This window comes from Tachypleus tridentatus, chromosome 6, assembly GCF_004210375.1.
Source record: "Tachypleus tridentatus isolate NWPU-2018 chromosome 6, ASM421037v1, whole genome shotgun sequence".
NCBI lineage: Eukaryota > Metazoa > Arthropoda > Merostomata > Xiphosura > Limulidae > Tachypleus > Tachypleus tridentatus.
In genome coordinates this window covers 55,477,467-55,621,645 of record NC_134830.1, presented here as the reverse complement: position 1 = coordinate 55,621,645, position 144,179 = coordinate 55,477,467, and the positions used below count along the sequence as shown (strand labels likewise).

At 33.8% G+C, this 144,179-nt stretch overlaps 1 protein-coding gene across 1 annotated transcript; it reads left to right on the top strand.

The window, feature by feature from the left end:
- Positions 1-44,954: 44,954 nt before the first annotated feature.
- LOC143252561 (corticotropin-releasing factor receptor 2-like) lies at positions 44,955-140,302 on the top strand. The gene is made up of 11 exons (XM_076504896.1): positions 44,955-45,176; positions 82,951-83,085; positions 85,021-85,112; positions 106,413-106,519; positions 117,270-117,399; positions 118,486-118,642; positions 125,244-125,374; positions 130,437-130,513; positions 131,195-131,330; positions 132,451-132,492; positions 138,159-140,302. The coding sequence occupies exons 1-11, from the start codon at positions 45,056-45,058 to the stop codon at positions 138,387-138,389; spliced, it is 1,359 nt and encodes a 452-aa protein (XP_076361011.1). The 5' UTR covers positions 44,955-45,055; the 3' UTR covers positions 138,390-140,302.
- Positions 140,303-144,179: the final 3,877 nt, after the last annotated feature.

The window sequence follows — 144,179 nt, the reverse complement described above, 5'->3', positions numbered from 1 at the left end:
AGTAATAACCATCGCCAGCATGAAGTCGCGGAGGAAGGAATGTATCAGAACTACATTTCCATTTAAAATAATATATATTTAGAATGAAGCCACTTGAAACTGATTGCTTTTAGAAAGTTTATGTTTTGAATTTTGCGCAAAGCTACATGCAGGCTACCTGCGCCAGCCGTCCCTAATTTATCAGTTTAAGATTAGAGAAAAGGCAGCTAGTCATCACCACTCACTGCCAACTCCTGGGCTACTATTTTACCAATGAATAGTAAATTGACCGTAAGTTTATAACGCCTCCACGGCTGAAAGGGCAAACATACTTAATTTGACGGGGATTCGAACTTGCGACCTTCATGTTGCTAGTCGAATGCCTCAACCACCTGTCCTTTCTGGGCCTGCTTTTAGACAGAGTACACAACAGCTCTTTTTGAAGCAATGTATTCACACACTTAGACCGTGGGCACGGCATGGCCAAGCGTGTTAAGGCGTTGGACTGGTAATCCAAGGGTCGCGGGTTCGAATCCCGGTCACTTCAAACATGCTTGCGTTTTAAACCGTGGGGCTGTTATTATGTGACGGTCAATCCCATTATTCGTTGTAAAAGAGTAGCCCAAGAATTGGCGGTGGGTGGTGATGACTAGCTGTCTTCCCTCTAGTCTTACACTGCTAAATTAGGGACGGCTAGCGAAGATAGCCCTCAAGTAGCTTTGCGTGAAATTCAAAACAAACAAACAAACTTAATTCCAGACAAACAAGCAGTTCTAATTTAATAGTTCTTAATTCATAACCTTTGGATACTATTTTACCAGCGAATAGTGGGATGACCGTACTTTTCAACTCCCCCACGGATGATCATGTTCAGTGAGATGGGTTTGAACCCTAACCACGGAGATTGCGAGTCAAGCACCTTAACCACCAGATTACGCCAGCCCGAATATTTCAAGAGGATTGTTAGGAAATACCTGTTATTGGATATCGACATTTCTCCCAATCTTTCATTAGTCTTTCCAGACATTGTTAGTATAATTTGTCATTTTGAATTTTTATGTACACTTGGTTGTCAACGAAACTTTAGAAAAACATAAAGACGTCTACTAAATTGTGAAGCAGTTGATAGCAATGTTTTGACGTTGTTAATTTTGGATTTGTTGAAATAGCTGAGAGTTATATTAGAATAACTGTGAGATCAAATTACATGTTTTTCTCTTGTTAATAAAAGTTTAAACCTATATTGAAATGTCTTTGTTTTCTTCCTTAATTAAAAAGTGTGTTCTTCATTTAGGCATTTATTTCGTCATTTATTCACAAACCAAATGTTTTTGGTGCTATTCAACTGTATTTTTTTTTCTCTCGAGCTTAACTAGAAAATGGTGTCTGCACATCTCCACATGTCACATTTCGCAACTTTTACTGAAGTTCGTATCAAATCAGCGTAGTTAATTAACTTCTATATTTTATCTTCTCACGATATGATATACTTTAGTGGATTAAAAAACGAAACTCGTGATGACCAGAAACCTAATTGAAGTAAATATGTCTTCTAAAGACGGTCAGTATGAGCATTAGCAATTTAATTAAAATAAAGTGCAGAACAACGTTTTGACCTTCTCAGGTCATCTTCAGGTTAAAAAACAGAGTTTGCAACTGTTCTCGAAGCGTTGTTCTGTACTTTATTCTAATTAAGGTTTTAATACTCGTACCAGAAATTTTTAGAATACGTAAAGAACAAAACCTCCAAAACTCCAATTTGTGTTTGCATTTGAATACGAGACACCATGTTTTCCCCATGAATGAGATATTAACAAAACCACATAAAGCTACTGTTATTACTAGCACACACACGCACGCATATGCATTTGTTACGTGAATTTTTTTCCTATGCTTTGATGAGCTTTCATCATTCGTTCACTCCTTTGTTACCGTTTACTTAATTGGTGAATTTAATCATTTCAATCACGAAAGAGAACGTCAATCAGATACTGTATTGACACTTGACACGGTATATATAAAAAATTGTGTATAAACAACGCACAAGAGTTTGGAAGGTTTGTCTCATATCTTTCTTAAGGTGTGTGCGTCGTCCTTTGATCGGGCACATTCAAGAAAAAATATAGTACTTTAAGGAATTATGGAACATCGCAGTATATATAGATGTCTGTCTATTTGTTGGAAGGATCAATAACATAGAAAACGTAATCCTTATATCCATTTACTCACAGAGGAAAATATGATATAGAAATAAGCAAACAGAGGATAGGTAAAAGAACACGAATTTCGAAATAAAAGTCTTGTCGTGCAGAGAAGAGTTTGTTTTACCACACAAGACTGGAAGAAATTAGAATGTGTTTTTCTTCACTGAGCAGTCTGTGTGCTTTACATCTTATCATTGAAGATGACATATCTGTACCTTTGAAATACTAGAAAAAATCGTTTATATATCAATGACCATGTTTCTATCTGGTAAAAGTTATCATACAACGACACCATTACAATACTATTTGATTGACAAGGATATTTCTAATCGTTCTACAGCTAAAGCGACTAAAAAAAACCTGTTTTCTGAACAATAAAGCTAAAGTGAATAAACAGCTTGCTCAACTTGAGAGATGGTGATAAGTAAAATAAAATACGCTGTTTAGTTAACTAATGAATAAACATTTGCTGTAAATTTTTATCAGTGTTATAAGTGTAGCAATTAGTTTGACTGCAAATTTTTATTTCATTCCTTTAATTTACACACTCAATCCTTTCTTTGGTCGCACATGTTTTCACACTTAAGGTGTTTTTGATTAGATATCATGACTTTTTGTCAATTCACACCAACTAACAACAGCGAGTAAAATGTAACATTCAAAAGTAACCAACATTAGCTTTAGGATAGCAACCCTATTATTCGGAATAGACCTATACTTTATAGAACCAACCATATCCTTTTAAGTATATGGTAGTAACTTTTCTTCTTTAAAACAGTCTTAACAAATTTTTTTATAATAACACAATGGAATTTAGATTAACAGTTTATTGTCATCACCCCATGCACTCGACACAGCTGTATTAAACATCATTATTTAAACTATTTGCTTAAATTAATATCACGTGACGCTAATCTCTCTTTGATTGGGAGAGTTTAATAAAATTTAGCAGATTTGTGCTTGAAAGATGGCAATGAATAATCAGTAATAACCATCCTCTCGTATGTCTCTTTTGAAAATTAGCTAGAAGCTGCTAATCAAGTTTGCTCGGCCTAATCTATACTTATGTATCTGCTTGGGGTGTCACCAAGTATTCGTTAATGATGGAATCCACATATTAGATCAAACTATTTTAACCCTAAGCAGTTTGAAACTGGATTATTTTATGCTCTGAACTGAAAACATAACGTTAAATTCTGTTAACTATATGATCTTTTTATTTTATTATTATTTTATTATTATATTATTATTATTTATTATTATTAATTAAACAACAAAATGAAAATTTTATGAAATTCCAGTGTTTGGTTTATTTTTCGTTTGATAAAGTCTGTTTTTGAATTACACATATGCAACTGTATTTCAGTCGTTAAATCCAACAGAGAGAATTAACAGAAAAAAATAACAATAAACCTACTGTTACCAGCCTTTTCTTGCATGTAACTTAAAGATTACTTCTGTACTTACTACGTAATGTTTCGCTAGTAATACAATTTACTTTTATAAATATTTACAACCATATCTGTTTTTATGATATTTGGTTATAAATAATTATTGACCAACAAGTTAAAAAATATTGATATTCATAAACAGGTAAATTACAGGTGTTAATCAATTTATAATTTTCAAAATAATTACTATGATAACTGTTAATCTACCGGCAAATCAAAACACTAGAATCATGAGAAAAGCGAGATGAAATTTATTATTTTCAAGTGTTAACACCTTTAGGAGTTATTTACTTTCCCAATGATTTAATGTAATCTAATAAAAAGTGTTAGGGTTAGCATTACATCCGTATTCCTTATTTAATTAAAATGGAAGTTATCACTTTTTTTTTTTGCTTTTTGACCTATAAATCAGAGACAGGAAAAAAACATTTAAAAAATAAGCTTCGCATTTTCATCTACAGTTCAAAGTAAGACTGGATAACGTTATTAGTCTGCTAAAATGAAATATTTTACAGTTTTCATATTAAAGACTGAAAACTGAAGAAATGCAGGGAAATAGAACATGTGACTATAATTAAATTACCTTAGTAGCAGGCCATATATCACCCAGATGTAGTTTTTCTTATATTAAAATATTAAAAGTAGCCTTGGATGAAACAACAGTATTTTTTTTTAAATATATTAATTTATTAATCTTAAGCAAATTCTTTTCTCGCAAGTCTACAAACAAACAAATATAAATCACAGTGCCATTTATACGAGGAAAATAATACAGTTACTAATAAATATAAAAACATTGCAAATAATAAAATGTTTCTTGATGCGTATTTTAAACCGTTGAAAATAACTAAAATCGTTTTGTTTTCTACATTCTTCATACCTATAATTACTAAGTGCGCGAGCATTTCTAAAAGTGTTGGTACGTTTCTCGCAGAAAACGTAGCATGATATAAAACGTTATACAAATAATGCACACTTACCGTAAAGATAGTGTTGTAGAATACAAAGTGGTATCACATCTATTAAAAGCAGTGTTCATCCTAGAGGTTAGTGTAGTATTACTTCTTTACAAACAGTGTACAACTATCCTAGAGGTTGATGTGGTATCATATCTGTTATATGCAGCGCGTACCTGTCCTAAAAATAATATGGTATCATATATATTATAAATAGTGTACACCTATCCTAGAAGATAGCGTGGAATCACATATAGTACAAACGCTGAACATCTATTCTAGAAGATGGGGTAGTATTACATCGATTACAAACATTGTACACCTATTTTAGAAGATAGTTTGGTGTCATATCTATTACAAACAGTGTACACCTATCCTAGAAGATAGCTTAATATCACATCTACTACAAATAGTGTACTCCTAGAAGATAGCATAATATCACATCTACTACAAATAGTGTACACCTAATACTTGAGAATAGCATGGTATCATACTTATTACAAACAGTGTACATCTCTTCTAGAAGATAGTGTTGTATAACATTTATTACAAGCAGTGTACACCTGTCCTAGATGATAGTGTTGTATAACATATATTACAAACAGTGTACACCTGTCCTAAAGGATGCATGGTATCACACCTATTATAAACATTGTGTGTTTACTCCTATTGTAGAAGATAGTGTAGTATCATATCTATTACAAATAGTGTATATCTATTTTAGAGAATAGTGTTGTATAATATTTATTACAAACAGTGATTACCTCCCTTATGGGATAGTGTTGTATAACATCTATTACATAGAGTGTACACCTATCCTATCATATCTGGTTTGCCTATAGAGCATTTATATTTCTCAGATAATCTTAACTTGATACAATAGATATCTGAACATTGATTGCTGAGATATATTTTCCAATATGAGTTTTCTAAGTTATTTTATATTATTTTAGGCTTAGAAGCTGCAAACGTTGATGGTAAAGGGCAATGGCCATTTTAATCTTGCAGGTCACAAGTTTATGGTGAATTAAAGTACATTAGAATCATTTTAACGTAACTATAGAAAACTAATAACAAATGTCCTGAACAACAGATAATTATTTCATTATATAATAATTTTACCTCAGAATGTTTAAAGACATAAGGTGCTCTGATATATTTTGTTACTTATAGGTCACTTTTTAAACATAAGTACATAAATACTTACAAACACAAATATATATATATATATGTGTGTGTGTGTGCGTACGTAGATTATTAAATGTACGATTTCTTTGGCATCTTGTGGTCTAACTATATAACAGTGAAGCTCAAAATGTATTATGATATTATTTTTTTGTGTTTTTTATCAAACAACTTACACAAAAGGAAAAACTTGATATTGGTTGTTAGTATGGCTTATTTCTTTTGTTGGTTTCTTGATTTCAAATGTTGCTTTGTATTACTATGTATAGAAACTTTGAAACGTTATTGAAATTGTCTTAAATATTTCTATGACAGTTTTTTAATTATTAGTAAAGCTTATTGTCTCCTATAACAACATTATAAGTAATAAAAGTCGCCAAGTTTAGAGTAAAGTATTAGTTAAAGATCCTACATATCACCAGGTAATTTATTTTTGTTAATTTCTAATTTTTCGTATTATATAATAATATTTTTGAGGGCTTGACTTAAATAATACATATTTTAAAGCATGTTTAATATATACCTATATATATAGGACTAATGGTAGTATTATTTAATGACGTCCCGAAATAAAGGACTAATGGTAGTGTTATTTAATGAAGTTCCTATATATATGGGACTAATGGTAATGTTATTTAATGAAGTTCCGATATATATAGGACTAATAGTAGTATTATTTAATGACGTCCCGAAATAAAGGACTAATGGTAATATTATTTAACGATGTCCTAATGGAACTAATGATAGCTTTATTCAATTATGTTTCAAAAGAAGTTATGGTATGGTATTTAATGATATCCTGATAGGATTAATGGTAGTGTTATTTAAAGATGTCCCCAATAAAGATAGAAATAGTGTTTGTTAATGTTATACTAGGTAGAAAAAGTTATAGTGGCTTTTAAAAATATCCTCAATACAACTAACAGTAGTGTTAATTAACTATGTCTTCGATAGAACTAGTGACAGGTTTCTTTAATTATATCTTTAATACGACTAGTGACAGTATTGTTTAATGAAATCCTTGTATATATCTAATGATGTTAACGATAGAACTCGTGATATCTTGTATAATACAGCGGCACTTTAGACTTTACCATGTTTTTGTTATCCATAATACGGCCCCCCAAGTGGCTCAGCGGTATGTCTGCGGACTTACAACGCTAAAGACCGCATTTCGATACACCGTGGTGGGCAAAGCACAGATAACCCATTGTATAGCTTTGTACTTAATTCAAAACAACAACAACCATTATATTTTTATTTATGTCTTTAATTCTCAAAAGGCTACATTTTAATATCTATGTAAACTTAAGCACTTAATTTTCATATTACGAAGACTGACAACACTAATCGTATTATCTTAGAGTAGACAGCCCTGTTCAGATTCGTAATAATAACACAGAAATAAAACTAACAAATATAGGCTTTAGCACAACGTGACGTTCAATCAACGTTTCTTAGGTACGTGACATCTACAAATGTGTACTTACTGAAACACTGCCACCAGGACACCCGACGAGCTGTATCACGCACTTGATAAAATAACAGGGCTAGCGGCAGATAAGTTTTGTTACCGTTTGACGTATTCGGCGTGTTTGATTTCAGTATGATGGAAGTTATTTGACATTCCTCGACAAAAACCGGACTGCTATTGAAGTTAGATGGCTTATGCTTTGTCGAGATGGACGGTGAGAAGACTTACAAAAGAAAATTCTGGCTTGTAAGAACCAGTTGCAGCTGAAATCCGACCAAGATAGAATATTCCTTTCGAGATTTAATTACAGTGATACCGAGTTTGTCTGCCTCAAACAAAGAATTTTTGTTAGCTGTTACAACACGAGATGATCTCAGAAAAATTCAAAGAGAATTGAAGCAATAAATAGTGAGTCGTGTTGTCTTTATGTTAGGAGTTATTCTGACAGCTTGACCTACTAACACATGTCTGCGATGTGTTATTGTCTTGAAATGTTTACATGTTCAACAGTAATTCCTGTAAGCTGAATCCGAAAATGGTATCCATTTTTCTCCATCACTTACATATTTTACACAAAACGTCATTTTTACAACGTAAAACATTATTTTCATTGAAATTGGATCACATATTGTTATACTTAAAATGTTGACCACCACTGACTATAGATTTTTCTAGACCAATCGTGACATCAAAGTCTTATAGGTCGTTCTAGAGCCAAAACATCATAATACAAAATGTTCATTGTGGTAAACGAAATAATAATTTGATATAAGAGTTTTTTTTCCCGTTTGTAAAAAAAGTATTTAGATGATAGAGAAAAAAGGAATACTATTTTCGAAAATCAAAACAACTTGATGACCGGAAACCCACTTGAAGTAAAAATGTTGTATTCTCAAGATGACTGGTATGGGTATTGAAACTGTAATTAAAATAAAGTACAGAACAACGTTTCAACCTTTTTAGGTCATCTTCAGGTATTTTTGATTTTGTGAACCTGACGATGACCTGACGATGACCTAAAAAGGTCGAAACGTTGTCTGTACTTTATTTTAATTAAACTTTTAATACCCATACCAACCATCTTGAGAATACATTTTCATGAAGTTTAAATTCACAAACTAGTGTTGTCTTCAACCTATCACTTTGAGGTCTGACGTGACTTCGTGGTTGGGGCACTCAAATGGATATCTGAGGATTGTTGGATCAAATCCCATCTTTTGAAAATACTCACTGTTTCAGCCGAGAGAGTGTAATAATGTTACAGTCAGTCCCGCTACTCGTCGGTAAAGAGAAGTCCAAGAGATGATGGTGGATGACGTTGACTAGCTATCTTCCCTCTAGTCTGCTGCTCCTAAACTGACAACGATTCGCACGGATAGTTCTAGCATAGATTTTTACGAAAACCAAAGAACAAATAAAAGCAAAGAAGCCTATAGTTTTACGTTTTTACGATATTGATATAATAATATGTGTACTTATTCTGTCAAATCTCTTGTATAATAATAAAAGGAAATTATTTGATTTTTTTTTATTATTTAGTGAAAAGCTACACAAAATGTTATCTGTGTTCTGTCTACCACGATTATTGTATCCCAAGTTTCTACTTCTACAAGTCCGTAGACATACTGCATTGCCACTAGAGGAGATGGGGCCTATTATAATGTGATAAGTCGTCACATAAACAATGGTGAAGCCACTAATATAAGGGCTTAAATTACTATTCTGTTTCAACTAAAGAAAATCATAAGAACAATTCAGAAAAAAAAACTAGTTTTATGTTATTTTATTCTGGTGAATTAATAACTCTCTACTGTTCTAACAGTATACCTAGTAGTTACTATGTTAGATTACGGAAGTTCCAAGAATTACTTCTGAACAAGGAAGACAAACAAAGGTAGTAGATGTGATAGGTAGTAGATGTATGGCTTACGATAAACATGTATGGTAAATATTTATACAACAATGAAGTAGTTTATCACTTTCGCCTGTTTTTGTTGTATTTTCTAAAGTCAAGCATCTGGAGAGGTAATGTACAAATGGTATTTACGACCATCGATTAGTTCGAGTCACCAATAATTATTCCATTTAAAAGGTGTCACAAACAAAGATGATAATGCAAGCTTTTATAGACGTTTACAAGTACGTGTGAAGTTAAGTCAGAATAAAAGCGCATTTTAAAATCACTAATGGGCACGTGCAGCCACGTGGTAGATTTATCAAACTCATAATTTAAAGAGTTTAACGTGTCACGTGAAAGAAAATTGTGTATAAATCCTGTTGTATCAGATAAAGTGTGTTGTGTGTTTTCTTACAGCAAAGCTACATCGGGCTGTTTACTGCGTCCACCGAGGAGAATCTAACTCCTAATTTTAGCGTTACAAATCCGTAAATTCGCCGCTATACCAGCGAGGGAGTATATTAAATATAAACCGTATGACTTATGCTTGGTCAGTTACACTAAGAATATACTCAAAAATTGTATTTTAAAGACCGCTGGTATGGGTAATAAAACTTCAATTAAAATAAAGTACAGAACAATCAAATATTTGTACAGACAGAACAACCTTCTGAGGTCATCTTCAGGTTAACCAAGAGACTTTGCAACTGACCTTTGCCGAACACGTGTCTTAGTGACGCGAAGCGTAAATGGTTACGAAATTGTAGGGGGCATTTCAGTTAGATGTTATTTTATTAATTAATATAGGTATAAAGGTGTTCCTTTATATCGGTTTGAGTTCCTGTATACGTAGGACTTTGATTTTGGTTTTGTTTGTATTTGTTTCCCAACTTAGTATATTGGTGTTTTCTATAGTTGTGTTGCGTTTATTTGATTTGCAGTGCTCAAAAAACGTGTGAAGGTGTTGTTTTTGTGTTCTTTGAATCTAGTTTCCATCTAGTTTCAAAGAACACAAGTGAATGATTATTATTAAATGCGAATTAATGATACAAGTGTATCCAGCAGTTGCGCCACCAATTTCGAGTTAATTTATTTAACTCATACACTGAAACCTATTTTTTTTAATCGCATCTTTTTTCTTCACACTTGGGAAGGTTTTTATTAGACTCATGTTTACCAACTCTTTCATGACCAGTGGAATCATATTAGGAATGTTATTTCCCCAAGCTACTCTTAAGTGTTTTCCTATGTTCTTTACTCCCAAACAACAAACACTATTCGAAGCTAGTAGAAACCATAAATATTTCCTCGCAGTTTAAACAAAAATTTCAGTTTTTTTCATTTATTTATTTACTTCAGTTTCAAAGTGTTGATACTTTTATTTTATCCCATTTTGAATCGTTTCTTTACATCTAGTATTACTTCACTTTATAACTCTACGATTTCTTCTAAGGTTCAGTATATTATGTTGAAAAATATGGCCCCAATTATTTTAAAGAATCGCAAATTAAGAAATTAATATCTAAATTTATTTTCTGGACAGTAATAAAGTGCTACTTTCTCTATCGTGTTTTTTTTCATCATAAAACTAAGTAGATTTCCAATTTTGAATCGAACTATTAATATGCGATCCACCGAAGCCTAAAATTAACAATGAGCTAACAGCACTTACTTATACCACGCCTTCACAATTCTTATGTCTTTTAAGACTAATCTCTTTTTTTAATTCAGTTTAGTGTAATTTTTTAAACTTAGTGATAAAAATTCGATGTAAATTTAATTTCTAAAAGTTCCATATCCCTTCTTTTTTTTTCCTTTGGGCTGTACGAAAGTTTATTATTCATATAATTTTCCTTTAAGTATAAACCTGTCAGGATCATTATTCAAATAACACTTAATCGTAAAGGAAAATTTGAAACAACAACTAATAGAAATAATAAGCTTTAAACTTGGCGTATTTAGCTTCAGAACACAATACTGAGGTACTGCTTTAGATTTAACAGCGAAGCGAGATCCTGAGCTTGTTTACTTAGGTGCTACAATTCAACATAAAGATGAAATCACAGTATTATTAGTACATCTCACTATAGTGTAAAACAAAGTTACACGTAATCATGTGATAAGCTGCACGTACACGGAATTAATTGCAATACTTATAACCCGGACTTCAAATGTGATTACAATCTTTCTCGTGATTAGGAGTTTGTTTCGGACATCAGCGAAACTCTTCAGAAAAGTTGTTTGCACTAACCATCTCTATATTTTAACTAACAGAATAGGGAGAAGACATTTAGTCCATAGCACCGTTCTTGGGCTGCTGTTAGTCAAACAACTATATTTGAAAACCAACGTTTAACACACTTACAATCCAAAATACTGGAAGTTATGTTTTGGGAGGTTATGGGACGCGAATCATTCCATATCACTAAATATTAACCCAAGCGTGTTCTTTATAAAACTTATATTAATTAACAAGCTTCGCAGCTGCAGTGTATTGTTCCTAATATAATATTTTTTCAAAAGTCTGATAATGTTTATACTTTTAACTCATACACGTAAACACGTATTATAATAGTCTTAATAGTGTAGTACAACAAATTGCAGATAATTGCATATTTATGGGAGAGATTTACAAAGAATTATTGTGAAATAGAGTGCAAGTATGTTTCATCCGCAGGGTCTCTCAAAAGTGTTCTATCTCGAGAAAAATAAAATAAAAGTTAAGAATAACAAATGTTTTAATTTTTTTATAGCGTACACAGTCTATAATTCTTCTTCTGATTCATGGCATGCGCACGTTTTATTTGCGTCACGACAGATTCCCTTATGTGACGTCATTTTACTGTCCACTAACTGATTGACAGACAACACATTACTACACATTAGTGCAGATGTTCAAAACAGGTGACCCCCTTCAGGTAGTCTTCGGCTTAATTTTGAATAAACAACTCTAGTGGAAGACTTATGAATTACTTTATGTATTTTATTTTGGTATTAATAAAGTGCATCGTGCTTTAGCTCTTCACCATCACGGTTTTAAGATAAATTTGCTTGTGAAACAAAACATTGTTTCAGTTCTGAAACGACTAAACAAAAACACGTTCAGAACTTTATAACGATAATCGGACGACAAAGCGTGGTATCAGTTTACATAATCGACTAGAAAGCTACGAAATGATTCTACTAAATCAAGAGCTCGGCTAATCTTTGAGAAACATGAATAACTTAGAACATGTGAAGCTATTACTTGGTCAGTAAACGTTTTTACGTGTTGAATAATTCATCAAATATTCTAGTCCTCCTGGTATTGATGTCTTTGGTGATTGCTTTGTTGATTTACATACATATTTTTATAAAACTAGAAATATAAGTAAATCACCAATATAAGCTATTGACTCCAAATACAATAGAATCTACAAATAAGTATAACATTAGAGTAGCTAAACGACATTAGAAATAACTAGAATATCAGTACTTTCATGCTTAAGAAACAGTTCATTGCCCTATGCATTAAATATTAGAAAGAACTTTTAAAACTTCAAGAAAGGGTTTGTTGATTATATAGAATAAAACTTTATTTTCTTCACAATGCTTCACCAAGTTTACCTTTCATCATTCAGTGAGTTAACGACTTTTGTTACAAGGTACTAAACAGATAAACATTCATTGTTACAATGTGGTATATAGATAACGATTCTTTGTTGGAATGTGGTATATAGAATAAACGATTATTTGCTAAATATATGGTATACTGAAAACGATTTTTGTTACACTGTGGTATACACATAACGATTATTTGTTCCTTTATATTGTTTGTGGTATATAGAATAAACAATTCTTTGGCAATATGTGGATAGCAAACGATTTTTTACAATATGTTATATAGACAAACATTCATTGCTAAAATGTGGCATACAGAAAACGATTTTATTTTATGAGATGTATAGATAAACATTCATTGCTAAAATGTGGTATATAGATAACGATTCTTTGTTACAATGTGGTATATAGAATAAGCGATTCTTTGCTAATATGTGACATGCAGAAAACGATTTTTTGTTACACTGTGGTATACAGCTAGCAATTCTTTGTTAGAATGTAGTATACAATATAAAAGATTCTTCGCTAATATGTGGTATATAGAATAAACGATTCTTTGCTCATATGTGGTACATAGAAAACAATTTTTTACAAGATCTTATATAGATAAACATTCATTGTTACAATATGTTATACAGATAAAGATTCGTTGCTAAAATGTGGTATATAAATAATTATTTTTTGTATCTAACCTGATAATTCCTAGTATCCCCAAAGTTTTGTAAACAAAATAAACAAAATATTTGCTCTAAAACAACAAAATCCTGCCTGAAAAGCTTATTCAAGGAGGATTTTGTTTTTGTGGCTAAACAAAAAAACTACACAATGTAACTCGGTCTTTAGCTTTCTAAGTCCGTAGACATACCGATGTGCCACTGGAGGCAATTTAAGGATATACCAGTGTTAAGTAAGACTAAGTTAGGTTTGTATTGTTAGCATGAGCTTCGTGTCTTAAACTCTAAAAGGTCTCCTCTATTGACTTAATGCTTAATATATAACAGAAATAACATCATAAGTGATTTGGTATGTATCAAAAAATTAAATTGATATTAACTTCCAATTTGAATAACAACCCCCTTAGATACAAACAAAGAAGCCAACGTTATCGCTAATTAAATATACTATTCTTACGTTCCCAGTTATAACAATTATAAAGTAAAACTTCATCTGTTAGATATTCTCGCTGCTAACGACATTTTCGGTTGTAAATCCAATAATATCTCACAAGTATATCTCAGATCAGCTAGTATAGCCATTAACACTTTTACTAATAGAACAGAGAAGAACGTTTCAACTTTCTTAGGTCATCTTCAGGTTAACAAAGAGAGTTTTCCAACTAATCGTTGCCCGGCACATATTTTAGGAACGAGAGTATAAAAGGGTATGAAACTGTAAGGGGCGTTGCAGTTAGATGTTTGTTTGTTTGTTTTGAATTTCGCACAAAGCTACTCAAGGGCTATCTGTGCTAGCCGTCCCTAATTTAGCAGTGTAAGACTAGAGGGAAGGCAGCTAGTTATCACCACCCACCGCCAACTCTTGGGCTACTCTTTTACCAACGAATAGTGGGATTGACCGTCACATTATAACGTCCCACGGCTGAAAGGGCGAGCATGTTTGGCGCGACGGGGATGCGAACCCTTAGATTACGAGTCACACGCCTTAACACGCTTGGCCATGCCGGGCCTACAGTTAGATGTTAGGTTATTAATTATTATAGGTATAAATACGTTCTTTTATATTGGTTTTAGTTGTTGGGTATGTAGGGCTTCTTTAATTTTACATTTGTTTCTTTATTTAGTATTTGGGTGTTTTCTATGGTTATATTGTGTTTATTTGATTTCAGTGTTCAAAAACTTGTGAAGGTTGTTTTTTGTGTCCTTTGAATCTAGTTTCCATTTTTCTGCTTGTTTCTCCAATATAGAATCCGTGACAGTTGTTGCAATTTACTTTATAAATAAAGTTTGTGTTGTGTATATCCGTATAGTTTTTAAATTAGTTTTGTGTTTGAATTTTGAATAAATTTGTTGTTTATTGGATTGTTGTGTTTGTTATAAGTTTTTTTTTCCAAATGTTGGTTATTTTTTCGCTGATGTCGGAATATATGGTATGTCGCAGTATAAAATTTTGTAGTTTGTTGTATTAGGTTGTTCAAAAATAAATGTCGTTTTTGAACTTCGAAGTTTGGAAAAGTATGAACCAGTGTTGTAAAACATGCTTTAATCAAAGGCAGCAAGCACCATTTGCTTCAACATACTTTTGCCAACGTGTCTATAGTCAGTGAACTCCCTGAAAGCTTCTTCTGTAGCTGCCTGGTTTTGAAAGCGTTTATTATTCAAAATGTTGTCAAAGTGCTTGAAAAAAATTAAAATCTGTAGAGAAAAGGTCCGGATAATAAGGTGGATGAGGCAGAACATTCAATTTTTGGAGCGTCATCCTTGACAGGTCTAATAACGCCAATTTTGTTGATCTTCAGTCAGCTCATGCAGAACTCACTTATCCAACTTTTTCGTCTTAACAATCGCACTCAGGTGGTTGGCAATGCTGTGACTAGGTTTTCTACAAGCTCACGTACTGATGTGTGAGGGTCTGTCTCAACTGATTCTCTAAATGTGTTTTCATCTAAGGATGGCTTCCTTCCACGACCTTCATGGTCTTCAAGACATTCGTCTTCATGTCGAAACCTTTGGAACCAACACTGAACTGTATGTTCAGTAAGAGATCCGTGGCCGAATGTCTAGTTGATGTTCTGTGTAGTTTTGGTAGCTTTTCGTTCAAACTTGAAGTCGTAGAGGAAAATTAGACGAAAGCCCTTCTTGTCCATGCTGTCTTCTGAGTTGCCAAACCTATTCTTAGTAGAGTTGAAATAGCAGACAATTAAGACTCTTTGTAAGCCACAAAGGTTGATTAAGCCGACCAATCAACGATAAGTTATTCAATATTCAGCTTCTAAATGTCATTCTGAGAATTTCGACATTTATTTCTTTATAGCCTTATATCTTGGGATTTATTATCGTTTGTTAACTGTTTATCTAGCTGTGTGAGTATAATTTTTACACTGGTTTTTGAGGAAAGTTGTTAATGTTGATGAAGTGTTGTTTTATTTTGTTGACTTCTTCGTTAATTTTATCGGGTGAACATAGTTTTGTTTCTGTGTTTATTTGGTTTCTTAATATGTTGAGTTATTGTTTTGTTTCATGTGCTGAGTCCCATGGAATGTATACTCCAGTATTGGTGATTCTTCTGTAAATTCCTGTTTTGAATTGTGTATCGGTTGTTGTGATCTTGAGGTTGAGAAATGCTGTTTGGTTCGTTTTCTTAATGCTGGTTGAAAAATGGGTTTCTCATCATCACAAACATCTCACAAGGTTTGGTCAGTTTAAAAGATTTGGGTTAGTCTTAAATTTATAAAGAATGCAAAATAATATTTATGGTACGAATATCATAAGTACCTTAACATAATAAAAATAAATATATTAAACATTTTAATCAATAATGTTAATTTGAGTAATAACATAAAGAAAGAATAAAATATAACTTATTTACTAAACACGTAGGCACTAGGTGTTTGTGATTTATATACTGTCGTATGTTTAACGATTGTCAAGCCTTTTACACTGATATAAAGTTACATAAAAAGCTAGAAATATTTGCATTTACTAAACTTTAAAACGCTAGATATGCCCTTACAGAGCTTCTTTGATAGAGTGTGTTGTTAGAGAAAGAGTTATTGCTGGCTTAGTGATAAGAGACGAAGAAACCTAAACTGACAACGTCGATGAATTAAACTTTACTTGAAGCGAGGAAGCAAAGGCAGCACACAACCAGTGGCAAGCACGAGACATTACACATTTTGTATATCTGAGACGCTGGATAATGTCCTGCCGATATACTGGACTAGCCGTACGAAACTGTTACCCAGACCTAACCACACTGTATTTCTGGCTTTAGTGACCACAAGATGTCTGCGAAACGTATCTCAAGACGACGGTTAACAAATGTTGTCATTACGAATGTCTTCGAAACACTCTTTATATATTATCACGTCTGCCTGTCTTAAGAGGCAAAAATCTGTTGCAGTTCCAAAATACTTACATTTTAATGTTTAATGGAGTACATATGGAGGTGTTTTTAAACTTCCAACATACTAACTTATGTTTAAATATTGTGATGCTTTAAAATATGGGGAGAAGACATTTTTAATCACTCTGATTTTATAAGTATTGAGGCATCTATAAGAAGTGGTTAGGGGGCTAAGCTCATAACCTGAAGGGCGTGGGTTCGAATCCCCGTCGCATCAAACATACTCGCCTTTCTAGTCGTTGAAGTGTTATAATCTGATAGTCAATTCCATTATTTGTTGGTAAAAGAGTAGCTCAAGAGTTGGCGGTGGGTGGTGATGACTAGCTGCTTTACCTCTAGTCTTACACTGCTACTTTAGGGACAGCTAGCGTAAATAACCCTCGTGTGGCTTTGCGCAAAATTCACAAAAAAAAAACATACAAATCTACAAGAAGCATTCTAAGTGATCACGTATCAGAAGTGGTAAATACAATTTGTATTTTAAATCCGGATTTATTTGACATTCATTTATATAACGAATGTACATTAATCTAACGTTTTATTTTCCGTTTCACTGGAACCTACAACCTAAAAGAACTCGTGCAGTTACGGGCTTATTAAATACACAGCCAACCTTATTAACTTCTGCTAATTCATAGAATCCTCCAATCTTCTGTTTTCATTATTCTTTGGATAGCATCAAGTGTCTTTTGAGAGATCACAGAAATTTTCTGGTATTGTGCTCACAGAATGCATGTCTGTCCTGGTAAAATAAATTCCGTGAGAGAAATTCCCCTAGCTTGTAGATTTATTTGATTGGAGAAGCTGTTTTTGTCATAAAGATGATGAGGTTCCGTTTATTTTCTTTGATGTCATGCAAACGAATGGTACGGTTATGCTAATTTTCTGAATTACATCAACCGACATCACAAACTGTTAATTATTCCCAGTTCTGAAAAAAAAAAATCCCATTCTTCTACACATTTTTTTCTGATTTACGAAGCTTTGCTTCATTTCAAAGTAAGCGAATAATTTGTTTATTGGTTTTAGAGCAAAGTTATATTCCGGCTGCCTGCTGGGCTCACCGTGGGGTATCGAGCTTTGGATTTTAGCGTTGTAAATCTGTAGTCTTGTCGTTGTTCGACCAGAATATGTGTGATTGAATGAAGGTAACTCGTCTTTAATGACTGCTAGTGTTTTGAACTAATTGTTTTACAGAATGAACAAGTTACTGACTCAATTTATTAAACACGGCAGACCTGGTAAACAATTGCAATGCGGAAGTCTGGTTATCCCATTAGTTTCTGATAGGGGTATATGAAAGAGATCACCTGTAAAAAGAAGGTATCGGATTCGGAATTTTTGTGTACCTGAATAACTAACCCTATTACCCCGAACTTGGTGGCACCTACGTAAGCGAATATTGGTTATCTGCTGGACATCGAGTCACAAACGATAATGGACAAACCTGGCATGTCAGTCTCCACTAACATCACAGTTGTGTTATACTATGAGCTTTCATTTGATTGAGTAGAAGAAATAGTTCAGTACTTTATTGACACCTTGTATAACTTGTATACATGTTCTAATGTTCGTAGGTATGACTAATTAAAAAAACCACAAAGTTTAGTTATAAACAAGGAAGAAACATTGAAACTAGTTCATTCTCTCCCATCAAGTCATTTCAGGATATCCAAGACTTTTTGGGCTGGAATTCATGCTCTAGTGAGATAGTGATTCTAAGCATTTAGCAAATATTGTGGAACAATACCCCAAAGTTATTAATGGAACAATGTAGAAACTGTTATGGTTTAATAGCAACAAAACAATGAAGGTGAATCGTGAGAATTAATACATAAAATTTGGAACAATATTTACAATCATGCATTGTTAAGTTTATAATACCATTAATACAATATTGATTGCTGTGTTTAAGGCAAAAATTAGTGCAAAATGCATATTAATCTCTTTGGTTTAGTACTTTGTAAAATGATATATTTCACGAATGATGAGTTGATAATTTAATTGCAATAACAAACGCCCCCTAGTGGCACAGCGGCATGTCCGCGAACTCACACCGTTAAAAACCAGGTTTTAATACCCGTGGTGAACAGAACACAGATAGTTTACTGTGTAGCTTTGTGCTTAATTTAAAACGAACGAACAATAACAAATTACTATCTTGCGAATCATGTATGTGTGTCGTCTGTGTGTTTTCATAATTTAAATCACTTTAAATTGGTTTCAAAGAAGTAAAATAAGCTTATTGTGAATCAAAAATCTTCCACGTGGTATAAAATTAAAATTTATTTTAATTATTTTTGCACTAAAAGATATTCAATTCGATGTTTCTTAAAGTAAAATGTTCCTAAGACTTAATCCACGAAACTAGTTCAGTTAAAGAGAGTAGATTAAGTCCTGGCAGTAATTACAATGTTGAAGTCAGTTGTGGTAATAAACTCTTTAGATATAATGATGTTATCCGTATAGAAAACAAACAACAACATCAAAATACGAAAATTCTGTGTCAGTAGTTTAGTTTTGAAGGAAAGTAAACTTTCCCAACTTGGATATTCAAGGATATTAATATCCCTCCGCTTGCGGTAGAATTTTTATTGCTATTTGCGTGAATTGGATTTTATTTTAGATCGAGATTGCCTTTTTTTTTGCTCAGTTGATATTTGAGATTGTAACTGTTTCAGAAAAGTGCGGATAGAGGAGTCCAGTCGGATGAAGGTAGCCGAGAGAAGGCACTCAGGGTCTGTGGTATAACAATGTCCGTGTAGGTCGGTGACATGACTTGACGAAAGAACGAAAGGAAGCAAGACAACGAACGTCCATCAATCGTCCCGTGATCAGGGTGTCACGGAGTGGCTGGGATCAGTAAATCCAGTGCCACGGCTGGGATCAATAAATCCGAGTGTCTAAGAAATTTCTGTGGGGGAAACGGGAGTACCCCGAGAAAACCCATTTTCACAAGACAGGCGCCGAATGTTTTACCTGTCCTGTGGCCAAAGCTGAAATGATCCGTACGAAAGCATCAAATACATAAGATTTACTTTGACTCATACGAAACGTTGTTGTGCTAGATTAAGTCGTATCGATTTCCTGTTAAATGTGAACTACTATATTTCGTACCCATTAGTCTTACATGCAACAGTAATTTTGTGAATTACTTATGTTATATAATGTCCGAAGTCTCGTGGAAAAGTAATTTGTACTTTTACTTTTCGAGTGATTTAGTTTTAATCTATTAGTAAATGTATACCAGTCAGCAGTGGATTGTGATGGTCGTCTGTACATCCATGCGAAAATATGATATTAATAATGTTGAAGACAGGAAGGCTTAACGTCTGTAATCCGATTTTCAAAGATTTCCTTACAACTCCAGACCGAGACTTATTAAATCTCTGTCTAAAGAAAGGTAAGTTATAGGAAATAAAAAACAAACAGCCAAATATAAAATCAACATAGTTTTCCCTTCTATTTTTTACGTCAGATCAAATTAATTAAGTGCATTAATAAATTACTACTTGAGATATCAATTCTACTATTTTTAAATGTTTGGACCAACTATATCGGCTTCAGAATGTCAGACATTAATCGATTAAACAAGAAATCTGATAAACCAGCTGTTTTCAATGGACCTTTCCCCATCGGGTGTCTCAGTAGCGAGGCTGAAGGCTGATAATGTGAAAAATCGAGTTTCGATACTTTTCTTCTACAGATGTGGATTGTTTTGTGGTCTACTTGTTCATTCGTATTAACTATCTTCTAAGTATAGACAATAGTTTATTGCATTATTCAACGATTTTAGGGAATTTTTTTAATGTTCAAGTATTTTAAGCCTTGTTTCGTGTAATTTATACCATGCTAGCGCGGCTTGTGACTTCAATAATTTCGATAAAAAATGTCAGAACAGTGGATTTTAATAAAGTTTAAATATATCTATTTTAGGCCATTGGTGCGCCACACAAACCTTCAATCTGTAAAAAACCTATGTTCCTGTACGTCTTAAAGTTTAAATATATCTATTCGAGGCCATTGTTGCGCCACACAAACCTTCAGTCTGTGAAATCTAAGTTCTTATTCTTTTTATTTTTGTTGTGCCGATTAAATAAAACTGATGTTTGAAAGGTTGAAAATGCATCAAAATAAATCAAATTACTGACTTCCTCACTTTCTCTATGATTTTAATGTGTCACACTAGAAGTTAATTACGTAATAAAGCACTGTAGTTTTTTGCAAAATTATAAAACTGTAATCGGAATACCAAGTGATGCAACACTTTCAGTTGCTAACAGTTATTTCCACTTATTATAAAACGCACACCTAGTTTGTTTTCAGTATCAATTTGTTGCATGGATTCATAGATACTTTGATATTTAATCTACAAGACTAGTTAATTTAGCTCTATTCATTCTATGTTTGTTAAAAAATGAGCCAATTAGCTCTTTGGATAATTAGTTGGGCACAATGGTCCATTTACACTCAGCCCTCGCTGGCACAGCAGTATAAATGAAGACTTACAACGTAGGCAGAACACGGATAGCCTGATGTGCAGCTTTATGTTGATTCCAAAAACGAACCGTATACACTGGAGGCCCTTTATATATTTCAATTAGAATAGAATACTAGCAATTGTCTTCAGAGAAAATTTTCAAGAAATTAGACTTTCTTGGAGAAGAACCTTTTCATTGCTTTTTTCTCCTTCTGTCATCATTTGCAGCTTTCTATAAACCAACTAATGGCTCACGTTTACGACTTCTAAATCTAACTTTAAGTAGACCGAAAGTGTTGTGTACCTGCTGTCGTTTCTTGTATCTTCTCATTTTAGTTAGTCTACAATATGACCTAACAGTTTCTCTGTAATAATCAAAAGTAAAAATGAAACTCAAAATAACATAAACCAGATTCTCAAGTTGATATTTAGTCTGCATTCTCTTGGATTCCAATAGTACTTCACATCAACAACGAGGCATGCTTTCAAAGAGTTTGTACAGATATTCCTGAGCGACCGACTGCCATCCTTATTTGAGTACTTCAAAAAAATTCATCTTCCGCGTTTGGCTTGTGATCTTCTGTTAATCGGTGCAACTCAGCCCATAAATTTTCAATCTGATTAATATCAGGTGATTGACTTGGCCATTCCATAATATCAAATATCTTATTTCTAAATATCTTTTAATGGCTCCATAACTGCAGATAAACTTGTTTGATCATTTTGTAGGCTAATTGGAATAAGACCTAAGAAATTACAGTATGTGAGAAAATGTAACTAAAATCATGAAAATTTCATATATTTACGAAAGCCAGCGTTAAAATTAGGATTTGATCTCGTTGAGTTCGTTCTAAAAGTATAATATACAGTTTTGCATATTTTTCTGTTACTGAATAAAACACATCACAAATTAACAGTATTTTCAGGTGGAGACACTTTTTCATCACTCCCTTATGTAAATAAGAAGCTATTCGCAAGACGTAAAGGGAACAAACAATAAAAGCTAAGTGGATTCAAGACTAAATACAATGACGTTCAACAAGGGCCTGGCATGGCCGGGTGGTTGGGGCGCCTGATTCGCAATCTGAAGGTCACGGGCTCAAATACCATCACACCAAACATGTTCGTCCTTTCAGCCATGGGTCGTTATATCTGACGATCAGTCCTGCTTTTCGATGCCAAAATAGTATCCCGAGAGTTGGCAGTAAGTGGTGATGACTAGCTGCCTTCCCTTTAGTCTTACACTGCAAATTAGGAACGGCTAGCACAGATGACCATCGCGTAGCATTGCGCAAAACTTAAAACAAATAAACAGACATTCGACAAAACACAAATCTTCTAGATCAAACGTCTTTTCTACCCTCCAAACGGTCAGGTCAGAAGCCTCTAATATTCAGAATTTGCTATTTCTAATTTAGGACTAAAGACCAGAGGGAGGGTAACTAATCACGCGCTACCTACACAACTACTTTTAACTAAACAGCAGAGATGACACACACGCACACAGTTGGAAATGTGGAAGAGGTTTAGCATGTATCAAAGCTTAAACATTAGTCTTTCTGATCTACAGCCCAGCACGCAGACTACTAAAGTAAGAAATTCAGATTATTAAAAATCGTTCAATTTGTTGTACTCGCCCTGACAAAATAATAAAGTTGAACCGTTATTAAACTGTATTATCTTCAAATGCGTAGATATTTGTCATTTAATAACTCCAAGTTGTCGTATATATTTATTGAATTGCTTGTTTGATTGTTTTAATCTCGCGCAAAGCTACACAACGGCTATCTGCGCTAGCCGTCCCTAATTTAGCAGTGTAAGAGTTAGAGGGAAGTCAGCTAGTCGTCACCACCCACTGTCTCGTAATCCGAGTATAGTGGGTTCGAATCCCAGTTGCACCAAACGTGCTCGCCCTTTCAGCCGTGGAGGCGTTACAATGTGACGGTCATTCCCACTATTCGTTGATAAAAGAGTAGCTCAAGAGTTGGCTGTGGGTGGTGATGACTACTTGCCTTTCCTCTAGTCTTACACTACTAAATTAAGGACGGCTGACGCAGATAACCCTTGAATAGTTTTACGCGAAATTTGAAACAAATCAATCAAATTTACTTTTCATAGTAAATAAGGTGATATAATGAATGTCATATAAATTTAGTCAAGGTCTAATTTCATATTTTTCTTTTATAATATGTTTAGTTGCTTAAACTTCAGAGTTCTATTTTATTTCATACTGAAAAGTGAAAGTTAGGTCTATGTTTGGAATTCATTGTCCAACGTTAACCGTTTTTATTCATGATAAGAAAAACTTGACATTAAAATTTTATTCTAACAAGATTTCCCAGGCGTTTTAACGTTTAAATTTGAAGTTCAATCCCTTTGATAGGCACACCACATATAGTCCTTTGCCCTACTTTATTCGTATTAAATAAAAATATAAGTAGAATACTAATTTATTTCCTTTTATAATTCTTGAATTAGACTCTCCATGAAAGAAAATACAATTTTCGGGTTTTACGAAAAAGTCGTCTGCAGGGCTTTTTACACAGCAATTTTAGCAGATTTGAATTAACTCTAGTACAGTTCAAATAAATAACAGAACAGTGAGTATATTATTCAAATCTGTATAAAGATAGAATTACGCTTTCAGAAAAGGTAGCCTTTTTTTTTACAATGTTATAGAATTGTATTAACACTAGCCTTTAAAAACACTGGTAGTTGTTTTACACTAGCTCGTGGTGTTAAAAACACTGGTAGTTGTTTTCCTTTAATACCTACTCAAATGTTAAACTTTAACAGTTTAGCGCATTGCACATCTTAACTCTATTGAAATTATATAAATACAGCTCTTAAGAGTGTTGTCTCAAATTGTAAATACCAACACTAACCATGTACACATTTCTTTTAAAGCAAACCACTTACTTGGGTGTGCATCTAGTAAACTTCAGAAAAAATATCAGCCTGTTAAAATAATTAACATGCATTAACCATTTATGTTTTAATTCATTTTACATTTCTTTCAGTAGAAAATATAAAAAACAACCTTTCTTGAATTTTGGTCATTAACGTAACCTTGTGAGGTGACCAAAATTTAATCAGCAGTGCATGCCATAGAAATGCGTAAGCCTAAATAATTATTAAAATAGATTAGTCAAGCCATACAAATTTTTTTAGTTTTACGTTTTGGATTTTTTCTATATTTATGTTTGACTTTGTCACCATCAGGTTCAAACTGACCTATGTAATTAGCTCTCTGGAAAATAAAATATAAAGTATTGGTGAAAACCTCGTCAAATTGAAACAGCTTTATTAATATTTGTGTTTGTTTTGGAATTTCGCACAAAGCTACTCGAGGGCTATCTGTACTAGCCGTCCCTAATTTAGCAGTGTAAGACTAAAGTGAAGGCAGCTAGTCATCACCACCCACCGCCAACTCTTGGGCTACTCTTTTACCAACGAATAGTGGGATTGACCGCAATTATAACGCCCCCACGGCTGGGAGGGCGAGCATGTTTAGCGCGACGCGGGCGCGAACCTGCGACCCTCGGATTACGAGTCGCACGCCTTACGCGCTAGGTCATGCCGGGCCAGCTTTATTAATAAAACAACACTTTAACAACCCTAATATACCGTGTATGCTATAAAAAGTGCAACGTGTTATATGCTAGTCAAACGTGTCGCCACTTTGGGGATTGTTTACGTGAATACCTCTCTTATATAAGAAACGTTGTTTGTTTGTTTGTTTTTGAATTTCGCGCAAAGGTACACGAGAGCTATGTAACGCCATAAGAATTAATGACACTACGAAATCCAAAGGTAGACACTTTAATAACCCTTCGCATTGCAAGTAAGATTTTTTCCAACTTAGACTCGCATTAGCTCCATCCACTGTAACGCAAAAGAATGCCTGGAAAAACGTTTGATTTTTATATCAGGAACCGTTAACCCCTTCGGAATGAATGGATACTTCTCTTTCCTTTAACTCTATCACTTCCATTTCCCCTTCCTACACATTCTATATACTTTCTCACACTGATATTTAGTGTTTACAACTTTGTAGTTCGAGGCTCACACTGCTTCTCATATCTAGCATGTTCACTTTAGTTACATTTTCTTACCTCTGTATTCCTTTCTTTTCACCATCCTTCTTCACTCCTGTTAAGTTCATAGACCTTTTATTGTTGTATCCCTTTGAACAATATTAAAGCTCCACGTGCTCATTCATTTTCTTACATTATTGCCTGTTTTTTGTCCTTCGTTTCGTACTTAGTTTATTCGCTAAGACTAACTCTATTTATACAATGTTTATTGTTGTTATCTTTTCTATGTCGCTTTCCTTAGCTCATTTGTGGCTTCAGGAATATGTTTCTGAGCCTTTAGCCAGATGTTATTTGCTCTTTCAGCCTTACCGTTCTATTAACATTTTCATTTCCACTGGTAACCTGATGAAAAACTGTTGCCCGACACGTGGTTTTCTTGTGTTATCAATAAAGCTATTTTAACTTGGCGAGTTCTTCAATACCATTTTATATCCTATTTTGCATTTTGATATTTCCTCACCTACACAATTATTTTACCACTTGAACTAATATCACTGCCTGGAACACATGTTTGCTTGTTGTTAAGCACAAAGCTACACGAAGAACTAAGTAGAAACTCGGTTACTGATATCTGGACGGAAAGGATGAAAAGATAAAAATAAATAAATAAATATTTTAAATGTTGAATGAAGAAAAATTACAAGTATGAATGTAGTTTAAAGACAGGTTATTTTTATTCAAGTTAGGACAGAGAGGTAGGGCGTGCCAATAGTTTCAAGACAGGTTATTTTTATTCAAGTTATGACAAAGAGGTAGAGCGTGCCAACAGTTTTAAGACAGGTTATTTTTATTCAAGTTAGGACAGAGAGGTAGGGCGTGCCAATAGTTTTAAGACAGGTTATTTTTATTCAAATTAGGACAGATAGGTGGGGCGTGACAACAGTTTTAAAACAGGTTATTTTCATTCAAGACTGGACAGGGAGAGAGGGCGTGCCAATAGTTTTAAGACAGGTTTTTTTACATTCAAAACAGGACAGGGAGAGAGGTTGTTGTAACAGTTTTAAGACAGGTTTTTTTACATTCAAAACAGGACAGGGAGAGAGGTTGTTGTAACAGTTTTAAGAGCTAAAGGATGAAAATTTCAAACCAACACTCGTTATATTAACTTTTTACAGCAACTCTAAAACTGGTTTAACTCTTACAGTGAGTATTACATTAACACATTCTAGTGTTTAAACAATATTTTTGTACGCACTAGCACTCTAACGTTCGTGATTTTCCTGTGTTCGTTTGAAATATTAATGATTACTTTTAAAGAATGTCTTTGATATCTAGAATTTTTTTATTATTTACAAATGAAGGCTTAACCGAAATTAAAATGAATTGCTACATTTAGCTCTTTGATAGGGCCCGGAATGACTTAGTGGTTAAGGCACTCGACTCGTAATCCGAGGGTCGCGGGTTCGAATTCCCATCACACCAAATACGCTCGCCCTTTCAGCCAGTAAATCCCACCATCCGTTGGTAAAATAGTAGCCCAAGAGTTGGCGGTGGGTGTTGATGACTAGCTGCCTTCCCTCTAGTCTTACACTGTTGAATTAGGGACGGCTAGCGCAGACAGTTCTCGAGTATATTTGCTCGAAATTCCAAACAAACGAAGTTATTTGATTATCAGTTATTTGTGATATGTTTTTAAAATCACTATCATAAGTTAGTTTCTGTTTTGCCTCATACTAACATGACTTTAATGGGGGAAATGTTGCAAAGAGAACTTCCTGTTAAAAATGTTAAACTACTAATTTTCCATGTACAAATATGAAGAGTATGTTATATGTGTTTCGTAATGTATGGGCTACTTTCTAACCTATTAGGTATCTTTTGCTGTTTGTTGAAGTTTACTGAACATCGCTAGAGGTCAGTAAAACAAATCTAAAATAAAGCTCGTCATTAAATAAAAATTTAAAAAATCCATTAATGTTTCTTAGTTGTTGTTGTTTTTAACAATATTTCGTTTAGTGAGAGATAAATATGTATAGTTTCGACATTTAAAAATATGTCACTGTTTTTATTTATAAATTTAAGCAACTCCTATCGGGTATCTTTAATTTTTTTTACGGGAAATCCGCAAGTCTTCGTTTCTATTGTGGTAAGTGCAAAACTATAGAGCGAGCTATCTCTGCTGTGTCCACCGTGAATATCGAAACCTGGCTTTTAGTGATTTGAGCATTCAGACTTTCCGCTGAGCCACTGGGTCATGTAGACTGAGTCTCACTTCCAGTAGTTAACTGTGTGTGTTTTTCTTATAGCAAAGCCACATAGGCTATCTGCTGAGCCTACCGAAGCAAATCAAACCCCTGATTTTAGCGTTGTAAATCCGTAAACATACCGCTGTATTATCGGGGTCTCTGTAGTTAACTGTCTCATGGAATACATTCTGTCGCATGAAGAATACAAAATGAGATCGCCGGCCCATACTGAAGGAGATACAATGATTTTGATTTTTTTGGTAAATGTAGAAAATTTATTTCGTTAAATTTTGTTTCAAGTTATTGTGCTTGTGCAGCAAAATATCCAGAGATATTCTCGCGAAGCAAGCGATCATTGGGACTGTAAGGAAACCAGTAGATGTTTCTCTCAAGATAGTATCGCTCGGAGGAGAGATATCAGAAGCATCCAATTAAAGATCACATGCTAACAATTCAACAGATACGGATGCGAAAAGGACTAGATGCCAGTTCCAGAGAAAAGTATGAAATGTAGAAAGATAAAGATGATAAGCGAGATGCGAAGGCACATAAGATACTTATAATGATGGTAGCAAATAATAGGCTGCAGAACGTAGAGGAAGATAAAGTTATGGACTCTCATTTGGAGTGTAATGCGATGAAGCTGGTGAGCACGATGACAAAATTTAGAATGTTGATGAAGAGGAAACGAGCTTTACTGTGTAGAACAATAAAATTGGTGATATGGAGAAGAATAGGAGAATATGTAAACCAGAATGGTTTTACCTTGAACCCTTTGTGATCCAAACGGTTTAAGTCGAGTGGTTATAGAGACGATCGTAACTGGCCAGACAGCCACGATTAGAACAGTGAACTATAATATCACCATGATTAATATAACCGTAGAAACAACCATTGAGAAATAATCTTCAGATCCAATGTTGCGACTCCTTGTATTCCATTTCAACTTTTCCGAATTTGGGACTTTGTGTGGACAAGACTATGTCATCGAATATTAATTATGCTGTTGGTCTCGTTGCCTCAAGGATTCATTGTTGCATATACTTTGGACACGTAGGACATAAGTTTAAAGCAGTCGCTGTCGGTTATGTGGTAATAGTTTTAAAACACATACAAGAATAGAAATATACCTGTAAATATTCGTAGTTCTATTGGGTTGAGGAATAATTCGTGAGCGTTTTTTCAAGTTAAACAAATATATTAATAAATGAAACGCTTTCGCAAAATATTTCATGTCATTTGGTAAATAATTTTTTTCTCTAATAGATGGTGTGTTTGATTTTCATATGTCTTTAATTTTTGCTTTCATTTTCAGCTCATTAAATGGACTGTCAAGTGGACAAAATCGAGCATTTTCGACACCATCTGCTTTTCGCATTTAATTTCTTGCAATTTCGTTTAAAACAATGCATACTATATACCTAGGTATTACATGAAATAAAGTATCATAATAAATGTTTTGGGTGTAATGTGTTCATGCATTGAAGTATTGTATAGTCTTGCATGTAATGCTTGAATGAAATTATTTAAAAACGCTCACGAATTATTCCTCAACCTAATACTTCATATTTATTGTTACAGTCCTTTCATATCTTTATATTTATTGTTACAGTCCTTTCACATCTTTATTGTTACAGTCCTTTCATATCTTTATATTTATTGTTAAAATCCTTTCATATCTTTATATATATTGTTACAGTGCTTTCATATCTTTATATTTATTATTATAGTTCTTTTATATCTTTATATTTATTGAGACAGTCCTTTCACAAGTTTATTGTTACAGTCCTTTCACATCTCTATACTTATTGTTACGGTCCTTTCATATCTTTTTTTATGGTTCTGTGTAGTGGAATATTACTCATTCTATTAGGTGTAGGTAGTGAATAGTGCTTCAGATAAAATATATAACAATGTTCAAGCCCATAAAATATTGCTGAACTGTAGATATAGTTTACAATTGATACAAAGTTTTCAGGTTGTTTATACAATTTCATAAAAATTCGGCAGATTTACTTCATAGCTTTAGAAAAATTTGACAGGCTGGCTTTACAAGTTTATAAAAGTTTGATAGGTTAACTCTATAATTTATACACTATTGACATCTTGTTGCCACAGTTTGATAAAAGGTTTTATACTGACTTTACAAGAGGACAGGTAAACTCTGAAAGTTTGCTACATGTTTAACTGACCGAAACTATAAAATATTAACAAGAGAGGAAATATAGTTTATTTTTCAAGGTGTTGATTTTCAATAATGTGTGTATTTATGTGCACAATTTTCCTACTTGTAGCGTATCAATCATGTATTAATGAACTAGTTTGATATAAACAGTTTTCCTACTTGTAACACACTAACCTTGTAGTATAGAACTACTTTGGAGTGAATTATTTTCCTACTTGTAATTTTGTTATTTTTACGTATATGAATGTAAAATATGGATCATCATATTGACTGCTTGATCTACGTATGTTTAGATGTTATTCAATAGAGAATTTCAGGTCTACAATACTAAACATAGGCTTTCCTCAACTGATTACAGATTAACACATTGAAATGTGTTTAATGTTCTTAAGAATACGCATTTATTCTAAAGTTCACACTTCAAATTTACTCAAAGAAATAGTCCTCCAGGTCTAGTGGCAAAATAACCGGTAAGAAGAGCTCACTGACATTATGACAGGTTATGTCGCAAATAACCAGTTAAACTATAACGATTTTATAAAACTGCTTCAGTTTAGTGGTTCAATTCACGTTATAAGACATAAATTATCAATCGGGTATATGTATTATAATGTAATCAAGTTGCCGAAATTCAACGTCAAGGTCTTACCATAACGCTCTCTGTAGACAATAAACAGAACCACTCGTGCTACTGTTTGTTCATGAGATTTTAGTAGAGATTTTCAGTACTTAAAGAGTATGTTACTATTGTGGTGAATGAGTAAGGTAGTCTCGAATCAGAGAACAATATTTATTATTCAAACTGTTTGTTGACAATAAATACTGAAGTATGCATCCTACGTAATGATCAAAAAAGGACTGGAAAAGGCCTACTGATAACATTCCTATTGTTTTCACATACGCATAGAAAGCGTCAATATAGCTTAACTAAAACAAAACTGAAACTTATGCCTGCATGTACTTATAATGAAAGTATTAATTGAATAGCGAGTTTTCGATTACTCCTATTATCTCTTTATTAGCGATAAAACAAATTAGGTTTTCGATGACATCGGTTAGCTCGTCGCCTGGCCCGGCATGGCCAAGTGGGTTAAGGCGTTCGACTCGTAATCTGAGGGTCGCGGATTCTAATCCCGGTCGCAACAAACATGCTCGCCCTTCCAGCCGTGAGGGTGTTATAAAGTTACGGTCAATCCCACTATTCGTTGGTAAAGGAGTAGCTCAAGAGTTGGCGGTGGGTGGTGATGACTAGCTGCCTTCCCTCTAGTCTTACACTGCTAAACTAGAAACGGCTAGCACAGATGGCCCTCGAGTAGCTTTGTGCGAAATTTAAAACAAACAAACAAACAAACTCGTCGCCCTCTAGTGGCTGAAATCTTGGTTTGTTCACTAGGGGCTCTTAATTAAATTTTTTCAGTTGTTTTCACTACTGTTCCAACTCAGAAGTCGTAATACGGCATGTGACTTCCATCAACCAATCAGATATTTAAATTTGTTGAAAATATTAAGTTGGGAGTGTGTGTAGAAAACAACAGTTTTAAGAATTAATAATGTGATGGTATTTCAAATATTAATAATAATAAATAATAATTGTGCAACTACCGAAAATGATACGAAATTCTCAATGCGCAGAAGCCTCTTATATTACTATACGAAACACATTATACAAAACTGTTTTGAAACTGATGTTTCCATTCTCTGATATTTGCAAGCCATTCCTTTGGGACAGCTTTTGTTCGAATAATTAGAAGCTTAATAATTTCATAATGAATTATGCATAAACAGACTGATATTAATTTAATTTTAATTGAAAGTTAAATTTTTAGTTTTTTTACACAGGTAATTTAATATTAAATTATATTAAATGATATAAGTTTTCTTACATCTCTTAGAAACTTAACGAAACAGTTGGGTTTCAATTACTTCCATCAGGTAAAACAACGAACAGTAAACACTGCCTGCATGCAACAAGAACAAGTTACTAAGCCAACTTTTACGATTTTTATATAATTGCTAATGCAGACTTCAACACAGATTATTATTACAAATACAGACGTCAACAAAAATGATTACTATTACAGACAGCAGCACAGATTATTACTTATACAGACATCAGCAAATATTATTGCTCATACAAACTGCAGCACAGATTATTACTGATACTAACGGTAGCACAGATTATTATTGCTAATACAGATGTCAGCACAAATCATTGCTGGCACAGATGGCAGCACAGATTATTATTACTAACAGAGAAAGTAGCACAGATTATTATTGCTAATACAGACGTCAGCACAGATTGCTATTATTAATACAGATGGCAGCGCAGATTATTACTAGTACAGACGACAGCACAGATTGTTATTACTAATACAGACGGCAGCACAAATTATTGCTAATACAGATTATTATTACTAATGCAGACGTCAGCACAAATTATTACTAATACAGACGCCAGCAAAGATTATTATTAATGCAGACGGTCGTACAGATTATTACTAATACAGACGTCAGCACAGATTATTATTACCAATACAGACGTCAGCACAGATTATTATTACTAATACAGACGTCAGCAAAGAATATTGCTAATGCAGATGTCAGTACAAATTATTGCCAATACAGATTATTATTAATACAGATGTCAGTACAAATTATTGCCAATACAGATTATTATTAATAATACAGATGTCAGTACAAATTATTGCCAATACAGATTATTATTACTAATACAGACGTCAGCAAAGATTATTATTAATACAGACGGTCGTACAGATTACTACTAATACAAACGTCAGCAAAGATGATTGCTAATACAGACTTCAACACAGATTATTACTAATACAGATGTCAGCACAGATTATTATTAGTACAGACATCTGCACAGATTATTACTAATACAGACGTCAGCAAAGATTATTATTAATACAGACGGCAGCACAGGTTATTACTAATATAGATGTCAGCAAAGATTGTTGCTAATACAGACGTCAGCACACATTATTTCTAATACAGATGGCATGACAGATTATTATTATTATTAATACAGACGGTAGAACAGATTATTATTGCTAATACAAATGATAGCACAGATTATTAACATTAATATAGAAGGTAGCAGAGATTATTACCCTCTTGTGGTTTGTTTACTGTGCGTTGCTACATAAGGGCTATTTGAAGATAACCTTCCTTCCTTTTGAAATCAAAAGCTAGAAGGATAGCAGCTTGACAACAGCATCCTACACGAATTTTTGTTTGATTGTTTGATTGAATATCACGACCTCATTGTCATTCATATAAGTGTGAAGCGTGTTGTTGTTTGTTGCGACTAGAGGACGATTGTCTTATATCTAGGATTCACAGTTCAAGTAAGCAAATCAGTAGGCCACGCTTAACTATCTTATTAGGAATCTATTAAAAATTCTATGCTTCAACTTAATATCTATAATTAACAGAAAACGTACGTTTATTGTAAAGTTATTAAGTGGTATAAGTCAAGAGACGGTATATGTGATTAACATTTATCAATCGGGAACTTCAGCTATATCGACAAGAAACGATTATATATTTCGAGCATTACAAGTCGTTTATATTCAGTAGATTCACATCTGACGTTAGTATTTTTACGAAAATATTGTATAAATTCATTGTAGAAAATTCGACGCGTAGCAAGCTAGTTCCCCGTTAAATGAACTGTACCTATAGCAACTAAAAATTAATTCGCTCATCGTGAACCTCGATAAGATATCTAGTTGCAGACCAGATAGAAGACACAATATTGTTCATAAGCTTGTAAAACTTTTGTATATAAATTACTATTTGTAATAACCATTATTACAAATTGCATTATTGCTTGTATATTAAATATATTTGTGTTAAGAAAGACAACTGTGTGTGTCAGTCTTGTTAGCAAGTGTCATAAATCTGATACATATCGATATTTATTTAACTCCTAAGTCTAAATTACAAGTTAACTCAGTTTCAGGTTATTTCAAATTATAATATGTAACATGACAAACTAGAGGCTCGTCCCAGATAAATCGTAACACGAAACAATGTGAATTAGAATATCAGTTCTCCTTCTCACTACTTCTCTAGATATTTGTACATATGTCTGTGACAGTGTTCTAGAGGGAGGTATATGTGTGTCTGTGACAGTGTTCTAGATGAAGGTATATGTGTGTCTGTGACAGTGTGTAGAGGGAGGTATATGTGTGTCTGCGACAGTGTTCTAGAGGGAGGTGTATGTGTGTCTGTGACAGTGTTCTAGAGGGAGGTATATGTGTGGTCTGACAGTGTCTTGAGGAAGGTATACGTGTGTCTGTGACAGTGTCTTGAGGGAGGTATACGTGTGTCTGTGACAGTGTCTTGAGGGAGGTATACGTTTGTCTGTGACAGTGTTTAGAGGGAGGTGTATATATATGTGTGTGTGACAGTGTTTAGAGGGAGGTGTATATATATGTGTCTGTGACAGTGTCTTGAGGGAGGTATATATATATGTGTGTGACAGTGTTTAGAGGGAGGTGTATATATATGTGTGTGACAGTGTTTAGAGGGAGGTGTATATATATATGTGTGTGACAGTGTTTACAGAGAGGAGGTGTGTGTGACAGTGTTTAGAGGGAGGTGTATATATATGTGTGCGTGGCAGTGTTTAGAGGGAGGTGTATATACATGTGTGTGTGACAGTGTTCTAGAATGGGATGTATACGTATCTAAGGAAGTGCTATAGAGATATACATGTATGTATTTTAAGAACATTGTATAAGGAAATATATGTGCATTCATTGTATAGTTTTAGAGGTAATTAGATATATATATACTTGAAGTAGTACTTTCTAATATAGTCTAGTCTAGTCGGGTATAATATGGTATAGTATAGTCTAGTACAATATAGTCTAACTTAGCATAGTATAATCTAGTATAGCATAATATAGTATATACTCTATAGCATGTTGTATTGTGTTGTTTAGTTTCGTGTTAAAAATGGTCTACTTCTTAGCGAATAATACCTTCATGCTGTTTTAAGTGTCGTACATTCATGCTGTTTTAAGTATGCTAACTTTATGTTGTTTTAAATGTGGTACCTTTATGTTTTAAGTGTTATACATTCATGCTGTTTTAAGTATGCTAACTTAACGTTGTTTTAAGTATAATACCTTCATATTGTTTTATGTGTGATACATTCATGCTATTTCAAGTATGGTACCTTCATGTTATTCTATATAGTATATTGAATGTCGTGAGTTTTACATCCAGAATTACACTCATTCAGCGTTTATTGTATTCGTGTTGTATTTAATGCGTTTTTGTGCGTGTGTGTTTTTGATTTGTCTGTGGCTTTGAAATTCGTTGGTTAGCAACCAGAATAACCACAACAAAATTTTGTATAACATTTCGTTCTTTCACGTAGTAACTTAGATACGTGTTTCTGTTTTCAAAACATATCGTTCCTAATCTTTTCGTATCTTTGTAGTGTTTTCTAAATATATAAATAGCCCTTAACAATGATATTTTATTATCCTTTGTACGTAAGACAAGAACTACAAACAACCTCATACTTTGCTGCAGCCTCTGTTTCTTCGTATGTGTGAAAAGTTTGATAAAAGTAATTGACATTTTCTGTCTTAGTAAGGTCGTTTAGTCAAAGAAGGTAAATGTTTGATAATAAAATATCATAACTAGATATTTTTGAGGACTGGCAACAATAAAAGATAATACTGGAATCGTCTAACTACTTCATCTCTTATTAATGTAGCAAAATATTACGTTTCTGTTTTCAAGGTGGCTTAAGTAGCCTGTAAGACACTGGATAAGAGCAACGACCTCTCCGACTTCCAAAGGGGTAGTATTTCGGGGATTTTGTGTAGCAAGAGTTTCGTTATCAAATAACGTTTATTTCACTGGCTATTCAAATACATTTTTATCCTAGTCTATCAACAATGTGAAGTTAAAGTAACACGACTGCCACTAAGAAAGGTCGTGGTTGTTGGGAATTAATTAAGTGAGATTACGATTGAATAGGTTAGTAAAGTAAATATATGTAAAGTCACAATTCAACCTCGGTACAAGAAATTACAAAAATGTCATGTGTTGACAGACAAACAGCACAGAAATTATCTGCATTAGACACTAAAAGGGTTAACAATGTTTCAGTGGTGCTAAGATAACAAACTGTGGACAAATAATGACTGACAGGTGTTATCGTGCTTACTTGTTCTTGATGACGAGAAACCCACTTGAAATAAAAATGTACTGGTTGTCTGTCAACACATGACATTTTTGCAATGTCTTGTACCAAGATTGAATTGAATACGACCGTTGACGGACACATGTCTTAGGGACAAGAGTAAAAACGGTTATGGGATTGTAGGGGGCGTTGCAGGTGGATGTTAGGTTATTAATTAGTATAGGTAAAAGCCACATTCAAATTCTTTCTTTCTTAGCCTGAAGATGACCTAGGAAGGTCGAAACGTTGTTCGCACCTTATCAATAAAAGTGCTAATATCCATATCAGCCGATATGTGCTTACTTGTGTTATCTACTAACACTAGAGACAAATATGAAGAGATATCGTAAGTTTCTTAATCCATTTTACGCCATTTTGATATTCTGAGAAAAATAACTTTTCCATGACGATGATCCGTTAATCAAAGGAAGTCATTATAAGATGACGATGACGATGATTCATCAATCTAAAACAGCCAGCAGAAAATGATGATGATTCATATGTGGTCAATAGCAGATGACAATGATTATTAATCTAAGTCGGTCAGTAGCAGATGACAAAAACTTCAGTGAACTTTCTTGGCCAAAAAATATCCCATCTTAATCTGATTGAGCATTTTTGGGTTGAGCACTGTGCCTCTTTGCTGAAATACGTAATCCAATGGCAGACTGTACTTCTTGACAAATGGACTTTGTTCCAACAAAATATTTTCCAACATCTTGTAGAGTCTATTCTATGCCGAATTTAGGTTATTGTCACTGCTCACGATACTCAAAAAAGACATTAGAAGCAAGGAGTTTTTATAATTGAAGATATTATATGTTACAAGTAAACGATAGTGAATGTCATACAAAGACAGTGATTGTATGGCATAACAGTTATAGTTAACAAATAATTATTTCCATTTACAGAATATATATATATTATATATTAATAATTATTAATACTATCGCATTAACTCACTTGATAAATCATATGCAAAGTTAAAAAAACTCCAAGACTTTCGATAATCGAAGTATGAAAAAAAGCAGATAAAAGAAAATGTCGGATTTTTTTGTTAAGGAAGTCCTTATGTAACTAATGCTTGGCCTTTTTGAGGTTGAGAAAAGGTTTCTCTGTAATCGAATGACATGCAAGATTAATGAAAGTATCGAATAGAAAACAGGTGAGGAAAAAATAATTAGTTTGTTCCACAACACTGAGGCTTTGCTGTCTACAGATTAAGAAACTTGGCCTTCATCCAAGAGACTCATCTTGGATTCCCAACGTGACAATGTTGGTTTTGGCAGGGCATAATATGTGAATTCGTGGCTTCACGGTTCACACCAGTTACCAGCGCCTCAGACCATCGGTTAGGTTTGGCTTGGTTTGAATTTCAAGCAAAACTACACGAAGGTATCTGTACCAGTTGTCCCTCATTTAGCAATGATAGACTAAATAGAAGGTAGATAGATATAACCATCCATGGCTAACTCTTGGGCTACTTCTTTACCAAATAATAGTGGGATTCACCGTATAATTATAATGACCTTATAGCATGTTTGAGGGAACGGGGATTCGAAAGCACGATCCACAGATTGCGAGTCGATCGCCTTAACCATCTGGGAGAACATCAGCTATATTAGTTTTTATTAAAATCCATAATTAGCGAAGTAATATAAAACCAAATGTTATATAGATTCTTTGTTAGCAAAAGAAAGAAAAAGAGACGTAGTTAAAAGTGTGGCCCAAAATGAATATCTCAGAAACAAAGTTGAAACTTTTTATTATTTGAGATAAGAATACAATTCAAAATAAAATATATTGTGAAGACTCGAAGGTTTTATTAAAGTTAATTATTATTGTTATTATTAAAATTATGTTTTATTGTTGATTACAGAACAGACTAGGTTGTTGAATAAAATGACAATTCTTGAAGAGTTCCTTCGATTTTACCCCTTTTGACTTTTATCTTTGGGCCTTTTAGGAAAAATAAATCCATCACAACAAAGAAATGGATCTTGAGGAACTGAAACGTCGTATCTGTGATGTTAACTTATTCATCTCTACATCTGGAAAATGTGTTCTCATAATTTTAACTAAATTGTTTTTGTTTGTTTCTTTTAAATTTCGTGAAAGTTACATGAGGGCTATCTGCGCTATCCGTGCCCGATTTAGCTGTGTAATACTAAAGGGAAGGTAGCTAGTCATCACCACCCAATGCCGACTCTTGGGCTACTCCTTTACCAATGAATAATGGGATTGACCATCACGTTATAACACCCCCTCGGCTTAAAGGACGAGTATGTTTGGTGCAACTGGGATTCGACCCCGCGACCCTGAAATTGCGAGTCGAGCGCCCTAGCCACATGGTAATACGGGGCTTCTGAACAAAGAATTAGATTGACCATAGCTACTGATGGATGATATGTAAATGTTTATTAATCAAATTAAATAAAAGTTACAAGTGTTCAAAACGCATTTTGTGCTGAATTTTGTTGTTATTTCAAATAATTCAAATGCTATTCATCTTTCCTTTAGGTTTATTAATTTTGAGACACTGCATATTAAATTGACCAGGAAATATCCATTTTTTTTTCATTTCTTCAAGGTGCTTATTTTTTAATGTAACTGGATTTTTTGATGTTTTTGTAATTCTTTAGAAATATTTAATGATTCTTGACTGTTTGTTGCGAGGGCTATCTGCTCTAGCCGTCCCTAATTTAGCAGTGTAAGACAAGAGGGAAGGCAGCTAGTCACCACTACCCACCGCTAACTCTTGTGCTACTCTTTTACCAGCGAATAGTGGAATTGACCGTCACATTATAACGTCCGCACGGCTTAAAGAGCGAACGTGTTTGGCGCGACGGGGGATTCGAGCCCGCGACTCTAAGATTACGAGTCGAGCGACTTAACCACTTGACCTTGATTCTTAACTGACACAACAAGTTTTACTTTATAGTAACATTGGTTAATCTCATTTGCAAGTAAATATGCTTAAGGTTAGGTTTGAACTTTCCAATGCATAAATGTATAATTTGTTATTAAAATTATTTTAGGCCTCTTTTAAAGATGGAGGCAAATAAAATCATATGTATCTGTAGACTGTGTCTTATGACCTATGGCCTTCAAGTGAATGTGAAGTGTTGTGCTAACAACGGAAAACAAACAAACAAACAAAAAATTCTCCGAGAAGCTTTTACAGCTTATTTTCTTTGGTGAGAAGAAACATAAATCAATCCTGACAGTGGAACACTTGTTTTCAGAATTATGTACAAAAAGCACACAAAACACATTTTATACGTAGGCTTAGAGCCGTCTCAAAATACGAACAAATTTTTTTGTGTTGATTAATATATTACCAAGGAAAGGGAAGAGCGCTTTCCTTTCCATTTTGATTAATCGAGTTAAACTTAATAATTCTTGTCTGAAAAGCACACGTTACGAAAAAGGCAGAAGTCAACTAATAAAAACTAAACTAGTGGACTTTAAATTGTTAGATTCAGAGCTACTAGAAAGTTATTCTCGGTGTTTCGCATGATGCACATTTCCCACAAACAATGAATGCATCAGAACTGCACGTAACTAGACATAGTTAATCTGTGAAACGATTTTTGTTGTTTTGATTATTTGTAGCATAGTGAAAATAATTCTTATATGCTCTAAAAGGTGGTGATGACTAGCTGCCTTTTCTCTAGTCTTACACTGTTAAATTAGGGACGGCTATTCATCACCACCCACCGCCAACTCTTAGGCTACTCTTTAACCAACAAATAATGGGATTGGTCGTCACATTTTAAATTCACAAAACTAAGAACATGGTTGACGTGATGGAAGTTCGAACCCGCAATCTCTAGATTGAGAATTGAGCGCCCTGACAATCAGGCCATACCAGTCCTCAATCAGAGAAAATAAATTGTTAAATAAGATAAATTAAACATTAAATAACTTATTATGAAACGAATATTTCCAAATTGTGATCAAAATAGCGTTAAAACTGGATGCTTCAATTCATTAGTGTATTTTTCTCTCTTCCCCTAAACAATACGTTATGCACATAAGAGAATAAACGGCTAGTCCAAAGCCAGTATGATTTAGATTTATCTGTTCTTAATTTTGAACCGCGGACCAGAGGGATGGCAATAGATTGCCAGCACTAGCTGGCTTAAGCGGTTACTTTTATCTGATTTACTGGCATGTCACTCTTATAACGCACCAATAACCGAAACAACAAATCGTGTTTGGAAGCAATCTCTCCTCTACCTCGGGACCATTGGACTTCCGGTCCAATACGCCAATCATTAAATCACGCTCAGGTATCAGGTATTTTGATATCTGCCCAAACTTATTTCGTTTGACTTTCAATACTAAAATGATGTAATAACCCTTTACCTTTCTTTGTACAAACCCAGCTTCTAAGGAACTGGATACTGATACAAAGTACAGACTGAAACCTGAACCAATGAAGAGACAAACAAGATATACGTAAGTTGGTTAATGTCCAGAGGAGGATGATATTTTAGCAGCGCTAAGGGTTTCAGAGCTGACTAATGTCACAAAATATTCTCCAGTCTTTAAGCAAAGGGTGCATTATAAGAGTAACAATCAATTCCATTAACGTAGATGGTAGAGCACTGCGAACTTGATACTTTCCATTTGGCAAATATTTCAAAATAAGGAACTGAAGCAGACAGTCTTAATAACTTTGTAACAATTCCATACACTTCTGTTTATTGTATAGTTTAGCATAATACTGTCCTTGACAACCATATAAAATGAAGTGCTATTTCCCTACTCAGACTGTTCATCAAACTAAAAAATAATAAAAGTAAAGAGGTTTGTATATTCAAACGTATCTGTAGAAATGTAAAGGAAACATAAAAGTTAAGTTCGTAGAAGGACGAGAATTCATATTCCATCAACACTATTAAAAACAATAATTTAGTTTATTCGAAGAATGAAAACCGAAATCTTACAAAACTTTAATTCGCTTTGCTGATTGTTGGACAAGTTCAAGTACAGTTTTAATGATTCTACTTTGAATTATAATATACTCTGTGAGGATTTTACTAGTATCGTTCTCCTCACGGCAACAAAAGGATATATTTGTTATCAGTTATCAACCAAACATGACAAATGGTGCATGGAGTGTCATTGAAGCTTCAAACGTTTGTTTGTTTGTTTTAGAATTTCGCACAAAGCTACTCAACGAGTATCTGCGCTAGCCGTCCCTAATTAAGCAGTGTAAGACTAGAGGAAAGGCAGTTAGTCATCACCACCCACCGCCAACTCTTGGGCTACTCTTTTAGCAACGAATAGTGGATTGATCGTCACATTATAGCGCCCCCACGGCTGAAGAGGCGAGCATGTTTGGTGCGACGGGGATTCGAACCCTTAACCCACCTGGCCGTGCCGGGCCTCAAATGTTTGTGGTATGTAAGCCAACAACAAGATTAGATTAAATCTTGTTCCATTTATTTAAAGTTTTCCTACTTACTGTGCAAAACTAATTCATTCAATACAAGGTAATCATTTTGCTCTCTCAGTGTTGTCCTGTTTTTTTCAATTTACGAAGAAAGTAAACAAATCAGCTAATGGCATAGATTCAAGTGTTCATCATCAATCAATGTGAGCTTACACAGGAACTCAATATCTCGATAAACTTCACTGACCAGGTTTTGAGGCCATCTTCCAATTTATTGATCTAGTATAACACATGTCTGCAGTATCTTAGGAAGATAAGAGTGTCACTACTGTGATGTATTGTGCATGTCGTTGACACTGTACAGAACTTTTGGTAACAGAGTCTGCAATTTCACTTGAAAAAGTGCCCGTGACTACTTTTGTCTTGACATTATACTAGTTTCAAGATCAGTTTAAAAGCTAACAGATGTTCAGAGTAGTTTTCGAGTATTATACAAACAGAGTTTCTTAATGTGCAATCTTTAAAACCAAAATATGTAACTACACCATGACATCGTGCAGGATAGCCCTTGTTTTAGAACCTTCCTTATTATGGTATCCTATTATCAAAAGGGTATGGTTATAATCATGTGTTTCTCATTAAAACAATATTGGTGATAACAACGGATACTATATTTTCTCAATCTCCACGTTTTGTTTACATGGGATGTTAATGCGCAGTTTTATTTAATACTATTAGGAACAACAGAAAATCTTAGTCTTCCACGATGTCTTTTGGTCTTTGTTCTTCATTGGCTCTGCGATACCAGCATCAATTAATATCCTAAAGCTATTATTAGCCTTCAATGGCACTTTTGAAACGTTGGCTTATCTTATACAATTATAAGCTATGCTCATAGCTATATTATTTCAGAGGTAGAAAATAATCATTTTAACATTTTTATCGAAGATACTCTTCTAAAAATGTTTCATTGATTTTATCAAAATCATTTTTCATTGTGTAGAATACGAGACATAAAGTTGACCTATTAAATAGCGTTCGTTCATCCTTGATTTAGTTATTATGTTAGTGTAAGGAACGCTGCTCAAGTATCTATCTTGTACTTTTGATCGTGTTGACACAGGGTTATTTAACCTACTTCAAGAAGTGGATTAACATTAGAGATTCAATTTAAAGCAGGGCTGTTAGTAATTCCAATGGATCCCAGCATAATACCAAAATAAACAACACAAATCGAACGCGAGCTTAACGGCTATTTGCAATACTAATAAATAAATATTCTTCAAATGAACTCAGGTCAGACATTAATAACCATTATAGTAACGACCAAACTTGTTATTATTGTTTTAAGTATATGATCATTATAAAATTCAATAGAAATGTGTGGGTGTGTTTTTCTTATAGCAAAGCCACATCGGGCTATCTGCTGAGTCCATCGAGGGGAGTCGAACCCCTCATTTTTAGTGTTGTTAATCCGTAGACTTATCGCTGTACCAGCGGGGGACGAATTAAATAGTGAAAATACACATGTTTCAGACAATTACATTGTTTTATTACTTTCATAATAAATAGATAGTTAGAAGACCCAGTATGGCCAGGTGGTTAAGACCCTTGATTCCTAATCTGAGGGTCGCGGATTCGAATCCCCGTCGCAACAAATATGCTTACCCTTTCAGTCGTAGGATCGTTATAATGTAACGGTCAATCCAACTATTCGTTGGTAAAAGAGTAGCCAAAGAGTTGGCGGTCGGTGGTGATGATTAGCTGCTTTCCCTTTAGTCTTACTTTGCTAAATTAAGGATGGCTAGTACAGATAACCCTCACGTAGCTTTGCGCGATATTCAAAAAACAAACAAACAGATACTTAGAGAGATATATCACATCCATAAAATTATTCTGAAATAAAATTCTATCGTAGAGGACAATCTTTACACAAAAAACTGATAGATACAACTTTTGTAAAGTGGTAGACAACGAAACTTCAGTCCCCTAAGTACAGTTGACTGTGATAAAATTGGGAATTCTGAGTCATGACAGTACGTATATCGCAGGTAAAATGGGGAATTATGGGTCATAACAAAAACGATTTGCATCTTTAAAACTCATGCTATGCTTTAGTATCAAAATATTGTTATAGGAAGTTTTTCTTGAATATCTATTATGTGTTATTACAATTACTTCTTACAATATTTGTGTATAATAATCACCTGTTCCTAGATTATGTGCAACAGAAAAGATTATTTCTTTATCATTATAAATCAACAAAGACGGACATGGGCAAGTTTAACTTTGTGAACCGTGTGGAAAAGAAAAGGGGGAGATCGGTCTCTGGTTAAGTTTCATAAAATTTTAATGGAAGGCAATAATCTGCTATTAAGGTTTTTTTTTTTTTAAATACTCGTACAGTTTTCATTGTAAAGTACAACTCGATAATCAAAAATTCTTAAATTAAGGTTATAAAAAATTAATTTCTTAAATGCGCGAGTCTTATATTTTCGTGAAAGGAGTTTGCTCTATGTAATATTGCTCACTGATTGATGAGCGAAATATTGTGATAGACGTTCGTGTGTCATCCATTGTATGATAATAACTACCTGTCCGAGAACAGGAGATGAAAATCATCTAGTAGAGCGAGCTGTACGTACGCAAGTTGGTTCTTCTAGCTGTGTTCGTACACGTTTCGAACGACTCTTTAAAAATTGGGCACCTTTGTAATAAACATATTTACCTGTATAAGAGAAATTAATTTGTTGAAGTAACTGTGGCTTTATTAGTATGTTAAGGGTAAAATGTTAAAGACTCTTGCTTTCAGGATTGTGTGAATGGATTATTTTAAAATAATATTAAGAAAAGATAATTCTGACATCTTGCTTGTGTGTCAAAGGTTTTGGGTAGTATCTCTTTGTAATATAATACAAATATTAAAGTTTTATCTTTATTTCAAGCCTTTTTTAGCTATCATCTTGCTCGGTTGTATGAAATATCTAACTTGTATGCTTTGAAACGAAGTCTACGTTTTAATAGGAATATATATAAACTTTTATTGTTACTAATCCGTGGTTAGAGGAAGCTATTTAATCTTTGTGTAGAAAACGTTTATTTTTGTCTCTGTGGAAAGCTGAAACATTTTTTAGTGAAGTACACAAATCCACAAAACAAATCTAAACTCATACTTGAAGGAAAACGTTAGGATTTTGAGTTTAGAAACGTCAATCCCTCAGAAAATCCACGTGTATTAATGTGTCTCTTATCTACAAAGAACATATTGAGTGTTTTATGCTGATCCGCCACAGAGGAAAATAAATGTGTCACTAAGAATATATCAGAGCCAATCGATATGTCTACTTGATATATATAAAAAATGAAATTATTCGTACGGATTTTTTGGTATAAGCGACGAGAGAGAAACAGTGTATTTATTTTATGTTTTTCCATCCACCCTCCCTCTAAAAAATGGATATCAACTGGTAGAATCGAAAGTTAGTTGAAACTCAGCGATAGGATGAGTCATTGCGCATGGGCTCGAGTTTGACAATATCCTCACTGATGCATTTTCCTAGCTTCATTCTGAGTGACACCATCCTTTACGCAGGTACCCAACCATTAACACTCTAGAATACAGCTTCGAACCCTGATCCAGTCTTCTTTATGATGACCACTCCTACAGAAACTCCTCGGAACTGGACAATGAACAAACTCTTGGAAAATCTACCAAAGTCAGAGGACGAATGTGTCAAAAAGTTCAAGAATTTTAAACCCTCTACAGAAGGTAAGAAATCCAATATAAAAATCGTATTATCATATAACTGAACACAATTATTTGCTCAATTTCTATATAAAAATATATATTTTTATATAAATAATATATTTTATTAACCATAAAGAATTGTCTTCAATATATAGGCTACATTTCTATTTGTAACAAACGATTCATTTATCACCAGTCTCCTGTTTTCTTATGAGTGGCTATTATTATTATTTGTATATTAATGCACCGCAATTTACATGAGTCAGTTGAATTATGTAAAAACTGTTTTACAATTGATAAAACAGAGTATTCCACTACAAAGGTTTTATAATTTATTTGAGGTAACAACAGCGTATTAAATGTATTATGTATAATACATAAACGTAAGCTAATTTCCTAAATTTCATGTCTGACTAAATTAGCACCTTATATATTATCTTATTATCAAAATTATCTCAGTTTTTGGAACAATTAGAACAAATAAAAATGACGATGTTTATCTAAATGTATTTGTGTTTCTGTGCACTAATTTTGATAAAATATTGTAATAAGATTAGTTGTTTTTTAGGCACATAAATCTCAGGTTCATTAGAATAGTAAACGGTTGACTTTACTGAAGTTTACTCGAAGCATATTTCTTCAAAACAAATACAGTTCAAAAATCTAAGAGTAGGAGTATCTTTGCTAATGATAAAATGGCGTTGAATGGATCAAAATCTCGAATGTTCATTGTTAGAAAAGCTATTATGAATTTTATGCGATAACAAAATACATCTCATAAAAGTAATAGCTCGAAGCAAAGAGTCTTTAACATATTTTAAAAAATCTCTTTCTTTGATACATCAGTTTTGAGAGATCAGTACCAATTAGTAACTTTCTGCTACATAATAAGCACGATTGGCGATGAAGAAAATAACTGTAATAAGTGTATATTACTCTTTTTCGCACTCTCGACGTTGTAACTTGTTTCTTTCTTTTGCAAGCTGTTTCGATACGAGAAAATTTGGAACTGAAATCGTAAAGTTTGTTATTGAGATAAAAGTTTGAAATTTTCTAATTATTTTTCTATATATTATTGTAGCATGTGTGAGTAAAATTTTAAGTAAAGGGAATAGGTGACATTAACGCTTCTTCGATGAGTCCAGCCAGAGTTAATATAACAAAATCATTCAACGTTGAAGATCTTAATTGAACGACTACTCTTTAAACTACATTCTAACCAAGTAATTTTCATCATTAGAAAGTTCTTGGATAGCTGGACTGAGTCTGAGAAGACGAACGATATGTTTCTATGACAAGAAATGTTTGCTAAGTTAAAGCGGCTGTGATAGAGAGCTCCTCGTGTCCTTTCACGGAGTTCGATAATAAGGCTGGGTTTCCTGTTAAAGAAATGATCTTTTTTAAATCTGCCGACTTCTTATGTGTAGGTGATTTTTGGAAATTAATTTCAGGCCCCATGTATAGAGAACTCTTAATTTCCTAAAGTTTCCCGTTTTCCTGCTTATTTAAAGAGTGCGGAAAGCTCACACTTTTATGGAACCAAGTTCCATTCTTTTCATATGTAGGCTTAACTATATTACCTAATTGTTCAATATTTTACGGTTGGAGGGAGAACTTATAAGGAATAAGAACAAATCCTGGAAAGATATATTAAACAAACTTTAGAGTAATATTACTAATTTTACATTTGTTTTTGTTGTAAGTTAATTTAAAAAAGGAGCTGATAGTAGTGTAATTATTATAGTGTTCTCAATGTGAATCTTAAGATTTGGGGTTCAAGCACTGCCATAGCAAAAATACGATTTTTGGGTTGTAGATACAGTCACTTCTTAACACTTTGATACAGTTAGAATATCTCCAATTGTTGGACGTAGTAGTCAGTCTTGATCACTAAAGCTCTCCAGTAACACATCGGTACGTCTGCAAACTCGCAGCACTAGAAACCGAGTTTCGATATCCGTAGTCGGCAGAGCACAGTTATCCCATTGTGCATCATTGTGCTTAATTCTAAACAATCAGTAAATCCATTTTGCACTAGCTGGCTTCCCTCTAATTTGTCAGTTTAAAATTAAGGACGGCTATGCGCAGCTGTTTCGTTTCTACGCGTAAATTCGCAAACGAACAAACATTTAAAACGGATTTAGCTACAAATCAATAACTATTTCGTAGTCAAGACGGAATTTATAACTATAATGCTATGTTCTAGTCTGTGAACTGAAATCATTATCAAAGTAAAATAAACAGAATATTTGAATTATAGTGTGTGTTTTTCTTAACAAAGCCACATCAAGCCAATGCCGAGTCCACCCAGGAGAATTGAACCCCTGATTTTAGATGTATAAATCTGTAGACTTACCGCTGTATTTAATTATTGAAAATGGGAAATTATGGACATACACTCTATGAATATCCATCTTTATATAATGTAAAGTTTGTTTATTGTTTTTGGTATTAAGTGCAAAGCTACTCTATGCTAGCTGTGAGAATCCATAGACACACCGCTATGTATTTTACATAGGGTGTATATATATATATATAAAAGTTTTTATACTACTACTACTAGATGTCGTATTACAATCAAAATTGTACCCCGCTGGTACAGCGGTAAGTCTATGGATTTAAAACGCTAAAATCAGGCGTTCGATTCCTCTCGGTTGACTCAACAGATAGCCCGATGTGGCTTTGCTATAAGGAAATACGCACTCAACCGTACTTCAAAAGCTAATTTGAAAGTCTAATCAGATTTAACAATTTTCCAGCAATATCAGACGGATTATAGTTATTTAGTTCACTACAAACTTTAGCTAGTTTTCTTTTTTTGATTATTTAATTTCTCGCAATTTCGCACAAAGCAACACGGGGGGCTATCTGTGTTAACTAGCGATCCATACTTTTGATGCGATATACTAAAGGTAAGGCAGCTGGTAAATATTACAAACTTCCAACTTTTGTGATATTCATGTCAAACGGAATTGTGAGAATTAGCCGTTACTCTTATAACACACTTTAATCCCAAGAAGTAAGGCACGATTTCTTTTTCCGGCAACAATACCCCAGGCAAGGAATTTCAGCTCCACAGTATTGTGTATAGACCTTAAACTATGGAACGTATGTCAAACTGTAAATCAGACAATGCTTTGAAACTAACTACAAATTGTAGTTTATATACTAACAAAATGTCAGTGTCTAGCTAGACTTTATAAAAATCAAAATCTTCTCTTACTGAAATCTTACTTAAAGACTTACTGAGATCCTGAAACTGTTAACTTGTTTTAAGTAATTGGATTAATCTAACTTTGCAGTGTTACTTTAACTAAACCAAGACTTTGCTTATTGAATTTCACTTAAATCTGCACGAAGTTTTCGATAACTGTAACAAATTTTGAAGTGAAGGTTTTTGTCTGTATGTCGTTAAACGTGAAGCTACACACCAGGTTATCGACATTCCGTTTGCTTTGGCTACGGAAATTCGATCTTTAGTGTTACAGGCCTTTGGGCTTATCGGTGAATCACCGGTGGGGAACTTGTAATGACTGACTATAGTGGAACCTTAGATCCACTATCTGGTAGGCTTATCATTGGTCAAAGGCTCGGTCCGAATCAGTCTTTAAGCTACAAAGCTGAAGTTGACTCTCCAACATTCTTTCATGTATATATCTTTAATTAAAGTACAGTCAGATTTCTAGGCAACCATTTTTTAAGTTAAGACGTTAGGGAACTTCACACCAAAAGACACTGCATCTATTCATCACGATTATCTAGGAAATGTGGTGTTTGAAGGTTTCACCTGTTAGCTTGTCTGACGTGCTTGAGTATTAATGAAGTATCTAATTTATTTATTAGTTGTCTCATTCGGACAAAACAACTTCAGTCCTTCTTAGACAATATTCACGTGCGTGGTAAAAATGTATAGTAGTGTTTAGTAAATTCTGTTTAGTTACGATCAGTAACAGTAGTTAGATGAATGCACGCGGTCGAAGTTAACGTTTCTCACAGTTTAAAGGATGTAAAAGTTAAGTGAGGCCAATAAATAAATACATTTACAATTTTTTGTACTTAAAAAGTTTTAATTACAATTTATTAATTAGCGTAATGTTGTTTTGTATAATATGTTTATAATACTTTTTTTTTTCTCACATTTACAAAACAACAGCAGAAGTGTAACCAGAAGTAAAATTATATTCTCAGTAATGGCCAGGTGGTTAAAGCACTCGACTCGTAATCTGATGGTCACGGGTTCGAATCCCTATTACACCAAACCTGCTCGTCCTTTTAGCCATTGAGGGCGTTATAACGTGACGGTCAATCCCACTATTCGTTTGTAAAAGAATAGCCCAGGAGTTGGCAGTGGGTGGTGATGATTAGCTCTCTTCTCTCTAGTCTTACACTGCTAAATTAAGTACAGCTAGCGCAGATAACCTTTGTGTAGCTTTGCGCAAAATTAGAAAAAAAATAAAAATTAAGACGTTAGGTTTATTGTCCGGGATCCAGGGAGAATATAACACGGACGAAGATGGGAAAATATGAATAGAGTGGGATGGTTAGACTGACGATTCAGAATTTCCAAGTGTGAAAAAATAGTTGTTTTTTTCAGAATGTTTGTTTTTACAGCATAATTTACGACTTTGTACTAGTTACTTTCTTAAAATATTAGTTTAAAAACGTTCTGTGATGAAAGAGGAGGGAAAACTGATATACATATACCTTCCAGCTACAGTATGTGATAACGCTATCATCACTATATGACAACGCTATCATAAACAGACTTTAATAAAAACCAGGTTATTTGTCTGAAAGCAAAATATATGAACTCAGCTTTTAAAGCTAAGCACAAAACTACACAGAGGACTAATGTGCTCTGCTTATCGAAAGCTGATTTCTAGCATTGTACGTTACCAGAAGTATCCTTGTACCACTGGGAACATTTATGTGACAGGAGAATAATTCCATCAAGTAAAAAGTTGTGAAAACCTCAATTCCTTTTCATACATAATGTCTCTGTTTACTGAGAGTGAAAGATAGACAAATAAATTAGTGAAAATACGAGATGGATAAAGTAAAGAAAGAGATGGAAAGTCCTATCTATGCAAGGTTTCACACTTTGAGGACCAGCAGGAAGAGAGCTTTTCTGAACTTGATGAAATGAAGCTAGTTTTATGGATATCTTTTTAAACTGTCATTCGAGTTACGCCTTAATAAAAAAAATAAAGAAATACATCTACGACATTCACGCTATTCTCTCTCTGAAACACCATCAAGTAGACTACATTCCACTCCAAATGGAATGTTGATGAGATTTCTTAACTTGAATCCAAGGCATTTAATGAAGGTTTAACGGATGCTGTAAAATAATCGTTGATTTTTTTTTCTTTATATCTGTGTAAAAATGTACATTTTTTTTTCTTCTAGGTTTTAACAAACCGAACACTTATCAATATACTAATAGACTTATATGTATAGACAGTCGAGTGGGTCATTTTAAAGCAATTTTGAATACACAAATCAGCAAATTCCGTGACAAATACAGCCGACATAACGTTGTACCAAAAGTACATTTTGATATTACTTGGTGTTACGTAAGTAATGTGACGCTACCGAAAGTTGATCGCCTTCGGGAAGGATTCGTAAGAGCCCTTTCTCACACACAATATTCATTTATTGAGATCATAAACATGAGATTAAATCGTTTATTGATCATTTCTAAGACGAAAGTTTTCATTCTACTCAATATATTTTGCACGTGGAGTATCTTAGGATTATGACCATCTTATAACAAGACCCACAACAAGTCGTATGCTTGACGAGGTAAGCTAAGTGCTACGTCTTGTAACAGGAGAAAAAAACACGAACACAAAAGTCATTGGCGGTAGTTACTCAGACAATACTACGTAGCATTATAATAATAAAAAAGGATCTCTGTGTTAGAACATGTGAATTTAGATTGCTTTCACTACACAACCGTTAAACTGTCACATACCTTTGGCAGCAGGGCAGTGATGACATACCGGTCAAGCCGCCAGACGCAATGCCATATATTTCTGTGAAATAAGTTTGTTGAATCGGACACGGGATCACGTCTTCCTCACAGGTTAAATTGGTTTTTGAATAAAAACTTGGAGGAGTTGCACGTTTTAGACATGATAGCCTTACAACGTAACGTTTTGCTATGGAAACTACACTGCAATAGTATTGTCAGGATGATCATCAGTTATTATGACCGTACGTGTAAGCATGGACTGTAACGATGAGGCTCCAAAATCGTTATAATATAACATAGTCAATCTCTGTGTAGATATAATACTATGCAGTCCTCAAATTACGTCTCATATCAGTTTACACACAAAGTGTTATCGCAGTGGTAATTGTATAGTAGGATAAAATGATCCTTACTCATATACTTAAATCATAAGAGAAGTTTAGATGGATGATTTATAATTTCCAGTTCGGGGATATTTCTCCTTATTTTTTTTCGGAAAACAAAAGAGTATGGATCATCTTAGGTTTGAGAATCACCTAGAAAGAGACCTGCAACAGGTCATGTCCATAGTAAAATAACATATTCCTCAAAATTTATCTCGCCAGTATATATGTATAGAAAGATAGAACTGTACATTAGAGCACATAACAATGGTGTAGATCATTTTATGAAACGACTGCACCCCAACATGACTCACTTATGTCACTTGAAAGGTGATAAAACATATACGACTACGTGATTGAATATATTGTTTTGCAGGTTCCACATTTGTCGTCATTTTGTTGAACATGATTAGAGCCTCCAGATTCACACTAGGAACACTCTTCATGACATTGTAAATCATCAACAAACAGCCTTAGTCTTACACCATTCCTTATATTAGATATAGTTCTGATAAAGGTAATAAGCTTGCCTTGATCAGGAGCTACTGATAATGCCAACAAGATGGTGTAATATTTTATCTGCCTCTGTAATTCTAGTAAAATGTGGAGTGAATAAAGATAGAAAAGCATTTGAAACTGAGTGAAAGAAATGGGTATTTATTTTATTTGGAAGTAACCGCTGAGATTTCTTTACAATAACTAATTTATTTTCATCTAATGAAGAATATTGAACGTAATTAGAAAAAAAATTAGGTAAGAACCATTTAGCATCGTGCTAAAGGTTGTGATGATTTATGTTGAAACTGGAATAAAAACATCAATAGAAATCGATTAATTATACCGTTACAAAACCTATGTCGTCTTGTCAGGTAGACCTAAAGCAGAGCCCACGAAAGTATGTTTACTGGTCGGTAGGCATATTTGTTAATAAAAATGACTTTTTAAGGTGTACGTTGTCTAATGAAAAGTTAAGCTATGATTTGTTGTCATGTCCGATATGCAGCTATATTAGTTCTTCATGCTACTTCAGATCAATAAGGCTCGGTATGGCCAGGTGGTTAAGACACTCGACTCGTAATCTAAGGGTCGCGGATTCGAATCCTCGTCACACCAAACATGCTCGCCATTCGAGCCGTAGGGGTGTTATAATGTTACGATCAATTTCACTATTCGTTGGTAAAAGAGTAGCCCTAGAGGTAGCGGTAGGTGGTGATGACTAGCTGGTTTGCTTTTAGTCTTAAATTGCTAAATTAGGAACGGCTAGCGCAGATAGCCCTCGTGTAGATTTGTAGGAAATTTAAAAAAAAATCAATAATAGTATTCACCGAAATTATCTTATTGTATTCCACTACTATGTTGGTGTATTTGTAAAAACAAAATATTATCCCTGTACCAGAATTTAAAATACTAACCACCAATCAAAAAGAAAAAAGTTTTACTTTTGTTTGTTTTTTACTTCAGTAAACATTAAATTCAATTCAACTATATGCATATTACATTTACATTAAGGTCAATGATGTAATAAACGTTTATTTCACTCTCACGATTCAACAAGACTTCTCTAAAACCTGTTAAAAAGCTGTATTGATAATTCTGAGAACAGTATTTATTTTCCAGTGATGAAGAGAAAACCCACTTGTAGAGAAATACTTGTGTTTGTTTGTTTTTTGGAATTTCGCACAAAGCTACTCGAGGGCTATCTGTGCTAGCCGTTTCTAATTTAGCAGTGTAAGACTAGAGGGAAGACAGCTAGTCATCACCACCCACCGCCAACTCTTGTGCTACTCTTTTACCAACGAATAGTGGGATTGACCGTCACATTATACGCCCCCACGGCTGGGAGGGCGAGCATGTTTAGCGCGACTCGGGCGCGAACCCGCGACCCTCGGATTACGAGTCGCACGCCTTACGCGCTTGGCCATGCCAGGCCGAAATACTTGTGTAAAAACGGCTGGTTTTATTTGAGAAAATTGTTTATGTAGAAGGTCGAAACGTTGTTCGCTCCTCTACATAAGCAATTTTCTCAATCCAAACCAGCCGTTTTTACATACGTCTTTGTTTCATATCAGATATGATAAAAAATCTGGCATAAAACTACCGTTAGTCATCGGCATACGAGAGCTAGTCAATAGTCATCGCTGGGTCTTCAGGTAATAAATGGTTTAACAGTTAACTAATGTAAATTGTAGTATTTTGATTGTTTCGTTACAAGAAAAATTCAAGAAATCTGTGACAGCACACTCTGATTGTCAGCGACAAGTTAACAGTTTAGAAATGTTATTTTTGGTATATTTTGGAAGTTATTTGAAAATTATGGGTTTATGTTAATAACTTCCAAACAATAACCAAACATCCGTCAATCTCTGTCAACTTATTAATAAATGTTTAAGACGACTTTAGTGAAAACACTTCTAAATTACATAAATCCAACAAACCCATACCTGAGAACCAGCGCTATCGGAAAGAAACAGCTCAAGCTTTATAGAAATAACCGAGAAATATTCGTCTACAAAGCTGATATAGGAAGTTCCATGGTGATTGAACCAAACAAACAATACGATACATTAGTTTGTTTGCTTTAGATGTATGGTCCTTTAGTCAAAAATAAATGACCTTAGGTGTAAGGATAGCAAGTAATTTAGCGTTTTGGCTCGGCATGACCATGTAATTATGGCGCTCGATTTTTATTCTGAAGGTTGCGTGTTCGAATGACCATCGCAACTAACATGCTCGCCCTATCAGCCGTGGATTTGTTAATAATGACAGTTCATCTTGTTATTCATCTGCAGACATACTACTGTGCTACTGGTGGGTGAGCCCGGCATGGCCAAGTGTGTTAAGGCGTCAGATTGGTAATTTGAGGGTCGCGGGCTCGCATCCTAGTTGCGCCAAACATGCTCGCCCTTTCAGCCGTGGGGGCGTTATAATGTGACGGTCAATCCCACTATTCGTTGGTAAAAGAGTAGCTCAAGAGTTGGCGGTGGGTGGTGATGACTAGCTGCCTTCCCTCTAGTCTTACACTGCTAAACTAGAAACGGCTAGCACAGATAGCCCTTGAGTAGCTTTGTGCGAAATTCCAAAACAAACAATACAATAATAAATTAGGTAAATTAACCAAAATATGTTTTTATTATTTTAACATTCAAAGTTTAGTTCTACGTGTGTGAGAAGCAAAGTTACGGTTACTAGAAAGTAAATTATAAGAATTTATTTCATTATTAAGGCTCATATTAATAATATTTTATACATATTTTGATTACTTTTTGTTTTGTTTTTTTGGAATTTCGCACAAAGCTACTCGAGGGCTATCTGTGCTAGCCGTCCCTAATTTAGCAGTGTAAGACTAGAGGGAAGGCAGCTAGTCATCACCACCCACCGCCAACTCTTGGGCTACTCTTTTACCAACGAAAAGTGGGATTGACTGTCACTTATAACGCCCCCACGCCTGGGAGGGCGAGCATGTTTGGCGGGCGCGAACCCGCGACCCTCGGATTACGAGTCGCGCGCCTTACCCGCTTGGCCATGCCGGGCCATTTTGATTATATTCAGAGTAGTTAACTTTGACTAATTTGCGAAGATTATACACATATTCACTTTTTTCTGAAGTATTTTTACTAGGCTAGGCTTAGCGATAATTTACTTCGTTACTCTTGATGTGATACAGTGAGCACCAGCCCCTTAACTCCAGTCCTTTATATTAAAAATAAAATAACCTGTTCTTTAAAATTGAAAAATAAATCGAGTAGAAAAAATTGACTAACATTTTTTTTATTGTAGCCAACAAGCCTCTTTTTAAGAATTTGAAATTTATTTTTTCCGCGTGTTCAACGAGGCTTAAGTATTTTAATGTTCGCCTCGCTTTAAATTCAGAATAGTCCTAGGTCAGTTGTAAAATCAGTATGAACGACAGTACTAAAAGATAGCAGTGGAGTGACTGGGATATTTTTTGTATACAAATAACATAACATAATTAAATAACATAATGAAAGGAAAGAACTAATGAAAAAATATTCTAATAATTATTATAATCTTAGACCCAATCATCTACTCTTACAACTCTTTTAACTATGATTTTAACAACTTTTAATTGGGTAATGAATCATTACCTTTCTAAGATAAATTCGAAAATAAAAAGGTGTCACTTCCGTAAACATTTACACAAACTGGATAACAATATCGCTCTGTATTGTTTCCATATTATACATTTATTATCTCAAGTCCTTCATCAAGGTGAAAAACTTCTTACAAAACTGTTTTACAAGACTAAAAACGAGAGTTAATACTAGATCATGAAACAGAATATTAGAACCTACTACAGTCATTTATTTCCTCAAGAAAAACTAGAAGTTCTTTAACTACAGATGTTTAACACCAATAATTATTCATCGGGGATATTAGGTGTTATATTTTCTACGCCATATTGAACAAAATGTCATAAATACAGCCTTACATAAGTACTCGGTTTGGTTTCGATATGTAAAGGAAATTTTTTGTGAGCTGAGAAACAAAGAACATATAACGTTCTTCAAACACATAAACAACACAAAGACGTGCAATTCACCTATGAAAGCGAAAATGCCTTCACAATAAACTCTAAATGTTAGCATCGCACGAGCTTTCCATTTCACGGTTTAAACGTCGAAAATACGTAATAAAAACACATACAGTGGTTATCGCCTGAGACTATAAAGTTTAAATCCCGTAGTTCACGTCCCGTTACTGTAAAAATAAGAAATTAAATGTCGCTTAGCACCGCGGGTTTGCCATGAGAGTGCTGTCAAATGCTGTTCAGTCTGACACGAGAACTGTTAGCGTTGGTTGGTGCCGAATAGCTGCCTTACTTTTATTCTATAATTTTAAAAATAAGCCTCGTTGTAGCTTTGCGCGAAGTCCATTGAATTATCTAAACTAATTGCCTAATCCAGCAATTAACCAAAAAAATATACATATCAGATGCATTAAAAGGCCTCTATAAATTTAATAATATCATATGGAACAATGATAACATTGCGTAGAAATTACTCTTGATCAAACGTTTCACTAGGCCCACTAAAAAGGTTTCTTCCTCCAAAGACCAATACAAACCATAAACGAATTTTTTAAAAAAATTCCAGTCTACCAAACCTAAATCCGAAAATGGTTAACACGAAAACATAGTAGTGACAAATAGCTTAAAATGCTACGCACTTGAGGGTTAAAAAACTAGAAAAACTACAGAGTGAACCCACCCACTTCGAAACCAGTTACAAAATACAATACAGCAACTGACCGGTCTTTTCCTTATGTGAAACAGAGCAAAAACTGGACAACTGATAAAATAACACCTAAAACCTGACTTTTAAGTTCATGAACACACGGAGATACAAAAACCCACAATTTTCTATAATATTGTTGTCCTTTGTATTTATCACATTTTTTCACAATGAATCATCTGTACGTTCTGCACAGAAGGTACCGAACGCTGGATTGTAGCATGCATTTTAAGTTCGGAAATTTACCGCTGAGCACTGTTCATGGACTTATAACGTTAAAATCTGGTTTCGATACCTCTGGTGTGCACAGCACAGATAGCCCATTGTGTAGCTGACAAACGAACAAACGAAACTTACAACTGAACTATCGGGTACTTTTTATGTCAAAAATGCAATCATGCGGAAACATGAACTAGGCATTCATAAAATAACAATTTCATAAGTTTATTAACTAAATCTGACTGACCTACTGTTATCAAACACTCAGTGAGTTGTTTAATAACCCCACCAAACACCAGGTTGTTCCTATGAAACCATAAGGCCACGTAGCTGTAAAGTACAGACAGATTCATGGTATTAGATGGGCTTCCATATAAATTTTACATCCAAATACTCACCTTAAGTTTAGTTCAAATGTATCCGAGAATCTGTTCTTATAATATTTTAAATTTAAACTTCAACAGAGACCTTTTAAATTTCAATAATTTGGGTAAGCCCATTAAGGCACATCACTTTGAACAGTAAGATTACAAAAATAGTAAAAATCTGGGTATTTATCAAGTCCTAGTAAGAGAGAGAGAGAGAGAGAAAGAGAGAGAGAGAGAGAGAGAACTGCCATTATGTAGATTACATTCAACTTGTGTATTTGACTTCTTTTTGAAATCGTTATAGATTATAGGCGTTGACGTTTGACAAAAGAAAAACGAAGTCAATCTGTTATACTCTACTTCTATCTAATTTTACTCATTATTACTTAGATCATTGTATGGAAATGTGTTAAAACTGCACTAGAATGAAGATAAAAACCTCCTATTAGTTATGAATACATTGGAGTCTTTCTTTCTAAATTCTCTTATTAGGAGAGATAAGACTCAATATCATTATGTAAAGATTATTTGATATTCGTCACGTAGCTTGAGTATTAGTTTAAAGAATACAGTCTATTAAACACAAAGAAAAACGTTTGAAAGAATAATTCTCATTTTTTATTATGGACTCTTTCTAAACAGAGTGGAAAAACATTGTAACAATAATTTCACGATGCTATTCTAGACATTTTCAAACATAATACAAAACGTTTGAAACAATTGTCTGCTGTTATCACGGATCATTTTAAACAGTGAAAAACATATCAAAATAATGTTTCCTGTTATTGTAGACTTTTTGAAAAATTGCAGTAGACAAATGATTCAAAGTATTGTATGTCGTTAGTATAGACCTTTATAAACACAGTAGAAAATCGTTTCAATGTATTCTATCTTATTAGTATAGAACCTTATAAACACAGTAGAAAAACGCTTCAAAATACTGTATGTTGTTACAATAGAAATTTTTAATTAAGTAGAAAATAGTTTCAATGTACTTTACTTTGTTAGTATAAAATTTTATAAACGTTTCAAAGTGTTGTCTGTCGTGAGTATAGACCTTTATGCACACAGAAAAAAAACGCTTCAAAGTATTGTTTATTGTTAGTATAGACCAATATAAACACAGTACAAAATCATTTCAATGTATTGTACAATATTAGTATAGAACATTGCAAGGAAAGTAGAAAGAGCTTTGAAAGTATATGTTGTAAGTATAGAACTTTTTAAATACAGTATAAAAACGATTGAGCGTATTACGTGTTATTTGAAATAAAACTTTATAATCACAGTAGAAATAAAGCTTCAAAGTATTGCATGTTGTTTGTATAGAATTTAAAAACACAGTAGAAGAACGCTTCAAAGTATTGTATGTCCTTTGTATAGACCTTTATAAACACAGTAGACAATCTTTTTAATGTATTTGATGTTGGTAGTATAGACCTTTATAAACACGGTAGAAAAACGCTTAAGTATTGTTTATTGTTAGTATATAATTTATACACACAGAAAAAATACGATTCAAACAATTCTATGTTGTCAGTTTAGACTTTATGCACACAGTAAAAAATCGTTTATATGTATTGTACGTTGTTAGTGTATACTTTATAAACATAACAGAAAAATGCTTCAAAGTACTCTAGATTGTTAGTATAGAACTTTATATACACAGTAGAAAAAGTCTTAATTAGTGTATATTGTTAATATAGACCTTTATAAATAGGTAGAAAATCGTTTCAGTGTAATATATGTTGTTAGTATAGAAATTTATAAATAGGTAGAAAATCGTTTCAGTGTAATATATGTTGTTAGTATAGAAATTTATAAATACGGTATAAAATCGTTTCAGTGTAATATGTTGTTAGTATAGAAATTTATAAAACGGTAGAAAATCGTTTCAGTGTAATATATGTTAGTTAGAAATTTATAAAAGGTAGAAATCGTTTCAGTGTAATATACGTTGTAGAAAATTTATAAAAAGGTAGAAAATCGTTTCAGTGTAATATATGTTGTTAGTGTAGAAATTTATAAAAATTTATAAAAAGGTAGAAAATCGTTTCAGTGTAATATATGTTGTTAGTGTAGAAATTTATAAAAAGGTAGAAAATCGTTTCAGTGTAATATATGTTGTTAGTATAGAAATTTATAAAAAGGTAGAAAATCGTTTCAGTGTAATATATGTTGTTAGTGTAGAAATTTATAAAAGGTAAAAATCGGTAGAAAAAATCGTTTCAGTGTAATATATGTTGTTAGTGTAGAAATTTATAAAAGGTAGAAAATCGTTTCAGTGTAATATATTGTTAGTTAGAAATTTATAAAAGGTAGAAAATCGTTTCATGTAATATACGTTGTTAGTATAGAAATTTATAAAAGGTAGAAAATCGTTTCAGTGTAATATATGTTGTTGTTAGTATAGAAATTTATAAAAAGGTAGAAAATCGTTTCAGTGTAATATATGTTGTTAGTGTAGAAATTTATAAAAAGGTAGAAAATCGTTTCAGTGTAATATATGTTGTTAGTGTAGAAATTTATAAAACGGTAAAAAATCGTTTCAGTGTAATATATGTTGTTAGTGTAGAAATTTATAAAAACGGTAGAAAATCGTTTCAGTGTAATATATGTTGTTAGTGTAGAAATTTATAAAAACGGTAGAAAATCGTTTCAGTGTAATATATGTTGTTAGTGTAGAAATTTATAAAACGGTAGAAAATCGTTTCAGTGTAATATATGTTGTTAGTGTAGAAATTTATAAAAAGGTAGAAAATCGTTTCAGTGTAATATATGTTGTTAGTGTAGAAATTTATAAAAAGGTAGAAAATCGTTTCAGTGTAATATATGTTGTTAGTGTAGAAATTTATAAAAAGGTAGAAAATCGTTTCAGTGTAATATATGTTGTTAGTGTAGAAATTTATAAAAAGGTAGAAAATCGTTTCAGTGTAATATATGTTGTTAGTGTAGAAATTTATAAAAACGGTAGAAAATCGTTTCAGTGTAATATATGTTGTTAGTGTAGAAATTTATAAAAACGGTAGAAAATCGTTTCAGTGTAATATATGTTGTTAGTGTAGAAATTTATAAAAACGGTAGAAAATCGTTTCAGTGTAATATATGTTGTTAGTGTAGAAATTTATAAAAACGGTAGAAAATCGTTTCAGTGTAATATATGTTGTTAGTGTAGAAATTTATAAAAAGGTAGAAAATCGTTTCAGTGTAATATATGTTGTTAGTAGAGACTTTTGTTTGTTTGTTTTTGAATTTCGCACAAAGCTACTCGAGGGCTATCTGTGCTAGCTGTCCCTAATTTTGCAGTGTAAGACTAGAGGAACGGCAGCTAGTCATCACCACCCACCGCCAACTCTTGGGCTACTCTTTTACCAACGAATAGTGGGATTGACCGTCACATTATAACGCCCCCACGGCTGGGAGGGCGAGCATGTTTGGCGGGCGCGAACCCGCGCCCCTCGGATTACGAGTCGCACGCCTTACGCGTTTGGCCACGCCGGGCCAGTAGAGACTTTAATTAACCAGATAGAAAAACGCTTCAAAGTGTTTTTATGTTGTTAATAATGAATTTTTAAATACAGTAGAAAAACCTATCAAGGTATAGTATGTTATTATTATAGAATTCCTTAAATACAATAGAAAAACGCTTCACATTATTATTTATTGTTATTATAGACCTATATAAACACGGTAGAAAATCGTTTAAATATATTGTACGTTGTTAGTATACACCTTCATAAACACAGTAGAAAATTGTTTCAATGTATTGTACGTTGTTAGTATACACCTTCATAAACACAGTAGGAAATTGTTTCAATGTATTGTACGTTGTTAGTATACACCTTCATAAACACAGTAGAAAATTGTTTCAATGTATTGTACGTTGTTAGTATATACATTCATAAACACAGTAGAAAATTGTTTCAATATATTACATGTTGTTAGTATACACATTCACAAACACAGTAGAAAATTGTTTCAATGTATTGTACGTTGCTAGTATATACATTCATAAACACAGTAGAAAATTGTTTCAATATATTACATGTTAGTATACACCTTCATAAACACAGTAGAAAAACGCTTCAAAGTGTAGGATATCGTTAGTATAGACCTTTATAAACACAGTAGAAAAACGCTTCAAAGTGTAGGATATCGTTAGTATAGACCTTTATAAACACAGTAGAAAAACGCTTCAAAGTGTAGGATATCGTTAGTATAGACCTTTATAAACACAGTAGAAAAACGCTTCAAAGTGTAGGATATCGTTAGTATAGACCTTTATAAACACAGTAGAAAAACGCTTCAAAGTGTAGGATATCGTTAGTATAGACCTTTATAAACACAGTAGAAAAATGCTTCAAAGTGTGGGATATCGTTAGTATAGACCTTTATAAACACAGTAGAAAAACGCTTCAAAGTGTAGGATATCGTTAGTATAGACCTTTATAAACAAAGTAAAAAAATGCTTCAAAGTATTGTATGCTGTTAGTGTAGAACTTTTGAAATACGGTAAAAAAAACATTTGAAAGTATTGTATGTTGTTAGTATGGTATTTTATAAACATAATGAAAAACGCTTAAAATTATTCTGTTGTTTGTAATCAACGTTTGAAACACAGTTAAGAATCGCTTCAAGATATAACATGTTAGTAACGAACATTAGAAACACAATAGAAAAATATTTGAAAGTATTGTATATTGTTAATGTAGAACTTTGTAAGCACGGTAGAAAACGCTTCGAAGTATTGCATGTTGTTAGTGTAGAAATTTTGGAAAAGAGCAGAAAAAGCTTCGAAGTGTTATATGTTGTTAGTAACGGACTTTTAAAACACGGTAGAGAAACGCTTCAACGTACTGTATGTATATAGTATAGAGCTTTATAAACGTAGTAGAAAAATGCTTCAAAGTATTGTATGCATATAGTATAGAGCTTTATAAACACAGTAGAAGAACGTTTCAAGGTATTGTATGTTGTTAGTATATAGAACTTTTATATTTAGTAATATTTATAACAAAATCAAAATATTTTTTACGAAACTATTTTTATCTATAAAATGAAGAACAGCTGGCAAAAAGAACAAATTTAAGTTATATGTAATTAGTCTGTAAGGGTTTGCAAGGAATGCTGAATTAAAATATATTATACCTTTATACAGTGTAAAATGTGCGTTTTATACTTAATGTCAAGGGATTTGTGTAATGGCATATTTTATGAAACACGACTTGTTTTGATCACTCATTTTTTTTCTCATAAGTTACGTTACTATATATAAGCTATTTCATACGCAAGTTATCTGTTTTCCTTATTTTCACTTTTGATTTACTTCGTGTGCTTGGATTGTGTGTCAGACTAACCCTCCCTAAATGTGGGTGGATATTCGATATCAACAAGTGTGGTTTTCCACGCTGAAGGGTTTATTTATATTGATGTCTGCGTTTGTACTTGCATTCTGTGTTAAAAGGTACGGTACATTTTTTGCATCTATATATGTTGTTATTTTTATTACACATTACTATGTTTGCTTCTTTGTTTTTGAATTTCGCGCAAAGCTACACGAGGGCTATCTGCGCTAGCCGTCCAAAATTTAATAGTGCAAGACTAGAGGGAAGGCAGCTAGTCATCATCACCCACCGCCAACTCTTGGGCTAATCTTTCACCAACGAATAGTGGGATTGACTGTAACATTATAACGCCCCCACGGCTGAAAGAACGAGCATGTTTGGTGCGATGAGGATTCAAATCCTTCACCCTCAGATTATGAGTCGAACGCCTTAACCCACCTGGTCATGCCGCGCCCACATTATTATGTTTTTTTTAGTGTTATAGGATCTCATTTTTATTACACGTTTTCATGGATTTTGATCCCTCGTAATTTGTATTGTATATATTGTATGAATTCATTGTACAAGGGTATTTTCTTTTATCAATTGTAACTTTTACAGCATTGCATTTTCTTGAGTTAAGTCTTTGGAGGTCAGAAAGAATTAATATAATTCTATATCGCCATGATCTGAAAGGTTTTGGTGTTAAAATTGAAGTTTATTAAGGAAGACAGGAAGCTGTGATATAGGTATATTCAACAGGCTTCTTTCTCTGTTACTAATACTTGAGTCTAGATTCATTCTTTGTGCGGACTACGTGCAGTTTTTTCACATATCAAATAACCAATAAAACAGTAAGTTGGTTTTCCTTTGCTTTACCTATTTATTTGTCATTCTCAAAATTAAGTGATAGTTGGTTCCACTCACAGAAAAAAAATTGCTACATGAGATTTTGTGTAAGATTAGGACAATGCTCTTTTTCTGGTAGTATCTAAAGGTCATAGCAACACCAATGACACAAAAGAATGACGAGTGCTGTGGTAGATCATGACTTCTAACTACGAGGTTTTATTTTAGATAGAAATATCTTATTTAGTTAGTTTTACTTCGTTTCTTTACTTAATTTTATTTGGCATAGAAATGACTGATTAGTGAATTGTGTTTTCTTATTGACATTAACAGAAATTGTGTTAATAGTATGGTGCACTTTGCCCTCGATCCAGGTACTCCTAGGCTTGAACTCAACCATTAGACATTCAGCACAGTTCTGTTAAACTTTGTCTTGTGGAACCTCCGCTTAAACGGACTTGTTCACCTGACTATGCTACCTTTCCCCATGTTTCAATCTGTGATGTCTTCTTTCTTTGTAATTTTTATGCTAAAACCGATTTGCATAACGATTATACGTTTACTGATTTTCACGTTTATTAGAACAGATCATACATAACGTATCCAAACTGTAGCTGTTATTTCTGCCTTAAGAACCTTTGATGTTATTCCATATACTCGTTGTGATTTTTCACTTTCCATTTAACGAATTCCATTTTCAATTTCACGTTTATTAAATGCAGCAAAATTTGTCTTTAAGTCAGATATCTCTCTCTCCTACGAATATTAGAAAATTTGGAATATGTTTTTCTGTTTAAGATGGCTTGTTTGTTTGCTTTGAATTTTGCATAAAGCTACACGAAGGCTATTTGCTCTAGCCGTCTCTCATTTAGCAGTGTAAGACTAGAGGGAAGGCAGCTAGTCATCAGCACCAACTCTTGAACTATTCTTTTACCAACGAATAGTGGGATTGTCCGTCACATTATAGTGCTCCCACGGCTGAAAGGGCGATGGTGTTTGGTGTAACAAGGATTCGAACCCACAATCCTCAGATTATGAGTCGAGTGCCTTAACCACCCGGCCATAATGGGCATGTTTAAGATCGTTCTGCCAATTTATACGTTTACATATTTACTTTCGTAATGATGTTTTCATCTTTGTCAGTTTCAAGTTAGGCTTGCGGTTGTGTTCTGTAAAAAGACGATTTATTGATCTAATTAGTATGATGGTCTAATATTACCTTCTTTTACAGCTTTCTCTCTCTTGTCAGCCTTTCATTTTTTATGTTTCGTTTAATTCTAGGGATGTTCTTTTTTACTCATCGTTATTGTTTATATTTTATTATAATCTTTCTCCTCCAAGTTTTACTTTTTGTGTTTGTTGTTGTAACCCAAAACTTTACAATAACCTATCTAAGCTTTTTCCACCAAGGGGAATCGAACCCACTGATATTAGAATTCTAAGTCTGTAAACTTACAGGTGACTCACCGTGAAGACAAGTTTTTACTGGTAATTAATTAAAGCAAAGCAATATGTCTTACTACATTGTCTTACAACCTTCATCCACTGGTGTTTCTACAAAGTGTGTGAAATTTGTTCACTTTTCTGATGGTTATTGGTTCATTCTGCTAGATGGACAATTTTATTTTTCACACTAATTCGATTCTGATAGACATCATCCAAATTTTTAAAACCAGAGAGTCTAAGTTAGGTGTTATGAGATTCTTGACACTTCTATTGTTTTGGTTTATATGTTGAATATATATATATATATATTCCTCTTATCTCCAGATCATAACCTCAGTCGGATCTTTGTCTTCAGTAAGAAATAATCACTGAAACCAAGTGCTGTTGACGGTGGTATAATCTATATGATTTTCGGTTTTCTGATCTAGTGACACCTATTTTCTCTTTTGCAAATATTCTAAAATTTCTAATTATTGAATCCATTCAATGCTCTTCTAAGAAGTTTCAGACTTTATTATTAAAATCATCAGGATTGTGTCGTGTGTCAGCATTATCTGTAATTAATGGTTCAGGATCGTGTCGTGTATCATAATACTGGTTAAAAAGTTGACATCATTTGAGGAATATATTATTGTCGCAAACCATTCACTGATTCGATGCCCTTCTACTACAGCCTTGTAAGTTTTCTCAAAGTATGATGGTTACAGTTTTTTCTTTATGAATATAATACTTTTCCTCTGAACTTGTAATACTTCCCCTTCAACTTTTAATCTAATTGAAGCTGAATCTGTCCACCTTTTACACACTACTTCCAAGAACTGGTGTGATTTATATCTCATTTCTTTGGCTCTAGTGTTGTCTTTCCCACTTTGAACATTGCTGTAACAATCCATATACCAGTGTAGTTATTAGTTTTGGGTTTCGGCTAATAAGTCCTTGCACTTCTTATGACTTTGGTTTCTAGTTTTTACGTTGAGTGAAACTTTATCATCTACTTTAAACTTTTATTTTTTTTAAAAACCGGTCCAGGATGTTTTATCTTTTGTTTATATTATGTGCGAAGAGTGCTAACCTTGCGAACAACCCCATTTTATCCGGTCTGCGACAGCGTGATTTCCTTTTTACAAGCTCTCGCAGGAAAAGCCAATACAGAAACACCGGTGTCTAATTAGTCTGAATAACCAGAGGGCTAATAACTAATATATCCCGCCGAATCAGAAGTAGAAAGAGAACAATGCCAGAAAGTAAATACTCGGGTTCCTCAACTTAGGGAAAATAGAACTGACCAGTAATATCTCTATGATTTAAGTTATTTATCGGTGTCGTAGTCTTTTTGTATCATATGTCTATTACGATATCAGAAAAGAAATATCTTGCAATGTCGTGAACGATGCCATTTTAAAACAGGCGAAGCTTGATTGTAATTATTTTATCGTTGTAATTAGTGTTAGGTCTGTGTTAGCACAGTGGAGTAATGTTATAAGACACTATTGAAACTACAAATATATGTTAGAAATATATAATAGGCCTAAAACTAATGTCTCGTAACAAGTATAGCAAATTGTAATCAAATATGCTATGTTCATTAAACATAATAATAAAGACTTTCCTAATGTAATTAAGTTTTATATGGACTTCCATCATTTATCTTCGCTACTGTAGGTTATTTATACATATGTATCAAACATTTATTTACGTTTTACATAAAATATTATTGTAGAGAGGAGTTTTGTAGCTATTTAAATATCGTATTTTTCAGAATTTTTTACTTTTTGTGCAGAAATGTTATTCAAATAAAAATAATGGGTTTCATTAACTGACTTTAGCAGAAAATTAATTAAATATTAATTAATATACAATAGTACTTGAATTTCCCAATAGTTTGTCGTGCGAAATTGCGGCGGAAGCTAGCAAAACTTGCTAGATGGATTATATTTTCGTAAAATACAGTTTACGGCAAAATGTAAAAATGAGTGATTGTTGTAAACAGCCCTACATCAGTAGAGGATGCGATGCCATAGCTATAAGTAGATAAGTGAAAAATAATAAGTACAAAATGTATATGAATTATAACGCACATTCCATGTTGTTTTTACATTCCTAACTCGGTGGTTCCTTACCCGATTTCGTAGAATGTGGGATTTTAATTTAAATATATCAAGCCTATTTTGCTATCGTGTAGTAGAATGGACATAAATGCTTCTTGTATAATTGTTGGGAGTAATCTAGGTGTTAGTATCCCTAATTGTTGATCACAAAGTCCAACGTTTACATCCGACTCGTAATCCGAGGGTTGCGGGTTTGAAGCCATGGTCATCCCAAACATGTTCACCCTTTCAGCCGTGAGGGCGTTATAATGTGACGGTTAATCCCACTATTCGTTGGTAAAAGATTAGCCTATGGGTTAGCAGTTGGTGGTGATGACTAGTTGCCTCCCCTCTAGTCTCACACTCCTATATTAGGGACGGCTAGCGCAGATAGCCCTCGTGTAGCTTTGTGCGAAATTTAAAAAAACAAACAAACACCATGATCCTCTGAACACGAACAGCACTTTTAGCTGAAGGTGCTTTATAAGAGTGACAATCAGTCCCGTTATTCGGTTTAACAATCCGTGCAAATCGCGTATTGTGTGTGACCTTCTCTCTTCTGAGTAACTGAACTACAATACACTTGGATGTATATTTATATACATATATACTGTACAAGTCCATACTTCATATTCAATAAAGAATACACTGAACTGGGTTTAGTAAGGAAATATGTTTTTTGTATGATATTGTTTCCAGCACATAAAAATAGTTTTAATTTGACTTTTAACTGAAAAGGGAAAAAAAAACCAACAAGAAACGAGGAAATAATACATGGAAAGAACGACGGAGCTAATTACAAAATTATTTTCCTTGGTCACGAAATTCAAACCTTGTTTAAAGTTAGAAGGCGAGTCAAAATGGAGTTTAAAAGATAAATTTAATATTAATTTATACGCGTGATAAAAGCATAAACACAGCCCACAATATCTGAATTTAATATTATATTTCTGAGTCCTTGAATGTTTTCATTCCTCATTTCTTACTTTGAAGAAATATATATTTATTTTGGTTTTTCTGTTTTTCTCTCTTCAGGATTTTGGTAAGGTGTGGATTTCCGAAAAGCTATTCAAAGTGACATACATCAAACAAAGATAGAACTATGTCTATGGTCTCTTTATTGTCAAAGTTTACCATTTTGATGCTGCTTGAACAAAAAATAATCGGATCTAAGAAAGTGACGCCAAGTGTTCAAATACTGTCTGATGTTTTTGTGAAAACACAAAACTCTAAATGGCGCATTGAGAATAATTCCAAGCTGTTCTTTTCGCATCGGTTGTTTACATCAAATAACACCGTTATTTACTTAGTATAACAACTCCTTTTAAGACACCGTTGTTTGGAATGACTTTGTACAAAACACCATCTGAAACATTCGAATTACTTTGTATATTGAACCTTTTATAAACCTACGCTCACTTCAGCTCGTGTTTGGACTATTTTCGGGAGTTTAATAGAAACAGGAAAACTTGAGTTAAAAGCAAGGAAACGTAATACGTTTTTATTATACTAAATCACGGCACAAAAGGGCAAACAAACATAGTAGAAATAGATGTTAACAAGTTGTATCGACAGAGAAAAAATGTCGAAGAATATAGGGTCTTCTCGAACTTTTACGTATCCACATTAAACTAAACAAAAAAACTCTAACAAAAAGAAACTCTTCTGCTGCTCTCTTCCATTTGTCTTTGTGTATGTTTCTCTACAGCAAAGCCACATCAGACTATCTGCCGAGTCCACCGAGGGGAATTGAACCCCCCGTTTGTCTCTGCATCTGTGCAAGTACAAAAAAGTAGTCAGGAGTTTAGTTTTCATTACTGAAAAGCACATAAATAAATAAACCAGGTTATTTTTGAAAAATATATGAGCATTTCAATTCTGTGTTTTCATGCATATTTCTAGCAGAGATTAAATGAAACAGAGAGATCGCTGTATGAGGTTTATATGTAAATTAAATAGTTATATAATTTTGTTTATGAGTAAAATGTGTGAAAATACGTGTAACAACAATTTTGATCTAAGGTATTTATAAATATGCTAGCCGACTACCCGTGGCACCAATGCTCACTTGGGGTGCCAGCAATTGTTAGGGATGACAGTGCATGATGTGTTTCTTTGTTTCTTCCCCCCACAAATAGATGTGCAATTTACAAAGAGATCTTGATCCCCTAACACCTTCCAATTGTGAGTTTGAATACAATTTTCATCAAAAGTATAACAAACAAACAAAAATCACTTGATACCAAGCAAATACTCTCCATTATTTAGCTAACCGCGTCTACTGTTGTCACGCATCTTTTGCTGTTGTAAATGCATCTCTTGCGAACTCTCGCACCTTTTTTCCTCAGTTTCGAGTAGGTGGTGTCGTTCGTGCCCACATTAACGCATCCATTGTACCCTCCTAGACAGTCGTTCACTGCTTTTCATTCACTGTTTACATTGAGTTGTCTTACAGTGTATGATTTTCCTCTCATAGATTTTCATTTACCTTTACATTTTTGGCATTTTGAAGTTTAAATACACTGCAGTATTATCAGTAACCGTATTAATCGAATTCCCAAAGCGGCGCGAATATAAAATATAACAATATCACAAGAAATAAAAGCAAGCTACACAATACAAAACGAAACTACGTACTACCAATTACGTCCAGAAGCTAAATAAATGTGAATAAATAGGTCAGGTTGAGTGTTTTGAAAAAAAAAGTTATTCAGTAGAATGTAATTAACTTTTTTTCGAACTTCCAAACGCGTACGGAGAAAATAAAGTTCTAAGTGACGGGAAACGAAGGAAAAACAGAAGAATCATGACTCCTATCGTAAATCTACATGTACACAGGATAAAACAGGATAATAGAGTGTTTTCTTATAGAAAAACCACATCGGGCTACCTGCTGAGTCCACCGAGGGGAATCGAACTCCTGATTTTAGCGTTGTAAATCCGTAGACTTACCGCTATACTAACGTGACTCATATTTTTACGATTCCTTCAAGGCGAATTTTTGTCTGTTAGCTTTAAAAATAATTTATCATCCATGCTTTAAGATACTCGAGTTACCGCAGATAAGATTTCTTTGCGTCGATATATTAAAAATCGCGTGCATTCATATGCGTGTTGTTCATCAAGTTACACCAACATTTCCAGTCCAACGGTTTGCTTATAATTTCTAACTCTTTTAAGAACTGGTTTTCCAGTGAAACTTGAGAAATCCGTTCTTTAAATAGAATGGGATGCAAATGCTCTCTCACTGTTTTTCTTCGCGTTGTTTTCAAAGGATAGATATTAGCCATACGTACATTTACTTGTTTCAGAAAAGCTTTTCCATTGTCATTCTAACATGGATGACGCAAGAAATTTCGGTATCATAAGATGTTGAATAAGTGCTTTATATCTGTGCTGATTCTGCAGTGTGTAAATTACAAGCAAACTATGTATTGTTTTGTTTTGAATTTCGCTCAAAGCTACTCGAGAGCTATCAGCGCTAACCGTCCCTGACTTAGCAGTGTAAGACTAGAGGGAAGGCAGCTAGTCATCACCAACCACTGCCAACTCTTGAACTACTCTTTTACCAACGAATAGTAGGATTGACTCGCATTATAACGCCCCTGCGGCTGAAAGGGCGAGTATGTTTGGTGTGAGGGGGATTCGATCCCGCGACCCTCAGATTACAAGTCGAGTGCCTTAACCGCATGGCCATGCCGGGCCTGCAAACTATGTAGAAACATCATTCTTAGAATAAACTTTGAGCGTCTGAAACATGAAAGCAGCGTCAGCACAGAAATATAAATCATGTACATTAAGAATAAATAAGTTAACTGATTTACTTTACAAACGCCCCTCGCTGGTTACGGATTCATTTTTTAGAAGGAACGTTATTCTCAGTATGCGTGTGCTTCATGTGCTTTGAAAACAATTCCGACATGGTAGGTACTGAGACGGACTTGGTAATATGGAAGCTGGTATAACAATAAGACCAAATAATCAAATAATTATTTTAATCATGAAGTAGGAAATTATTTAATGCAGAACATAATCAAATTACCTTAATTTTGATAAACTTAAATGTCTAAAAAAGATTGAATTTTTAAACAAACTATGGAAGATGTGTATCTCTTGTTGATATTGTTTGAAATAACAAGAGGTACTTTTATTTGAAAATTTATACTTTTACTATTTGTATGATTTCCGGTCTCTGCTTGTAACAAAATTACTTCTTTTCTACCATATCACCATGACTATAACTAACTTCATCTACAGTCTTTGTTGACCATGAAACTTCCAGCAATGTAACTACATTTGTAAAACTCTGACATCTAGATTCCTTGGTAGGGATAATGTATATTCCATATATAACTAAACATTATGGAATTTACTGTATGTATTATGATATTTACATTCTCATTATAAAGATTTTAAAAGATTTCGTCTGGCTCATTCATAAAACAAATAATGTATAGTAATAAAATATTAAAGAAAAAAACGTGATACGTTGTTGGGCGTTATTAGTGTTATAAAGATATAGTTACATCACAAACTATTGCACCCTGAGGGTCGCGGGTTCGAATCCCCGTCGTGTCAAACATGCTCGCCCTTTCAGCCGTGGGAGCGTTATAATGTGACGGTCAATCCCACTATTCTTTGGTATAAGAGTAGCCCAAGAGTTGACGGTGGGTAGTGATGACTAGTTGCCTTCCTTCTAGTCTTACACTTCTAAGTTAGGGACGGCTAGCGCAGATAGCCCTCGTGAAGCTTTGCGCGAAATTCAAAACAAACCAAACCTTTACGATGAAGTTGCATAGACAGATACGATTAGAAACTGCTAGTTTAGTACATAAGGGGAGGGGGACTAAAACGACTCTTTAAATGGGTGGGTTTTACCCATATTGTTGCGGATATACTATCACTAACATTTTGCCTGTTTAACGAGCCGAGATGAAATCTGTATTGCTTAAAGTGGTTTGAGTATGGACTGTTACTATGCAGGCCACTTGTTCAGTAAAGTTTGTTTTAATATTTCGTTTTTAATAGTTTGCAGTTAGAGCGTTATACCATTACTAGAAACTTTATATATATGTTCGTAAATCTGTTTATTGAACGTAACCGGGTGGTGTTTGAACAGGCGGATAATTTAGTTCTAGCTTCAATTTAAGCTTGCCATTTAGGTGATACCCAGTTCTAGGGATAGGTTAAGCCTACCATCTGTGCGAGGTATTTCCTTCGCTTTAAACACCATATATTTTATATTCGCTGAAAAGATTAGATTAGATTTTCAACAGTGTTTTGTTCAGTTTATTTTTATCACCGTCGTTTTTTAATGCTAATGGTACTGCAACAGAAAATTCTGAGATACATATGGATTTACATGCATTAGTGCTATGTCGTACATAGTTACATGCACTGTACATAACTTAGTTATATTAATTAGAGGTATCAGCAGAAAATAAATAATTCTGTACGCAGTTTATTTTGGGCTGAATGCCCTTGAAGAGAAGGAAGGACCAGAGAGCAAAACCTCCCGAATGCTCCTCGATTATAAAGAGGGTCGTTTATTTTCTATCTTTGAAAGTTATTTATTAATTCTTTGTCGTCATGACGTGGGTTTCAAAATTTATCTTGATGACAAAAATATATATTGCTCAAATTTTGTTAAGTGAGTGTATAGCCTTAATAATATTAAGAGACACGGCACCCTTTTTCGACCAGTTCGTTTCGTAAAAATATCACCTATCAGGTAAACCTTTGTGCCTTCTTAAACGAACCAGAAAACTTTAATACAAAAGTATCAATGATGAGACAACGGTGACCCATTTTTCAGTATATCCATCTCACCTAGTGGTTCATTACTATGTTAATAGATTTATAACGTTAAAAATCGGCTTTGATACATGCGCTGGACTGAACACAGCTTATTGCGTAGTTTGTGTTTTACGACAAACACTATATCCACATACGGGTTAACAAAACTGCACTTTTAGATACTGACCAAAACAACAACAAAAATATAAAACTTAATGCAAAAAGAAGTTTAAAAATGTAAAAAATAGTGCTATGTTATCTCGAGTGAAGTAGATATATCAAGCATGTTAGACATTGTGGGTGAGTTTTTTCAGACTTAATAACTTTCACCGCTTGTTCAGTTGATCTGTGATGATCTTTGTAAATCAGCAAATATTTAGCTAATTTCCTAGAGGGCCGGGCGTGGTTTAGTGATTAAAATTCAAACTGTGAATGGTTAACGGAAAGTTGTTGAAAAACAAATGCTTTTCATTGGTGCGCTATGAAAGCGACAGTCAAGTCTCAAGTGTATGCAGACAGTTATTGTTTTAGTTATGGGCATAAATTATAACACATACAAACAAAACAAGACTCTTTATAAACTGTGTATTGATAAAGCTTTGGTAATTTGTCTAATAAATGACGTGATGTTCCACATGATGTTTTGTTTGTTTGAATTTCGCGCAAAGCTACACAAGGGCTATCTGCGCTAGCCGTTCCTACTTTAAGAGTTTAAGACTAGAGGGAAGGCAGCTAGTCATCACCACCCACCGCCAACTCTTGGGCTACTATTTTACCAATGAATAATGGGGATTGACCGTTACATTATAACGCCCCACGGCTGAAAGGGCGAACGTGTTTGGTGTGACGGGGATTCGAACCCGCAAACTTCAGATTACAAGTCGAACGCCTTAACCCACCTGGCCATGCTAGGTCGTTCCATATGAACAGTGAAAGAAAGGTTAGTTGTTATCAGTAAAACGTAATAATATATGTATTGATGATAGTCACGACACGTTCCATTGTTGAAACGGTAAAGTGAATGTAGTCTAAAAATGAAAACATTGTAACCTTCATTTTGAATGAAATGAATTTTTGGTAGAGCCAATTAAACAATAACATATATGATTTATTCTTTATCATCCTAACAAGTTCAAAATTATTCTAACTCTTGTATTGTTTCTCTTACATTAACAGCAAAAAAAAAATTTAATGTCTCTGATATACAAGTCACTCTTGTCACTCCTATTCAACTCTTTTCATCACTTAAGATATAATTCTTTAAATGTGTGAAGTGGAAAGATAAAACAAATGACTAGGTAACACGTCACTGCTGAAGCTGCTATATTAATGTAGCTGCTATTTGAACAGTGCGAAAGGGAAAGATATAGTCTCTTTAAGATATTCTAGGACTGTCTAAGATGGCTTCATAAAGAGGAAGGACACCCGAGTCACGTATGTTTTAAGAGCTGTTATCTTGAAGAATTAATTGTAAAAAACGTACTGCTTAAATGGCTGTTATACATTAACATTCAGAATTCGGAGAAAATGTGAACATTTCTTCAGTTCTCAAGAGAGATAAATAAGTTTCTTGTCCTATAAATAATTCATCAAAACATTGTATATACGAAGAGAATAATCAGAACACGATAATAACTCTCAAGAAAATTTCTTCCGGATTGTTGATGATGAATGATTTTTAAATAGTTAAGAATATTAAAGAGCTGTAGTCATTTTCCTCTTGCCGTTTGACACGTCGCGTTCTTTTAAATTTATAATTTTGGTATTTGTTTTTTTTTTCAAAATTTCTGTATGGAAGCTGTGTGAATTACAATTCACAGAAATACCTTATATAAAGAAACCACATCAGTGTCTCCAAGTGCTGTAATAATCAATTTAATATTATTTTTCAAATATTTAGGAAGGTAAGCTTTCGTAAGAAAGCGAAAATGAGAACGCCTATACTGTTCTGTATATTTCTAACAACTGATCCACAGCTGAGCACTCTTTTATCCTGTATAAACTAAATACGGTTCTTAAAATCGATCAGTTATCTTAGCTTAAAATCATGAAACTCAAAATTAGGGAATCGCTTTAATAACGTTGCTTTGTTTAGGTACGTTCGTGGAAAATACGTTCAAAATAAAAAGTAGTTAAAACTTGGATTTCAAAACTAGTCCTAACATTTTGTATAATAATTTTAATGGGTAGGGTATATAAAATTATCTTCGTACATTGTACCAGTTTAAATAATTATTTTAATATTAAATGAATAATTATTTTAATATTAAAAGTAATAAGATTATTACAGTTTCGTTTTTTTATTTTTAAGCCTCCTTCTGTAGTGTTGTCGGTGCTTTTACACTTTACTTTTAGCTTTTAAAATTCTTAACTTTCATGGAGTATGCGGACAGCTTTGTTCAGTACCGTGTTTAGTTCAGTGGTTCGTGCTATGGTATTCCAGGTTCGAATTTGTAAGTTTGGTTAGTCGGGTGTTGAGTGTCGTGGTATTTCGGTTTGACGTTTGTTAATTTGGTTAGTTGGGTGTCGTGGTATTTGAGTTTGACGTTTGCTAGTTCGGTCGGTTGGATTCTGAGCCCCATGGTGCTAATCTCTACGTGTTTAAGTTCACAAATGAACTGATATTTTCGTGTTTTCCATAATTGTTCTTTATAACCAGTTATCAAAGTGTTCCTATAATACTAGCTGTATTTGTTTGCATTGCGGAATACAAACATCATTCTAAGATTTCAGATGTAATTCATCCCACTTAAGGCAGTATCGCGTTAATTGTTTGTTGCACTCAAATATTATTGTTTAGACGAGATTTTTCAGACGTATCATTAACTTTAATTGTTGTCATATTCTTGACATAGTTCGCACTTGAAAGAACGGGAATCATTTTGAAATAAACTAGGTATGTTTTACAATCTAACACTTATCAAATCAACCAATGAATGGTGTTAACTTAGAGCCCCATTGGAAATGCATTTAGTTGTGATTAAAGTGTGAATCTTAGATTGAAACTAGGTTTTCGAAGAGTGAGCTCTGTCACAAGGCTATATTGTATATTTGGTTTCAAAGTGTGAACATTAGTTGAATAATGAACATTAGACATACTCAATAATCTGTAAAAAGTGCACTTTATCTCTCTGCTAACCGGGCTGTATCCAATAGATTTCAAAATGGGGTTTCTGTTACGTTACTGTATTATATCCTGTACATTTCAAACTGTAAATTTTTCTACAATATCTTCAATAGGTTTCATGTTGTGAGCGATGCTGTATTGTAGTTTCACTCTTATAGGGGAAGATAATTAAGTAAAGAATACAATTACACGTTAATAGGAGTTGCAACAGTTTATTATGTGTTTGGTGTTCTACTCTAAACAAGTGAGAGATAGACATGGTTTCTAAAACAATCTTACAACACGCGTTCATAAACTTTCTGTAACAGCCAGATATTGTCAAAACAATGTTATAAAACATCCATTTCTCCATACTACTGCTCTTGCATACTGACTTAAATGCTCAAAATACTTCGAATGATAACATTTATTTAGGTATATTACGGATTCGAACCGTTTTTAACATCACAGACTGAACACTTAAAGATTCGACAAATAATAGATATTCAGCATCTATATAAAAGGCGGACAGTATATTTCAAGCAGAAGAAGGCCATGGTGATTTTAACTAAATTATTTATATACTCGCTGAAATTCCACAGTCGAACAATCTAATGGTCGTGCAACCACGAAACTTTCTCGGACAGAAAATGAAACATTGTAAAAATAGCTTTGGAAACAATACGAACGTAATATAGTTGTTATAATCCCAAACTTAACTGAGTGTAGTTTTTAGAAGTGGTACGAAAGAAACGTTCTTGTTAATTGATATTGGCCCAGCGTAACGTCGCATCAGTTTTCATTTTTATTTGCGTAATTTTAATTTATTATTAGCACTTACGTTTCAATATGAATGTTTAAAATTAACAGCAACTTTTCAATATTCACAGTAATATAAAGAGTAGCCGTTCAATAACTACAGTAATACCATTACAGTAACCGTTAGCGCAGAGAGTCCTCGTGTAGCTTCGCTACAAAAACAAACCACAGGAGCAGTTCCCGTATTTTCATGTAGTTCCAACTGCCCTGAAAAACGATACAGAAAGTTGGGTTATTCGTTGTCATGGTCAAAAAACCGATACGGTCACTACAAACTTACGGTCTTACACGTGTTGTCTTTAGATTTTTATTATTAGGTACATGTATATCATAACTTTATGCCGTTTACGTCTTTGAAAAGATTCAAGTCTGTATTTTTAAAACAACCTGTTTATAAACAGTAATTTTAACCCTTAAAGTTATTTTACTTATAAAATTGTGCTGAGCTTGAAGTTTTGAGGAAGGAAAAATGAAAAGTTAGAACAAGTTTGACTACGAACAAATATATTGTTAATTGTCTTTTGATTGTATCGTTATTTATGTGCTCAACTTATACCTTCCAAATAGCAGCCACTAAACCTATAAATTTAGATAAAAGTGACAAACAAGATAGGGTAAAACGGCCCCCACCTGACACATAGCAACTGAATTATAAAAGAAATGTTGCATTTATCAACTGCAATTAGGTCATTTAAATCATGATTTAAATGCTCTAAGCAGGGATCGGGAAGATCATACACCATATACAAGTTACGCATTGTCTGTGGCAGTGAGGCAAAAGAACGCAAACCATAATGTAAGGCAATGACGTTCGTAGCTTCTGAAGTCTACAGCGGAAGTATACTTCATTGGTGATGAGTAAGACGGTCTTGAAGAGAAGAGTAAGAGAATGTGTATGTGGGTGTCTTACTTCAAGTCACTCATTGTACAGTAAATACCCTGTTGTAAAATATTCGTGTATTGTTCCTTTTATGGCATATTAGTCTGTCTGTAATTCCTTTTTGTTTGAAATAAACTAAGTGAAGTTCCCAGAACAATCTAAAAAAGTTCAAAGCGTTTAGATCAAAGTTGTTTAAAAACAAAATTAAAATCGCTCTTTAATTGGCCAACCAATCTTGGTGATATACAGGGGTGTTTGTATTGCGAAAGGGAACCAACCGTCTTATCTCACTTGTCCACACTTGATGTCCCCCGTTGAGACAGCGGTATGCTTTTGGATTTATAGCGGTGAAATCAGGGGTTCGTTTCTCTTCCGTGGTCGCAACAGATAGACCTATGTGGCTTTGCTATAAGATTTGGTTATTTTTGAATTTCGCACAAAGCTACACAAGAGCTATCTGTGCAAGCTGTCCCTAATTTAGTAGTGTAAGACTAGAGGGAAGGCAGCTAGTCATCACCACCCACCGCCAACTCTTGGGCTACTCTTTTACCAACGAATATTGGGATTGACCGTCACATTATAACGTCCCACGACTGAAAGGGCAAACGTGTTTGGTGTGACGGGGATTCAAACCCATGACACTCATATTACGAGTCGTCGCCTTAACCCACCTGGCCATGCCAGACCCTTGCTATAAGAAAACATATATACACACACCATATTAAGTTAATGTGGAGGTTAAAAACAAAGGGGGTTAATCCGTATCTCACTGTTCTATCAAGCGATCTAACAACGAGACTAATAATAATTTTCGATCAACGGTAAAGAAACTAACCAGATTTAAAACGGGAAAAAAATTTATATAGTTAGCCGAACTGGTTACTGATATGTAATATCATAAATCGATAGACAAGAAATTTAAAACTTAAGGTGATGAGACATCAAATCATTGGTTGAGTCTGTCACTATTACTAATATTTTCATTCATAATTCAGTTTGTTCTAAAGCACAAATCTGTATAATAGGATGTTACCTGAAAGGTTTGGATAATTTAACGTACATCTGCCAGTTGAAAGAAAGTAGATGACGTCTCGGTTTCTGTTCTGATATCTTTCTAAGAAATGTGTGTTTTCTTATAGCAAAGCCACATTGAGCTATCTGCTGAGTCCACCAAGGGTAATCGAATCCCTAATTTTAGCGTTGTAAATCCGAAGACTTATCACTGTAATAGCGGGGAGACGCTTTCTAAGAAGGTTTCAATATGGAAACCTAAAATGTGGTCTTTTTCTTTTCTTTCAATGTGCAATTACTACACATTATAGTTTTGAAACCTGTATAATGGAGGCCCATGTGCTCTGACCATTTTGGGTCTCGAAACCTCATTTGTAGAGTTATAATTCCATATACTTACAGCTGAACCGTCAGGGGGAGGCACATAATTCTATTAATATTTACTTTAGTTTGTGTTTATAACAATTCTGAATTAATCGTCATAAGTGTAAATAATAATTAAAATTATTTCAAATATTATAATAAATAGTATAAGAAAGGAACTTTAAAGAAAACTAATGTAAGTAATTACTTACAAACACATACATCTCGGTTGTTTGCTTCTAGATTCACACTGTCCACTAATACATGAAACTGAATGCATTTGCCGGGGTTAACGTATTTGGAATACAGCAAATCCAACAAAAAATTACCAGAATGTATATATGAAAAGCCATTATCCATCTCTGCGGAATATTGTAGGTAAATCGTGAAGCTAATTCCATAGAATATTCCCATGGAAGATTATTCTCATACACCGAAATATTCACTTTAAAAGCCTTTCTTTCGAGGTATAGTTATTAAAGATAACATCAGTTTAAAAACGTTGGTTTATATTGCTTTTTTATGCTGTAAAACAAGTATAGTTTTATTCACTGTTTCACTCTTCTGTGCATAAACACGTTTGAATTCAATTTCTTATTAACTGTCTTTTTCTCTTGGGTTTATATACTTAGGCTGCTAACGTGTTGGACACGACATCGAATTTTTTAAAATAAAACCTTTAAACAGATTTCGTTCTTGTGATATTGAATGTCTTGCTACTAAGTCACGTGAAGTAAAAACGAACCATGTGCTTCATCATGTGTTGAGGAACACTACATTTCTCTCATATTAATAAATAATTATTTTTCGGAATTGCCTTAAAACTACTTTTTGTTTCTTTAATGGATTTTTTTCTTTTTAAACAAAACATCGAATCAGTTATTAACATGAACTGGAGTTTTGTTATTAATTTAGCTTTACATCACAATAAGCTGTTTGTTAACGCATACTTAAAATAAAAATCACATCAAAATCTTCGTATGGATGAACGGGAGAGGAGCGGTGGCGACCGTTTCCTAAAATGTTGTTCTCACAATCTAATGTTGTCTATCAATCTAAGTTTGTTGCTGCATGGTCAGGCGGTTAGGGCTCTTGACTCGTAATCTGAGGGTCGCAGGTTCGAATCCCCACTACACCAAACATGCTCGCCCTTTCAGCTATGGGAACGTTATATGTGACTGTCAATTTTACTACTCGTTGGTAAAAGAGTAGCCCGAGAATCGGCGGCGAGTGGCAACGACTAGTTGCCTTCCTTCTAGTCTTACACTGCTAAATTAAGAACGGCTAGCGCAGATAGCTTGTTTCAGCATACGTGGTGTATTTGCGCTCTGTCCATCACGAGGAATCGAATCCCGGATTTCAATTTGTAAGTTCATAGACTTGACACTGACCCATAGAAAGACAAAAACAATAGGAAAGATACAAATTGGCTCTCTTTTGCGTTGTTAAAGAAAAAATTGTAAATTATTTTTAGCGGGGAAAAATGTTTTTAATGTTCATACTTTGAGTTTGTAGATGTATTTTTGATATGTGTTAAACGTTTGTGTTGTGGGTGTATAGTTCAGAATATTTTTTTTATAATTCCAACTGGAATTACCTAAACAAACATAAGTCGTGCTATAATATTTTCTGTTAACTTGATATGTATAGCTTCATTGTCTGTTTTTACTTACAACGAATATCGAACTTCGATTTTTAGCATTATAAGCTCTCAAGCCTGCGATAAACCACCAGTAAGAAGGGCATGCCAAAGTAAATATATTTTAGCATAGAAATACCATTGAAACTTCTTTGAGCTAGTTTTTAAAGTTTTGATAACAGAACGACACATTAACAAACGCAAACATGCATCCACTTATGTAAGAATGACGCAAATACCATCCAAATTATCTTGTTTAAATTGTTTTCGAAGGATTGATATTTGCCATCCTTACATTCATACAAAGTTTTTCTTTACTTGTTTTCCAATACAGTGTTTCAATAAACATAGGAAATCGCAGTTATAACCAAGTTCTAACTACAATGAGGCTCCTACTGTAATATTTATTGTTTATTTGTTGCTGGCTGGTAACTTCTGTTTCATCGTGTACGTTAGGTTTTTAAGAGAAACATTAAATTACTGTAACAAAGCTGCCTTTAAGGGATAATGATAACAGTTTCCGCCAGAATTTTTTAAATTACTATCATTTATTAATAGTACTTATAAAAGCAAATATTCCATTTTAAACTATCACTTCAATGAAATTGGTTAAAACCATTATTTTGGTTTTTGAGTTAAGTAATAAAAGGAAGCAAAGGAAAGAACAAGAAATAACAAACAATTTACTCTGATAATTACAGTCATTATCAGAACTTATGACTTACTTATTATATAGATATTGTTATAAAAGGGAACACTGTATAGTATTGCAGTTCTGATGACCTATTGAAGAGATACTTAAAATTACATTTTGATGAACAATGCTACCATGCCCCTACATAGACAGTGCTGCCACTGGTTTCATGTGATGTAGCCTTATAAATATTTTAGAAAAAATTTACCTAATGACAAGTGTTCAACAAAAGGTGTATTTGTAATTGTATATTCAGCAATCATGTGAAGTACAGGATGTGTTAGTTCGTCCCCAAAACACTTATGTACCACTTAAATGTGTTCCATGTTTCATTCGATATACTAAACAGTACAATTAATGTTGTTTATAAAAACAACAAGAAATAGATGGTATTCCTCACTTAGAGTAAACAGTTAACTTCGATTTTTGACGAATGGAAAACTCTTTTCATTTTACACTTGATGGAAAGTTTTAAGCAGTTTCATTAATTGATCCAAAAAATACGTTATGTATTTAAACTTTCATGTTTGCGTCCCTGGTGGCAGATGTTTGAATTTTATGAAATAAAGTATATCTTAAAATGATTACAAAACGTTTCACGATTTTAAGTAGTTTTAGGTACCACATAATGAGATATAACTTTAATTAATTCGATTTTTTTTACTGATATTTCTTCCAGATGTTTCTATAAGTAATAATTAAAATATGAAATACTAATTACCCTAATTTGTAAACTCTATTTTCTTTATTACAGTTTTATACGTTTATGATCTACTTCCCAATGATGTTAATTTTCTGAGATAACGAGAAACGATTTTAGCTTTTTCGAGATCGTTTTCCAGGTATCATCGAATATATAAAGAAAAAAAATGTACCAAAATTATGACGTAATTTAACTGATTTTTTTACATGCTATTAAAGTGATGTTTTACTGCAATTTTTCCGGTAGCTTTCAAATGTTCAGAACTTTCAGATAAGCTAAAATGTTTCATTTGATGTTCTTACTTTTAAAGTATATCAACATACTTTTTTTTTCAATTTCGCGCAAAGCTACACGAGCTAGCTGGGTTGCTAGCGGTTCCCAATTTTGCAGTGTAAGACTAGAGGAATGTCAGCTAATCATCACTACCCACCGCCAACTTTTGGGCTACTTTTTTACCAATGAATAATGGGATTGATCGTAACATTATAACGCCCCCACGGCTGAAATCGTTGGGTGTAATGGGGATTCGAACCCGCGACCTTCGGATTACTCGTCGAACGCCTTAACCCACCTAGCCATGAGAGGCTCAATATACATATTTCTAAAGGTATTACAAGAACATGGGTTTTGTTTTCATTATAAAGGCAAGTCCTATGATTTACTTTTCCAAATAGTTTGTTGCAGTTACAATAATTGATTTATACTTCAAATTTATTTTAAAGCTAGAGGTTGACTTTCGTCCAAAGATGTTCTAGTTATATATCTGGAATATTTTACTTTGAAAAAGAAAAAAAATGTAAAATTAGCAAAGAACAGTAAAAATGTGTTTTTATATATTTATTTACCTTTCAACAAAATATAACTGACTAAATTTTACAGGACCACACTGCAGCGCCACCTGGGATTCCATTTTATGTTGGCCTCCAACACCAGCTGGCCACATGGTTCACAAACTGTGTAAAGAAATATTGGCATCAGCTACTCTCTCCTTAAGTCATGTTAACGAAGACAAGGGTACGTATGCATAGCTATAACAATAAGTCGTCTTAAAATTCCAACGTGCTCATAAACATTATAATCATTACTGGAAGATCAGGTCTGGAGTAAGAGGTTGCTTATACCTTTCGATATTTTTGTAGCTCTTAGTCAACCTAGTACAGAAGAAAGAAAAAATCTGTATGCTCCTTTTCAAAGTAGGAAACGCATTAGTTGATTAAAATCTCAATAGGAGAAGACTGCGAACGCGTGGCTAGAACCTAGCTGTTAATAAGAAGAACTCTCTCGGGTCGACACACATACACATACACTATTCCTCAGAGATATACCTGTGGTTCTCAGAATATCAAAGACTGCATCATATGCTTTCAACTAATTAGTAATATCAAATATAATTAACTCAGAATCGGAGATATTTAATCGTATAAACTACTCGTGCAAAGGTACATTCCTTTTATTTCAAAGTACGCCGAAAATGTATAACAGAATTATAAATATAAATTTGCTCGTTTGGTGTTTAAAGATATCGATTACATTTTGAAGTCAGCTCATAGTAAAGCTTTGTTTGTTTTGTTTTTGAATTTCGCACAAAGCAACTCGAGGGATATCTGTGCTAGCCGTCCCTAATTTAGCAGTGTAAGACTAGAGGAAAGGCAGCTAGTCATAACCACCCACCGCCAACTCTTGGGCTACTCTTTTACCAACGAATAGTGGGATTGACCGTGACATTATAACGCCCCCACGGCTGAAATGGCGAGCATGTTTGACGCGACCAGGATGCAAACCCGCGACCCTCAGATTACGAGACGCACGCCTTAACACGCTTGGCCATGCCGGGCCCAAAGTAAAGTTACCAAACTGATTCCAGTTTGTTTTTTTTGCATTGTTTTCTTAGGCGTTTCTTAATAAACGTTCAGGAAGTCACAAAAAGGTTTTATAAATGAATTATAAATTTCACAACGACATAAGAAATCTACTCGGTCTCTTACGTTTTGTGAATATTTTCAGTAAGTAGCCGAACAAATAAATACGTGTGAAAAGGTTAAAATTAATGAATTTCTGTATATATTTAAAAGCCCCCTAGTGGCATAGCGGTCTTTATTCGTTCAGCTTTCTTTTCCTCTTCTTTTCTTCGTCCTATCACACAGCTTTACCCACTTCCACTTTTAATTTTAATGTTCTGTTAGAACTTCCCCAATAAGTCAGTATTTATCATTCTCTCAAGTTAGATCATTATTTTCTTGGATTAGAATAAAACATTAGTTCCGCTTCCGGATCTAAACAGAAACTAGCGTTTCTGAGCGCCTCTGGTTCGGAACGTGTGAGATATAAAACCAAAAAAACTACCAAGATTATATCAACTGAACAGTGGTGTGACTGCGGGCTTACAACGATAGAAACCGAGTTTCAATAACTTCAGTGGGCAAAACACAGGTAGACCATCGGGTAGTTTTGTGCTCAACTTGAAACATTACAATATTAATATCCACAAACGAACAACATTTTATAATACAAAATTAAAATATTCATTTAAACCAATCAACAGCTGTAAAAGTCGCTCCAGACGTTTCAACTCGGCTTCACGTCATCTTCAAGTCTATAAAAAACAATTGCTGTGTACAATATACGTACAAAAGTCATGGTAATGTGACTACCAGTTTACAATTAAAAAAAATAAATCGCGCCATCTGCATACTTTCTAACCTGTCGTCGTTACTGTTTATACCATAGAAACAATACATCTTCAAGTAATGTGTAACTAACAACAACTGCTGTTTATACAACTGCGATGCCAAATATAAGTTTTGAAAATGATGAATTGGTAACTACGTACGTGAAGTTTCTATAGGTGGAGTTAGTTCAGTAATAACAGTGTTGAATGTGTTCCGTAAGATAAGATAATGTACCGGAGTAGAGGGTATGTCATTTATTTCAAACTTGTATCTTTCTCAGATGCATTTGCATACAGAGTGTGCAATGAAGATAGCGAGTGGCTGTGGGGAAATTGGACAAATTACAGTGAGTGTGTGGACATCTTGCCTAAGGTAAGTAACAAATAAAACTTTCGAGATTGAATTTAAAAACAACAACAAAAACTAAACATCGTAGACTTGTCTGTAAGGCCTTGTTTTTTCTTCCCTATCAACAGCACAAAACACATACCGAACATACTGGCTCGTAGTTGGAATTTTTACGCGTACCTTTAGTTCTCACCATAACTCTACTCATTGCTTAATCGATAGAATGGAATGGCTTGGTTTTATTCTCTGTTCATCTAAAAATATTAAACCATCAGTGTTTTTTCTTTCGATGTTTTGGTTTTCTTTGCTGTAAGTTAACTAGTGCCATGCAGAAACGGAATTTGTTCCTACTGTTGTAAAGGGATGCACATAGCAACTACATCTGTATAAGGTATTTATTTGGTTCAAAACGCTAAGAATGGACACTAAAAATAGACATAATGCGTGTTTACCGAAACGAACGTATTAATTTAAAACTCGGATAATTTCCACAGTACAGTTACTTTGCTACATAATTCATTATCTTTAAACTATGATTAGTAATAAAAATAGACTATATTATATATATATATATATATATATAAATAGTTTTAATCTGTGTAATGCAGAAAATATTACTAATGTGTGATTTAGATGGATATGGAAACAGTTCACTTAAAGTTCATATGTATTGAGTTCCTAAAGTTTCACAAATGATAACTTTTAAAACAATAATGATAACCCTAAAATCTCTTTTCTCATGTATCCTTTAAACATTAACTTTTCAAAACGCGTCATTTTTAGACAAAAAAAAACTAACACTTTCGAAGGTTTCTTATACATGAAGAGATAATTTATTCGTTTTTTGAGTGTGGAAGTTACGCGGGCAGGTTCCATGTAAGGATCATCCATCCCTTGATGGTGTGGTTATGGATGCGACATTTTACTGGTGCGATAACTTTTAATCTTGAAATTTCTCCCGACATGCTGCAAACCAGATTAATTTCATTCGTTCAATCTACATGTGCTTATCTGGACTACGGAAGAGAATAATGGCTGTTCCATCTATTTCCAACTTTACTTCTATTTATCTGGAAGTATTTGATTTTACTTTTTGTAATTTCAGCCGTCAGCGAGTCAAGAAAGGAAATTAAAACAATAAATAAAAGGGAAAAAAGTGAAAAATTACAAGCTAACTATTAAGTAAAAAAAATCGACCTCCTAACTTCCCCTCGTGGATGGTGGTAAGATTAGGACCTTACAACGCTAAAGTCTAGGGTTGGATTATTTCCGGCGGTGAACGCAACAGATAGCCTGATGTGGCTTTGTTGTAGAACGAACAAGCAGTCTTCCTACAGTTCGTTAAATATTGTATCATGTATAGAAATAATCGTTTATATTCAACGAAATGGATCCGGTGTGACCTAGTGGTTAGCGCGCTTGTATTGTGAATTAAACGACTCGTAGTTCGCGGCTCCTTGCCGCTAAAGATATGCTCCGTACTTCGAGGTCGTGGGTGTGTCATTATAGTAACGGATAAATCTTAGTATCTGGCGGACGATAGCAGCTCAAGAGTTTGAGTTCGATGCTGTTGATTAGTTGCCTTGCTTGTAGTCTACCAGTACAAAATTATAGCTGGCTGTGCTTAGATAGCCCATGTATGCTTTCCGCGAAAAACCTGAAACATACAAATAAACCTTAAGAAACTCCAAAAAATAATAGATTATTCAGATCCTAAAAGTAGCGTTACACAAGGGAAACATATCTAAAAACGTAAAATGTTGAAGCATAGCCAGGAAAAACTTTTCAAAATAGTTACGTAATCCGAAGATCGAGGGTTTGAATCACCGGACACCAAATATGCTCGCCCTTTCAACCGTGGGGGCGTTATAATGTGACGATCAATCCCACTATTCGTTGGTAAATCTTTTACCAAGTAGCCGTGCATAATGTAGTAGTGTAAGACTAAATGCGAGGCAGCGAGTCATCACCGCCCACCGCGAACTCTTGGGCCACTCTTTCACAAACGAACAGTGCGACTGACTGTCAAATTATAACGTCGCCCTTTCAGCCGTGGGAAATCTGACAGACACGGGTCGAATGCCTTAACTACTTGGCCATGCTAAGTAGTGAATAAAATATAAAGTAATATGTTCCTGTTTTACGAAGTCGTCATAGGAGAAACACATTTCAATTAGCTGAAAGAATTTTGCAAACGTATACTACCGATGGGTTGAACAAACAGGGAACTAGAACTGCTTATCGCCCGGCATGGCCAGGTGATTGATGCACTCGACTCGTAATCCGAGGGTCGCGGGTTCATGTTCCCGTCACACCAAACATGCTCACCCTTTCAGCCGTGGGAGCGTTATAATGTGACAGTCAATCTCACTCTTTGTTCGTAAAAGAGTTTCTCAAGAGTTGGCGGTGGATGGTGATGTCTTGCTGCCTTCCCTCTAGTCTTACACTGCTAAATTAGGGATGGCTAGCGCGGATAGCCCTTGTGTAGCTTTGCGCGAAATTCAAAAAACAAAGAAATAACAGAAGTTCATAGAAACCATATGTTTTAAAGCTACCGAATGAATTTCTGTTTTACTAGTTGTCTTCTTGTAACTCTAAGCTAAGAGTTATTATTAAACTCAGTTTAGTTTGAGAATCACGTTGTTTTCAACTGTGGAATAGTTAGTCGGAGTTCAATTTTCTTACAAGAAATGTACATTTCAGTAATCTGCTTAGCAGTTTACTGTATTTTAAATTTTTAATTATTTTTCATGCTTCAAGTATAATTATTTTCTTATACATGTATCATGTTAAGATAAAATTAAGTTTCTGACTGTCTGATTTTTAAAACTTTTTTGATATATAGAAACTATGGATTGCTATCTTTTAAAGGTACTTAGGGCGATTTTCAGTTTATCTGAAACGTATTCCTCTAGTGCCGGAGTGATATTTCTGCAGATTTATACTGCTAGTTTCCATACCCATGGTTGCAAAGGACAGATAACCTTTTGTGTAGCTTTGTACATAAAAACAACGAGTAAACTCTAAAACGTTTCTAGTAACTATTGAATTTGGTTCTTTTCTTTTAAGAAACTTTTAAACTATTTGGACAGAATCAATTTTGTAGTGTTGAAATGAATACCTAATAGATGAATTTTCTTCTTCAACAAATGGATTTCTCGGTGATGGTAACGACCTAAACACTTCAACGTTGTTTCCATGATAAATATGGGTCGTAAACAGTTTTGAATGATTTACGTATAGAAGTGTTCATTCGTTTCAAAGCCAGGCTGGATGCAGTTAAGTGATTGGCGTAACGGGCTGGGTCGAAGGCAAAAGATCGAAACATAAACCCGCTGAACAAGCTCTGCGTTTCGAGTTGTGACCGCATTGTAAAAATAACAAACAATGAACAGCAGATCCCGATATTCGGTTAAAAAAAAAACAGGACAACATTTTTGAGGCGGCGGGTATTGTTTGTTGCCTAGCAGTTTTACTTCTAACCAAAACTATGGACGGCTGAAGATGAAATCGTTTTCTTGTTAGCTGTGCTTTCATAGGCCTTATCTATATCTGTTTTTAAAGTCACAATTTTCGATCAGTGTCTTGTAGATTAGGGGTCAAAAAAGAGAAAAAACACATGAAAATGTCAATCTAATAATTAGATTTTAAAAATTTCGTGCTGTAGATCACAACCCACAGCATTGTCGTTTCTAGTCAACGTCATAAACGGAACGAGCAACCAATCAGCAAGTATTAAGAAACAACCGATAAATTGTGTTTATCCAACGTGACGATTTAAAAGGAGTAGCACACTGTTTAATGGCATGCACAAACTTGCAGTTCTGGAGTGAAGAGTTTGAACACAATATTACGTAGAAAACGTACGACAGAAGAATATTCATCTATTCGAAATCGTTTGAGTTTCAAGTCTTTATTATTAACTCATTACAAACTTAAAACACATACTTATTTTGCTACTGTTTCTACAAAGTTTATGGGGTAGTGCCTCAGAATAGAAGTAGTGAAAACATATAAAACACAAATAACGGATAACAAAATTGGAATTGCCACATGAGCAGAATTTTATGTACAAGACCAAATGGTTTGGTTAAAGACCCTTAGGGACGGCATTTCTATTAACTAGAAGGACGTCCGTCAGTCATCATCATCCATAATCTCTTTCAACCGAATAACGAGAATGACTGTCACTTTTATAACAAGTTCGGAACTAATTCAATGACGTCACATCTTCTATCTTTCACTTTTCGATCTGTAATTCAAATGCCAATCATTTGGCAAAAATTTTGCCCAGTAAGTAATGGACTTACTACTAATCTATACATATATTATAACCATAAATTGTTAAACCATAAACAAAATGCATTAAAATTAAACAAAATACCCTGCTTATCTTTATAAAAAGACCTTAGGGTACAAGCTACAACATGGGATTATAAAATGTATCCTAGGTTATGGAGGTGACTGAGAAAGTAGGAACCACCTTGCGATGAAGATACACCATCTATGAGTCTTAATCTCCAATTCGCTAGTCTCACATACGAAGACTAGAAATTAGGAGAGCGAGATGTGGGTGCTCAAGCCCACAAGGTCCACATTTATATCACCCTTCACTGCCTACAGACAGTTGTGGGAAGGTGACTGTTCTCCCGAGTTAAAATAAGAGTATGAAAAACATAAACATAAAAAAATATAAAATAAATAAATAAAATGAAAATAAAATAAATAATAAGGAAAATAAGGTACAACCATTTCGGGGTAAGTAAGATAAAACTCACCTCTTGAAGTTAGCATTTCTGCCCCCAATATGGTAGAGGCACTAATTAATACTAATATATATACTATTATGAATTATTTTTATCCATCCGTACTGGGTTAATTATTTTGCAAGATGAAAGTTTACTACATACTCCAACACCCTCAGCACATAAGTTTTCTCATCTGGCCTCTTAACTCATGCGTCGTATAAGTTATATCGCTTAGGTTGAAAATACTGGCTTCACAATTATTTCATTGTATCGATTTTGTAAAATAAGTTTCCTTAACACGTTTGTTGTTGAGCACAAATTTAAATAATAACCTACCTGTTATTTGCCCATACGAGTATCTAAACCCAGTTCTTAGCATTATAAGCCCTCAGACATATTACTGAACTACAGTGGATCGTAAAATAGGACTTCACGTGTTTCAACACTGTCGATCAAAACAATCGGAATATAAACAATATAATTTGATACAATAACGCATGACGTATTTCAACACTGTCTATCGAAACAACCAGAATATAAACGCAATCGTGAGTTACAAGAAAAGTCTAAAATCATCTGTTCGTAATAAACAAATATCACATTTGTTATTATTTTTCATTGAAACGGAAAGTACAAACATTTCTTTACGTTTTTAAACACGAATGTTTATTGATTAAATTTTAGTGATTCTAAACTATATTTTTAATTCATTACACTTTGGAAAAAAGATTGCCGGTTATTTACGTCCCCACTGTTTAAAAAGCACAATTTAATTTATATAAAATTTAGTATATTTTTTAATTTAGGAACTACACTACTAACAAGCCCTAAATTGGAATAGTACTTCTGTTGACAAATGTATATATATATATTATTTTCTATCAATCAGAACTAGCGCTGCTTTTAATAAAAGACATTAAATTCTGAGCCAGAAACGTGTATCGTGACTGCGATCAAAGTTGTCAACTGCACGAGAGTGCTTGAAAAATGAAAAAATAACATCCAGTTTCTGAAAAAAAAGGAAGTTTTGCTTTCCGAAATAGGCCTATGATATTGAGAATGCTGATATGCCTACACATGATTAAAATTTCTCTTGCTTAACCAAAAACAAAGCGTCGTATTCTACTACACACTTGACGTAGCAACACAAAAACAACTTTTACTGAAGAAGTCGCGTGCATACAAAATAATGAATGAAAATCTTCCAGGTTTATTTTATTTGATCTCGGTCTGAAGGGCTCTCCAGTTTTCTTTTCCTGGTTAGATGTTGGGAAAAAAATTGATTATCCTTGACTCGCGTTTGCATGAAGTCAATGTATGTAAAAAATGTTAACATAATTGACTCATGTTTTACACGAAGTCAGTGATCGGAAAAAAAAAATGTTAACACAAATACGATGTCAATGATTGAAAAATTGTTAACATATTTGAGTCGCTTTCATACGAAGTCAAATGACTGGACAAATGTTAACATATTTGATTCGTTTTTTTATATGATGTCAATGATTGAAATATTGTTAACATAGTTGAGTCATTTTTATACGAAGTCAATGACTGGAAAAAAAATGTTAAAATGATTTTTGACTCCCATTTGTATGGAGTAATTGTATGATGGATATGTTAACATATTTAACTCATTTTTGATATCGAATCAATGACTTAAAAATGTTAACATATTTGACTCATTTGTTTATGTAAGTCAACATAAGTAGTGTTTGTTTTGAATTTCGCGCAAAACTACTCGAGGGCTATCTGCGCTAGCCGTCCCTAGTTTAGCAGTGTAAGACTAGAGGGAAGGCAGCTAGTCATCATCACCCACCGCCAACTTTTGGGATACTCTTTTACAAACGAATAGTGGGATTGACCGTCACATTATATTGCCCCCACGGCTGAAAGGGCAAGCATGTTTGGTGCGACCGGAATTCGAACCCGCGACCCTCAGATTAGGAGTCAAACTCCTTAACATGCTTGGCCATGCCGAGCCAGCCCCTTTCTAAATTGGGTCATATTACAAATATATACTAACTTTCGTCCAACTTCATTTAGCTGTTTTCCAGAAATCTTGCTATCAGATACACACAGACACACGGGAGTGAAAACATAACCTCCGTTCCCTTCGTTGGCGGGGAAAGGGGAATAAATGATATAAATACATTTTCGTAACAACAACTGGAGTTGAGCCTTGCTTCACTACGCACGTTATGGAGTCTACTTTTTATTATGAGAAAAATCTGCTATCGTCATAAGGTCCAACAAAGAAAATGTTCGTGACATTTTTATTTTGAAACTTAATGTAAAGTTCTTATCACCTCGTGGTCTCAAGATTAAATCGCCTCTTTCTACTCGCAGTCGGTTCATAACCACCAGAGTCCAACAAGAGAAAATTAGTTTACTTATTGTATTCTGCTGTTTGCCTTTTTTTTTTGCCAATATCTTCTGGTTGCAGCTTGCGAGTCCGAAGGTTATGAGTATTTCAGAGGGCAATATCTTTGTGAATTATTTTCTGCACAGATGTTAGGATGTGTGAACAATATGTCAGGACGTCTTGCTGTTGTTTTCTGAAAGACCAGTCTACGAACTTTGGTAATACTAGATTGCAGCAATTCACGTGTATGTGTTGGAACGTTCCTTAAGTGCTTTTATTCTCATATAAATGTGCTGGTCTTCTATTTTAAATCAAAGACTACTGACAGTCATATGCACCTTAACAAAGTCTCATCGACCTTATAGTGTTTCACGTGACTGGTTCTACACGGGATACTCACTTTATCCAACTAATTTAAAAGATAGTTAAGTAAAATCAGAAGTAACCTTTAATTGTCACCAAGTCTACAAGTAGATAAACAACAACAAACATACGATAGATCCTGTATAGTTATTCAAATTTTAATTAAACAGATGGACAATTAAGAACAGGTCACTAATCAAAAAGTTCACCTGAAGTACACAGTGACTCTGAACGTGACTTCAAAAAGTCGCTTATTTTTTTGTTGTGATAATTTATTCGACAAGAAATTACTTCACATTACAACGTGGTGGGGCAAAGTTAATTTAATTTTAAGAACTGGATTAACCTCAAAGGATTCGATTTAATGAGACAGACGATAAATATGATTGGAATAAGACTTAAAATATTAACTTGTTACTTATTATTTCGACCATATTCAGCTTAAACCTCACAACACCGTTTCCAGCTTCCTAAAGTTTGAAATGAAGCACAAAGCTACACTAAGACGTGTCAGGCAACGGTCACTTGCAAACTCTTTCTCAACCTGAAGACGACCTAGGAAGGTCGAAACGTTGTTCTCTTCTTATCAATAAAATTGTTAATACCTATACCAGCAGTTCTGTAATACATTGATATTGTTGGTCTATTTAACATTCAGGACCCTTGTTGTTTTTGTCCCTCACTGAAATTCGTTAACGGAGAGGCCGGAAGACTAGAAGGAAGATAGCTAATCATCACCACCCACCGATATCTCTTGGGCTATTCTTTTACTAATGAATAGTGGGATTGACCATCGCGCTATGACTCCCCACGGCTGAAAGAGCGAGCATGTTTGATGTGACGGAGATCTGAAACCGCGACCCTCAGATTACGAGTTGAGCGCCCTAAGCATCTGGCCAAGCTGAGCCTAATTCGTTAAGTTAAAATGACTTTCAATATTACTAGATCAAATCGTTATACAAACACACACACAAAGTAAATAATGTTGTACGAAATCAAAGATTTCTGTTATACTTATGCTAGATAACGTAATTTAGTGAAGTATTCAGGTTAAACTTAATTTTCGGCAGCTGTTGATCTAATAAGTAGTTCTTGTTCATTTTTTTTTTGTATTTCGCGCAAAGCTACACGAGGGCTATCCGCGCTAGCCGTCCCTAATTTAGCAGTGTAAGACTAGAGGGAAGGCAGCTATACATCATTATCCACCGTCAACTCTTGGGCAACTCTTTTGCGAACAAACAGTGGGATTAACTGTCACATTATAACGCTCCCACGGCTGAAAGGGTGAGCATGCTTGGTGTAACGGGGATTTGAACCCACGACCCTCGAATTACGAGTCTAGTTCCTTAACCACCTGGCCGTGCCGGGTGATAAGCAGTTCTAATTTCCTGTTTGTTCAATCCATTGGTAGTATACGCTTGAAAAATTCTTTCAGCTAATTGAAAAGTGTTTCTCCCATGACGACTTCGTAAAAATAGGATTGTATAACATTATTTTATATTCTATTTACTGCTCAATATGGCCAAGTAGTTAAGGTATTTGACCCGAAATCTGACGGTCGCGGGTTCGAATCAGCCGTCATACCAAACATGCTCGCTCTTTCAGCCGTGGGGACGTTATAATGTGACGGTCAGTCGCACTGTTCGTTTGTAAAAGAGTGGCCTAAGAATTGGCGGTGGGCGGTGATGACTCGCTGCCTCGCATTTTGTCTTACACTACTACATTATGGACGACTAGTGCAGATAGTTCTCGTGTAGCTTTGTGTGGCTTTCAAAAATAAACAAACAATTTATTCACTGTACGATATATTTATATGTGAGGTTTTCATTCATCCATATCTACACTTCTGATATGCAGGTGCCGTAAATTCAACCTTTCTTTAGGTTTGAATGTGAAGACATATTTTGTTCTTTTCTCGGGTTCTGAATATGCCCTTGTATATTTAATTATAAATATTCGACGAACTTGGTGTATCCATAATCCCGTCCTCAGTCAAAGGACACGAGGTCAGAAGAACTAGTCCATGCGTATCTTTCATTTGCATATGACCAGCATATCGAATAAAGATATAGATGCTAGAATTAAAAAATATGCTAAATCAACCATACAACAGAAATGTGTCCAATAAACTCTTAACTGTTAATTTCATACATAGTGTGTATAGGGGCAAAATTTGTGTACCCCCCTTTTTGTCTTTGCTTATTTTCAATGAAGTTTACTTTACTGTAGAGGTGATATTCAATCTTTTGTATTTTTGTTCTTGGCTATAATTACTCAAAGTTTCCCTCTCGAATCACTTTTCCTTTTGGAAAATTTGATGTATTTGAGTTTGATATTTTTTGCTTTCAATACATAAGTAAAATCACCAGAAACGGATACAGTAACGTCCATTATTCTTGAAATGTTTTAATAAATTATTTAGACGCAGCAATGCAAAACTGTGACGTTTTGAAAAAAATATCGTTGTTCTTTGTTTTCAAACAACGATTCTTGTCGACATAATAAGATGTGTATTACTAAAGTCCTTAATATTGAAGGCTTTTACAACAGTAATGAGTAAATAGGCAGTGTCTTATTTAATGATAGCTTACATTAAATGGATGGCTTGTAACACTATTTTTAACGATGGATAGAGTAAGGACTGGTTCCCATGATGCTTGGACTTGCCTGTAATTTGATGTGTATTACCCTCAAGGATAGTATGGCTTAGTATGGCCTGATAGTAAGGCTTGGCACAGCCTAGTGGTGGGGGCGCTCAATTCACAACTTGAGGGCCACGTTACGGGTTTGAATCCTAGTCGTCCCTAATTTAATAGTTTAAAACTATAGAAAAGGTAACTTATCATCAAGACCCACCGCCAATTCACTGCCATTATAGCGTCCTCACGACTGAAAAGGTATACATGTAGGCTGAAAAGGTATACATAGGGTAGCTTTGTGCGAAATTCAAAACCAAAACCAAACCCCTTTATACCACACTATCGTCGCAATTCTATAGTGAACACCAAAAATAAGGCTACTACAGTTGTACGTTTGTAAGAACTAAAGCTCTGTGATTATATGTAATTAAACCTATGAACAGTCAAAATGTACGTGGTTTGATACCGTTATGACTAGAGCTTTCTGTTGATCTATTAATGTTGCATGCTTTCATTTCTTTTCTAAGTTGAGAAAAATAAGTTATGGCTTTATGTAACTTAGATTAATAAATAATAGCTAACTGGCACAGGTAGAATGTTTTAAGTTCAGTTTGGGTTTTGAAAACACCAGTGAAATTTTTATTTTTTAGAAAAATGCTCACAGGGTGGCGCTTAATAATACCATACCTTAATAATAAAAGCACAATGCAGTACAATATGTTCCCGGTAAAAAAACAGAGAAACAAAAACATTACTAGCATTACAAATGGGGACGAAACACCTTATTGAATTCTTAAATACAAAAATCTCTTCTTCGCTATCATTTCCGGTCAACATTTAATTTTGTAATCCCAGACGTCCTATCGAAATAGCAGTGAAGTTTATTACGCGTTTTGGAATAAATCGATTTTGAGGTAAAAGGCGGGGTATCGCCAGGCGCAACATTATGTGACCGAAAAAAAAAGATATATTAAAAGTGATACTACACATATAAGACATAAAATACGTTGACCTGCGATAGAACAAATGTCAAATAATATTCTAGTAATATTTTTCAAGTTTTTTTCATGATAATGACACTAAAATGTGATACAACGTTTCGTGGCAGAATTGTTATTAGTTGACTAGATAAAATTAAAATGGCAAAGACTGCTTGTATTTCCAAGACATACTACCCTTTGACCTGCTAGTATATCAGCGCTAAAATTGATAGAAAAATTGAGTCCGATATTGTATTATATATATATATATATATATATATATATATACATATACATATTACTTAAGTAAATTTGCCGATCTAAGTATAATCCGCCAGAGGGTGACATCTTGAAGTAGATAGAAATAAGTATAGAAATCTTCAAATGACATGCTAGTATAGTTTGCTAACAAACTAATAAAAATTAATGAATGTGTATGTATATAAATGGTAAAATCTAACAAAATTGCAACAAATACTGTCTGACAAGCCGTTTGTCACACAAGTTAGAGTTAATAAATATTGGTGGTTACTGTGTACATTGAGTTGTGACTATATATACAGTACATGTTTAATTATGTAACCCTTACTGATATAATGATTATTAGCTTGTACGTTACTATATATTATTGATTGGATGACTATTAGTCTTTGTGATTTAATACTAACACAGACCTGCGATGGTTTTACTGTCTTGATATTTCTACATGTTCAACAGTAATTCCTGAGCGCTGAATCCAGTAATAATATCCATTTCTCACCAACATGTACAGATTTTTCACAAAACGTCACATGTACTTTTACATAAGTGACTCATTTTCGTTAAAACCAAGCCACATTTTGTTATGCTTAAAATGTTAACAACCATTGGTTGTAGATTTCTCTAAGTCAATCATGACGTGATCGTTCTACGATCCAAAGAAAATATTTAAAAAATGTTCGTTGTAGTAAACGAAATGACAATTTGACCTAAGTAAGAATTTTCTCTTTCCGATTTGTAAAAAGTCCTTATGTGATACAAAATGAATATTATCTTCGAAATCTAGCTGAATTATGGAAAATCCGTTATTAAAACCAAGAAAATTTTTTATGAAGTTTCAATTGAAAGGTTTGTATCATTAGCTTGTTCGTTACCTTCACTGGTTTAGTAATTATTAGCCTAGACGTCACTATTATTGATTGGTTAATTATTAACCTGTACGTTACCTTCATTAGTTGAATAATTATTAGCCTAGACGTCACTATTATTGATTGGTTAATTATTAACCTGTACGTTACCTTCATTAGTTGAATAATTATTAGCCTAGACGTCACTATTATTGATTGGTTAATTATTAACCTTACGTTACCTTCATTAGTTGAATAATTATTAGTCTGGACGTTACTGTGATTGGCTGGATAATTGTTAGGTATGTGTTTGCGTGATTTTAAGAGTGTAAATCCAAAGGCTTGCCACTCTCCCACAGACGGAATGGGATAGTTTTATTAACTTAAGTCGTTTAGTTGTCTTTTCTAGTTTTGTTTGATTTGGAAATAGGTTTACTGAACACCAAATCACTAGACTGTAGTAAATTCAAACCAAAAATAATTCTACATATAATGTCGTTTGATGAAAAAGTGGAACAACTCTTAGACATAACAAAAACTTTAGCCCATTCCAATAAATGAAGAATAATGCAAAAAGAAACTTTAATTTAAGACATCTTCATACCCAGACGGCTAGTTTGGTGTTTATCTGATAGGCTTAAAGTTCCATATAGCCTATCTTTCAGGAAAGTTCTTTCAGACGCTGGGATAGTAATGACAGCTTGAGCTAGCTCATCAGAAACATCCCATCCCTAGGGTGATGTTAGAGAGAAAACTTGTTGCTTGTAATCGTGTCTGTCGCAATAACAGTGTGAAATGAAATAAAAAAGCGTAAACAGCCGAAATGCACTGAGTGATCAATCTTAAACACTAAGATCCCAGGTTACGGTCACTCATCCATTTAGAATACTGTGGCAGAGATAATACAAAAACCATGCGGTTACTTTGAGAGTCATACGTTTGTGTGTATATAGAAATGCACTGACTACACATTTTTGACTTAAGGACCGTCGAAATAAGATTTAATTCGCTTTATTTAATCAAATAAGCAGGAATGTATTGACACAGGCTACGATGAATTTTCTGAGCTACATCGAAGCTTAAATATACTCTCAGCTTTCCTTATAAATATTTTCATTTGTTCAGTAATTATCTTCTAATAAGTCTCTTCACCCATTAGTTAAGTTGGTTTCTATCTGTTTGTATCTCTTTCGTCAGGTTATTTTTTATTCTTTTAAATACAAAGCAACATTTGTTTCCTCAACGATAGTTTTGCTCTATGAAATATATTTTAATCTAAAATACATTTCTTTTGTTTTTAATTTGGGGGGACAGCAGTGATTCTGGCTATAACGTCTTAAACACGACCTTTTGCATCACGTTTTGTTAACAACGTAACAAAACGTCTTGAATTCCAATGCATTTCCCTGTTATAAACCGAAAAAAGAAAAACATTAATAGTCTACAAACTCTAATGATGTATTTCCCTTCCTTCATTCTATACTTCCAAGTTCTATATTACTGAATACAACTTCGTAGGCGCTGACAGTTTACTAATGACGCCCATCAGGTAATCTGAAGGTTAATATCTTACGATGAAGAAATTAAGACATTTAATAAAGACGGTGTCATTATCACACACTTCCAACCATTACAATGACATCGAAAAATAGTGAAAGTTCAATTCATGTACTAGGCGAAGAAGAATTCTTTTGCTGGTGCTGGAGTTATTAGAGTACTGTACGGATACTGTTAAAAAAGAGTCTGTACGTTGCAGCAGTTCTTTCAGAAGTCTTGTCATATGAAATTAAAAACATCAACTCAGGCAGTGCTGAGAGTTCACCGATTAAAAAATACGTATTTGGTTTCTTAATTAGAGAACATTATTAATCTTTTACGTGAATACTCTTGAAAGAAGTGTAAGGATATTTTATGGAAAGAAAATAATAATTATTATATATTCAAGAGTCGGTTTGTTTTGAAGGTACAGAGCTACACGGTTAGTTATCAGTTTTCTGCTAGTTGTGTCTGTGATCTGACGGTTTAGTTCAGCCAGTGTTTCTCACACAGTGACCGTCAGATTTAAAATATCAGACTCTGCAATTATTTGTAAAACAAATTTGTTTGTTATTAAGCACAAAGATAAAAAGTGGACTGTTTGTGTTGTGCCCATCACCGGTATCGAAATTTCATTTTGTGTTTCATAAGCCCTCAAACATAGTGCTGAGCCACTTCAGGTTCTCTTATTTGATTAAATGCGATTAGAAATGAAAAGAAACAAAAACTGTCTCATCAGTATTAGCATTTTTTTACCCAATTAAGACCATACAAAATTTCTTATCCCTAATAATACTGGTTTTAGGTGACAATATTAATGAGCATTATTGCATAATTATTAGATAAACAATCCCCCAGTGGCACAGCTGTATGTTTGCAGACTTACAAAGCCAGAAACCGTGTTTCGATACCCGTAGTGGGCAGAGTACAGTTAGCCCTTTGTGTAGATTTGTGCTAACAGGGCCGGCATGGCCAGGTGGATAAAACACTCGACTCGTAATCCGAGGGTCGCGGATTCGAATCCCCGTCACACAAAACATGCTCGCCCTTTCAACTGTGGGAACGTCATGATGTAACGGTCAATCCAACTATTCGTTGGTAAAAGAGTAGCCCAAAAGTTGGCGGTGGATGGTGATGACTAGCTGCCTTTCTTCTAGTCTTACACTGCTAAATTAGAGATGGCTAGCGCAGATAGCCCTCGTGAAGCTTTGCACGAAATTCAAAACAAACCAAACAAACAGAAACAAACAAATTGAATAAACCTTAATGAGTTTTTAATAGCTCTCCAGTGGCTCAGCGAAATCTAAAGACTAAAAGGAGGTTTTACACATCCGTGCTGGGTACAACAGAAATAGCCCATCAAGTAACTTTATGCCAAACAACAAACACAGAATTATTTTAAAAGTTTATATTCGTTTCAGGACTGTGGATAACTTAGTGATTATATTTTGATGACTCCGAATTCGAGGACTCGTGGTTCTCGATTCCTTACCGGTAAAAACGAGCTGAAACGTTGCGTAAAAGGATAGGCGTTGTGTATCTCTGTGCGAAAATTCTAGAACAACAAACAAACAAGCAAACAAAGCGTCTGTTCGGTAATCTCGTTTAAAAGAATTTAAAAAAAAGCCGTAAAGACATATCTTTACTTTACTTGTTCTTCTCAGGACATTCACTTAACCTATTTTATATACAAAATGTGGTATGCCACACAATAACAATTGTTGTTAAGCACTTAGCCTCTGTTCATTCAACTGCTAGAAGTTAAACTTAGAGCAGTGGGTTGTTTGGTATTCCATGATGTTAGCGAGCCTGACTATCAGAACAATGCTTGTGCCCGGTTGTCGCACTTTGGGTTCGTTGGTAAGTCATAAGAGAGACGATCAGATTTTACTGTACGATAAGAATAGCTAAAGATCCGGCGGTTACTACTGAATAACTACCTTTCCTCTAGTATTTAAGTTCGAACCTAGGAAACGCTATACATAGATAAACTTTGTATAAGTTTCCGTGATCATCCACAATAGATAAGTACAATTTAAGGTTGTACCATGAATAACACTAAAAATATTATTTTCCAAGTTAAAAAAGATGTTAAAATACAGTAATGAAAATCAGAAAATTGCCATAGCAAAGACAAATAATTTTGAGTAAATAAAAGGTAATATGAGAGAATAATTAAAAATCATTTACACCTGAAATAAAAAAACAACATATATTTTCAACTCAACATGCCCAAGCGTTAAATCAACAGTATGAAATTTCATAATGTATACTGCAGTATTACTAACACTTGAACAACATAAAACTAATACAAAAACCTACAAAACAACCTATAACTACTAAAGTTTTGCCATCAACACAATATATCCGCTTCCGTTTTATTACTTGCATCGACGTTTGTGACCAAACAATATATTTACTCTCGTTTTACTACTTGCATCAACATTTGTCACCAAACAATATATTTACTTCCGTTTTACTGCTTGCATCAATATCTGTGACCAAACAATATATTTACTTCTGTTTTACTACTTTCATCACCTTCTTTCACCAAAACAATATATCCACTACCATTTTACTACTTGCATCAACTGATTCTATCACCACACAATATATCTACTTCCGTTTTGTTACTTGAATTAACTTCCATCACCATAATAACAACATACTCATTTCTGTTTTGTTAGATTTAGTCACTTTACAAACAAATATTTTCAAATTTCCTTCATTTCTACTTTATCTTTGTTAATTTCCCTCCGATAAACTTTCGAATCACTATATGTATTAAATTGTGATATAATACAATATAGATGCAACAATAAGTAATTTTGTTTTTAAATACTAAAACTTTAAACATCACGATACTTTCATATCGGTAGATTAGTCTGCTTTCTTTCACTATACTTGGGGTATCCAGCCATCCTATAAGCATCTCTATTACTTCGTGCTTTCTTTCTCTCTGTCTACCATGCAGTATAACATCTGAAACTACTCGCTACTCCTACTAAAGCTGCAGAATGGGCTATCTGTGCTGTGTCCACTTCGGGTATCGAAACCTGGTTTTTAGCATTATAACTCCGAAGACTTCCCGCTGTACAAGTGAGAGCTCCTCCTGCATTTCACAATTTACCAAATTGCTAATTATACTGGAAATTAATTAAACATTTTTCTTACCAAATTGTTAACCAGTCTCAATTAAACATTAACGATGAGGGAGTGTCGAGAAAACTTATGATTATAATTTGAATAATTCATGTTTCAGGGAAGGTGGTAACTCTCATGCCTGAGCTATAAGTATGTATTCATCAGTAACCTAATGTATTTAAGATTTATATAAACCAGTGAATATTTTAAAGTTAATATTTAAAAAATTATATTAAGTTCCAACACGAGTCTAAAAGTGAATATAACAGTAGTTTAATAAGGGTAATACTGTGGGCTTGATTTTTTGACATAAACTTGTCCTATGTGTTATACAGTATAGCATACACGTTAGAAATTTAAATCATACTGGTATATTAAATCCCAGTCGTGGTTTAAAAGAACGTATTTGAAGAATTTAATAAGATCCAAAAGCAATCAACCATAACACTAATTAAACTGCTCGTAGGAAGTTGAGAATAGTTTTCTGAATGTTTGAAATAATTTTGTTACCTCATAACACGAGCTATTGCTTTATATCCCACATACTTTTACCATTTAAAGAAGTCTATAATTAAAAACAGTCTAGTAGTGTAACATAAAGGATAAGCACAAGAAGCTGTTACAATATTACGTGAGCTCCTTTCAAAGAATGTTTGTTATGCGAGCCTAGCATGGCCAGGTGGTTAAGGCACTCGACTCGTAATCCGAGAATCGCAGGTTCGAATCCTCAGCTAACCAAACATACTCGACCTTTTAAGTGTGGAGGCGTTATAATGTTGCGGTCAATTCGTTGGTGAAAGAGTAGTCCAAGAGTTGGCGATGGGTGGTGATGACTAGCTGCCTTCCCTCTAGTCTTACACTGCTAAATTAAGGATGGTTAGCGCAGGTAGCCCTCGTGTAGTTTTGCGCGAAATTAAACAAAACAAAAATCTTATGTAGGTTTGCACGAAATTCGAAAATAAACAAGCAAACTGTTATGCCAATTTTCTCGAAAACGGATTTGGACAGAATTGGTATAGATTTGGCCTATGACCTAAAAGAGAAGTGGTTAGCATTTTCTGGAGAGTCAAAATTAAGGGTCAATGTTATGGCAGGGTCATGAATTTAAGAAAAAAAATCATCCTGCCAAAAATGGTTTGTATCCCTTAATGAATATGGACACACGGACACATTTTCGTATTTTTTGAGAGCCGAATACTGTCAACGCTACGTGGCGGAACCAGGTTCTCTTTTGAGTGAAAATCTCACAAAATTTTTCATTTTCCTCCTTCTTGTTTCAGTTGAGATATCTCCACAGCTATTTTATCATTCACGTCAACTTAAACATAAGTGCGCTCTGAATGTTCGTTGGCAGTCCGTATTGCATCACTTAGTCATAAGAACTAATAGTATTTTTTTAAAATTCTTAAGTTTAGTGTAAACGATGTTATGATTATCTTTGAAATTAGTTTTCTTACAGAAATATGCTGTTCTTTAAAAAAAAAAAACCTCACGTACAGGGTAAAGCAGGAGACAAACAACCAATAATAGATGAGTATGTTTGTTTTTGAATTTCGCGCAAAGCTACACGAGAGCCATTTGGGCTAGACGTCCCTAACTTAGCAGTGTAAAACTAGAGGGAAGACAGCTAGTCATCATCATCTACCGCCAACTCTTGGGCTACTCTTTTTACCAACGAATAGTGGGATTTATCGTAACATTATAACGCCCCCACGGCTGAAAGGGCGAACATGTTTTGTGTGACGGGGATTCGAATCCGCGACCCTCGGATTACGAGTCGAGTGCAATCGATGAGAATAACATGTAGAATAATCAATGCTTTGTACACTTTACAATCGGTGTCTTTAGGGAGCCAACCCTTGTATTATGTATGAAGTAAAGAAGTAAAAGAAATGATATAATATTTTATTTTAATGCATATATTCATAGAGTAAACTAACTTGCAGTAAAGGGGGACGTCGCTAAGCAAGTAGTAAAACTGTTTTTGTAAATGTAAAATGATGTAGGGATGCCAATGCCAAAAATAATGAAAACAATAATATATGGATGATACAGCCATGCATAGATTATTTCTTCATGGCTTTCGGTATTAAAATTTAGCGTTACACCGTAAAATGCATACTCAACTCAACTTGAAAGTTATGTATTCCTGACTGTGTAGTATGTTTGTCATAATATCATGGTTATATCAAGATAGGTATTAATGTTGTACAACCAAGAGCCTAAAACTCTCATACAGGGATAATGGAATTGAGTAAAAATATATTTTGATCATTACATACCCTCGCTACAACACCGATCGAATTGGCCGACCTCGTAAGTATATTGTAATGGTACATTTTACAGTGTAGCATTAAGTTGTAACATTTAAAGTTGTATAGGAATGATATACATACACTGTATTATCTCTGTATTCTTGTTTGCGTTTTTTTTGGCCCTGTCATTCTTACATCATTTTTCATTTGGAAGAATGTTTTTAATTACTTTTATCTTTGTGTTATAGGTTTGAGCTTAGCAAGACTAAGCTATGCCATACGTTATGTAAGTTTAGTGAGGCTAAGCTATGTTATAAACTATGAAACATAAGTTTAAGTTTAGTAAGGCTGTGCGTTTAGTAATAGTTTACTGATATTAAAATGTAAATGATAAACAAACAGTTATACTACATTATTTGAATGCTCTAACTAGTTTGTTCTGTTTCTTATTTCATGGTTTACTATTTTCAATTGTTCTGTAGTTGAAACCTTTGTTAAATATTGTATCAGCTTATGTAACTAAGATACAAAGTTTCGAATGAAAATGGAAAGTACCATAACAATACTAGGCGCAATAATCTAACAATATTTTATCAACATAACGCTGAAATATGAAAGCTATTATAACCTGCTGCTAATTAAATTTCATTTAATTTACTTACAGTATGGTCCCCCGTTGGTACAGTGGTAAGTCTACGGATTTAGAATGCTAAAATCAGGGATTCGATTCCCTTCAATGGACTCGGCTGATAGCCTCATGTGGCTATAAAAACACACACACATACCTACAGAATATTTAAAAAGAATTATAACGACACCATAAGTACTTAATGGCGAATTGTCCCTTGACAACAACTGAACGAAGATAGTGTAACAATGTTTATTATGTGTATATGTTTTTGTTTGGTACATGATTAGTCAATTTAATCATAGAGTTGATCACAACTTGCAAATTCAATCAAATGTCCACTTAAAAAAACATGACTAGGGTAGAGTGATAATTATAAACATGTTGAAAGTGTACATAACACACTTTTCATCGTATTCCAAACGAGCCATTATATATGATGATGTTTTAATAGAGAGCGCTTCTTCGAGTAACTTGTTAAGAGAGCCTCAAACATATATAGTATCATGATGAAACTATGTAAAATGGACGGCAACTGCCTGTTGTGCAGACACAAGTGTAGAAGACGAAGGTATGTCGCCTTTCGAAACGTCGTCCTCTACACTTGTGTCTCCACAACAGGCAGTTGCCGTCCATTTTACATAGTTTCATCATGAATACTTTGCCAAAACAATCTATCGAATAATATATAGTATCATTTACTGAAAATTCTGACAAAGACACTGGAGTTCTTATTTTGTCAAAGATCACCCATCTAGATATACCAATATTCTGGTCATGCTTACCGGTTATGATGCCGGAAGAAACCATTAAGTTGTCAGTAAATGGCCTCAAAAGGTCGTGGCTCCGGAGAACGCCATTAAAGTTCAGATTTACTATTTTTGTTTTTTCATTGGAAGGTTAAGAACAACAGACACAGTAGGACTGACAGCTTTAGTGAACCCGCAGTTATCTGTTGAAAAATAATAAGAGACATTTTCGGTTTCTACACTATAATAAGGCCTCAATATAAAAGTCAACACGTCATTACCTCTTTTTTTTCAACAGAAACTTTAGGTCCATTGGAGCTCTCAAACCTACACTAGTGTTTTGTGTACACCAGTCTTCACATTTACAGATCAAAGAGTTTCGAGCTTTGTTGTCTCTCTCAATTCACATAGACAGTCGCTACCACTACTTTTTTAAACATGATATTAATTAAGATGTACACATTAAAAATTGGCAATAAAACATCTAAGAAGAAAGAATGTGAAAGGTACACACTTTTATTAACCTTTCTTTGTCTGCTGTATAAGTTGTATTTGTCATGATACTGTTTGGTCAAGATATGAATTTTTCTTTTTTCTACGATTTTATGGCTTTATAAACACAGTGGAATATACACATCTCATGAGACCTCCACAGACTAGTCGACTACGAGGTTTTAGTTTTTTTAGAGAACTTATATCCAAAGATACCAGAGGTAAGAAAAAGACTGGTGTTTAACTTTCAAATTCTTTGCTTCTTAATATTATATAGATAAAAAAAAACATAATGGATGTATTTTCCTTTTTTACACAGAATAAATCGCCTTCAATCCCCCTGGTGGTGAGTTACATTTTACTCATTGGATCCCTCTTCTCTCTTTTTTTCCTGTGCATAACGTTTTTCATCTTTTGTCATTTCAAGTAAGTTTGGCTCTTTCTTTTATATTCCAAGCAACCATGAATTATTTTGGAGTTTTTCTTCGTCCTAAGAATGAATAAACTAATTACCTTTCGTCAATTACTTTTTTCGTTGGTATCTCAAATCTGTATTTTATGCTTAAATAAACCAATACCAAACTTATTTCTAAGAAATAAAAAAGGTTAAAAGCTTAAAGGTTCCGAGATCAGCTAGAGCTCATTAGGGCTAAACAAACATTATAAAATAACTTGCGTGTTTTATCCTTAATGTATTAAGATATTAACATCTTTAAACTTTAGCAAAACTTTATTAATTACTAAATCGCCCCTACTGGATTACATTATCTCTTCTTCTGAATTTTCTTTACTAAAACAACTTCTTTTATTACTTTATTTATATTATAAATAATTCCAGAGCTGTAGTATCATGTGATTAACACTAATCTTTAACAAAATATTTAGAGGTTTCCATTTTTTGTTATTACGTTTAAGAAATCATCGAAAAGTGAAAAAAGCATTTCTGCCATTTTCTAAGTTCTCCTTACATTATTCAGGAAGATCGTTATTAAAATGTACTGGAAGGAGTTGAAATGAAACAATGTAAACTATTAAGAATATAAGAGTAAGAAATCTGAACTCATACATTCGTAAAATAAAGATAGCAGAAGATAGAATATTCTAAATAAGTAAACGGTAAAAAATAAACAACTTTAAAATCAGTAATAATTCGAACAGTTTCACGTTCTGGTATGCAGTTACCTGAAACCACAGCATATAACATTAACATGTGCCTTTGAATCTGAACGAGCGTGTGCTACATCGTTTCTAAACAAGACAATTTAAATATAATGTCAAGAAGTGGAAGTTCAACAGACATGCGTCATCATTATTTCACACATAGGATCGAAATTCGTCTGCCATTTTCACCAAGAGCTCATTTTGCAAATCTCGTTTCCTATTTCATTTTATAAAGAGTCATATCTAGTTGACAACATTAGAAATATTATCGTTTCCCACCAGAAAAATACCTCGTTTATATTCTATGTCTTTGTTATTTTTAACTGTCTCTTCATAAAGCAACTGGCATAAAATGTTAGACTAAGAATATTGTTGTTGATCAAACTGTACCAACTGGCATAAAATATTACACTGAAAATACTATTGTTGATCAAACTGTAACAGCTGACATAAAATGTTACATTGAGAATATCATTGTTGATTAATCTGTAACAGCTGACATAAAATGTTACATCAAGAATATCATTGTTGATCAAACTATAACAACTGACATTAAATCTTACGAAAAGAATTGTGTTTTTGATTAAACTATACGAACTGCCATGAATTATTACATCAAGAATACTGTTTTTGACCAAACTGTACGAACTGCCATAAATTATTACATCAAGAATACTGTTTTTGATTACACTACACCAACTGCCATAAAATGTTACACCAAAAATACTGTTGATTGTGACACTGAGTTTGTCAATGTAATGTAACAATAGATAAGAAGACATATATTTACGTTTTGGATAAGCCACCACTAAAGATCAGTCATTTTAGTTTTATAAATCAAACTGATCTCATTTTAATTCATCTTTTTCGTCATTAAATAAGAGGATCATTTTACACTTATATTATTTTGGAGGCTTACAATTAATAATTTGCTCTTTCTTGAGTAATATTCTAAAAAAATGTGATATTTATAGGATTTATTTTTAATTACAAGATTTTGGGTTTTAAAGGGAAAGTGCAACTCGATTAGGCCTAAACTTGCAGTTTCTTTAATGTGATAGAAATATGAGTGTTTATGTGGTTATTAACGCAACGTACGTTTCTGTCTTCTTACTTGTTTCTTTATATATAACTGTGCGTTCCGTGAATGAAGTGATAATTTCAAATGAGATACTGGAAAAGAAAGTGTTAATTAAACAAATAATTTGCACATCATCTGAATATTTCATTTGTTGCATTTTTTAAGTATAAGGTTACAGAATGAACTATCTCCGCTGAGCTCACCCCGTGGGTATGAATCCCAGAATGTTAACATTATTTGCTTCCTGAATCATCTGAGGTCGTCTGAAGAAATCGTCGCAGTAAAAAACAAATTATGTTATAAGTTTTAAAACCGGCCCGTCATGGCCAGGTCGTTAAGGCACTCGGCTCGTAATCCGAGAGTCGCGGGTTCAAATCCCCTTCACACCAAACATGCTCGCCCTTTTAGCCGTGGGGGCGTTATAATATGACGATCGATCTCACTATTAGTTGGTAAAAGAGTAGCCCAAGAGTTGGCGGTGAGGGTGATGACTAGCTCCTTCCCTCTAGTTTTACCTTGCTAAATTAGGGACGGCTAGCGCAGATAGTTCTCGTATAGCTTTGCGCGAAATTCAATCCAAAGGAGGTTATAAAACAATAATCCTAACATACTAAATCACCTTATTTAAAGGAATTTACACTGTTTTGGATAACCACACTTAGAATTCAATACCTTCTTATCCAGTGTATTTTACGTACGTCAATAACGAGTGACTACGTAAAATCACTGGATGTTAAAATTTTACTCAGAAATTTGCGTTCAATTTTTTTTTATTATGAATCATTTTCTCCAATCTCGTCGTTTACGTATCCAGCGTTTCGAATTGTGGAAGATGATCTGACAGCGGGTGCGATTATTAATGTTTTAAGATCTCCTTCCTTCACGCGAATTTTCTTATATACCACCTTTCTTATGACTTGCTTAGCTGTAATATAAACCATTAATAGTTTCACTTCAGGATTTGTTATGCTGTCTGAAATATAAGTTAAGTTATTTTCAGAAAAATTACTCTGTTAGATGGATTTAACTTAATGTTCGACTTTGTGTAACGACCATTACTATTATTATTTTGCAAGTACTGTTGCCAAACAAAACTAAAATGACACAGACACCAATTAATCTCAATTCGTTTTGTCTGACCTTATATTAAAAAACAAAGTTTATAGTTGCATTTTTTCGTTTCACCAGTTTCGGAAAAAAAATAGATTCTTTGAAAACATTTAATAATATTCTTAAGAAGTCTGTTATTGGAATAACGTTTTACTTAGCAATCGCAACTTTTGTTGAAATTCCATGAAGGCTTTTTTTTTTTTTAAGGGAAATATTTGGCATTTTCAAACTGAAGAGCACTTTATGTGCGGTCCCTAATCATGAAATGTCAATCAAATTGAAGGCAACCGGCATGCAGCACCCCCTACCATAAAGGTTTACGTTATGTGTTTATTTTTTTAACCAATAACGTGACTGGCTCTCGGATATATATATATACACATAGCGCACCACAAGTGAAATTGTTAAAAATGTTTAGCAATATTGGGGAACAAACTTTAGACTTTTCGGTCTGAAGCCCATTCGAAAAAAGAAAGAACTACTTTTAGGCCACATCTTGTCTGATGAGGATGATAATTCAATGAGGTTTACACGTGAAGGAAAATTTAGTATTTTTAGGGAAAAAAAAAAGGTGGTACGTAACATTATTCCAGAAACAAAAGGAAATTTTTAACTTATGAACGATACAACTTACCTTGACTTTACAAGTACTATAATTTGTAAACTTTTAATTTAGAGATAGTAGGTTACACCATATATATTCTTAAAATCGAAATCGATATTTCTAAATTTCTTAGTCCTAACTGTATCGTAGATGCTAGACTACGAGTCATTCAGGCAAATAGAATTTAAAAATTCAGACAAACCAGATGCTAACCCGTATTTTTCCTGTTTAAATTGTGTTTTATTAATAATCTAAACATAGTATTCTCTTAATATTGAATAATAACACTTCTCATTTAGACTTAAAAGTATGGTTCTCATTTATTTAAATCGACACAAATTAATACGAAGTGTTTGTTTGTTTTGTACTTCGCACAAAGCTACACGAGTGCTATCTGTGCTAGCCGTCCCTAATTTAGCAGTGTAAGACTAGAGGGAAGGCAGTTAGTCATCACCACCCACCGCAAACTCTTGGGCTACTCTTTTACCAACGAATAGTGGGATTGACCGTAACATTATAACGCCCCCACGGCTGAAAGGGGCGGGCATGTTTGGCGCAACTGGGATGCGAGCCCGCGACCCTCAAATTACCAATCTGACGCCTTAACACGCTTGGCCATGCCGGGCTCACCCACCAGTAGCACAGTAGTATGTCTGCAGACGTACACCAGTAGAAACCGGGTTTTAATACCTGTAATCGGCAAAGCACAGATAGCACGTTGTGTAGTTTTGTGCTTAATTCCAAACAGTTATTCAATCTATCAAGTTTGTTAACAATATTTAATCAGGAAAACAATGAGAGAATAAGAAAATAAAGAGGCGAACGTTTCAAAACTGATTTTTAAAAGTAAAGTCAAATCATAACAGAAATTTAAAAACAATAGCAATAGTTTCATATTAATTAAAATTATGGGTCAACTTTACTGGTAGAAGTTCTAAGTGATATTTTGGAAGAGAACAGTGTTGTCAATTAAATGAAACTGTGTTCAGAGTTCAGAGATATTCCTTAAAGTAACACTCCTGTCGATTAAATAAAACAGTATTCAGAGATATGAAAAAAACGGCCCTTTCTATTAAATAAAACAGTGTAAAAAGATATTTATTAAAGGAACGGTCCTTCTATTAAATAAAACAGTATTCAGATATATTCATTAAAGGAATTGTCCTGTCTGTTAAATAAAACAGTATTCAGTGATATTTTTAAACATAACAGTCCTATCTCAAAATTAACTAAAACAGATACCAGTAGCAAAGTGAATAATGACAGAACAAAACAATCTCCAAATTATGAGTATCAAGGAAGGTGTGATATTTTTAAACAAAGAAGTTTATTTTCAAGTTAGTTTTGCAAGTTACCAAAATATAGTTAACATCTAGTTTGTACTATTTGTTCCATGTTGTGATATACACACATTTAAACGTGTACAATATCCACCAATTCTATATTCTTCTCACAGTTACTGCGAGCTAATATGTAATGCGCAAACACGTGACCAGTCGTGCAAGCTTTTTATCATGCAAGACATTAAATCTCTTGTGAGACGTTGGTGAGAACAAAGTACTTGTAAAACACTGCACGTCTAGTGGCTCACATGGCGATTAAAAGTAATCCATCAGGATACGAGAATTGTCTAAAATACGTTTTAACATTTAACTCCTTCCCCAAGCACTTTGTAGATTCTATCATCAATAAAACCGTTCAAAAACTACATCTATCCAAGTTACCGAATTATGACGTTCCAAAGCTATTATAATTGATTTCTCTGTTGTATACCGACTCACACTCAAGACTCTACAAAAAGAAATTGAATGCCATAATCAACAAGGTCTGTCTACAGGTTCAGTACACCTTCGAGGTCTGTTTAGACCTCTACTTACAATTCAGATTTTTCCCAGTTTAAAGATAGAATGCAGTTTTCTTAACTGTCACGTGTCGTTTGTGCATTATGTTGCCCGTCTCCTTTTCTGTCAGTTTGGCTTGGTTTGGTTTGAATTTTGCGCAAAACTGCACCAGGACTATTTGCGATAGCCGTCCTTAATTTAGCAGTGTAAGAATAGAGGGTAAGCAGTTAGTCATCAGCACCCACCGCAAACTGTTGGAATACTCTTTTACCAACGAATAGTGGCATTGACCGTCATTTTATAACGCCCCCACGCCTTGAAGGGCGAGCATGTTTGGTGTGACGGGGATTTGAACCCACGTCCCTCGGATTACAAGTCGGACACCTTTTCCACTTGGCCATGTCGCCCCCCCTTTCTGTCAGAAGACAGGAAAATTGTTTTCAGGGACATCTCAAATATTGTTCGGCTGATGGTCATATGGTCCCTCATTCCATGTGGCCAAAGTGATTCGATAAAGTCAAAAGGCGAGACAATGTTATAAATGAAGGATACTGTTTTAAGTATTCAAAAGAAACCGAAATTAAACAATCAGCCTAGCGATATTTATTGGTTACTCGCAATTTAGGCGATTGAAGTGTGTTAAAGCTTCTGTTCTCAATTGTTTGATTTCGAAACTGTCTTTATGTACCTTGTGGGAAATGACTGGAGAATTAAGTGAACTCTCAATTATCGTGTGCCTGTTAATACTTTAAGTGTTCGTTCCTCGAATATTTGAACTTATTATTAGAAATAAGAGACCTTATAACACAGAAACATTGTTTTTATTTAATACACTCAACGTTTTGCTCTACATCTTTCTCAGGAGCGTTCACAAAAAACACAACCCGAAACTGACAGTACAAAGCTTCAAGGTATAAATAATAACTTCTATTCGAATCTATAACGAGCTTTTATACAGCGTGAATTTGACATGCTAAATATCAAAGTACTATTGAAATAATAAACTGTCATCTGCAGTAAACAAAATTCAAATTCAAAGTTATAGAGTGAAATGGCGAAAATAATGTAAAATAAATAAAATTATAAGCGTCATCTTCTGCCCCTATTCGTCTGTCGTCGTAGTTATTTGGTAACAAGAACTTCTGTGATTTGTTTGTCACTGTTCTTAATGGTTTTGGCGAGGACATCTACAGAGAATTGTGGTTTGAAGTCAGATGTTTCTCACCCATGACTGGTTAAAAATGGATTCCAACAGTGCTTTATTTTTATGTGGTTCTTAATGAAAAGAATCAATATGTTCTGTCTTTCCCAAGTCGACGCCATATACACCAGGACCATCTCTCTCACGGAAATAAAAGTAAATCTCAAGAAAATCAAGCACAAAGCACCAGGTGAAGATGGTATAAAGAGCACCATCCTCAAGAACATCTCAGACTAAAAAACCTAGCTACCATATACAAGCTTTCAGTACTCTTTGGTTACTATCCTGGCATCTGGAAAATCGCAATCATTAAGGTAATCCCAAAGGTAAGCAACGACCCAACCAACCCTGCCAATCAGAGACCCATCAGGCTGATCAGCAAACACTCTATGGAAATTAATGGAAAAATTATGAAACAAAGGCTCAATTGCGTTTTCGAATCAAACAAAATACTCAATAACAACCAAATTTCAGGCAGGATAAACAGACGAACCAATAATCACCTGGTAAGACTAACCAAATTCGTGTATAGAGATTTTAATAAAAAACAAACCACCAGAGCCACTTTCTTAAATGTACAAAAGGCCTTTAATTCAATCTAGCATGAAGGACTCAAACGTAAAAATAGACAACACAAGTCTACCTACACCATTAGTCCTTTGGATATCCAGTATCCTCACCACTCGTACTGCTAAAGTTAAACAACGAAATATCACAGATTTAACACTAGCAGTAAGGTTCTCACAGTACTCAGCCCAGCCCTATACAACATATTTATTAATGACATACCTTTCTCTCCCTTATCCTACTCCTTTGTGTCTCAGTATGTAGATGTCATCATAATTTAGAGCACATCTAGCAACACAAATACAGCAACTGGCCGTGTCCAAACCTCACTTAACACAGTCTCCAAGTGGTGTAACAAATGGCTGATTGCCTTCAACCCGTCCAAAACTCAAGCCATACCATTCCGCAAAAGCATAAACAAAGCCAAGAAGAAATTCAGAAATCTCAAGATAACTCTACACAACACACCCATCAAGTTCACTAGCACAGTCGAGTTTTTAAGTTTAACCGTCACATCCAATCTATCATGATACAAGCATTTCAACATCATTATATACGCCAACACACGAGTCAACTATCTGAAACGAATTGCTGGTACCAACAAAGGCTGCTCTGTTAGATCAATAATCGCAATATACAAAGCTTACATCAGATCTCTCTTAGAATGTGGTAATATGGTAATTAGATCCCTCTCAGAATATGGTAACCTTGCCACATGCAACATGACCAATAACCTATACACACCTCTACAGAACCTGTAGAACAGAACCATAAAAATAGCATACAGACTTCCGAACTATTTAACTCCAATTTATTTATCCACTACCACAAATATCGCCCTTAAAAATGCGTCTTACTAAACAAGCCACGAGGTACTTCAAACGTTAATAAACAAGAAATACACAAACAACAGAATTCGCTTCTACTCCCTGTTCATGGGCCAAATATGTATTCCCTTTTAACACAATCAACAATATCACATCCTCTACATCTTGGTTCAGTTTAGTACCCCCCATCCTTGTGTGCGTCAGGTTCTTTCGATTTTTACTTTGAACATGCGATTCCAAATGCACTTCATTGATTCGAATGTAATTTATTATTTAAACCATTTGTAGTTTTACACTGTCAAGTTTCGGTTTGTTTTTTTAGTGGACGCTCCTGAGAAGCTATAAAGCGAAACGTAAAGTATTTAGTTAACTAAAAACATTTTGGTGTTATATGGTCTTTTATTTCTAGTAATAATATGTATTCAATACATTAGTATGCACTAAAGAAATTAAATGAAGATTTTCAACTTGAGTCCAGGCATCATGCTTCCGCCAAGGAACTCGGTAATTAGAAGTATCTAGGTACTAAACAATATCCCTAAACGCTGTGGACGTAAGAAGCTGTGACGTCAATGTTATAGCCTTCGATTGTGTTGTTTTGACTTAAAGAATGGTAATAAAAGTTTTATCTCACGTGACTATCTTAGGAAAATCTATAGAGGTGTTCCACAAGTATTACGATGTGGGTCATCCGTATACCCATGGATATTAAGATATCTTGAATAAATACTTCCCACTTGTCATTTCGTTGGCTGAACCTGGCTTGGTGCTTAGCGGTCGGTAGATCCGAGGATTCATGGTTCGAATTCCTCACTTTATGGACGTGGGTCCGCTAAGCAATCACTAGTCAATGCTAGATGCCACTCATCTATCATATAAGACTAGTTCTAAAGTTGAAAGTAGATACTATTGTGTGTATATATATTCCTCACAGTTTATCAACTCAAAATTAAGGACAGTTATGTGCATAGAGCCCTTTGTGTAACCTTGCGCGAAAATTCCGAAATTAATTAACAAACACCCATCACATTTTTTTTTTGTAATAAAACTAATGCGTTTTTCCAGCAGGATGATACCACAAAGCGCGTGCGACTAATGCGTGCTATCAGAATAGTAATACTAAAGCCTTCAAACGGCCTACCGAGAGTCCAGACCTGAATCTAAATAAAGCATCCTTGAAGATTCCTGAGCAGTAAATTCTCAGTGAAACCTGATACATGTCTCGCTAAGTACCTGTTAATATTAGCTTCAAAGCACATCTCGTAGAACAGCATACTTATTCAGATCAGTAGTTTGTATTACGTTGTATTAAAGCAGTAACCGCTAGAAACTTCCTCCCTTCCTATATGACTTCGTGTTTTAATTTCTTAGACAGGACCACGTGTACATTGGCCATACGTTTTCTTAGAGCAAATCAACTTCGTGTCTTATTCTCTCTTGTACTTTTAATTATTGATCATCAGAAAGTAGTGTCACTGCAGACGGTTCAGTGGTTTACAAAATTTAAAATAAAATGTTTTCCATGACATTAAATATAATCGTATAAAGTAGTTGTGAAGAGATAAGAGTGGTCGATAAGACTGGTAATTACTGGAAGTTCGTAAAAAAAAACAACTGTAATATCAAACACTCACTCTTCTGAAAAAGTTTTACGCTTGATATCGAAATAGCTCAAAACAAAGCGAAAAAAAAAACACCCGTGAAAATTGTCTTTACACATTAATTTAATCTAAACCTTAAAGAGTTTGAGTCTTATATATAGGACTAACGTTTTTCGATTAATGCAACTGGTGTGATTTTACATTAGCACAAAGTAAGTTTTAACGAGTGATAATATCCATAATTCTCTATCACGTTTCTCAGAAGTGGGATAATCTTATATCAAATATTATTCTCAAACGAATGTTTTTACCACTAAAAGTCTTCTTTGCAGACAATTAAACCGCTGAATTGCAATTCGGAATAGTGAAGCAGCAGTAAGTCCGTGGATCATACCATTAGAAACCAGGTTCCGATACCTGTCGTAGGCAGAACACAGATAGCCTTTTGTGTAGATTTGTGCTTAATAACAAACAGCACTATCTACACACAGTTACAACTAACACTATCTAGTCACTTCTGGCAACATATGTTTGTCTGATCGTATGTTAATCAGTTCTCCCTGCTTTTCAAGAACATTCTATCTTTATAAATTCAAAAAATAAAGTAAGACATGGAAGAAACCGAAACCAAAACAAAATGTGAATGTATAATACTTTTGTGAGACCTTAGTAGTTTTATAGTAAAGTTATTAAAAATATCGGATATTTTCAAATATAACAATTATATTAACTTTTTTTTATTGTGAAGATGAAGTTGCTTTTAATCACTGGAGTCGTTTGGAAATAAGCCTACCCGTTACTGAAAATTCGTTTCTTTTAGTAAGGACAAAATCGCTAGATGTCACTTTAAAATTTTGATTATTTATTTAAATTAAATGTTCCCTTCTGCACTAAAATTTATGTTCCTTCTGTTACGCATATTTTTGAAAGCAATATTGGTCTAGTTAAGAATATGACTTAATTATAACTAAGACAAAAGATATAGTAGATTCTTGAAACTGCAAATGATTCATACACTACTACGAGTATAACTGAAGATTATTTTGTGCTATTCGACATCATTTTTATTGTGTATTTAAAACAAACAACAATGAGAAATACTACCGCTATAATTTTATATAGATTTATTGCTCTGATATCCCTCAAACAGTATTACCAGTGGATTTGATTTTTTTTATTACAGACGTTTGCAGTGTTCCCGTCTGCGAGTCCACCAAAATCTGGTCGTTGCATTGGTTATTCATTCCGTTATGTTGGTTGTTATTTCGCTTCCAGTTGTCGGTGGAGATATTGTTCCCTCATACCGAGAAGTAGTAAGTTAAAATTGTCGTTGTTTTCCTTATACGAACAAGAATAGAAAATCAACTTGTGAAAAATCTTTCATTAGCTTATCCGTCAGTAAATATTTTGTCATTAAACCAGTTACACACCTCAGTGGTATATAAACCTGGTTGTACGAACCATACGCTCCTGTCGCTGAACTTGTAACACACGTTATGTGTGTACAGATTTGACTGTATCAACCATGACCTTTCTTCTATCACTACACCTGTTATACACTGTATCTGTGTAAAGATTTAGATGTTTCAACTATCCATTTCTGTCATTAAACCTGCAATACATTTTACCTATATACATATCTGGTTATATCAAACATGCAGTCCTGTCGCTAAATCTATAATACAGTTGTATGTTACATAGCTTATCTGTTTATAGAGATGACTGTGTCAAACAATATTGTTCTTATATATTTTACATAGCTTATTTATTTTTAGAGATTGCTGTGTTAAATAATTCTCTTAATATACATGCTACATAATTTATCTGTTTATAGATTGAGTGTATCAACCATTTATATCGTTAAACATGTTGCATGGCTTTACTGTTTATGTAACTGTATCACGTACTTCTGATAACAAACATGTTACACATATTGTTTACTTACATATCTGTCTGTATTACATACTTGTGTGATTCAGCCATTCAACAACTTATGTGTTCACATTCTATAATTATAAAGTATTTTGTTTTTAAAAATGATTAGTTTAAAACTGTATATTGTTCATTCTCCTGACGCTAAACTTTTACACATTTGTTTACAATCTATTAATACTGTGTAAATAATTTATCGTATTACAACTGTCTATGTCTGAAGCCTTACACATTTTTCTTTTCTACGGTTATGGCTGTGACGCTCCGTTCTGTTAGAGAAAATCTATACTTTCTTATACACGAACATAACTGTGCCACTTCGTTCTATCATTGAAAATCTGTTCTCCTTATATACAGACATGGCTGTGCCACTTCGTTCTATCATTGAAAATCTGTTTTCCCTTATATACAGTCATGGCTGTGTCATTCCCTTTTGTTATTAAAAATGTATCCTTTCTTATATACAGACATGGCTGTGCCGCTCTGTTCTGTCACTGAAAATGTATGCTGCTCTAGCGTGTATAAACTGGATGTTTAACGAGGGTCTACTTCTTCACAGCCGGACGGCTATCTGTGTTTTCCAGCAAGATGCTCCATTTAAACTGTACTACTTCATAGGTTGGGGTATGTGCTAAAAATAATACTAAATAGAATAGTTTGTAATTATTAATAATGCCCTGCTCTCTCAGTTTCTGTATTTCCCTATGCAACTTTTTTTGTTGTTTACAGGTAGTAATATTACTTACGCTCAACTGTAATTAGAAATTTATTTACTATATTACATACTATCTTGCACAAGTAAAGAGATCAAAACTTCTGACATATTTGCCTCGGTATTATTTTTCTGAGCCAATAAAATAACATTGACATCAAACAAAGACCAAGTGTATAAATTCTTGTTTTATATTGAGTATTTGGGTTTAGTGCTCTAGCTATTGTTAAAAATGTGCCCTATATATTTATGGAAAAATAGGAAAACATGAAAGAAGCCATATTTATAAATAATAATAAATTTTTCAGGAAGTTGGTGTTTTGTAAAATTTTAGTAATAGAGAAAAGGTCATTAACCTGATCCAACCATTACATTCATCTTGAAACTGTTCGTGCTGCTAACGGACAAGTGATCTTTCGCTTCTGAACCCTGAGAAAAAGTCTTACGACATCAGTGGATCAAATAATTATTTAAGCTAAACAACAAGAAACTTGAAAGCTCTTTTAGTCTGACCTTTACATATAGATCAGTTGAAGGCTTCTCAACCAATAACATGACAAGGACACGTGTGAGATGTATCATGATACATCTTTTGTGTTTACATTGGGTTGACTGCTGTGTACTATATAATTCTTGTTGCAGTGTAACCGCAAACTCATCATTCTCACAAGAAAACTGTTTAGAAACGAATGTCCATTAGAGCTTACAGCAATTTTGAAAGTCCCTGGATAAATCGTGTAGTTTACCTTTGCTGTAATATTACTTACAGAAAGTGAAACACTGTAATTCCACTGTGCTCGTACTATTAACCCTTACTTAGTATATTCGTTTGCTTTTTTTTTCTTCTGTTATTGTTTGTTTTTTTGTTTAGTTAGTTCTTTTAAATACAGCGTTTACTAAAACTTATTTTATAACTAAAATGTGTAACGAAACAATTGATAATTTAGATTAGCTATGCCTTTAACTTGAACTGGGTTTGCATTTCATATGATTTTAAGCCTTGTTAAATTTTTGTGTTAACTATATCTTACGAATATTATATTAATTCATGAACATTTTTTCCCAAATATATTTTTACGTTTTTGACGATCTTTAGTGCAAGCATTGTTTATTAAGTAACTAATGTAATAATCACTACTTTTATGTGCATAAAAATAGTTTCTTATGACACTCTAACGAGTTTCTGTTATTCTTTACATACCAACCCTAAAACGTTTTCCAACTTTCAGATGTTCGCTGATTTCCTGTCTTACATCCTTCCATACTAAACGATTGTTAATAACAAGCAAAAATATTCATTTGTTTTTAAAATTTAAACTAATTACATCATTCATGAAGTTCAAAATATATTAAGTTATTTCACAAACTCAAGGATTACTGACATTACTAAGAATGACGTCTCAGTTCTCGTTTGTCTCGTTGTTGTATATTATAATATAGATACTTGACAGCCAGAGACTATATATTATAATATGGATAAGTGACAGATAGATAGAGAATGTATATTATAATATGGACAACTGACAGCCAGAGAATGTATATTATAATATGGATAAGTGACAGATAGATAGAGAGTGTATATTATAATATGGATAAGTGACAGTTAGAGAGCGTATATTATAATATAGATAACTGATAGCCACAGACGAAATAATATGGATAAGTAACACATAGATAGAGAATGTATATTATAACATTGATAAGTGACAGTTATAGAGTGTATATTATAAAATGGATAAGTGACAGTTATAGAGTGTATATTATAAAATGGATAACTGACACTTAGAGAGGGTAAATTATAACATGAATAAGTGACAGTTAGATAGTGTATATTATAATATGGATAACTGACAGCCACAGAATGTATATTATAATATGTATAACTGACAGCCAGAGAATGTATATTATAATATGAATAACTGATAACCAGAGAGTGTATATTATAACATGAATAACTGACAGCCATAGAATATATATTATAATATGGATAACTGACAGACATAGAATGTATATTATAATATGGATAACTGACAGCCAGAGAATGTATATTATAATATGGATAACTGACAGCCAGAGAATGTATATTATAATATGTATAACTGAGAGCCAGAGAATGTATATTATAATATGAATAACTGATAGCCAGAGAGTGTATATTATAACATGAATACCTGACAGCCAGAGAATGTATATTATAATATGGACAACTGACAGCCAGAGAATGTATATTATAATATGCATAACTGACAGACAGAGAATGTATATTATAATATGGATAACTGACAGCCAGAGAATGTATATTATAATATGTATAACTGAGAGCCAGAGAATGTATATTACAACATGAATAACTGACAGCCAGAGAATGTATATTATAAGATGGATAACTGACAGACAGAGAATATATATTATAATATGGATAACTGACAGCCAGAGAATATATATTATAATATGGACAACTGACAGCCAGAGAATGTATATTATAATATGGATAACTGACAGCCAGAGAATGTATATTATAATATGTATAACTGAGAGCCAGAGAATGTATATTATAATATGAATAACTGACAGCCAGAGAGTGTATATTATAACGTGAATAACTGACAGCCAGAGAATGTATATTATAAGATGGATAACTGACAGACAGAGAATATATATTATAATATGGATAACTAACAGCCAGAGAATATATATTATAATATGGATAAGTAACAGATAGATAGAGAGTGTATATTATAATATGAATAAGTGATAGTTAGAGAGTGTGTATTATAGTATAGATTACTGATAGTCAGAGACTATATAATATGGATAAGTAACAGATAGATAGAGAATGTATATTATAACATGGATAACTGACACCTAGAGAGTGTATATTATAACATGAATAAGTGACAGCCAGAGAAGGTCTATTATAATATGTATAACTGACAGCCAGAGAATGTATATTATAATATGAATAACTGATAGCCAGAGAGTGTATATTATAACATGAATAACTGACAGCCAGAGAATGTATATTATAATATGGATAACTGACAGCGAGAGAATATATATTATAATATAGAAAACTGTCAGCCCGAGACTACATGTTATAATATGAATAAGTGACAGATAGATAGAGAGTGTATATTATAACAAGGATAAGTGACAGTTAAAGAGTGTATATTATAACATGAATAACTGACAGCCAGATAATGTATATTATAATATGGATAACTGACAGACAGAGAATGTATATTATGATATGGATAATTGAGAGCCAGAGAATATATATTATAATATGGATAAGTGACATCCATAGACTATATATTATAATATGGATAACTGACAGCCAGAGAATATATATTATAATATGGATAACTGACAGCAAGAGAATATATATTATAATATGGATAAGTGACAGATAGATAGAGAGTGTATATTATAATACGGATAAGTGACAGATAGATAGAGAGTGTATATTATAATACGGATAAATGACAGTTAGAGAGTGTTTATTGTAACATGGATAACTGACAACTAGAGTGTGTATATTATAATATGGATAACTGACAACTAAAGTGTGTATATTATAATATGGATAACTGACAGCTAGAGAGTGTATATTATAATATGAATAACTGACAGCCAGAGAATGTATATTATAATATGGATAACTGACAGCCAGAGAATATATATTATAATATAGAAAACTGTCAGCCCGAGACTACATGTTATAATATGGATAAGTGACAGATAGATAGAGAGTGTATATTATAATATGGATAAGTGACAGATAGATAGAGAGTGTATATTATAATATGGATAAGTGACAGATAGATAGAGAGTGTATATTATAATATGGATAAGTGACAGTTAGAGAGTGTATATTATAACATGAATAACTGACAGCCAGAGAATGTATATTATAATATGGATAACTGACAGCCAGAGAATATATATTATAATATGGATAAGTGACATCCATAGACTATATATTATAATATAGGTAACTGACAGCCAGAGACTATATATTATAATATGGATAACTGACAGCGAGAGAATATATATTATAATATAGAAAACTGACAGCCAGAGACTATATATTATAATATGGATAAGTGACAGATAGATAGAGAGTGTATATTATAATACGGATAAGTGACAGATAGATAGAGAGTGTATATTATAATACGGATAAGTGACAGATAGATAGAGAGTGTATATTATAATACGGATAAATGACAGTTAGAGAGTGTATATTATAACACGGATAAATTACAGTGAGAGTGTGTATATTATAATACGGATAACTGACAGCTAGAGAGTGTATATTATAATATGGATAACTGACAGCTAGAGAGTGTATATTATAATATGGATAACTGACAGCTAGAGAGTGTATATTATAATATGGATAACTGACAGCTAGAGAGTGTATATTATAATATGGATAAGTGACAGATAGATAGAGAGTGTATATTATAATATGGATAAGTGACAGATAGATAGAGAGTGTATATTATAACATGGATAACTGACAGCTAGAGAGTATATATTATAGTTACCTGGTATTATTTATCTTTAGTAGTAATGCTGTTATTATCAGTTCAATAACATATAAACTGCTTCAAAGATAAAGGAACGGTTTTAGAGCTGAAGAATTGTTTTAACAAATTAGTAATAAAACTGAAAGTATAATCTATAATTTGAATGCAGTTTAGTAACTAATAACAACCCACGGAAAATTAATACCTTCAGATTTAGTGAGTCGAATGAACTTATTTGAAAGACGTCCAGTAGTGAAAAAGGGGCCTTCTGTTGAGACAGCAATACGCTTTCTGTTCATTAGTGGATAAGAGTATCCTATCATGACAGCAATACGCTTTCTGTTCATTAGTGGATAAGAGTATCCTATCATGACAGCAATACGCTTTCTGTTCATTAGTGGATAAGAGTATCCTATCATGACAGCAATACGCTTTCTGTTCATTAATGGATAAGAACCTCCTCTCGTGACGTTTATACAATTTCTGTTCATTAGTGGATAAAAGCCTCCTATCATGACATTAATATACTTTCTGTTCATTAGTGGATAAGAGCTTCCTTGTCGTGACATTAATACACTTTCTATTCATTAGTGGATAAAGCTTCCTTGTCGTGACATTAATACACTTTCTATTCATTAGTGGATAAGAGCTTCCTTGTCGTGACATTAATTACCTTTCTATTCATTAGTGGATAAAGCTTCCTTGTCGTGTACACTTTCTATTCAATAGTGGATAATAGCTTCCTTGTCGTGACATTAATATACTTTCTATTCATTAGTGGATAAGAGCTTCCTTGTCGTGACATTAATACACTTTCTATTCATTAGTGGATAAAGCTTCCTTGTCGTGTACACTTTCTATTCATTAGTGGATAAAGCTTCCTTGTCGTGTACACTTTCTATTCATTAGTGGATAAGAGCTTCCTTGTCGTGACATTAATACACTTTCTATTCATCAGTGGATAAAGCTTCCTTGTCGTGTACACTTTCTATTCATTAGTGGATAAAGCTTCCTTGTCGTGACATTAATACACTTTCTATTCATTAGTGGATAAGAGCTTCCTTGTCGTGACATTAATACACTTTCTATTCATTAGTGGATAAAGCTTCCTTGTCGTGTACACTTTCTATTTAATAGTGGATAATAGCTTCCTTGTCGTGACATTAATATACTTTCTGTTCATTAGTGGATAAGAGCCTCCTATCATGACATTAATACACTTTCTATTCATTAGTGAATAAGAGCTTCCTTGTCGTGACATAGATCAATTTCCGAATCCGAGTTATATGATTCTGATAATTCTGTCTCATATCTGAAACAATCATAAAGTTTATTTCACTACTTCTCGTTGACCAATTCATCAGACCAGTTCATCAAAATCCTGGTAATAAGGCACAGATAATTGTCTTACAAAGTTTGGTCGTATTGTAACAGCGTATTGCAAATCTGCTTCTTGAAAACACGGTAAAATATATTACCTCTTTCATACACAGAAACACAGTAAAATATATGATATATGATAGAAATAAATATAGTAAAATATATGAGGTTTTTCGTACTGATGGCCTTCTTCAAAATAGACATAGAACCATCGAAATGGTCACATTCAAATATCTTGCAACTAATAGACCATTCACATGTGTCTGTCTAGAATGAAGGGTATCGACAAATAACCTCTGTCCACCACTAGCAGGTAACGTTTTATCTCAACTGATTGGAACCAACAACTTAAACTGAAACAACTGATGAATAGGGAAGATGTGTCATTCAAAACAGGTAGTACATGTAAACTGAACACAAGTAATTATGTGTTTTCGTAACAAGACTCTCAAATATACCTATAGTTAATGGCACATTGATTTTGGTACTGCTATCATAGGTTTCTTTTCAAGTCCACCTCATTACTTCTTTTGTGTATTATTAATATGTGAACCAACCTACACACGTGCAAATAATTTATTACCTACACAACGTTTAGGTTTGCCTCTGATCCTGATTATTGCCTGGGCTGCCAGTGTTAGTAAAACATTGATGACGCCATGTTGGGAAGGCTATGGTCAGTCGCCGTTCATCTGGATTATCACTGGCCCCATGCTCCTGGCCTTGTCAGTAAGTTAAAATAAGTCTTAAACAAACCGATCAGTTATGTACTTGTCTGATATGGCAAGTTCCTGTCTTAACTACTGTTTGTAAGTGTTAAGTATAAATATAAATCAAGTATGAAACAATCATTTGAATTCTGATTTGAAAAACATAAAGATAGCATGTGACACTGACTTATATGACGACGCAGGGTGTCCAACAACTTCGGAGCCATTGGTGGTTTGCAGCTTTTCTTAATTTTAGATACGTTACTAATTACGGTGTTGCCAAAGCACGAGAAGGTCGAGTTAATCTTGCTTTAAATCTAAATGTGTTTCGAATTATGAGGACAGCATGTGGGACACATTCTGTAAACTTAATTTGGTTCCAAACTTTTTGGACACCATGTATCATAACACAACCAATTTTTCATCACTTGTAATGTTTATTGTGTGAGAATATTCTTTACTCTCACCCGGCATGGTCAGGTGGTGAGGGCGCTCAACTCGTAATCTGAGAGCCGCGGAATCGAATCCCTGTCACACCAAACATGTTCGTCATTTCAGCCGTGGGGACGTTATAATGTGACGGTCAATCCCCACTATTCGTTGATAAAAGAGTAGCGAAAGAGTTGGCGGTGTGTGATGATGACTAGCTGCCTTCCCTCTAGTCTTACACTGCTAAATTAGGGACGGCTAGCGCAGATAGTCCTCGAGTAGAGTTGCAAGAAATTCAAAACAAACGAAACTGTCCATTTTATGAAGGATTTAATATACTTTTTAAAGCGCAGCTCCACAACGTTGAATAGGTTCAAGACTCTACAAATTAAATTATTACATATGTATATGTACTTCTTTTGTTTGTTTGTTTGTTTTGGAATTTCGCACAAAGCTACTCGAGGGCTATCTGTGCTAGCCGTCCCTAATTTAGCAGTGTAAGACTAGAGGGAAGGCAGCTAGTCATCACCACTCACCGCCAACTCTTGGGCTACTCTTTTACCAACGAATAGTGGGATTGACCGTCACATTATAACGCCCCCACGGCTGGGAGGGCGAGCATGTTTGGCGCGACTCGGGCGCGAACCCGCGACCCTCAGATTACGAAGCGCACGCCTTAACGCGCTAGGCCATGCCGGGCCCTACTTCTTTTGTTTCTTTCATATTGCAAAGTAACATTTTAACACATAGGTTTCATAAACATTCAAAACATCTCCAGTTTTTTCTGTAAAACTGTGCACAGGTAGGTGACGTTTCATTTTTTGTAATACAGAATGGAGGTCCTTGTATAAAAGCATTGATGCACAGTTTACACATTTATTTCCATATTTCTAAATATCTGTAGTAACTCATTTCAAGCATATTTTATTTACCCTATGGATACTACACAAACGTTAATACAACGCCTTCCAAAAACAAATCAAAAACGAATGTGTTTCTTTTTTTTCGTCAGACTTCTTAAAGTTTCGACACTTATTTCCTTGAATTATTTAGAACACTTTCTCTCACGATTCCACACGAGTTATCAAACAAATACCCAACCAAGGGAAAAATTCCTTTAGTTTTCTCTGGCGAGGTTCCACAAATGGCTACCTGGGCTTAGCTGCCCTTAATTTTGGACTGTGCATCAACGGTCCCAAAATGTGAAGAATATTTTTGCGGCGACGGCCTGAAGAGAATGAGTTGTCACACTCAGCCCAGTTGCTGCATTTAGCTTAGCTGACAACATATGAACATCTACATATACTTGATTGACAAATGTATTTTTATTTCTAACGTTTAAGGTAAAAGACACGATTTGTTTTGAACGAATAACCAAATAACATATTTTTGAATTCTAGATAAACATTTTTTTTTAATTTCGTATGAAGCTGCTCAAGGGCTATCTGTGCTTGCCGTCCCTAATTTAGCAGTGTAAGACTAGAGGGAAGGCAGCTAGTCATCACCACCCACCACTAACTGTTGAGCTACTCTTTTACCAACGAATAGTGAGATTGACCGTCACATTATAACGCTCCCACGGTTGAAAGGGCGAGCATGCTTGGCGTGACGAGGATTCAAACCTGCGACCCTCAGATTACGAGTCGAACGCCTTAACCCACTTGACCATGCCGGGCCAGATAAAAATCAATGTGTGTTAATTTGTAAAGATGTCTTATTAACTTTAGAATCTAACAATATTTTCATTCCAAGCCTCGCGACCACCAGCGGAACAGCGGTAAGTTTAATAACTTACCACTCTTAAAATCCATGTTTCTGATCTGTTCTATGCTGTGGACACAGCAGATACGCCAGTGGGGTTTTTTTTTTGCCTTAAACCAGACGTCATACATATATGTGGTAGCCCTAATGTATGAATTTATGACGAGTTTATTTTTATTTTGTTCTATAATATTCTAGCAAAGCCTAATACGCTAAATCATATATCCAAGTGTAAATTTCTGTAATAAGTCTCTTATATCATGTGTTCGTTTCATAAATTACCTTCAGTTCTTAATATAAAGTTAGGTATATTCTTGCAGTGTATTTTCTTACTCGATGAATCAGATACAGGTAATACATCCTTGTATCAAAACACTTTGTTAAAGAAAAAAATTAAAAGATGATAATGACATGATTTCAGGCCACAAGAAAAACGAAAGAAATATACTAAATCTGTTTTATTATCATGTGTAATTCTCATAACTTTAAACCATGCTATTTTGAGAAATCTACTTTTAAAACTAGACGGCTGGAAAAATCGAGGAAATTATTAAATAATTATTTTGTCCGAAACTGGATGTTAATTCGAAGTGTTTTATCCATGTGTTCGACACTGCTCTTGGATGATCAAACCTACTTTATAGTATTTTTTATAGAGATAAGTACTAATAAATTGTTAACATGGGCATAAGTTCGCTCTTGGTTGTGTACGCTATGTTCCAAAAACGTGTATTTTAATCGTTTGAAAAAAAAATGCCACTATGGGTTTAAGCTTATTAGTTTACTCAAAACAACACAGAAACATAAAATACTGTTTCAGTCCCAATGACTCTAAAGGTATGTTATTAGTCGAAGAATTTCAAATCAGATAAACACTTGTCAACAAGTCCAGTACATAGACCAATGAAAGACCGGTAAATTGTGACGTTAGACAATATAATATAAGTTATAATACTTTGAGCATAGCAAGCTTATACTTTTATCTTTGTTTAGAAAAATTATGTTTTTTCAATTCTGAAAATTTTCATAAAATATTTATATACCATTCTTCCAAATAATTTATTTTTATTCAGTTAAAGTTGCCAGATTTCCACCTAGTGTACTGCATATCGTGACGTTTAGGATACATTTTCTATATATTATTCTAATTTTTTTTAAGTGAATATTTTTCTTAACTTAAATTGCTACGAATTACGGCCTTCTCTCATTAACTTTATATATTTAAACAAAACTGGCAGACAAATTGCAGCTTTACTGCCGTCTGTTGTAGTTACACTAAATAACATGTAAGTAAGGAACCATTTCGAATTCGGCTAATCTTCCCAAAGAATTTCCGTTTCATGTCTTTATTTTTTTAAACGCAAGTTAAACTTCATAACTATCACTTAAAAATCAAATATTTCATGGAAAATGCTATAATTAGAAAACAAGCCATAGATAAACAAACAGCAGTGTCGTTAAAAAGATGGATGAAGTTTTTCTTTTGAATCTAAATGGACACTGCTCCAGTAGTTCCTAAAATGTCGTTTCCAAATCACTTCAGATTAACTAAATTCTTAACGTACAGAAAGACTCAAACTAACCAAATTGACTTTAAAAGCGTTTCTAAGTATTTTCCTCTAACACGAACGTGTGTTCCAGTATATTCATTTATTTAATATATTCGTATAGTACAGTATGATCTAAATAAGCACATCAGTGCTGTTCGGTCTTAAATCTCCAATAAATCAGTGTGCTTCAGTGATTGTGTTTAACAGTAATGGTCTTTTAAGGATGCCTGTCAGGTCTATTTGAGCACCAAGTAATGTTTAAAAACTTTAAAGGAAAGCTTGTTTGGAAAGACTCGCTAGAGCTAACTTTTAATGCCCTCACTAATTACTCAAGTAAAGATAAGTTCCTATACGTAGTTCAGGTTGTTTCGGCGATATCCACTGATCGAATATTTCTTTCAATAAAAGTTTTTACGAAATTCATGTGGTTTATTTAATGATAATTATCGACATATCTCAAACAACCTCGTGACTGTTATGACTGGACTATTACGCTTTTTTCACTTATAATATATATATATGTAATGTGATTTTACGCCCTTAGTAATTTAGGCCTAAGTATTTTCAGTCTTAATGGCATCTTATCCAACACATGGACCAAAACAAGGTCCAGGAAAATACATCCTCGTCTATGACTGCAGAACATAGGAATAGAAACCAGTTTGTGACAGGTCTAAGATATACTTAGTTTTTAGCTAGGAGTTTAGAATACATCCTTACGTTTACGTTCACTGAGTTAGCAGGTAAAAGAAGTTGTGTATTTTTCTCATAGCAAAGCCACATTTGACTATTTACTGTGTCTACCCAGGAGAGTCGAGCCCCTGATTTTAGCATTGCAAATCCTTAGATTTACCGCTGTTCTCAGCAGGGTACAAGTAAAAGAAACCCGTTTTATAAACTCACTATACTTTATTTCTTCTCCCGCTACTAACATAAAAATACTTCCATGTTATTATTTGTTGTTAAGTACAATGCTACAATACGGGCTATCCTTTTGTGTATTCTGTGACTAACAAAACCCAATTTTTACCATTATAAGCCCTCAGACTTACCACTTAGTCATCATTGAAAGTTGGGGTGCTTTGTTTGTTTGTTTGTTTAATGTTAAGCACAAAGCTACACAGTGGGTTATCTGGAGGTGGCGCTATTCGCATGTAACATTTTTAAAACATAAGTGATTTGTGTTCTCTTTCACCCTCTTTGATTTTGTATTCGTTATAAGTATAATGTAGCTTATCCCCAACTTTCTGTAGATTAAAAAAAACTGTATTTTTTTAAATGCATGTGATAGAAAATAAAATGAGATTTAAATTTCTGTTTTCTCTCTTTTTTTATTTACAGGTGAATTTTGTCTTTTTAGTTAACATAATTCGAGTATTGGTCACGAGGCTACGCTCACGTGAAGCAACTCATATCAGGTAGGAAGTACAATGAGTTCTTATTTTCAGATATTTTGCCATACAGAAAAAGACTTAAACTATTGTTCAAGTCTTAAACGTGTTTCAACAAAACAGATATATTTCTGGCACGTGGATGTGATACGATCACAAAAAATAGATTCAATTAACGTAGAGCAAAAGACATTAAAACAAACCTTGACTTCGGTCCTCTGGTTTTTGATCAAATTGGCCTGAATTATCATCCAGACATGTAAGTGTAACACAAAAACACGAAATAGATTGTTAAAAACTTCTTCACAGATTTTGTTGCTAGGCAACACGATATAAAATCCATTGTTAAAACGTAGTGTTATCAAAACTCATTGGCTTGTCTATAAATATTAGAAGTTGTTAATCTAACTGATTTTTACCAATAATTATTTTATGAATATCCCAGGAATTCATTTCACGAATTATCCTAATTTTGATTTCGTCACAAAGGAACTTACCAACGTGTCACTGTTTCGACTGCACTTTTCTGCCTCTTCGTTGGTTAAAGTTGATTTCGAAAAATGTATTTATTTCAGTTAGCTATGAAATGTCAGGTTGGGGTATATTATGGGGTAGGGGTGGTAGTACTTGTCATGTCATTGTTGACGTGGTATTCTAAAGCAGATAATAATATTCACTACAATATTTTCTTATGACCGTATATTTTAGAAGAGCCATTAAAGCAACTGTACTGTTGTTCCCGTTACTCGGAATCACTCACCTATTGTTCTGTGTCAACCCGCAAGATGACGCCACTTTAGAAGAAGCTTACATGATTACCAATGCTGTTTTACAGTCATTGCAGGTGAAATAAAAATAATTTACATAGAAAATGAGTATATTTAGATAAATAGTTAGAGTAACAATAATTTACATCAACCTTAAGACGGGAAATTTATTCTATGTCTTAATGATATAATGACAATGATAGCAAGCGACGTTAACTTCATATGTTGTGTATTATAAAAATTATATCTGTTTTAATACGTTTTTACAAAACTAGGGGTGCTAACCACCATGTCTAGTTTGTTTGTTTGATTTTGAATTTCGCGCAAAGCCACACGAGTGCTATCTACGCTAGCCGTCCCTAATTTAGGAGTGCAGACTAGAGGAAAAGCAGCTAATCATCATCACCCACCGCCAACTTTTGTGTTTGTCTTTTGCAAAAACACTCCAGAGTCACAAAATAAAAAAAATAAATAATAATGAACTTTTATTTTTGAAACGAAATCAGTAACATTAAATATTTTCCTATATTAATCAATAAATGAACATTGAATATTATATATAACGTTTCTTTTTTTTTACTATATAAACCAATGTGCGTGCTGTCATCTGTTGACATAGATGTGTACACACGTGGGCTCAATAGATCTGGAAATAATTTGTTTGTTTAGTTCTTTCATTCATTTCATTGAGCAAAAAATTGGAAACCAATATTTTCGTTAAAAATAATGACTGTTGTGTTTGTTTAGTTTTTTCTGTTTTACTCAATATGCATCAATAATATTTGCCCTAAAACATGTGCCCAGCAAAGGTCAGTTGCTAACTTTCTTTGTTAATTTGGAGATGATCTGATAAGGTCAAAACGTTGTTCTGTACTATATTTTAACTAAAGTTTTAATACACATACCAGATGTCTTTTAAATTACATTTTTATTTCAAGTGGGTTTCTCGTTATCATGAATGTTTGCTTTGATTTAGATTCTACATTTTTCTAATTGATCGATTTTAAAAACCAGAAATTTCCACGTGCTTTAAAACTAGTACTTATTTTGTGATACTTGAATTGTTTTCGGTTCTAGTTGTATTTTTAACATGTCAAACCCTTAGGGTTAAGGAAAAATGGAAATAACAAACGTTTGTCTATTTTCCACGTAAAATGTGTAATTTGCTGTTCTTTCTTTAATTTCTCGTCCAAACAGGGGATTTTTCTGGCCGTGCTGTATTGCTTCATGAATTCGGAAGTGAGTACAATTTTTTAAACTTGGTTCACATTTGGAAACAAAGATAAAAATTACAGTTACTTAGTTACAAAAAAAACCTTACTCTAAATTCTCTCTTTACTCATATTATTCAATGACACTTTAAATAGTAAAATAAACATCTATTTACTTTATCATGCTAAATATAAAGTTATGAAATACAGGTCTGTCTCTACTCTGCCCACCTCGGTTATTGAAACCCAGTTTTTTGCGTTATAAGCTCTCCGACTTATGCTAAGCCTCCGGTCTGAGGTAAATTAATCAGGTGGAAACTGTATCAAGTGATATAAAAACAAAGTTTGTGTTTGGTTAAACTTATCTTTATAATAGGAATTATAATTTATAACACTGTTCGACTGTTAATTAATACTACCCGCAAGTAAATTGCCATTAGAGTCTAGACTCTAAAGCAGGGGTAGGCAACTTCATGACCACTGGCCACATGTGGCGAGCTCGAGTTTAGGAATCAACTTTTTCCACCATTTATTTTTTATCGCAAATTTGGTAATCAGCAACCGCACTGCCTTACATCATCGCTAATGTCGTGCGTTTCATCACTGCCCCAAACTACGCTCATTTTGTAACATCAGTCTGGTTTAGATGTTTGTTATCGAGTGTGCGTTGTTTTGCATGCGCTTGCAAACATATTTTGATAGTGCAGCTTTCAAATGTTTAAATGTATTTTGTTTCTAATCCTATAATATGGATGAGTAAATAATTCGAAAACAAAAGAATCCAGATGATGATGAACACTCAGAAAATAAAGACATTTTAATTAATTCTGGCATTACTGTTGAAAAGAGAATGGTGACTGAGTGGAAGAACGTGAAACGAGAATTTAATTAAAGTTGAAAGTTGAAATTTGTAGTGATTGAAGCAAATAATAAGTCAGCGTGTCTTTTGTGTAACAAAGTTTTTAGGAATAATAAATTATACAACTTTAAGCAACACTTTAACAATTTTCACAACGAATGTTATGTAAAATTTCCAGTTCATAGCAAAAATCGTATGAATGAAATTAATTTTCTGAAAGCACAACTTCATGAACAAAATGGAGGCCTAAAAAGGTTTTTATCATCGATACGTTAGCCAGCTATAAAGTAGCTTGGATTCTAACTCAAAATGGGCCCGGCATGGCCAAGCGTGTTAAGGCGTGCGACTCGTAATCTGAGGGTCGTGGGTTCGCATCCCCGTCGTGCCAAACATGCTCGCCCTCCCAGCCGTGAGGGCGTTATAATGTGCGGTCAATCCCACTATTCGTTGGTAAAAAGAATAGCCCAAGAGTTGGCGGTGGATGGTGATGACAAGCCGCCTTCCCTCTAGTCTTACACTACTAAATTAGGGACGGCTAGCACAGATTGCCCTCGAGTAGCTTTGTGCAAAATTTAAAAACAAACAAATCTAGCTCAAAAATAGAAATCATTTTCTGATGCTGAACTAGTTAAAGAAATATTGATTGTGGTCATTGAAACTGTTGGAAAATTATGATTCAGAAATTAAAGATAATATTCTTCAAAAGGTAAATAATTTGCAATTAAATCGAGGAACAATTGTCCACAGAATGCTAGAGTTAGAGACAACCAGTTGCTTGAACAATTAAAAGACTGTTTGCATTTTTCTTTAGCACTAGATGAGTCAACAGATATTAGTCACACTGCACAGTTGATATTTTGGGTTTGAAATGTAACTTCAGATCTTCAAGTGAGGGAAAAATGCTTGGCCTTTGTGGATTACGAGATCGAACATGTGGTAAAAACATCTTTGAAAAATTTCCTGAAGTGTCACAAAATTGAATCTGGATTTTAAAAAACTGGTTTCTGTCACAACAGATGGTGCTCCCACCATGACTGTGGTGAAATTATGATTTGTTTCACTTTTGAAGCAGCTTTTAATTGAAAATAATGTGAAGTCCACGCTGCCATCTTTCCATTGCATTTTGCATCAGGAAGATGTATGTGCTTAGATATCTAAAAGTGATGAATTAAGGAAAATTGAGGAACACTGTTGTAAAAATTGTGAATTATATTAGAAGTAAAAGCTCTCTTATCCATCGACAGTTTGTTGAGTCTTTGAAGAAAAACAGTGACTGTACTTTTGATAACATTACTAATTTTGTAAATGTAAGATGGTTAAGTAGAGAAAAATTTTTGGAAAAATTTACTTTTTTATTTCCTTAAATAAAATAGTAGCTTGTTGAGAAAGGTAAGATTGAAAATTTCCCTGAAATTGAAACTTTGTCATGGCAGTGTGATTTGCACTTTCTATGCGACATGATGGCTCACTTGAATAATTTGAATACGAAGCTTCAGGGAAGAGGTGAAATAATAAGCGAACAATCACAGTCTATTCATGAATTTCAGTTGAAGTTAAACCTCCTTGCAGAGGTTTAATTACAAAAGAATGATTTGACACACTTTGCAAAGTTGAATATTTTTCGAGAAAATAATGAGGACTATGATTTTTCTGATGCTAAAGATGATATCTATGTAAACGGGATCAAAAATCTATCTCAAAAGTTTGAATCATGTTTCTCCGAACTTAAAAATTTGATATTGATATTTGAATTTTTGCGTGATCCATTTCAATTTGACTTAGGAAATTTTAGTAAGGAAATTACATCTTTTTTGTCTTTGGATAAGTGTGGATTTGAAGACGAGATGCTTACCCTGCAAAGTGTAGAACACATAAAAGGTAAACAAAAATGTTCTATTAGAGAGATGTGGCTCACTATTATGATAAAGGAGAATCTTCCAAATTTAAAGATTGCAATTTCAAAATGATTTTCCATGTTTGGATCCATATGGGTGTGTGAGTCAACATTTTCTACGCTAGATTTTCTCAAGTATAGATACAGATCTCGGCTTACTGACATAAATTTAGAGGCACAGCTGAGATGCTCATTGAGCATAGATATTAATCCAAATTTTACGAAAGTTGTTCATGAAACCCCCCATCAATTTTCACATTGAAGATTAGCTGAAATGCTGTCACTTTGATTAAACTATGGAAAATAAGTTGCTCACCCCTGCTCTAAAATATCTTGGTTTTAACTTTGATGCTAGGGGCATTTCCTTCACCCCTATCCCTTCCTTCACATCTCTGAAGACTTTGCTCTCTGTATCTGGTCTCCTCTACCAATGCTTGGGGTTGGGGGTATAAACTAGAAAAGTGTTTAAAATGTTTGGAAATGTTTTTCCTTCTTACGCTTTATCGTTTCTTGGATTCCTTCCTCTCGAAAAAAAAAATGAATGATTCTAATTTCAAATTTTGACGTCCATTTTTATAAAGGTTTTAAAAAATATATCACTCGATATAATTCCCATTCACTTAATTCTACATAAAGTGTCGTTGAAAAATATGTACAAAGTTATTCTATTTTATATGGTGTACGCTCTACAACATTTATCTGACGTTAAACTTCATACCTTATAAAGACAGCTGAGTGTATTATACTGATGTTAGAACAGGATTGGAAGTTTGTGTCATGTTACGAGGAAATAAAAGTGTGAGAAACTTTAGCGTGTGTTTATTTACAAGATTATTACGGATTTACATTTAGAAGATTGAGAAATAACAACAGCTCAGCTGCACGTGTTGCATGTTGTACATCAGTAACAGCAAGATCTGCTGGGTTACAACACACAGCTTTCTTTGAAGCGCCATCTTTTTCGTTTTTCAGATAACTTTTTTTAAGGCAATGTAAGATCGCGTCATCTATCAATCAACGTGTCGTGGCTTATCACCTTACATTAGTATTTATAATCATTTATATTACACCTAAAATAGCAAGAGCTTTTGATGGTTTGTTATTTATATTCTAATTTCATGATAATTCATTAGTCTGGTTGTTTGTCAGTTGGACAAACCTGCCGTTGAAGTAAGTTGCTTTTCAAGAATTTTCGGTGTTACCATAGAGTCCATTGCCGGAAAAATGCCTTGAATCTCGTGAACCTTTAGATAATTGGATTTCATTTCATTCTAAGGGATGTGATACGTGTTTGTAGCTATGGATACAAAGAAGGCTGTTCTGTGATAAAGGTTAATTAGAAAAGCTAAACATCTGTTTAATCGTATATTTCTTCCTCCATTTCGGCAAAATCTTGCTGTGTAAGTGACAAAACACAAAAACCTTCGTGAGGTGTTCTGCTCATATACCTTGAAATTAGGTGGTTAGAATACTTGATTCGCAATCAGCGGATTCGAATCCTGTCACTGAATAAGCTCACCGTGATGATGTTATAATTAACGTTCAGTTCTAGTATTCTACAACAGCTAAAACAGATCGTCCTCGAGTAGCTTCGCACAAAATTAAGCAAAAACAAGAAAATAACACTTACTGTACGAAAAATAAATAAATCAAAATCGAAGTTGCTAGAACAAATGAAATTCAACATATACCTTAAGAAACAGAACCTAAGCCTAACCAATGAATTGTGATATATATACATATGTATAATTTAAACTTGTTTACTTAGAAGTTAGTAATTTCTTTATTGTATAAACAAGAAACACGAAATAGCGAGCATAGAATTTCCGCTATAATTTCAAAACAATTCGACGTATATCCTTGCAACTTGTTAAATTTATATAAAACTGTGTTTACTCCAAAAACTAACATAAACTACTGCCATGTAAGCGATACCTTTAAAACAAGAGGTGTTTTAGAAATTATTTATACATAATATAACACATCTAGCCGTCACGGTTAACCAGTTATTTTGTTTAACCGAGAATTAGAGTGTGGAATGTTTGTTTGTTTTAGAAATTTTCGCTCAAAGATACACAAAGAGCTATTGTACCTAATTTTGCACTTACAGTCGAGAGAATTGGCAGCTATTTAGTAACACTCACCGCCAACCTTTGGACTATTCTTACATAGCCGAATTTCGGTAACTAGTATAGGACGTTCTTTGCGGCAACGAGATGTGAACATTAAATCCTCGGATTCACTTTCGAGCACACTAACCAGTGAGCCACAATTACATTTGATAAAAAAAATATATTAGTACCCTATATTAACAAATAAACCGGTAATCTTGGAAGTTGCAAGTGTTTCCTGTCCAATCACTAATCTCAACTGAGAAAACGACAACATTGAGTGGCTGTTATATTTTCTCAAAATTAAAAAATACAGTTTGTATTAACGTGAAAGTTTAATTGTCGAAAACTGAACATCATGACAAAAAAAACTAGAAAAAAACTAGTTTTTGTTCTAACAGTAAAAACGTTATCCGTGTTTTCTCATCTGTAGAATTAGTTGTTGTGAAATTTGATATTTACGGAAACATAAATATTTTAACACTATTGATAAATAATTCGTTCGGAACTGCTAAACTGCTATAAATTTCGGAGAAAGTAACAAGAGTTTTAGTACGAAAGTTCGTAAGAAAGGCAGTTTGAATGCATTCTCAAGGCGGTTGGTAATAGTATTAAAACTTTAATTAAAATAAAGTACAGAAGAACATTTCGGCCTTCTTAGGGTCATCTTCAGGTTAACAGGTCATCCTTATTTTAATTAAAGTTTCAAAACCCATACCAACTGCCTTGAGAATACATTTTTACTTCAAGTAAGTTTCTCGTTGTTATGAGAAAAATAGTTTGTCAATAATACGAGTGCTTCAGTCTTCCCTTGTTTATATTTTCTGCAGGTACAAACTGCTCTGAGGAATGCTTATCTTCGTGCCACTGTTCGCACAAGTGCCAGAAGTGCCACTACAAGTGTGCGAGACAGAGGATTCTCAAACACTTCACCGACGTATTACGACTGTTCTGCAGCTTGCAGTCCACGCCACAAGAGGACTTCGGCCAAAGGCGTTCACATACGTCTATCGGATTTAACTAACACAAGGTTCGTAGGTAAACAAGTGAGCAGAGTGTAAGCTGGAATGCTACTGCCATTTTCTACTTATAATTAACGTAAAGTATTAAATATTTTGTTACGTACACCTGTGCCAGTACTTGTTTTATTTACGGCTTTACTTTATGTACACCAGTAATTTATTTGAATTTATAAAAATGGTGAAGCTTTTATACCTCAAAACTCATTTAGTTTTTGATAAAACCAAATGGTTTCATTTAACGTATACGCTTTTGGTTACATAATTCAGAGTGTAAGATTTGATACAGATTTAGAAGTTCATTATAGACAAAAACCAAAGTATGTGTTTTAGTTGTGAACGTTACATAAATTTGTATATGTCTTATAAGTGGAATAGTCATTTAACAAAATCAGTGTTATTTATACATTATATATACGTTTCTCTTTAGGTGCTTGTCCGTTCAGCACCTCATGAAGGCTATGTGTTATCCTTTTTATGAATTATTATTATTTGAAATGAAACAACTTGGCTAAACGTTAACACTTTAAGAAATTATCAATAAATGAGCACTTAGATTTAATTGGTAATTCTTTTCTACCCATAATTCTGTATGGAAAACATAAGCAATTATGAAGCAAAGTAGAGAGATAAGATTGTATCTCCTACTATTCCTTCTGCTTCTTTGTATATCTGTTCAGTAACAAAGTATCTGACAAAGACGTGTGTGAACCTTAAGAATACATAATCCACAGCTACACAATCTGCCATAACATCTGACATACATATGGTCTGATTGCTCAGTTTTGTTCTTTTACTTTTAACTTGTGGATACTAAACGTGTCAGATTCCGGTGAGATCCTCTCTTATTTAGCGATCACTGGGTAATAAAACATGTTTCAAAGTTAGCATAAAATATATAGACCAGTGACGGATTAAGATACCTCAGGAGCCTGGGGACAGTACATAACATGAGCCTCTCTCATGTATATTATTGTTGTTGTACGAGACTCGTTGTTTCACGGTTGACTACTCATTATCGTCTGCAAACGTGTGTGTGTATATTTATATTCAAATTACTTTTTTTTTGTGAATGTAGATTTTTAATTGTTAACCGTATTTTAACACCACTAATCTTCCTCCAAAAGAATTATTAATTCGTATATATATAATACAGTTTCAAGTAGTACTCACAATATAAAAGAAATATTTGTTAGAAAGTCATTTTCTTTCTAATAATTATTTAACCGTTCAACAACAATTTACATATAATATCTTATTTAAATATATGCGCCCCACATTTGTCTCGGGGCCCTCTGGACAGCAGTTTCATTTGCCTTCTCGTTAATCTATTTTTTATGTACACTTTCTTAAATGTATAAAATTATTTTTGCCTCTATGTTGTTGCTGGTAAAACTTTAACTTTCAATCCTTTGAATACTAGAAGAATCTCGTAATTTATATTATAAACTTAAGCCTAAATGAATGTGATTTAAAAGTTGTTATTTCTATCATGTAATCTGCATATCACTATAGAGAAAAGTAATAGGGAAAAAGCTTTATATTTAGGAACATAAAAACATTTTTTATTGTTATTTTGTCCGAGAGGGTCTGTTCACTACAAATTTCAGTAATTCAGAGACATGTAATAAAAATGAAACACAAAAAAGATTTTAACACAATAAATTTGTATGGTGTAGTTTGCCATTTTGTTCTTATAAACCATACAGAAATTTATGAATGAAAACTTAACTGGTTTTGTGAAGTCTTTATACTGTTGAGAAAACGTAAACTGTTTCTGTTGTTGTGATGTTTATAACTAGGGTATTTGACATTGAACATGGCGTGCTCTTCGTGTGTTATTAAAAGCTTGTAAGATGTTGATTGGTAAATAAATGTCAAATTTAGTGAATAAACGAAACACCAATTAAATAATTCATATTCCTACCTAAAGACGTGTCACAATAAAAGTTATGATGTAGACAATTTTTAATGTTTTGCCATTTTCTTTGCTTCAATTTCTATCGTTTATTTAAATTTCTCGTCAAAAGCATTACATATGTTTATTATAATATACATGCAAAGCAGGAGAGTTTTTTATATTTTTTCTTAACTGAGGAGCTAACTTTGGGGTATTTGATAAATATAATTTTAATGATTCCACCAAAGTGATAAAAAGTTATAAAGCTAGAATTCAGGGCTCGATCCCCTCGACAGACAAAGCCAGCCCGCACTAAGCGGTTCTGTAACTTTGCACATAAACACAAACAAATAAATGGGAAACATGAAGTTTGAAACACAAAGCGTTCCCTTACTGTTTAGGTCTGTAATCTGTAACTTGACTTTAGCCAAGCTTGCAATAATTGAATCCAACCAGACAATGAATTGCCATACGTTTAGATAATGCTCCTTGTTCAATTCGAATGAAAACAAAAACAAAAAACAACTTTTTTCTCAAATGAGTTCGATCTAGATAAAGTGAATAATACAATTAGAATTAACGCGGCATTAGAAAAATTGGGACAATTTTGACTTAAAATAGTTTAGTTGAAAGCAAATACGTGGGAAATTCTAGTTTATATAATTATTAGATACAAAGTAATATAAGTGTTTGAGTAGAAATCTTAAACAATACTTATGTGTATTTAGATACTTAATTACGTAACCATGAAATTCCTATGTTGTCTACGATTCCCTACATCGGATTTAAAAAAACAAAAACTGGGTAAATACTTTTGGTATTTTGATAAATTAAAATCTGATTTCTTTCTCTTTGAATGAAATTATCTTGAAAACTAAAACTTTTCTTTCAATTGATAAAACAAATTATGAAGTATTTCATCTTTTCGTTGGTTACAGGAGTACTTGTGTTTGTGTGTTTTTCTTATAGCAAAGCCACAAAGGGCTATCTGCTCAGCCCACCGAGGGGAATCGAACCCCTGATTTTAGCGTTGTAAATCCGGAGACATACCGCTGTACAAGCGGGGGGCTACAAGAGTACTACCAATATATTGACGTTTGTTTGTTTAAAGTGAAGCACAAGGCTAAGCAATGGGCTACCTGTGCTCTGCCCACCACGAGTATCGAAACCCGGTTTCTGGCATTGTAATTCCGCAGACATGCCGCTGTGCCAGGCGGGGGGATATGTTTGTTAGTTTGTTTTTGAAATTCGCACAAAGCTACTCGAGGGCTATCTGTGCTAGCCGTCCCTAATTTAGCAGTGTAAGACTAGAAGGAAGGCAGCTAGTCATCACCACCCACCGCCAACTCTTGGGCTACTTTTTTACCAACGAATAGTGGGATTGACCGTTACATTATAACGCCCCCACGGCTGAAAGGGCGAGCATGTTTGGCGCGACGCGGATGAGAACCCGCGACCCTCAGATTACGAGTCGCACGCCTTAATACGCTTGGCCATGCCGGGCCGGGGGGATATGTCCTTACTTTCTAACCATTACGTAACAGCCTCCTCCTTCTTGCAAGCCACACAAAAATAAATACATTTATTTTCTTGATCTCTTTAGTGATCATACTGATGGAAGGCAATACGTGGATCACACTAAACTATGTAACAATAATACAATAAATATCACAGTTAATCCTAGTAGTTACCGCTAGGATGCTGTCCAGAAAACAGATAATCCCTAATTTTTAGTTTTTGTTTTTTTTTATACTGAGCACTGTAGCAGGTAAAAATAAAAATGTGCTCAATATTATATCGTATGTTGATTCACTGGTATTGAATGTTTAAAAAACAAGTAAGTAATTTAAACATTGTTAGTATTTCAGACTAAACTACACAGAAAATTATTGTCCTTGCTTTCATTAACGTTAAGGCGTGCGACTCGTAGGACATATCCCCCCGGCCCGGCATGGCCAAGCGTATTAAGGCGTGCGACTCGTAATCTGAGGGTCGCGGGTTCGCATCCCCGTCGCGCCAAACATGCTCCCCCTTTCAGCCGTGGTGGGCGTTATAATGTGCGGTCAATCCCACTATTCCTTGGTAAGAAGAATAGCCCAAGAGTTGGCGGTGGGTGGTGACGACTAGCTGCCTTCCCTCTAGTCTTACACTGCTAAATTAGGGACGGCTAGCGCAGATAGTCCTCGAGTAGGTTTGTGGGAAATTCAAAAAACAAACAAACATTAACGTTAATGTCTCAGACTAAACAACGCAGGATATTCTTCTCCGTGCTTTCAATGTTGTTAATCTTTCAGACTAAACTACACAGGAAATTTTGTCTGTATTTTCATTATTGTTAATGTCTCAGACTAAACTACACAGGATATTCTGTATACTTTCAATGTTGTTAATCTTTCAGACTAAACTACACAGGAAATTTTTGTCTGTATTTTCATTATTGTTAATGTCTCAGACTAAACCACACAGGATATTTTTCTCCGTGCTTTCAATGTTGTTCATCTCTCAGACTAAACTACACAGTTAAACATGTTTATTACGCTTTTGAAACATTCCTAAAGACCCCAAAACTATGACATATCCAAGTTTTATTTGTATATCTCATCATATAAATATCAATTCCAAACTATTACAAAACACGCTAGGCCTAGCATGGTCTAGTGGTTAGGGCACTCGACTCGCAATCTAGGTTCTTCGAATCTTACTACCAAACGTGATTCCTCTTCCATCCATGGATGTTATGATAAACCACATTATTCATTAGTAAAAGTAGTGGTGGTAAGTAGTGCTGTCTCTCTAGTCTATGATTTCTGAATTATTGGTAACTAGCACAAATAGTCCTCGAGTGGCAAATGCAACAAAGAAAGAAAACATGTTATTGTTTGAAGATAACGAAAGTTAATTAGTTTTATAACATTCATAAATAATTATATACTGATGTTACATTGCATGTAAGAATTAAACTGGATGTAAACATATATTTCTCACAGTTTTCGTTTAGTCGAAGTTATTTTTTTTAAGTTTCTTTGTTTAATATCAAAGAATGAAAATTTGTCTAATACCCTTTTTGAAATTGCTTTAATTTGCAGGGTTAAGACATAAAAGAAAAAGAAATACATAGTTTTAGAGAAGTCTTTTATTTATAATTATGTTTTATGATCAACATAACAGTTTACTGAAACTTACAAAAAAGATTTTTTATGTACCAGATAAAATCACTTCTTATCAAGTTCAGTAATTAAAATGAATCGCTTTCTCAAATAAATTCAACGTGTCTACATCTCACACGGTTTTTCCTACTTTCATCAATTCTAAAGTAAATATATAATAAAACTACCACAGTTACAATCATCATATGAAATTCATGAAGATGCAAAACTAAGGAACGAGAAATTAATTAGTTGTTTGAGTTGAATCATGATTTTACGAGTAAAATAACACAAAGCTTTTGTATTTTTTAAACGATCAACATTATTGAAATATCCAATAATGAGCTGAATAAAGCAAGCTCACATTTTGTTCAAAACGTACGATGAGGCGTTACTTGTCTGGTTCTAACACCCTTACCTCTGGTTCATTCTCACATATTCCCACATTTTAAATGCGTACTCTTTTATCTAAATACAAAATCACAAAACTATACACGATTTTGTCTATTTAAGCATTTTCTACTGGGGCCTAAGCATTCCCTAAATAGTGTGTGTGTGTAAATGAAAGGCTAACAAAAAAGGAAACACTTGGGAGACATTACTTAACCCTGGTTATGCTTCGTTTAGACGAACAGATTTTGCTGACGACATAAATTTATTACTTACTCATTTCTAGCGTTTACTTACTTCTTTACTGAATTTTACCAAAACACACCACGTAAAAGGAACAGTAAAATATATGTCCCAGAATTACGAACGTATCCAGATATTATGAGCAAAGTTTTA

Excerpts from the sequence above, each read along its gene's own strand:
- LOC143252561 (XM_076504896.1), top strand. The coding sequence starts at position 45,056 with ATGATGACCACTCCTACAGAAACTCCTCGGAACTGGACAATGAACAAA. Across the intron at positions 118,643-125,243 it reads GTACTACTTCATAGGTTGGG|GTTTGCCTCTGATCCTGATT; the intron begins GTATGTGCTAAA and ends CACAACGTTTAG. Across the intron at positions 131,331-132,450 it reads CTGTTTTACAGTCATTGCAG|GGGATTTTTCTGGCCGTGCT; the intron begins GTGAAATAAAAA and ends TCGTCCAAACAG.